Here is a 144,179-nt window from a genome sequence, read left to right as displayed (position 1 = left end):
CACAACTGTCTCTAACTCCAAGATCTGACACCCTCACACAGACATACATGCAGGCAAAACACCAATGCACATAGAATAAAAATAAATAAATAAAAATTTTAAAAGTACGTAAGATGATTTGCTGGGAAGAAAAAACATCCAGTAGGAGGAAGAGAGGATACATGAGGGTAACGGAGTCAGGGAGGTGGGATCATAATCACTTACGTGCATAAATGTAATTGTCAGAGAATAAATTTTAAAGGTAAAAAATGGATAAGGTGGGCTGGCGCGATGGCTCAGAGGTTAAGAGCACTGACTGCTCTTCCAGAGGTCCTGAGTCCAATTCCCAGCAAACACACAGTGGCTCGTAACCATCTATAATGTGATCTGACGCCCTCTTCTGGCCTACAGGGGTACATGAAGACAAAGCACTGTACACATTTTTAAAAATGGACAAGGGTTAGTCTCAATTCTATTCTGTGTGTCACAATTTGATAACTCTATGGAAAACACCAAGAAGAATAGACTAGATACACAAGAAGTGGGAGCTATTCTCCTTACCCGCTCCCAGCCACCAAGACAATCTTTTTGTTTGTTTGTTTGTTTGTTTCGAGACAGGCTTTCTCTGTGTAGGCTTGGCTGTCCTAGACTCACTTTGTAGACCAGGCTGGCCTCAAACTCGCCGAGATTCCCCTGTCTCTGCCTCTCAAGTTCTGGGATTGAAGGTGCCAAGACAATCTTAAGAATTGTTAAGGGGAGTCGGGCACTGAGCCGCTCAGAGCTAAGGACCCTATAGCACTGTACTGACTGAGGCCGGTGCTGTCAGATACTTGTTATGTAGGAAGGCTGCAGAGACCACGTAGTTAATACATCAGCATCGCATCGGGAAGACGGGGATTAATCAGCCCATGATTGTGAGGATGTTGGTGCCAGCCTCTTCTAGATGCTGCCATCCCTGAGGCCTGTGTTCTGTGATGAGTTTTTCCAGAGACGTGGTTTTATTTTTCCAGTAAGACAGCACTGAATAAATTGAGGCTCACCCTTTCGCAACTTCTCATATTGTTCTCTCGTCTCAAGAAATTCTTCCTCAAACTAGAGTAAGGACAAAGAGACACCGTTAGAACTTCAATATAGGAAGCATGGAGAGAGAGATTCTGACACCTTTCGGAAATGCCTGAAAGCCTCCAGAGTAAAATCCAAACAGGACCCACAAAGCTGTCAGCTACAAGTATGATGGGGCATGCACTCAGAGATTAGCTTTCAGGGGTGTCTGACCTTCTGACATTGTGACACGATGCTGTCACCTACTAATGTGTTGGCTGCACTCATAGCTATCCTGGGATGCATGTGGCTAGGAGAGCTACTGGTTGGATAACTCTGAAGAGATGACACAGGACCAGAAGACCTTTGGGTGGTTTACCTCTATGGAGGATCCACAAGCCCGTTTTCCCATTTTTGCTTTGCCTCAACTAGCTCTTCCATGACTCCAAACTCTTGTCCTTGCCCTACACTTCTCCAATGATTTCCTCCTCTTTCTTCTCTTCTCCTTCTTTGGTTTTATAAATTTTCCCTTCATTTCAGCCAAATTAAGTTTATGTTTGAGACTGATATATCCAAAAGAGCCTACTCAAGTGAGACTATGGTCATTTCCTGATGAGGTTTCTAAAGCTCTGTGAGGGCGGTTTTTGTCCTTCACATCTTGAGACGGGGTGGGACAGATGAACAGACTAGGGAGGAGATCTCAACAGGGAGAAGTGGAAAGCAAAAACAGCAGTGAGCCCTTGTTCAGGAGGAGAGACATGACAATTCTAAGACATTTCTAGAAAGTCAGTGGACAGAGTTTGCAGGTAAGAGAAGAGCCGGTCAGTGCATCTTACATCTCGGCCAGGGCTCCAGCTGGCAGGGCTTAAATGGCCTCAGAAAAACCAACCAGTCTCAACGCAGGGAGTGAGCTAGTCTTCCCTTAAGACTTTTTCATCTCTGGGAGCTTCAGACTCCCCCAGGCCCTCAACTCCCTGCCCCTCATCCCCTGCACCTCATGACTGTAATCGCTCCCTTTTCTCTCAGCTAAGAAAACAGTTGGAAAGAAAGGGAAGACGGACACAGGACTTAAGCTACCACCCGCAACCAGGAACACACCTCCACTCCGGCCGCAGCCAGCAGCCAGCGGATCGACTCCATCTTGCCCCTGCCATGGAAGTAGTAGAGCTTGGGTTTGGCGTCCATGACTCCTGGTTCAGAGTTCCCTAAAGGGCAGCAGTAAAGAAAACGTCTGAAAGACAAACTAGTACACGTTGTACGCTTCGCCTCCATTTATAGCCGTTGATGAAACTGCGTGAGGATGCTCACGCAGGAGGTAACGCTATGGCAGAAAAGCCCAAAGGCAGGGTAAGGGGCTGTTCTTGTGGTGGGTGACTGTGACTGAGGAAAGGTTTTGTGTTTCTAGGCTGTCAACAATGTCCCACTTCTTGAGCAGGAATAGCAGCCTTTAAAGTTATCTGTTAAATCAGGCAGTGGCGGTGCGCTTTAATCCTAGCACTCAGGAGGCAGAGATAGGAAGATCTTTGCGTGTTTGAGGCCAGCCTGGTCTACAAAGTGAGTCCAGGACATCCAGAACTACACAGAGAAACCCTGTCCCAAAAATGAATCCCATCCCCCTGCAAAAAAAAAACTTACGAAATAGCATGAAATATGTTAATCACTCACTTTCCAGACAAGCCATCTGGACAGAAATTAAACAGAGACACATATGAATTAAATGACAGCATAGATCAAATGGACCTAACAGAAATCTACAGAATATTCCACCAAAACCCCAAATGATTCATATTCTACTCAGGAGCCCATGGACTCTTCTATGAAACAGGTCATGCACTGTGACACAAAAGAAATCCTAGAGCCAGGAGTGGTGGCACACGCCTTTAATCCCAGCATTCAGGAGGCAGAGGCAGGCGGATCGCTGTGAGTTCGAGGCCAGCCTGGTCTAAAAAGTGAGTCCAGGACAGCCAAGGCTACACAGAGAAACCCTGTCTCGAAAAACCAAAAAAGAAAAAAAAAAGAAATCCTAACAGTTAGAAAAACTGAAATAACCTTGTGTGCCCTCCCTGGCTACAATGTGATAAATTCTAAGATCAATGAATACCTAGTAATTATACAAACCCATGGAGGTTAAAAACCACATTACTGGGCTGGAGAGATGGCTCAGAGGTTAAGAGCACAGCCTGCTCTTCCAAAGGTCCTGAGTTCAATTCCCAGCAACCACAAGGTGGCTCACAACCATCTATAATGAGATCTGGTGCTGCCTTCTGGCCTGCAGGTTTATATGCATGATAAAAAAATAAATCTTAAAAAAAAAAAAAAAACACATTACTGAACAATGGCTGGGTCAAAGAAATAATTAATGAACAAATTTATAAAAATTCCTCAAATCAAATAAAAATTAAAACAAGCACAACATACTATCTAGGGCACACTAAAGGCGGTCCTCAGAAGGAAATGTATGCTCTGGAGCTAGGAAGCGACCGGACAGATGGCTCAGCAGGTGAGAGCACTGGCTGCTCCTGCAGAGGACCCTGGTTCAATTCCCAGGTGGCAGCCCTCAGCTGTAACTCCAGATTCAAGGCAATCAGATGCCCTCTTCTGGCCTCCTTGAGCACTGTGTGTATTTAGTACACTTACATACATGCAGGCAGAACACTCATATGCAGAAAATAAGAATAAATATATATTTTTTTAAATCAGAAAAAGCACAAATAGTGCCTTTATGATACAACTCAGGAATTTAGAAAAACAAGAACAAATCAGACCCAAATCTAGTGGATGGGAAGAAATAAATCAGAGCAAAGTGAAAGAAAACGAAACAAAGAAGAGAGAAAGAATCAGTGAACCTAAGAGCTGCTGCCTGAGAAGCTAAAAAAGGCCCAGACCACTGACCCACTTAACCAAAAGTCAGACGGGAAGAATCAGCGGTGAGCAGAGAAACACGGTCACAGACACCAAGGCTTGAGAACCGACAAACGAAAGGGGAAAACTCGGGGCAAGGATTCAGGGTGACATCATTCACAGTGTGCGGGCAAGGAGTCAGGGCCACCTGCCCCATCAACCATAAATCAAGAAAATGACTCAGTTGGATATGGTGAAACATGCCTTTAATCCCAGCACTCCAGAGACAGAGGGAGGAGGATCTCTGTGAGTTTGAGGCAGCCTGATCTACATAGTGAGTTCTAGGATATTGAGGATTATACAGAGAAATGTTTCCAAAAAAAGGAAAGAAAACGTGTGTGTGTGTGTGTGTGTGTGTGTGTGTGTGTGTGTGTGTGTACACATGAGAGAGAGAGAGAGAGAGAGAGAGAGAGAGAGAGAGAGAGAGAGAGAGAGAGAGGACGCCCCACTGACTTGCCTACAGGCCAAACAAGCCGATGGATATATTTTCTTAATTCAAGTGTCCTATCCTCAGATGATCCTGGTTGTGTCAAGTTGTAGAAAGGGAAGAAAAAACAAACAAACAAACAACTCTAACAAGCACAGAATGAGATTACATGTAAATTCGTCCAACGTTGCAGGATAGAGCCTAAAGCAGGCCCTCTAATCCTTTCTTCTTGACTAAACAAAGATTGGTAATGTAGAAAACCAACATTTGGGGCTAGAGAGGTGGCTCAGTGGTTAAGAGCACTGTCTGCTCTTCCAAAGGTCCCAGGTTCAATTCCCAGCACCCACATGGCAGCTCACAACTGTCTGTAACTCCAAGATCTGACACCCTCACACCAATGCACATAAATTAAATAAAAATATTTTTTAAAAAACCAACATTGTTTATCCTTCAAAAGAAAACCCAGTTTTCTCATTGTTTAAAAGTACATTGTCGGGCTGGAGAGTTGGCTCAGTGGTTAAGAGTACTGTCTGCTCTTCCAAAGGTCCCGGGTTCAATTCCCAGCACCCACATGGCAGCTCACAACTGTCTGTAACTCCAAGATCTGACACCCTCACACCAATGCACATAAATTACAATTAAATAAAAATATTTAAAAAAAAAAAAAAAAGTACATTGTCAGAGTTTAAAAAAAAACATGCAGGAGAAAAACTGATTTTTGTCCTCAGTAGACGGAGAAAACAAAAGAACAGTTTGTCCTGAATTTCATTCAAACACCAGCATTCTGAGAAACTGGATGCCAGTTGGCCCACACTTATCAACTCTGTTTTCTACTCCTGCAGAGCTGTCTGAGCACGTATCAGTTAAGCAGAGCTAGTTTGCCAAGTGGGCTTTTTGTGTGATGACCTTGGAGTTGAACCCTATGCACCAGGCTTCAGATGTGCAGCTGTACACAGCTCCTCAGCCTGGAGCCCGGCACACAGCTCAGCTGGGTTGAGCAGAAAGGAGCCATCGTGTGCAACAGCTCTTGGCTAGTTGGATCACTGCCTAGATGAAAAAGAAGTCCAGAACCGTCTGGAAAAATGGAAGAACATGTTAATGCCCGGCTGGTGCTCTGGAGAGGGTCCAGGGTAGATTATCTGGTATTGGAATGTGAATGCCCTTCTAGTTTACTTTATCTCTTGGGTGACCAGAGCTGATGGCTCAGGCAACTGATCAGGATTGAAAGAAGAAAAAGGAAGGAAAGGGAAAAAGAGCCCAAGGTTTCTTCTCTAGGGACTGGCTGTACTGTGGCTGAGGAGAACTTAAACTGACCACCTTTTTTCCTATGGCTGAGGCTGTAAAAGCGGCTTCTGGCTAAAAACTGCACGGGGGTCGTAAAAGGAGACTCTTTGATCTGTAGATAGGCCTCTCCAATAAGGTGGTGTAAACTTAGGCTTATTAGCTGTAGAAGGCTGATGCCCCTGAGTCTGCTAACTTATTTGCGAATCTATAGAGAAATAAGAAGTAAGAGAGATAGAGAGAAAATCAACCACTCACACACATACGTTCAAGAGAAGAGGGCCAGGAGAAAAGGTGGAAGAAGTCAGGTGTCTTAACTTCAACTGAAGTTAAGCTGCTCAATCTTTTTTTTTTTTTTTTGGTTTTTCGAGACAGGGTTTCTCTGTGTAGCCTTGGCCATCCTGGACTCACTTTGTAGACCAGGCTGGCCTCGAAGTCACAGCGATCCGCCTGCCTCTGCCTCCCGAGTGCTGGGATTAAAGGCGTGCGCCACCACACCCAGCTCTTTTCTCCTTTGTTTTCCCTCATTTTCTACTCTGTTATCCTTCATTTTCTCCAATGTTCTCCTTCATTTTCCCCTTTGTTCTCCTGCTCATGTTTATTGTAGCCCATATTTATACTTCTGAGAAAAGGGAATTACCTTATAGTCAGAAGAGTACAATTAATCACAAAAGCAGATGAATTCTAAAATACAACAGGTTACATGCTTTAAAGTTAAACATTTCTTTTTTTTTTTTTTTTTTTTTTGGTTTTTCGAGACAGGGTTTCTCTGTGTAGCCTTGGCTGTCCTGGACTTGCTTTGTAGACCAGGCTGGCCTCGAACTCACAGCGATCCGCCTGCCTCTGCCTCCCGAGTGCTGGGATTAAAGGATAAGTTAAACATTTATTATCTATATATCCATTATGTAAGTTCATGGCGAGTTCAGAATGACAAAGATTGACAGTGTCTAAGGGTAATAGGGTCTGATACTTATAAGAGTACACAACTTATCAGTTAGGATGGACCTGGCTATACATTATCCAGCTCTCTCTTAGTTCATTATGATTTCAGGACATTAATTTTGTCTGTCTTTCATTCTAAGAAACAGAGTAAATTCAGACATCTCGAGGTAACTTCGTTCCACATAGGTTCACATGAAGTTTAAACAAATTTGGCTATATTTATGGTCAAATACCAGAATTCATGGTGCCATCTGTGATGGAGGCTTATCTGAAGCCACAAATCTGCTGGTAGGCTATCCTAAGTGAGGCATCTGGAGGTCCACAAAGGTATTTATTGCAGCCATAAACTAACTTTAACTTTTAAAATTATTTGAGTCAAATCAGGAATTCCATAATCAGAGATTAATTCATCTGGAAAACAAAAAGTACATCTTCAATAAGATCCTATAGGAAGTTTGCTCAATCAGAGCTGGTCAGTACCTAGAAGATAACAATTCACACCAATGCCAGATGTATTTATTTTTGATTTTTCGAGGCAGGGTTTCTCTGTGTAATCTTGGCTATCCTGGACTCGCTTTGTAGACCGGGCTGGCCATGAATATAGTCCTGGCTGTCCTGGACTCACTTTGTAGACCAAGCTGGCCCTAGACTCACAGTGATTCACCTGCCTCTGCCTCCCTGGGTGCTGGGATTAAAGGCACGCGCCACCATGCCCGGCTCTAATGCCAGATTTCAGAGAGATGCAGCAGTGCACAATTGGCAGGGTAGTCAGAGGTTGGAAGCAGTTCTGCGGTACATCACAATACAGACCTTGCAAATATCGGATCACCTCCAGAGATCTCTCATGCCTCCTGGACTTTCCCAAATCAATGGCTCCAATGTCAGAGGCTGGAAGCAGTTTTGGGGTATATCGTGGTATAAGGCCTCGCAAACACCAGATCACCTCCTAGACAGCCCACATGCCTAGTGAGCTCCCTGAACAGGGAGGCTCTTGGCAAGAACACTTCTCCTAATACGACTGCATGAGTTGGGCCACAGGTACCAGCTCAAATTTCAGCTCTAAGCTGGGCTTACTTATGAGGCTGAAAGGAGATCGTGCGTGCAAATGGCTAAACATAGCAACCTAAAAAAACATCCCTTCTCCGTCGAAGATTACAGCCGCATCTGCTTGTGAAAAAAGAAGTCAACCTTGCTTCTGTTAGAAGTGAGCAGCATCCTTCTGAGTGCGCTTCTGAGCCGATTAGGAAGCAAGAGGTCAGAGCTGGAGAGATGGCTCGACTGTAAGAGCGCTGGTGGCTCTTTCAGAGGACCGGGGTCCCAATCTCATCGCCCACATGGTGGCTGACAATAGTCAGTAACTCCAGTCCCAAAGGACCTGACACCCTTTTCTGGCATCCTTGGGCACTGCACACACGTGGTGCACAGACATACACGCAGACAAAACATCCATTCACAAAGTTAAAAAGGAAAGGAAATGTGGAGACCTGGCTCAGATGAAGTTTGGGAAACTGAGTCTAGAGTGAAAATTTAATCAGCTTGCCCCTAGGGTGGGGTGGGGTGGGATTGGGGGTGGGGGAGTTGGTCCCCAACTCTTGTCTATTCTTCCTATGAACTAACTACTGGGCCAGCATGGAAGACAGGTAGGTCTTCTGTGTTTGATGTTGCCAGCCAGCAGAGGCTCCTGCACAAAACCAGCCCATCTAAAAAGCTCTCACTTAGTTACGTGTATTTTTACTGCAGCCACCCAGCTCTTCCGTGGGGCAAAGGGTCTGACCCAGGTGCTTGCATTAAATAATCCTCTCCCCATCTCCCATACTCAGAAACTAAACTGCTTACCAGTCAAGTGCATTGGTTTGTGTTCACAAAATGCCAAGGGCTTATCTACTTGCTTAGACGAAAAATGTAAAGTCAAGAAAGAGACTCTTACTTACGTAGATCCTTGAGGCTACTCTAAACAAAGTGAGCCGAGCCGGGCGTGGTGGCGCACGCCTTTAATCCCAGCACTCGGGAGGCAGAGGCAGGCGGATCGCTGTGACTTCGAGGCCAGCCTGGTCTACAAAGTGAGTCCAGGATGGCCAAGGCTACACAGAGAAACCCTGTCTCGAAAAAACCAAAAAAAAAAAAACAAAAACAAAAACAAAAAACAAAGTGAGCCGCCGTCATGTGGCATTTAAAGGCTAGGGCAGGTCTGAGAAACAAACAGAAACCTTAGCAGAGCTTGCTCCAAGAGCCCCAGTGTCTTAGCTGAACACAGCTCCCTGCAAAAGTGGGACCAGGAGGAAAACTCCAGTGTTTGATCATTTGGGTTAACCTTCTGAACATATGGAGTACATACATAGATGCAGAAAGACTTTCTTTACTGTTAAAGCACCATGGCATGGTACGGCTGGGGCCTGCCTCCTTTCTAAGTAGGTTTAAAAAAAAAAAAAAAAAAAAAAAAAAAAAAAAAAAATATATATATATATATATATATATATATATATATATATATATATATATATATATATATATTTCCAAATTCTGCTGTGCATGCCATATCAACCAGTCAGTTAGGACCACGCCCTGCCCCCCCCCACTTAAATCTTACATGCTTATTTTTGAACTTAGAGTTAATATATAGTGTGTGAGGGTGTTTCAGTGTGCCCAGTCGTACATAAGCTGTAACAGCGCAAGCCTGTGAAGGATTGAATCGATGTCCACTGGCTCTTTTCTTTAGAATCACGAAAGACTAGGAGTTAGACAGACTCTTGGGGGGCATGAATACATAGTAAAGATGACGAACTTCCAAAATGGCTGGCTACTTCTACATCTTCCTGGCTTGAGCTAGAAGCCTGGCCCCTTAAACCAATGGCCTTGGCAGTCTCCCACCCCATCCCCAACCCCCGACCAGCAGGTCCACTTTTGATGGACTAGCTCAGCGAGTTCTTGGCGGGATCAGGGTTGGTTTACATAACAGTTGCAGGCCAGAAAAACATTCTTTCTTCAAACTGACCAATTTCTCCCCTAAACTAGGGGAGAAAAACTCTTCAGACGCTTAAAAAAAAACCCAGTCTTCGAGAAGAGACCGATTTTTTGGCGTCTGCGTTGCAGAAGGTCTTTTTTTCTTCAAGTGTGTGGTTCCTTATCCCCAAGAAATGCCTTTCTTCAACTGCTGATCCTCTCGGCTCCTGTTTGAGATTTCTTCACAGCTACCTGTGGCAGATCGAGACTTTCCCTGCCTTTTAGTTATTTAATTGGCAGAGAACACGAACCTTATCAAAACCTCTAGACCGTACCAACTACCTATCTACTATGCAGAAAAAGGTGCGCCTTTTATCTGGCCTAAGCAAGCTTTGAGATCATGAACATGAAATAAATCACAAAGCTAAAACAATTGCTGATTATAAGCTGTAGATTTAGCAAAACAGTGTAACTATTCAGTGCAAGAGGAACACACACATACACACACACTCACTCACTCACTCACCTTATTCTTTCAGGATCTACTCTCCAGGCACTCGAGAAAGAAGCCGTTAAATAAAAAATCGTGGTCCTTCAGATCTGATTGAAATCTCTCCGCCCCCCAGCCATTGAGCATTTAGGAAATGCACACGCCTCCAAGGACTCACTTTACAGCCGCTGCTCGTTAACACTTTCTTCCCCAGGGGGAAGAACTGGTTTGCTCTAGAAGCGTTCACTGGCTCATCCAGCAAACGTTACTCGCTTTTGAGTACACTCTTGAGGTGTTGGCGCTAGAGAAGAGGGCATGACGACTCCAAGTCCTGTGCAGGCAGCGTTTACGTTGTTTATGGGAGAAGCTAGGTAACATAAGTGTCAGCGTACAGGCGATTCAGGGGCCTGCCCCCTGGGACCTAGCAACGTCTTACGTCGTCACCCGCAGCCTCCAGGTGCCGCCAGGTGTATGGGGGTGGGGGGCGATAAAAAGGTCCACATATCACCCTGGCTTTCTCTGTTCCAGCGTTCTCTTTCTCTTACTCTCTCTGATCCCCAAGTCCCCCTCCTCCCCCCACACCTCGGAATGAACCTGGTTTGTCTTTCAGATGGCTTTTAAACCTAAGGTGGAGGCAGGCTGGTTCTTCAGTACCTAACCCACTCCTCGGGGACATTAATCCACTGAGGACAACAGAGCCCTCTTGGATCTCGTCCCTTCTTAAGAGGTGCTATCCCTCAAACCCGTTGCATAATGCACAATGGGTTAAGTTTCTGTAACAGGCCTGGCAGAAATAAAGATACTTTCATCTCTCGATCAGACTAACAGGTTGTTCAAACAATGAACCCCAAAGAAATGGGACTCTTCCCCAGGAATCTACACATGGGATAAAGGAAAGGTCCCGGGCAGAGGGGGAACTTGTCTCCTGGGAAGTGATGCTTTCCCATGGTTTCTAACAGTTTGTCAGAACATCTTAACAAAATGACACTGAAGCCCAGAGAAATGAGTCACTGTGGTCTGGACTTCTGCCTAGACCAGGACTGCTTAGCTGTGCACACCCTGGACACTCGTTTAAAACTTCAACTTTAGTACCTGGAAGACAGACTTGAGGCTGGAAAGATAGGTGGGTCACTGGATCCCTTGTCCTTACCAATACATGTCTGTCTGTCTATCTATCTATCTATCTATCTATCTATCTATCTATCTATCTATCTATGGTTTTTTGAGATAGGGTTTCTTTGTGTAGCCTTGGCTGTCCTGGACTAACCTGCCTCTGCCTCCCTGAGTGCTAGGATTAAAGGCACCACCACTGTCCCAGCCTCCATGTGGCTAGACCTGACTGAGGAAGAAGGGGGTCATCTTGGAAATCTGCCCCCCTTGATTCTCTATCCATGTCCCCTCTCCCTGTCTGTCTGCCGACCAGGGAGTCTGTCTCTAACTCCTAGCCTCTCACTTCCACATCGAAACACAAGCCTGTGTTCCATGGTCACTCAAATTTAGCTCTTGAAGGTGAGATCTTTTTTTGGGTTTTTTTTTGTTGTTGTTGTTGTTTTGTTTTGTTTTGTGACAAAGAACCCTGGTAGGATGAAGAGGCTCCCATAAGTCAGGGAATTTATGAACCTTGAAAGGCTCAGGAAGCTACTCCTTGAGGTTAAACTCATAAACAATTGCTGTGGGAGAGGAGATCCACGCTTCTGCAGCTCTCGTTACCCATGCTGAGGGGGGGCTTCTCAGTGACACAGCTGCCCTAGTCTCCCTCCTCCTGTAAGCCGTCCTTCAATCCTGCTCCTGTAAGGAACCAGGCAGACTCACTGGTTTACTGAGAAAAAATGGGCGTGTAGATCTGTTCCCTTTGTCTGTCACTGATGCCCTTGTCTGAGGTGAAGAGACGTTTGCATCTCTCAGAGAAACTGGAAGACACAAGAGGCACCTGGACAAGAATATGTAGATCTAAAGATGTGTTGGGGAGAAGCAGTCTCATGCTTCCTGCCACATGGGAAATAAAGTATTGCACCAAAGCCGGGCATGGTGGCACATGCCTTTGATCCCAGCACTAGGGAGGCAGAGGCAGGCGGATCACTGTGAGTTCGAGGCCAGCCTGGTCTACAGATGGAGTTCCAGGACAGCCAGCCTAGGACTACACAGAGACACCCTGTCTCAAAATACCAAACAAACAAACAAACAAACAAATCTCACCGAGACTGAGCTGGCTAAGCATGGAACAACCTTGGGGGGAATCGCAGGGTAGCTGTCTTCCTCTAGGTGTTGTGGGGTGACATGCATCCTTGATGAATGGGGACTACCATGTGAGTCCAGGGGCATCCTCCAGACAGCGGATGGACTAGAGCACGTATTTTCATCCCTGAAAGTAGCCTGTATAGGCTCTCATCCTCAGCTACAGCAGCTACTGCTGTGGGTGACAGGAGCTGCAACTGTGGCTAAGCTGTCTGCCTAGAAAATACGGGAAGACTTAAAAGAAAAAGACGTGTGGGTAGTGTTACACATCAAAGTCTGATTTGGTAGGACAGACAGGAAAAAAAGAGTGGATGTGACGGAGGTAAGCTATGTCTTGCCATGTCTTACAGCTGGTGGCAGGCCAGGGAAAGAGAGTACGTATGAGAATCCATACTGAAGAGCCCTTCCTCAGACCAAAAGATGGGAGGGATCAGTGTGTAGAGAAAGCAAGGTTGAGGTGATAGGTAATCTCTCCAGGTCCAACTTTAATGTGGAAGACCCATCACGCAAAGAATGCTAGGACTGTGTTCACAGAAGAGCTGAGAAATTATTTCTGCAGGGACCTTGGCTCTAGTGGTTTGCCCGGGCCCCATGACAGGATGTGATCTTATGTCACAGGCAAAGCTTCAGGGGTCTATGTGATTTAGACCAGCATCTGGATTGGGTTTGTCATGAGGGACTAAAACATTTAGGAGTGGATGAAGACAAGGAAAAGCAGATAAAGGGGCCTGTCAGGGTCACTCAAAAGAACAAGTGGCCTGATTTATGTCAAGGCAAAATTACTAGGGAAAAGATTGACAAAGGGTTCTGTGCTCAGCTGGATGGTGGTGGTGTACTCCTGTAATCCCAGCACTCTCGAAGGCAGAGGTAGGAGGATCTCTGTGAGTTCGAGGCCAGCCTGGTCTACAAAGTGGGTCCAGGACAGCCAAGGCTACACAGGGAAAACCTATCTCAGGAAAATAAAATAAAATTAAAAAAGAAAAAAGTTATCTGCTTTAGAACCTGAATGGAAATTTACTAAAGGGGTAAAAGAAGTAGAAAATAGACCAGGCCAGGTGAAGAAGATTAAACTTAACCTCTGGGTTAAGTATGCAGTGCACATTTCTTCCCTGCAAGAAAGTGTAGTGGGGGTGAAAATTGTGCACCCAGACCTAGGCCGTTTTAGCAGCCAGAGGAGGCTGACAGAGAAGCAAGGACCGCCACGGTCCTGGACCATGACTTGTCAGAACTAGGGAGCTGGCTCCAATAACAGACAGAGAAGGGGCAACCTAGCCCTCATCCATCATGATGCTGGACTTAGACACCATGAGCCAATTTTGTTGACACTATTGCAAGTGGGAAGATTGTGCAATGGTCTGATGACAGCGGCGTATGGGGATGAGGGTGAGTACCCCGCCATCCACACCGCTGCACCAGCACTTCCCTTTTGACAACTGATGACCGAATGAAGAGATCTTTTCGTTCCTTTTTTTAAAAAAGGGTTTATTTTTATTTTGTGTGTATGAGTATTTTGCTTGCATGTGTGTCTACCACTTGTGTGCAGTGCCTACAGAGCCAAGAAGATGGCATCAGATATACTGGAATTATACACACTTGTGAGCTGCCATGTCAGTGCTGGGAACTAAACCATGGTCCTCTGCAAATACCAAGTGCTCCGAATTGCCGATCCGCCTTTCCAACCTCCGAGAGAGAAATCTTTCAGTCTAGACTAGCCTTTAGTAATGTTTCCTTTTTAGTATCTGTTTAATGACACAATACCAAATGTCATTTGATTGTAAAAGATGGCAGTAGACTTTCAGAAATGCTTCCTATAAAAATGTTTTACTATATATTGCTAACCCTGCAGATTTGGAAGCATATTTGGAACAGAAAGACACAGCAGTTGCAGGATTTGAATAAAAGCAATCTTATGCGGGTGGAGGAGGATGCCCCAGGAGCAGCCATACACTTGTTAGGTAAGAACCCCAGTGCTGGGCTGGACTACCCCACTACGAGCTGATGTCCAGGGAGGCCCCGAGGCCCTACAAACCATAAAGACTAATGCCGGTGCTGTTGGCTGCATGCCAAAAGTAGGAGGAGCATAGATATTGCTGAAGAAACTGCATTCATTTGTTGCCAGGCATAGAGATACCAAACTAGAGCTGAGCTGAAAGTTTCTCCTTTGATGGCAGGCTTTTGTTGTCAAGAAGACAATATGTAGGCGATTGGGGGCAAATTGTTGTGGGCAGTTCTGCTCAGCTATAAATCTTGAGTTCTACTACACTTCCAATCTGAGAGGCAGGATGGCACGGCATACGCAATAGTGCTGTGGCTATCATAGGTGCAGCCGACCACTTACAGGTGGATTTAAGGTCAGCCTCATGGGAAGAAAATCATGTTTGGGTTTGTTGTTTGCTTTTTAATGGTTGGTGATGTAATCCAGGGCACAAACCTGCAGTTCCAGCAGGAGCTACTGCTATTGTTTTATTATGTGTTGAATTGCTTCCTAAAACATTTGTTGTTGCTGTTTTTAACCAGAAATTGCTGCCGCCGCCAGCCTGCTATAGAGGGAAACTTATTTTCTGTGAAGGGAAGTGGGATACAGAGACTCATAACAGGTCAAATTATCAAGAATAAATGGTTCTGTTGTGGCACAGTGGTCAAAGGTTGGGAGACATTGCAAAAGTGAAGGCAGAAAGGGCACATGAGAAAGGGCGGAGCGTGGTGTAGAAATTCCTTCCAGGTTGAAATATAAGCTCCCAGAGGGAAGCTTGCCAGACCTGAGGAACGTGTGGAACCTGTAAGACTCAGGAGGCCGTTGGCTGAAGTTACATAAGCTGAGACAGTTGCTGGGGAGACTTAACACTGGGCTGCCTTCAAGTGCACACTGAACAGTTGCTGGGGAGACTTAACACAGGACTGCCTTCAAGTGCACACTGAACAGTTGCCGGGGAGACTTAACACTGGGCTGCCTTCAACCGCACACTCAACTCCAGCAGATGGTTATGAACCACCACGTGGGTGTTCCTCTGGGAATCTGCACCAAAGCCTTTGGAGAGCATAGCTTTATGTGGTGTCTCAGGTAGAGGTGCTATTGCTGGGATGAAACACCATGACCAAAAACAAAGTTGGGGAGAGAAGGGTTTATGTGATGTACACTTCCACGCTATCAGTGAAGGCAGCTAGGACAGGAACCCAAACAGGCAGGAACCTAAAGGCCGGAGCTGATGGAGAGATCATAAAGGGTGCTACTGACTACCTTGCTTTCAGCCAGCTTTCTTATACAACCCAGAACCAAGCTGGCTCTGGTGGTGCACACCTTTGATTCTAGCACTTAGGAGCAAGAGGCAGGCCGATCTTTGTGAGTTCAAGGTCAGCCTGGTCTACAAAGTGAGTCCAGGACAGCCAGAGCTGTTACACAGACAAACCCTGGCTCAAAAAAAAAAAAAAAAAAAAAAAAAAAAAAAAAAAAAAAAACAACAACAACAACAACAAAAAAACAAACAAAGGACCCAGAACCACCAGCCCAGGGATAGCACACTCACAATGGGTTGAGTCCTCCCCCATTAAGCAGTAACTTTAAAAATGCTGTACAGCTAGATCTTACAGAGGCATTTTCTCAGCTGAGGTTTACTCCTTTCAGATGAGTCTAACTTGCATCAAGTTGACATAAAACTAGCCAGGACATGCTATTAACTGGCTCCTTAGGTGCCATGCCTCCTCCCAGATGCCAGTGCCCCAGGTCATTCATTTTTCCTTTGTCTATATGCTGAAGTTTCTGTAACCATACCATTTTTATATGGCGGTGCACAGTGTGTGTAGGTACACACACACAGACACACAGAGAGTGGGGAAGGGAGGAGGAGGGAGGGAGGGGGGAGGGAGAGAAAGAGAGAGAGAGAGAAACTGAGAGAGACTCCCTCAGAGTTGAGCTGATGCCATATGTATTTACAAACTCCAAACCTGTATCATCCTTCACCCTAAACCACACTGGCTGGGCTCCTAAGTTTCCAATGCGCCTATCAGGCATACATTCCAAGAGCTGAGAGCCCGTGTTCCTGAGGCAAAGGCAAGCTCTATGGGAACAAGACGAAATTATTTCCTAGCTGCTAGCTAGGAATTCCTCCTAGCTGCTATATTCTCAGGGTCTGGCCTGAGCTAGGACTCATCCTTAGATGAAGTAATCCCTGACATTTTCTTTCTGAGGGTGAACCCGAGAGCGCTCTCTGTAAGATGTGCTCCCACTTGTGTCTATAAAGCTGAAGAAAACACGCTGATCCTGTTGTTATGTCCTCACCTAATGTGCCTGGACTTGTTGTAAGAAGTGCAGGCAAAACCCTAAGTCTCCTAAAGCTTTCTGCCATTGTTGGCCCCAGTGACTCTCCCACAGTGCCGGAGCAGGACGGTCAGCATCCTTGGGTTAGCTTTTTGAGGAAACCACAAACTTTTTCATTCTACACTTGAACAGTCAGTGGCAACTGAGTGGTGCTTCTTCTGAACAGGCCTAGAACAGGCCTAGATCCAGGCAAAGAAAGTAGGACTGGCATATCCTGCAGGAAGGGAACCCTGTCTGGAGCCTAGGAGCTAGTTCACATCAGCCCTGTTGACAGTGTGTCTTCTCACAGGCCACCCATTCAAGATTTCATGAACTATCTTCCGCAGAAATAGTCAGAAACCGGGGATGGGAGGAGAGATAGGTCAGTGGCTAAGAGCACTCACTGGCTGCTCTAACAGAGGACCCAGGCTTGATTCCCAGCACCCACATGGTGGTTCATAACTATCTACAAGTCCTGTCCTAGGAATCCAATGCCCTCTTCTGGTCTCTGTGGTCACCAAGCATGTACACAGTACAAAGATGGAGAGAGAGAGAGAGAGAGAGAAGCAGAAATGGAGAATAAAGGCCCAGAGAGAATTTTTTTCCATTGGTTTAATTTGTGGTTCAGTATTTGTGTACAATTGTACTTGAAAACAAAACACAATGAGAAACACAATGAGATATTCTCTAAAGGAATATGAGTATTCTATCATTATTGAGTTATTTGCCCCCAAAATGTTTACCTTGGTTCAATAGAAACCAGCCTCCACGTTTGTGCTTGAGTCCCCTCCCCCTAGTTAAATACTGAGGCACCGGCAGGGATTCTGACAGCTGCTAACTGTGGAAAGGAGTGTAAGCTTTGTCACAGGTGAAAGCAATCGTGGTGGGCTTTGCCCTTGGACACACCACGGATACTTTCTGAGGTTAACCTTGAGATAGACTGGGTGGAGCCATCTTGGGCCTGGAATTCAGGAAGTGGAGCTGGGGACTCCACCTGGACTATTGTGTTTCGGAAGTGGAGCTGGGGACTCCACCTGGACTATTGTGTTTCTAATCGACACAAAATGGGAGAGGGAGACTGCCCCTTGCACGTGACAGACAGGCAGGCGGAAAGGACAGAGGAGCAGCAGGTTCAGACCAGGCTTGAGTGCAAGTGGATTGGAAAAAGGATTAGCAAACAGGTTGGACCAGCACGCAGACCAGAGAAACCTAGGGACCCATCCCGTTGAACGGATACCGGAAGGTTCACTCTTTTTTCCCTTTAACCTTTTTTCCCTCTTGTGTAAGCTAGTTGGGTTGTATAATAAAGTTTAATTGTTAAGAAACAGAGCCAACAGCTAGCAGCTGCCTTATGCTTGTTTTTGTGAGCTAGTTTCTTTTTTGTTCTACAAGGTTTGTTTTTTGTTTCTCAACCGAAGATTCTTCCTATACTGAGGGATGTGTTCTGTACATAAAAACCCTCATTGAAAACTTACTTTCCTTCATTTAAACGTCTTAGGAGTACATAACTCTGCAAGTGGCACGTCTTCCTTTTCCCAAAACTACTTCTACTATATTCACAGCTTCTGCTCTTCTCCACGCTGTGCTGAGTTTTCCTAACATGAGAGTGCTGGTCCATGAGCCTGCCACCCAGTGCTCTGTCTGCTACAATGGGTACCCAGCTCTGGCTAGAGAAACAGTAGGTCAGCACATGTCTAAAGGCAACACTAACAGACTAAGCCTAAATTTCTGAAACATAAAAAACAAGACGCCTGCAAATAATAAGTCGTTTGGGAATTAAGAAAAAAACAAGGCTGGGATGTGGATGAATAAAGCCCTGGGTTTGATACCCGCTCAGCAGAAACCTGGGCTTGGTAGCACACATCTTATAATTCCGCCGCTCAAAAGGTAGAGGCAGGAGGACCAAGAGTTCAAGACACCGTGACCAAGGGAGTGCTCACAGAGCAAAGCATTTACCTGGGGTACCCACAAATCTACATCATCTGTGAACTGATGGAGAGTGTGAAGAGGCCAGTCCAAGGGGCTGATCCAAAGCTGCAGAGCCTCCACGACACAGGGCAACAATAGGATGCCCACAGGGCAACAATAGGATGCCCAGGAGGGATCCAATATTTCCTCAAGAAAGGCAAAGTGACGTCTGTAAGCAAAACAAAACAAAACAAACCCAGCGCAAACAGTTCCCCCAATAACAAGGTGAAAATCAGGCATATCCAGGACGTGGTCCATTCTGTGAGATAACAGCCTGGACTGAAGACCTAGGACTTGGTGGGGGGAAAGGTATTATTCCCAGTGAATCCTTATTGATGATCTCAATAGTGTCAAGGAGTTGAGACAAGGGAAAGGCTGAGAAACCATCCCAGCTTTGGGGGGATCTGAGGTAACATGTCTAAAGACAACCCTGCGTCCTGGAATAGTGAGAGGACCTTAGTGGAACCGCACAGTGAAGTCGTAAAGTCTGCTGCCCATTTATTCACACACCACTAACGCTTTCTTTCTCAGCTTGATGTGGTTACGTATCATCAGGGAGGGCTGAGGGCTCTGCGGTACAACTTCACAACCTTTTTCTTTTTTTTTTTTTTTTTTTTTGTTTTTCGAGACAGGGTTTCTCTGTGTAGCCTTGGCTATCCTGGACTCACTTTGTAGACCAGGCTGGCCTCGAACTCACAGCGATCCTCCTGCCTCTGCCTCCCGAGTGCTGGGATTAAAGGCATGCGCCACCACACCCGGCCTCACAACCTTTTTCTAAATCTAAAATCATCCTCAAAGTTTGCAGACCTTCTTTAGAGCAACGCGTGGCACGTTACTAGAAGCTGCGTGAGACCAACTGCTATCAGGAGAAAGGCCTGCTGCTTTTGGTGGGTGTGATAATCCTTACCAGTTGGAAATAAACATCGAAGTGTGACACGCCCACGTAAAACAGTGTTTGGATTAAAATACTCCCTCAAATCCGGAGGAGGCAGGAGGCACACCAAACAGGATCCGCATAAAGCTAATTACTGTCAATCAGGGTGAGGGTTGCTCACGTAGAATTATGCAATGTTTTGTTTGCTTGTATCTGAAATTTTATAAAGGAAGCTGAAAGAATAGAACAAAAGCAAAAATGCACAGGCAAGCAAGGAACCAAGGCTGCCAGCTGGGCGACACCAGGAACAGAAAATTCATCTAGAGGGTGTATAATTAATAAAATGGGCAAATTTTATGCCACTTCCCTTTGTCCTTATTAACTAATAGATAGCCATCGGCCATGACTCAGAAATCAAGGGTAATATAAAGGAGAAAAGAATTCCGTTCATTACATCCTATTTACAAAGAAAGGATCTTCTGGCTGAATGGGACCTGCTGTGATGTGGATGGACGACCCATTGTCTGGCCAATCTGTGACGTCACAGCGTGCCGGATGCTTCTAGTTCAGCGGCAGCTAATGTCCACCTCACAGACTCCATGCGACCTCTACTGTTCCGATAGTGGAGCTTGGGTCTCGTCATGATGGTTTTCGGCTTTTCAGGGGGCCGGGAGAACGCAGGACACAGTAGCTAGGCTCAACGTAGTTTAAGTTTTCTGGGCGTAATTGAATGTTCAGGATTTGGAAGCAGAAGTGTCAGCACCATTTTAAAACGTGAAAGAAAGAACAAAATCCCTAGCCTTGGCTATCATATTGTCTGCTTCACTTTCTGGACCCGGGGAAGCTGGGGCCATTCGTTGTAAAGGCATTAATTATCCTAGCAGTGCAGAATTCCAGAAATTCTGCACATTGTAATATTCTTGGACTCTGAGATATTTAGGATTTTCCAAATTTAGCTAGAAAGGGCACGGGAAGCCAACGGAGGGCAGCGGGATGGGGGGGGGGCGGGCAACACACTGCTCCAACTATTAGCTTTTATTCCCTTCGGTGTGTCACCTCGGCCAAGGGAGGGGACAGGACACAGGCGGCCACGGTCACAGTGAGGCTTGCAAGGAAGGCTTTTCTGGGTTAGCCTTCTGCCGTCCAGGCCGCCTCAGCAGAGCGGCGCACGCTCCGGAAGGTTTAACCAATCCAGTCGGCTGTGTTTAGCATAGCCCGCCCAGCTGCAAAGCATTCTGGTTAACGTGAAAACAACCCAAACTTAAGTCAATTTTTTTTTAATTTTTGCATGAAGGGATCATAAAATTTACCTTGTAACATTAGAAAAGATTTACGTTTTATTCAAATGTAATAGCGTGGATAGAGTACGAAAAATCACCACATATTATAAGCTACCACTTCCCTTGGGTTTATATACCTCGCAGCTGCCTTGCTGCTCTCGGATGTGAGGGCGATCTGGCTGCGACATCTGTCACCCCATTGATCGCCAGGGTTGATTCGGCTGATCTGGCTGGCTAGGCGGGTGTCCCCTTCCACCCCAACCTCTCCATGTGCGTCCCTCCCGAAGCTGCGCGCTCGGTCGAAGAGGACGACCTTCCCCGAATAGAGGAGGACCGGTCTTCGGTCAAGGGTATACGAGTAGCTGCGCTCCCCTGCTAGAACCTCCAAACAAGCTCAAGGTCCATTTGTAGGAGAACGTAGGGTAGTCAAGCTTCCAAGACTCCAGACACATCCAAATGAGGCGCTGCATGTGGCAGTCTGCCTTTCTTTTGTGATTTTTTAAAAAATAAACTTAAATAAATTTGGCGTAATATTTAATATGAGTTTAATAATAAATAATAAATAAATAATAAATAATATAAGTGCAGGCTTTGAACTCAGCTTCTACAGTTCTACGTACCCTCCTAATTTTTAATTAATTTATTTATTTATTCACTTTGTATTTATTTGTAGGCAGGGATGCTCTAGTGCTGATTAAGGGCGTGAGCCACCACGTCCTGCTTAACTTTATTTTTTTTTAAAAATGTTATTAAGACAATGCTGTTACACTTGAAAAGACAACCCACCCCCACCCCCCCACACCCCCATCCCCACCCCCACTCCCCACCCCCACTCCCCACCCCCATTCCATCCCAGGACAGGCAAGCTGTAGCTCTCAGCAGAGAATGGAGGAGGGGTGAGTAAAGCCAGGCATTTAATCTAGCATGGGCAAGCAGTGTCATGGTGGGAGAGGGAGCGTTACAGAAAGAATAAGAAAACCCAAAATGCCGGGGAAGCTCAAAGTATTACAGAAAGCACGCTTAGATTAGAAAAGAGGCAGGGAAGAAGAAAGAAAAAAAAAAAAAAAAAAAAAAAAAAAGAAAGAAAGAAAGAAAGAAAAGGAGATCTCATACATTTCTGTATAATTTAGAAAACCAGGCAGACTTAGAAGCTCTGGGCCTGAGGCCCTGTATCCTGACATTCTGAGAAGAAAGACAGCATCTCATTGCAAGGCTACTTGTTCTGCCGTATTTGCATGGTTTACAGTAAACCCGCCTCCCTAGGGTGGTCCTTTCCCGGGGTGACTGGCCTGGCCCAACTAGAGTGTTAGGTCTCTACTCAGGCTAGGAATTCTATTCTCTTGACCAGAATGGTTTTTTTTTTTTTTTTCTTAATATACGCTTATTGCCACACACGAATACCCACCCCCCTCAAGAGGTAACACTAACTAAAAATCATTTATGAACCAGATCAGGGATCAGTGTCCTCATTAACGATTCTGGCATCTCTGGCCTTTGTCATAGAGGACAGGGCTGTCAAGAGGCCTCAATGTCATTTCTGGCTTTTATTTTATGTTGCACTTTTTATATGGCCATCTTGCCTATGTGTATGGATGTGCACCACATGTGTGCCTGATTTCTGAGGAGTTTAGAAGAAGGTGTTGGATCTCCTGACACTGGAGGGAGTGCCTAACGGTTGTGAGCCATCATATGGGAGCTAAGAACCGAACCCCAGGTTCTCTGCACGAGCAACAAGTGCTCTAAACCGCTCAGGCACCTCTCCAGTCCAAGAAAGAAACTGGTTACTTTTCTCTAGGGTCTTTTAACCCTACACTGCCTAGCTCATTCCAGCCTCCTGGTCTCCTCATTTCAGCATGTAAAGAAGTGACTCTAACTGTTATTAGGAATTGGGGTGATGATTGACCTTGGTTTTTCCAAATGACCGAAAGCACTGGTACCTCTCCAGTGGGCCTACCTAAAAGACCCCAGAAGTGCATCCATGATTTTGTTTGTAGGAAAGTAGGGGTGTCTGGAGAAAGATGTGAGAGAAAAGTAAAAGTTAGAGTGTGCTGCTGGCGTTATGGATTCTAGGAAAGGCATCAGGAGAAGCCAGAATAGAGGAGGTTTTTTAAAAAATGTCCAAGTCAAAATCCACTGGGACTCAGGATGCTTTCAGGCCCTGGGTTAGATGTTGCAGTGACTACAAGTGAGGTGCCTTTCAGATGGCTCCTGGAGAAGTTACCCATCATTTAGTTTTTGGGTTAAAACTATAGTGGACCTGTCTCTCTTGGCTGCAGGTAGGTGCTGCAGTGCTGAACTGAGCTTAAGCAGTAATGACATCCTATGTCTGGGTAGCATTTTTCATTAGCAAGGGGAAAAAAAATCCTTAGTGAGAGGGAATTGTGTAAATAACATTCCACATAGACTTAAGCCTGGGGTCTGGGGAGTGGCATCTCTTGGACTCTTACAGAAACAAATCCATCATTTTAGCCTTTGCTTATACGTTTGTTGTGTAGTCATTTCCTCTGAGATAGAACCTTCTATCTTCCATCTCCTTAAGACAGAATGTGAAAGGGGATGGTGAAACAAACATTCTATTCTATAAAGAAGCTCGTTACGTTCAGGAAGTGATGTGTCCCGGACTGCGGGACAGATCGAACCGGGGTTCACCTGAAAGAGGGAGTGGGGATTGAAAGTGGGGGACAGAGACACGAGAGATATTGAGTCAAGTCTGGAAATTTCTGATCAAGACTTTCTTTAATGCAGACGAGTAAGAATATATATAGCAAAGTCAATAGGCTCTATTCTAATCCCACTCTCCCTAGGCCTCAGGCAAGGATACAATGGCCTGAATCGCTCCCTGTAAGAACTTCCTATTTCTGTGAGTAGCTCCCTGTAAGAACTTCCTTGATCCTTTAGGTGGTTCCCAGTAGGGACTTCGCTACTTCTTTCAAAGGTAAATAGTCCAAAGATAGCCTAGAACACAAGACCTCATCCGGCAAAGGTCAGCAACTCGAAGGCCACAGCGTGCAGCCTAAGCACAGGATTTCTGACATGGCAGAATTTGGCATAGCTCCCCACAAGGAAGTAAACAACTCAAAGGTTTTAGGAAGTCCCTGAAACCAACCAGATACACTAAGCCCCTCCCTCACCAAACATACATAAGCAGTAAGGCCTGCTGAGAGAGACTCTCGGACAAGCTGAACTACCTAAGAGTCTCTAAGTTATTGAGCTGCCTGCAGGTGTGCAGTATGCTTCAGGTTTCCGGTTTGGGGAGCTGTCACCCGGGCTGGGATTGGCTGTGTTGATGCAGTTATCTTTGAGTAATTTCTGCTTCCATATGTAATCCTTCACTCCACTCCCATATATAACCCCAGTAAAACTCACTGGCTTACCAAGGTATATTTGGGTGCTATTCTTACTTTGGTTTGCTCCCTATCTGGGGTGAGTGGGCATTTGTTCATATCTGGCCAAGAATATTGTCACATGACTTTTCATTGGTTCACGACCACCAGGTGACTAAAATTAACCACTTCCTTTTTTTTTTTTTAACTGTCAAGGCCAGTTGAGAGTATGGTACTGAGGGGCCAGTTGGACCTGGGCAGAGTGTCCGGCCCCTTTAACCTTCATTTTTCCAATTGTTCATCTACTTGAGTGTCAGTCAAAGGCCTTGTTTGATTTTGGCTTTACTTGGAAAAAACTACTCTGTGTTGGCCCTCCTCTTTGTAGACTGGATACTGCTTTGAGGTAGGGTTCCCATGGCCTTTCTGAACAAGAGAAGAGGACATTTGAGAGATGGTACCACATTTTCTTGGAACCTAGTTGACATTGTAGGGTAAGAGGAAAATACTGTTCCTTTGTTCTTTTGAGTTTCTCTGTCCACGTTAGTGTCAGCCTTAAGTATGCCTACTAGGTGAATACTCTGTAGGTCGGTTATACCAGCCTGATCTTCTTCTTAATCTCCCCCACTTGTCATACTCTGGCTCAGAGGTTCTCAACCTGTGGGTCATGACCCCTCTGGGTTGTATGTCAGATATCCTGGCCACCAGATATCTACATTATGATTCACAACAGTAGGAAATTACAGTTGTGAAGGAGCAATGAAACCATTTCATGGTGTGTGTGTGTGTGTGTGTGGGGTGGGTCACCACAACATGAAGACCTGTATTAAAGGGTTGCAGCGTCAGTAAGGTTGAGAACCAGTGCTGTAGCTCCTCCCCGAGACCAGCAGACCACACAGAGTTAATGCAGAAATGCATACCACTGGCAGGGAGGAGTGGGTGAATCCTCAGATGAGGGTCAGTGCCCTGGCCATGTCTTCATTCTATAAAGGAAACCCAACAGCCAATAGTGCTACTATGATGAGCTAGCTTTTGCCAACAAGTACAGATGCAGTTGAGAAGATAACGGCTCTTGGGCCTGGATGATGGTGCTGTGCGGTGTCACCTTAATAAAAGAAAGTCCATTCGAGTTTCATAGGGAAGACAATACAGTAACACTGCTTCTATACGTGCTCTGGAGCTCCTTGGGCGGTCTGACTTAGTCCAGGTTAAATTACCTTAACAAGAACCCAGAATCTCTGTGCGTAAATACATCAGGAAGAGGGAGAACAATGGGCTGAATCCACAACGAGACCTATCCTGGTGGCTTTTAACAGGCAGGATGGCTGAGATCTGAGGAGCGTACGTAGGGCCCATGGAATGGGATGGCCATAGGTTCGAGGCGTGTTGCTGACAGCTGGGGGGGGGGGGCGGGGGGGGGGGTGTGAGCTGTGTGCTGGTGCACAAAGGGATTCACCCACAGAACTGTGATTGACCTACTTAGAGTCAAAGACCTCTCAGAATGTGCATTTCCTGAAATATGCTGCCAGTCATCTGTCAACTATGAGTTTATTTAAAGCCAAATGTAGGTGAATGTGATTTGAAAATGAAAACTACTCAGGCACACTGAAAACTGAAAACGGCAACAAGAAATTAGTGAAAGGTACACAAAAGAATTAAATTCCCGGGGCTGGAGAGATGGCTCAGCGGTTAAGAGCACTGGCTGCTCTTCCAGAGGTCCCGAGTTCAGTTCCCAGCAACCACATAGTGCCTCACAACCATCTATAATGTGATCTGATATCCTCCTCTGGCCTGCAGATGTACATGCAGGTAGAGCTCTGTATACATAATAATAAATAATAAATCTTAAAAAAAAAAAAAAAAGAATTAAATTCCCAAATCAATTTTTTTTTTTTTAATTGTAACTTTATTTGGAGCAGAAGTTTCCATCTATAATGTTAACACCACCAGAGGTCTCAGGATAAATCATTCAAAAAGTAACATTGTATTTCAGAAGGGCCTCTCTTTACTTCCTGTTCCTCATCTTCTATTTATGGAAAGATTGCTTTGTAATAAGTCAGTGGAACTAAGCTGCATTCTTTCTGTACTGAGATGTGGGAGCTCAGAAGGCTCTAGCCAGGTCATGTTCAAGTCACATTATCAGTGTTGAAGGAAAAACCAATACCAATTAAGATGCTACATGCCCCTATTTTGTCTGGATAATTTACATGAACAGGTCATTACAATAAATTATACAAACATACAGTACGTTAGGTTGGAAACTGCAAAAACAATTCTAAAAAATACCTACCCAATTTATTAAACAAACATATTGCTACAGGATGCTTAGAACAATACAAAACAATGGATATGTCAAATGTTTTTATAAACATATTGCTTCTGCTCATACAATGAGTTGAAAGTGCCTGTGTCACCTCTGCCCCCTCCAATGGCACAAGACAATGGCTTGATGATTTGGAAATGCGACTTCAGGGGAAAATATGGTGCCTATTAACTCTAACAGTACTTAACCTTGGAACTGAAAGTGAATGAGCCTTTATTTTCTTTGACACAGTTTGCCTTCATGTATTCAGTCAGGTCCTTATATTTCTAGAACAGGACAGTGTCACATTTTTAGATGCATGTGGTCCTTAGGCAAGCACTATGTCTGAAGCATTGTTTTAGGATCAGTTTTCTACACTTGGTGACTGATGGGATTTAACTGGAAAAACAAAACAAAACACAATCCTATTAGCAGCAGCGTTTATGCAAATGAGATCCCCCTGTCTCTGTGAGGCAAACCCTGGCACCTCAGCATACCACTGCCACCAAAACGGGCCCAGAATGTATCATTTCTTGTTTTGCCAAAAAAGCTGCGTTTGGTTTTGTTTTTAATAATAAACCCCTTTTATTTAAAAGCTGATTAATTTAATGCAATATAATTTAAGAGTGATCTCTATGGGAGTTTTGTCTGCATAACTATGTACCATGTGCATGCCTGATGCCTTCAGAATAGGGCACAGTCGTTTTAACCACAGTTACAGATGGTTGTGAGCTGCCTTCTCCGTGCTGGGAATTGAACCTGGGTCCTCTGGAAGAGCAGCTGGTACTCTTAACCTCTGAACCATGCTCCAACCCCTCAAAGGCTTTGTGACTGTAAATGAGATATAGTCATGGCTAGGCACAGGCAGTCTAACCCATCACTGCTGTCAGTGTTTTGATTTTCATTTCATAATGATTCTATAGTAGCTAAAAATATGCAACAGGAAAATTAGATTATCAGTGTTTAAAAGGATCTATTTCCTTCTACATTACATAGCTTCTGTACAATTTCTCCTTTACCCATTTTGATGAGGGAAAAGCACTTCTGTTCTTTGCTAGTTTAGAACTTTTTATTTTTCAGTCACATGTTTCTCAGCTGCCTAGCCACTTCTTTCATGTAAACGAGTATATTTAACTTCCCAAGGGACACTGTTTGCCAGTCAAAGAAGGTAGGGAGGGCTGCAAAGCATTAGGAAAACAATTTCATAATGTTGAACAACCAAATAGGATTTAGTCAATTAAAAGAGAATATAATGCCTTTAGTTAACACTAGCTAGATTACAAAGAACGTGTTGTTAATGACTTAATTGTATATCTTAGTGGTATCTACAATTTAAAGCCAGCTTTCCAGTGAGGTGAGCGGGATCTGAGATTAATGTACTTTTTATACATGATATAGAAAAGAGAGAATAAATATTAACCTCACAGTAAAGGACTCATGTCTGAACACACATTTTGTTGGTTTAGAATATAATACAGAAACAGATGGTTTCAAGTTGTGCTTGCATATACATTGTTATAGTTTTACTGCTTGCTCATTAACAGGGAAATAGTCCCTACCGAGCCCCTGTCCGTTATGTGCTTTCTTCATACCCCTCAGAACCAAAGTGCTCTGCCAGGTGTATTTTTGAGTCAGATTCACCAAAGCATACATTGCTTTCTGATTTTAAAGCAAACAGAACCCATTGGAAATCATTATTAATGTACCAAAGCAATCATTGACCAACTTACTAAGATGGACCACATAAGAAGATCTGCATTAACCTTATCTTACCATTTCAACCTACCAATACGAACCTCTCTATGGTTTGCTTTGCTATATTTTGGTAATTGTAACCAAAAGAGTCGTTTGGGCCCTGGGAGAATGTGAGTCAATACACCCTTGAGGTTTACTGTTGCACTCTTCCTTTTGCCTGTGAGGTAACTGCCATCGGAGGCAGATGTGCAATACAGAGATGGAAGAAAAGGGGACGCTCTGCATCTTTGTCTCCAAACTAGCTTTGTCACATGCAAAACTGCTGTGAACATCCCTCTCAATGGAACAGCCTCTGTCCAGTAGAAGTCTCAACCTCAAAGGACACCACCTAAGATGGGGGTTGAGATGTGGCACAGTCTGGACATAACATCATGGCAACTGTGACTTCTTAGGTAAGTTTAAATCCTCCCCTAAACCTTTCTCCCTCCTAAAATTGTCCTGAGAAGTTGGCTCAGGTAGTTTATGAGCTGCTCCCAGTCAGGTGTAGAGAACTGAGCTGAATGGTAGGCAGAGGCAGGCAGATCTCTGAGTTTGAAGCCAGCCTGTTCTACAGAGTGAGTTCCAGGACAGCCAGGGTTACATAAAAAGATAATTGGCTCTTTGGGACATTCATTTTGGCAGGGATAGAAGTTTGACTGTATTAACATATGTTAAGAAAATTTCACATTAAAACAATAAAAAATTATAATAAAAAGATACTTTTGCCATAAAAAAGCTTTCCTTTTAAGGGATTTTTAACAATTAGATTTTTATAAAGATGTTTGCATGTATGTGTTTGTGTCCGTGCCCATGGGTGGGTACACATGAATGCAGGTGCCCACAGAGGCCAGAAGAGGGCATCGGATCCCTTGCAACTAGAGAGGTTGAGTCCTCTCTCTAGCTTGGATTTTTTTTAAAAGAAAAAAAGTATATGGACCACAGAGATGGGAAGGAGCCTCCCCTCTGGCTTTGGAGAGCTGGGAAAGGTAGGTATGGACACCTTCAATGGACTGCAACCTTCCTATCCTGCCTCCGTGGCTCAGCTGACTTTTAGCTAAGTACTGCTTTCTGCATCTTTAGTCTGCTGTGGGCGAGTTGGGGATGGTGAAGGCCGGAGGGAAGCTTGCCTGAGGCAGTGCTGAAGGTAAAGTTGGTCCTGGCTGGTAGCTCCCAGGGAACAAAAACAGTTCACCTCGTAAGCTTAGGTCACAAGAGGTGACCATAGCTCCTGCCATCTCCCTCAGTGTCTGCCTGGCAGAGGGCTGGCTGTCCCTGCTCAGCTCCTTCATCCCATTCCCATCCCCAGTTGTGTTCTGCTGAACTTGAGGCCAGCAGGGATTTTCACTAACAGAGAGCAACCTCGTCAGTCATCAAAAAGGGGGCGGAGACTAGAAACGTGATAGCATGGTATGATCACGCTTGGTTGTATCCGGATGTTTGCAACTGTATTTATGAGTGTTATAAAATTTCAAAAACTATTTATGAAACATTCTTTGTTCTGAGGGCAAAAATAAAGTGAAATGAGTCAAAATAAGGTGACAGTTTAGAAGAGTCATAAAAAGATAGGATTAGGGCCATCAGGCATGTACAAAGCCCTGGGCTAAAACCATAGCAGCACACACCTGTAATCCCAGCACTCAGGGAGGCAGAGGCAGGAAGATCAGAAGTTCAAAGCTAGCCTCAGCTACATAGTGAGTGGTAGGCAAGCCTGGGCTGCATAAGACCCTGTCTCAAAACAATGAAAACAAAATAACTTCCGCCCCCAGAACAACCAATATAAGCTGTCAAGAAAAGCAGTGGGCAGGCCATTTTCCTAAGATCAGCCCAAGAAAGCCTGAAGTACCAAATGCGCCACATTTAAATGTAGCTATTTCACAATAATCCTATCTATTGAGTAAGTAATCCCTTATCCCACTGCCTTAAACTGCACCCTGTCACAATACTGTATCAATAGTATTACATATTTCAAAATCTGTATAAAATATTATGTGCGGCAACAAACAAAAATCACTTAATCTTTAAAAAGTTCATTACAAAGTTGACTGTATAAAATGCTAAAACATAATCCATATATACAAAACGCTGTTGTTTAAGAAAATAATGAGACCCAGTTTTAGAATAAAATAATTTTATACAAAAAGCGGGTATTGCATTCAAATCAATATTTAAAAAAAAGACGTTTAAAAGAAATATTGAAATGTGTTAGTTCAGAATAGCTGTAAGTGTGGGCGCTTTTACACCATCACGTGGTTCTGCGTGTACAACGGAGTCAGCTGAGGGAGAACGGCCTCGCGGCTGAGACGGTCACCGACGAGCTGGGTACTTGGAAGACCAGTCTATCCTGCCGTGAACAGGCTGGGCGGCTGGAGGTCGGGGAATCAACCCAGGGGTGCTCCTAGGCTGAGTGTGAAAAAATGGCCGCCCGGGGTGAGGTCTCACGGCCTTCAGGGATGAATAGCCTGCAACAGAAGAGAGACTCAATGGAAGAGGGACTCAACCAAGTGTCCCGCAGCACAGGGACAGATGTTTGAAAACTGACACTCTGAGAGAAGGCTTGCCTCCTCTGCCTTCCCTCCCGCTGGCATGGAGAAATCCGTAGGACAACTTGTCTACCCAAAACTAGTGCCACTCCAGCCACTTGTGTTCTCTTATCTACTGCCTGTCAGCAAACCCTGTTGGTTCTCACATACACACTCAAACCCTGGTAAACTTTCAGCAACTGTTAACAACACTGGGCCCAAGCTAAGGCTCTTGCTTCTAACAGTGCTCCCAGGCAGCTTGAGGACACCCGTGCTAATGGTGGTCGGGTCACTTTGCTCCACACTAAACCCGCCAGCAGATCCCAAGACCAGCCAGTGACAATAGGCCCACCCTCCAGCTTCTATCACTCCCGACTTCCTCTAGATCCACCCTTCCCCTCACCCCTTTATTGCCTCTGTGCACCCTGTATTTTGGACTCTTCACTGTAACCTGAATTTACCAGGCCTCATCTGCTGCGAAGCCCTTGCTGTTGACAGTTGCCCGAGGGCTTGCCCACTGGCCTCCTTCCCACCTTTACTAAACACCTCCTTTGCAGTCTCCAAGTCCCCACTGGGTTTTCCCTTAGGATCCATGCACATCAGACTTAGTATATGGTGACACTTATTCAATTCCTTCATTATCTACAGAGTGCAGGCTCACACTGGGAAAGGAGTGCTGCCAGACCGGTTCTGTCTACGCTGCTCCTGCCACAAAGCAGCTGTTTAGTAAGTACTGGATTAATTTACAGATGTGAAATGCAACTCACCAGGGGAAGGGTCTGCGAGAGGCGCCAGGTGGACCCTCTGCAGAACAGAACCGATTTCCTTTTTCAGAAAGGAAGGGATGTAACCTCCGGTCAGTCCACTAGAGCTCGTAGAGCCGGAGCCAACTGAGGTGCAGAAAGGAAAGCTCATTACTACAAGGACACGCCCCGTGAAGCCAAGAGTACAGGTATGTTTTTACTTTTGGGGGGTAAAGGAAGAGAATGGGGGGAGTTCTGAGAATGGCAGCCACCACAGCACAGTCAGAAAGGAAGTGCCTTCCCATGGGCACCAACTAATCGGCCAGCTGGTAACTAAACAAGGGACAAATTTGATTGTTCCCATGTTTTGCCCCCCAAGAACTGGGTTAGTCTGTTCTGCAACTTTTTTTTTTTTCTTTTGGGACAGGGTTTCTCTGTGTAATAGTCCGGGCTGTCCTGGACTTGCTTCTGTAGACCAGGCTGGCCTCGAACTCACAGCAATCTGCCTGTCTCTGCCTCCTGAGTGCTGAGGCAACTTTTTTCCATTCCATCTTATGGAATATCCTTTCATGTCAGTATATACAAATTCTTAAGCACAGCTGAATGTAGTTCACTTAACTGATTTTCCTACTGATGGTACACATAGTTAATCCTAATTATTTATTTAGATGCTATAAATAGAAACTAAATATTCTACTGATAATTAGAAAAGCTAACTATTAATAAAGATATTTACATTTTTATTATTGCTGTGTTTGTATGACATGTGTGTGGGAGTGTGAATGTCATGGCATGTGTGGTGTCAGAAGACACTGTGGAGTCAGTTCTTTCCTGTCACTTTCCATGGTTCCAGGAACTGAACTCATGTCTGTAGATTTGCACAGTAAGAACCTTTGCCTGGGGCTGGAGAGCTGGCTCAGAGGTTAAGAGCACCGTCTGTTCTTCCAAAGGTCCTGAGTTCAACTCCCAGCAAGCACGTAGTGGCCCACAACCGTCTATGATGATAATAATCTGTTTCCCTCTTCTGGCCTGCAGGCACACATGTGGGCAGAATACTGTATAAATAATAAATAAATCTTAAAAAAAAAAAAAAGGACCTTTACTTGCTGAGCCATCTCACTGGCCCCCAACAAAAATGTCCTAAAAAGTCTGTTTCTGTCTACCTGTCATCTTTTCTTCTTTCTTCTCCCTTTCTTTCTTTTCTGAGTTAGTCTCACACAGAGCCCAGGCTGGCCACATGGGCAGTGATCCTGCTATAGCCTCCTGAGTGCTGGGACAGTAGGCATGTGCCATCAGGCAAAGCTTGTTTAAATCATTTCCACTTGAAAGTGTAGTACGGCCAGGCGGTGGTGGCGCACACCTTTAATCCCAGCACTTGAGAGGCAGAGGCAGGCGGATCTCTGTGAGTTCGAGGCCAGCCTGGTCTACAAAGTGAGTCCAGGACAGCCAAGGCTATACAGAGAAACCTTGTCTCAAAAAACAACCCCCCCCAAAAACCAAAAACCAAAAAACCCCCAACCAACCAACCAAAAAAAACCCCCAAAACAAACAAACAAACAAAAAACCAAACAACAACAACAACAAAACAAAAACACCAAAGAAAAAGAAAAAGAAAAAGAAAAAAGAAAGAAAGTGTGGTATTGGTATGGGCAGACTGCATACTGCCCTCCTTCGTCCTCCAGGAGGTGAATGGTATAATTTGCAATGAGTGATATTGACTTAAAGGCATACAAGGATAATGGAGAATGCTATTACTGACCAAACAGACCAAAGCCTCACCTGTGGTGGTCATGGTACAGCTGCTTTGTCTAGACAGCAAAAGAGGCCCTGGATAACTGCTTAAGGCAGAGTGGGAAATGTCCTGGAATGCATGGAGTCACTGTGCAGTCCAGTCAATAGAAAGATAGCAAAAACATGAGAGGAGAATTTGAACAAGTTCCTCCCACTCCATAAAAAAAAAACAAAAAACAAAAAACAAAAAACAAAACAAAACAAAAAAAACAATCAATAAGCACGAGGAGCAGACCTCATCTTTAAGACATACAAGTTTAGACACAGGACACCGTTTTGGATCAAGATTCACTTTAGTCTTGGGTACCAAGTGTCACCAAGGATGAGGCCCAGCTACACCCAGGTGGGGAGCAATGTGACAATATCAATAAGGCCTAAGATGGCACACCCTTTACTTTAAAATGCTGATCCCAGCAGGGGACCTCGTGCCAGTGTGCACAGAAGCATGGGTACAGCAGTGTCCACCTTGGCCCATTCCGGTGAACAAGCTACAAATGGCCATGTGCTTGTTGAGCAGACAAGGAATCCATAGTGACCCACGGCACATAGTGAGCCGCCGTGGCACCATGCAGCCACACACACACTATATACCCCACAGTCTCGGGTAGATACATACACTCGCTATACACATTATTCTGTAAAAGGAAGTGTTGATATAAACTTTAAAATATGGAAAACTCATGCACAGGAAAAACTGACATCTCGTCAGGCCTGGTGTGGGGGCAGGTCAGGAAGGGGGTTCGGCTAGACTCTGGGCCTCAAGTGTGTTCTTAGGTGGCATGATGGGCACTGCACTCCTAACGCAAGGAGGCAGGGAGCGGTGGGGGTCAGGTGTTTAGCTGCCGAAGAGGGATTAACATTAGCAAGGGTTGTGCACGGGAAATAGCATGGGTAAACTGTCCGCTGAGGACCTGGCTAATCGTTTTGGAGGAAATTCCCCTCAGGAACAGTCATAGGGGAGGGGAATAAGGGGAAAATGGGAGGGAGGAAAGAATGGGAGGATACAAGGGATGGGATAACCATTGAGATGTAACTAGAATAAATAAATTAAAAAAAAAAAAAAAAAACAGGCGCATACCTGTTTAATCCCTGCACTCCAGGAGGCAGAGGCAGTTGGATTCCTGTGAGTTTGAAGCCAACCTGGTCTACAAAGCGAGTCCAGGACAGCCAAGGTTACACTGAGAAACCCTGTCTCACAATCTGTCCACTGTCCAAGCAGCAGGGATTCTGGTACCTTGGGCAGGGCAGGCTCACAGTCAGAAAGTCCAGCTGGAGCCCAGAGGGCTGACAACGCTGCCGAGCCTGGTGGCCAAAGCACAGCAGGGCGCCAGAGGGCAGATCTGGTAGGTCTGTAAACTTATTTTTGGCTTTCTCCAGGTCAGGGGAGGACTGTTCCCCGCAGCCCCCCCCCCCCCCCCAGGACAGAAGCCTGCAGAAGCTGGCTGAGCGCCAAGGGCTGCTGCTAAGAAAGGGAGCTGAAGAGCTGCCTGTGTCTCAGGCTGCAGTTCTCTATGCCGCCCCTCCCCCAACCCGGCCACATGCAGAGATTTGGCCTCTGGTCACTCAGTAGTTAGTCACTGTGACTTGCCTGATGTTATCTTGCTCACTACTGACACTGTTCCTGAAGACTTTCCAGACACCCCAGAACTGGACCACGAATTTGATGGAAGAAAGTCCTTGCCTGGATTTGGGAGCACGCCATTTCTTATATTTATTCCTAGAGGAGAAGAAATGAGCTTAGAATGCAAAATAGACAGACAGACAGACAGACAGACAGACAGACAGACAGACAGAAGTGCATCTACACAGCAGAATACTAGCCAGTCCTAAGAAAAACAGGATCTTGCCATTTGCTGTGACATGGACGTCAGACCAAGGGAAACGTGCAAACAAAGGAAAGGGTTATACAATTTCACCTACATGTGAACTCTACGGAGATTATAAAACAAATATACAGAGATAGTTAAGAAAAAAAAAAAAAAACTAAGTCAAAAGTCATTACAGGAGGAGAGAAGGGACAAAATGGAAGAAATGTAAAAGGGACGGTCAGAGAACAGAGAGAATCTGTTAGTCTGCACCACTCTGACAGTTTCATCACCTAAGGTAACAAAACTGTACTGCATATGAAATCTTTTCTAAGTTAGTACATTTTTTGATGTCCTTGTCATAAAAACAAATAGTGGTAACTACATGAGGTAGTGGATATATTACTTTGTCACTGTTAGGTCCAAAGCCCCCCCAGTGCAGTGCCACTGACAGGGTTATGAATGACAGCCTGCCCCCCCCCCCAACAGTGCAGTGCCACTGACAGGGTTGTGAATGACAGCCTGCCCTCCCCCCGCAGTGCAGTGCCACTGACAGGGTTGTGAATGACAGCCTGCCCTCCCCCCGCAGTGCAGTGCCACTGACAGGGTTGTGAATGACACCCTGCCCTCCCCCCGCAGTGCAGTGCCACTGACAGGGTTATGAACAGCAGCCTGGGCTCAGTCCAGTTTGGACTCTGACTGGGCAAACAGAAGGGCTGCAGGGGCATAAACAAGGCCGCAATCAGCACTCCCCAGAAACGTGTGAAGTGGGTTTCTGTTTGAATTGAAGGGCCACGACTTCCCTGACCCCCACTAAGGCAGACAACCTCCTGTAATCTAGTTCCCTATTAACACACACCTGTAACACACATCAAAGTCCCCAGGCTAGCTCCCAGGTTGTCTGGGCTTGCGCCCCCTTCCCGCCCCCAAGCTACCTGTTTCCTTTGAAACTGGCAAGACTTTCTAACCTTTTGCTAGTCTCTGACCTTCGAGAGATAGCCTAACAGTTTTGATTTTCCTCAAATAAAACATTTCTACTCCAATGTATCAAAATTAAACTTATTTTGCATCAATATACAAAATTCTATACCAGTGAATTAAAAATAACCTGATTTGTGAGTAACAATCAAGGCCTTAATTGAGGAGTAGATTCAACAATCTACCTTTTGTCCTATCATCCCTGTATATTTCTATATCCCTCCTTTTTTCTTTTCAACCCTTATCTCCATACCTACGAAAGGAAGATAAAGGAAAAGAGAGACATCCCTGCGTCCAACCTTCATTTTCTCTCTGTATAAGATGAAGAATAACTTATAGAGGTTAAAGTGTTTTAGGTTTAGATAGATGTTTTAAGTTGATCGAGATATGATAGATATTGATTTTCATTCAGAATTTTAGACTCACCAAGATAGGAAGATGTTTTCTTCAAGTTTGTTAAATACAAATAGCCAAATGACTATGAATGAAACATTCATATAGTTCCTGATTATTTCATGGTTCTTCTTGCTGTATGTAGTTTATTTTATTTATGTATAATAATACAAATGTATATGTGAAAAAGAAATATAATTTAAAAAAGAGAAAAAAAAAAAACCCAGTTCTACCCTTGAGGTGGCTCAGTTGGTGGTTTCATTGCACCCTTGCTGTGCTGGTTTGAATGGTAATGGCACCCATAGGCTCATATATTTGAATGCCTGGTCATTTGGAAGTGGTACTGCTTCCTAATCTATAAATATATATTAATATAACACATAGCATGTTACATATATAAGGGAGTAGGAGGTGTGCCCGTGGGTTTGGGTGTAGTCCTCTTCGGCTCCTTCTTCAGCACCGGGTCTGCCTGCATGGCACCATGCTTCCTCCGTGCATATAACGGACTAAACCTCTGAACTAGCCTCAGTTAAACACTTTCCTCTGTAAGAGCTGCGGTGTCATGGTGTCACAGCAGCAGAACAGTGACTAAGACACTTACTTACGGTCACCTTAGTACACTTCGTATTATTTATGTGTAACCTGTAACTTTATGTTAGATAGCTCACTCAGACATAGTTTATAATGCTCATTTGAAATGCAAAACAAAGCTAACATCAAATTTCAAAATTAACACAGTAACACAGAACACAAAAAAATAACACAGCACCCACCCACCTCAACTGATGATGTCACCTGACAGATGCAAGGGGAAGAGGCCAATGCACTCCAATGAGTGGACTGAGACAATTCTCATTTGTGGGCAGTCTGAGAGGTTTTCTCATGCTTTACCTAACAGATCGGTTCGTGTCCTGGCTTTCTGGTGGCCCCCTTCAGGAGGACTCCTAACACTTTAATCTTCCCTCTCCCAGATGACTGCTTTCCTGTCACACTCAATTCTCTCCCTTCCCATCCCTACCCCACGGCCTAGCTCTGCAGCCCTTGGTTTTTCTGTGTCTGTTCTCTGAGGTGGCACCTTCTCACACGGTCTGGACCATCCTCGCCAGTAGCTACTGATGCCTTCACTGTGCCGACAAGCCTCATTAATGCTGCTCCTTCACGTGCAAGGCCACCCAGGACAGAACACAGAAACCCTGGAGCCAAACTCAAGACCAGCCTCTACCATGCTCCATGCTCCTGCTGCTGCCACTGCCAGGCTCTGCAGCTTCTCGTTAGAAGTGAAGATCACCCACTCTTGCCATCCTTTTCCCACCACAGCTGCAATGACACAACTCTGTAGTTCCCTCAAACCTGGATCGCTCCACACCTGTCATCCTGGGAACTACAAGTCCAGACTTTTAGGACCATTAATGTCCAAACCCTGATAACCTGCCTGGATCCACCATACTCTCAGCCCCAAGTGGCAAATTTAATGCACCTGGAGCTTTTACTCCTGACTATACCACTAGACTGGCTTTCCCCCTTCTTACCCAGATGACAGCTGTAGCTTGCTAGCTCCTAACTGTACTCATGTCCTCCAGGTAAGAACCTTCAAGGGGGTTGCAGAGGTGGCTCCCGAGGTTAAGAGCACTGCCTGCTCTTCCAGAGGTCTTGAGTTCGATTCCCAGCAACCACGTGGTGGGTCACAACCATCTATAATGAGATCTGGTGCCCTCTTCTGGCCTGCAGGCATACATGCAGGCAGAACACTGTTTACATAATAAATAAACAAATCTTTAAGGAAAAAAAAAAAAAAAAAAAAAAAAAAAGGCCTAGCCTGGTGTGGTAGCACATACCTTTAATCCCCACACTTGGGAGGCAGAGACAGGTGGATCTCTGTGAGTTCCAGGCCAGCCTGGTCTACAAAGTGAGACCAGGACAGCCAAGGCTACACAGAGAAACTCTGTCTGGGGTGGGGGAGGGAAAGAAATTTGGCATGGTGTGGTGACACTTTAATCTCAACACTCAGGGAACATATCTGTAAGTTCAAGGCCAGCCTGGTCTACATAGTGAGTTGCAGTATAGCTAAGGCTACATAGTGAGGCCCAGTCCACAAAAGAACAAAAACCCCACACCAAACCAAAAACCAACAACCAAACTCTGAAATCCAGATTTTTTTTTTTACAAGGCCCTCAAAGATATCTCATGCTACATAGGCCACCCCTTCTTCTCTGTGCTCTGCGAACACTGGCTCCTGCACTGTTCCTGTCACGGCCTGGGCCTTTCCCCGCCGCTAGGCCTCTGTGCTTGCTCTTTCCACGGCCTGGTGTGCTCTCGGTTTCTGCATACTTGGTCCTTTCTTGGTTTTTTTTTTGGTGCCCACCCAGTTGCTCAGAGAATTCCTTCCTGACCACCGCATCACCATCTGTGATGAGTGTGTGCCACACTCGCACTGTGACATCACCGTGAGGCTGTGATGTGAAGGAGCTGCCTGGAGCTGTGCAATTCTGCAAGGCACACTGGCGAGCATGTGCATGTGTTCGTCGTGTGTCTGCTTCATCAAAATATTCTCAGTGCTAATCATATAGCGGGTGCTTGATACAAGGCACTGACGAGTTAATCTGCGAGAGGATGATGGGATAATGGTGTGAGGTTGGGACCTGAAGTCTGGAGAGAGGCTTGGGCACTTACCAAGCCTCAGCGCTGACATTTAGTATCTATAGTACTGCCCAGAAGGCGTAACTAAACCCCCTCCCCTGATTTCCTGAGGGGCAGAGAGAGAGACAGACAGACAGGCTTCAGGGGGCGCTCTCTAGTTCTTGTCAAGTCATCTGTCTTCTGAGGCTCAGCTCGCATTTCCTACACTAAGCTTCTCACCTCAGAATGCCCATGTAAGATAAAAATGCAAGGCCCAAATACTCCATAATGCCCCCACCGACTCAGAGGCCAGTCAGTGTGTGCTGAGCACACTGGCCACAGAGGCAACACAGCATGCGGTATGAAGCGTGTCCGGGGCTGGAAAGAAACTCGATTTCATTTGATGGGCAATGGATAGCCCTGAAAGGGTTTCAGCTGGAGGGGTTAAATGTTGTGATCCGTACAGCGTGTCAAGCAGAGCACAAAAACGAACACGGACACACTTGTCCTCCAAAACAGCACCCAGAAACACAAACACGCGTGAGCGCACAGATCAGGATAGTTATTGGTGACGCGAGGCCAGGCGCGCCCTTTCTGTTACCAGGCAAGTAGCGAGAGTGCTTCAGGTAGTGTTGCTTTGCTCCAGACCGAAGGGTGGGCGTGTCTCTCCTCTGGGAGGAAGCCTGGGTGGAGACACTAGTTCCTGTACCCACAGGCTCAGATGGCTTCAGGTCCAAAACACTTTCAAACCTGAGTCAAGAGAAGGTGGCTTAAGTCAGGAGCAAGGAGTGCTGGCACGTCCTCACAGAGACCCTGGTGACCCACCGAGTGAGCTGACGCACGGGGATCAACAGCACACTTGCCTGCAGAGGGAATCATCACTCTGTCTCTTCTTGTTTTTTCCGTCTATCCTGGTGAGAGAGGGGCTGAAATCTAAGTCATCCAAGTCGGCCCAATCGTCAGAGCCCTTTGTTGACCTGGAAATCAGACCCCATCTTCGCCGGCTCTTTGGCTTCATTTCACCATTTTTGTGTTCCAGGCTTGCTAGGATTTTCTGTGTAGACAAAGAGAGGAGAAGGGGAGGGGAAGGCAATATTAACGGGGTTCATCTATCAGTAATCTGTGCCTGTGTTTGGTGTGTCCATGTGTCTGTGTATCCATCCATGTGTGGCGGGTCTACGGCCTTGTACATAACAGGCAGGTGCTGTACTCGAAGGTGCTACACTGAGCCGTAACCTCAGCCCATCAATCAGTTGTTTCTATTCTGAATTTCCCTTGGTACAGTGAGAAGCGCCTGGTGCATGGCGCTATCTCACAGGTTCCATCTGTCTGAAAGGGCGTCTGTGGAAAACTCAAACCCCTATCTTCTGTCTGTATCTCATCTTGCACCAACTACATCTTTTGTAAACAAAACCACAAAGTTACATGAAACAAGGAAGATACATGAATGCATCCTAATTTATTATCTTGCTGCTGTTGTTGAAAGGCCTGATCCAAGTGCCTCAGCAGGCTGGGTGATGGTGGCGCACACCTTTAGTCCAAGCACTTGGGAGGCAGAGGCAGGAGGATCTCTGAGTTCAAGGCCAGCCTGGTCTACGGACTGAGTTCTAGGACAGCTCATGCTACACAGAGAAACCATGTCTCAGAAACAATAACAACAACGAAAGCGCCTTAGCAGAGAAAGTGTTGGTTTGCCCTGAAACTCCAGGTTATGGTCTATCCTGGTATGGACGACGAGATGACAGGAACCTGAGGCGATAGTCACATTACAGCCACAGTCAAGAGTAGAGAGCAATGACTTAGTACGTGCACTCGAGTGCTCAGCTGGCTTTCTCATTTATAAAGCCCAGGGCCAGCCCATGGGGCGGTGCAGTGCACACTGGGTGGGGCCCTTCCCACCTCAATTAAGCCAATTAGGATAACCCTCGGGCTGAGAGAAGCCCTGCAGTTATATAAGAACACACTGTTCTTACAGAGGACAGGAGTTCAGTTCCCAGCGCCACACCAGACAGCTCCAGAGAATGAAACATTTCTGGCCTCATGCATTGTTTATTAAAAAAACTACCTGGGGGGGGGGGGGGAAGTATGTGCTCAATTACTAGCCCAGTATTGACATCAATTTGTAATAATTCAAGTTAACAATCTACAGACAGAAAAATGACTTCTTGCTGCTTAGGATTTTCAAAACATCATCACAAGCCTTAGGATCCTCCATTGTCAAGAACAAACTGCCCTGGGAAGGGAGGGGCATTAGTTAAGATCTTCCTCGGATGAAAACTGACTCTGCAGGGATGAGTGACAATAAGGTCCAGCAATTACTGAGCTTTACGATGTATTAGTCAGGGTTCCTGTTGCTGTGAGAAAACACCAGAAGCTAAGGGAGGAAAGGGCTGAGGTCCTCTTACTCTTCCAATTTACCTCTGAGGGAGTCAAGGCAGGAACTCAAGCAGGGCAGGAACTTGGAGGCAGGAACTGAAGCAGAGGCCATGGCCACTGTCTTGCTCTGCTTGTTATTTTTTTTTTAAACACACCCCAGGATCACCTGTCCAGGGATTCACCACCTACAGTAAGCTGGACCCCTCCCACACCAGCCACTAATTAAGAAAATACAGCACACACTTGCGCATAGGCCCATCTAACGGGAGTGTTTTCTCAACTGAGGTTCTCTTCTTCACAAATAACTTTAGCTTGTGAGTTGACATGAAACATGCTAACACTATGCATGTTTTGATGACATCCTGGGTACCGTTCTAAATTCTTCTCAAGTATTAGCTAATTCAGTCCTCTAAACAACTATATTAGGTAGACACATAAGTGTTTCTACTTAACAGGTGAGACAAAATGGAACAGAGAAGCCAGGTAACGTGCTTCTGATTGTCAAGCTGAAGAGCTGGACCCTGGCTGTGGAGTCCAGCTTGCCACCACTAGCTACTCCAGCTGCTAGCTTGAATGAGAATGTCCCCCATAGGTGTAGATGTTTGAGTACTTGGTCCCCAGATGGCAGCACTGTTTGGGTAGAGTTAGGAGGGGTGGCCTTGCTGGAAGGGGCACATCACTGGGGTTGGGCTCTGCCAAATTCATGGACCAGTCCCAGTCTGCTCTCTCTGCTTGGTGCCTGTAGCTCCAGATGCTCTCAAGCCGTTAGCCTCCTGCCTCTGCTGCCATGCCATCATGGGCTCTACCCCTCTGGACCCATCAGCCCAATAACCTCCTCCTTCTCTAGGATGCCTCGGTCGTGGTGTTTTACCAGAGCAACAGCACAGGGGCCAATACACAGTGGTACTGTTAATGGCAAAGGCAGAACCTGGATTCAGACCTCGTATCAAGAGCCTTCTCACAATGCCATGGTGCTGTGAAGACGGATGTATACAACCTTATGCGCTGAAAAGGAAAATATTTCAGACAGTATTTGTAGCGAGAAGAAAATTAACTGCTTGACACTTACTGGCTGGAGATTCTTGTTGTGGAGGGGTGGGAAGAAGGCTGGGCTTGGCTTGCCCTCCTGGAGATGATCTGTGCTGGGGGCTTCGCCTTTGTAAGGGTACACAGGATGCTGAGGGGGCTGGCTGGCTTGGTTTGGTCGTGAAGAAATCAGTGCATGTGCCTTGGTCGGGGGCTGGGCAGGTGGGGCTGGCTTGATGTAAGGAGGGGGCCCTGCCTTGTCTTGCACATCTTTCTGTGGTTTTCCTGACTCCTGTGTGACGATGCCCAGCGGGTGTCCAATCTGGAAGTAAGGATAGCGAAGGGCCTGCAATGACAAGGAGAAAAGTCTAGAGGGAGGGCAAACACCGTCATGATCAACGGACTATAGTTCGCGTGACCACTCCAGGCTCTTAGCTCAAACCTGCTATACACCAATATCTTGCATTGGTAATCCCTTTCTGGTAATCTGAGCTAACATATAATTTGTCATATTAGTTGCAATACTTAAATTTATTTGGATAAAGCATATGGTATGAACAAATCTGGGAATAAAGGGACTTGCCTATCATCCTAGCGCTCGGGGAGGTGGAGGCAGGAGGATCAGAAATCAAAAGCCAGATGTGGTTAAACAGGAATTTCAGGTCAGGCCGGGCTATATAAGATCTTAAAAACAACCAACCAACTAACCGACCACCCCTCCCCCCACCCAAGGCAGGCAGTGGGTATCTCTGCTGTTATTCAGGCCATCAAGAGTACAACACACAACCCCCTCACTCAAACCTTCCCACTAAGACAAGGCTTAGCTGCCAGTTGCTATGGATAATTGAGTTTCCTGGTGAACCAAAGGATAAGCCTTAACCCACAGAAGGTTACAATTCTACGACATTCTATACATATTCCCTTGAATTTTTAATGAAAGTCAATGAAAATAACAGCATTTTCTTTTTTTTTCTTTTTTGGTTTTTCGAGACAGGGTTTCTCTGTGTAGCCTTGGCCATCCTGGACTCACTTTGTAGACCAGGCTGGCCTCGAACTCACAGCAATCTGCCTGCCTCTGCCTCCTGAGTGCTGGGATTAAAGGTGTGCGCCACCACGCCCGGCAACAGCATTTTTTAAATGAGTCTGGAAAATAAGTTATAAACATCTAAAATTATTATATGTAAGTGTAGACTCGAAGTCGAACAGTGTGAGTACCCTGCTATAGGCCTGGACTCTGGCATGTAATTTGAAAGAATTCTTTGTAGCCCCGGCATTTTTTTTCTTTTTTCTTTCCTTTTTTTTTTTTTTTTTTTTTTTGCAAGTCTGATCTGATTTAGGGGTGTTTTTAGCTTTTTCTGATAGCATTCATCTCTCTGTTCTTGGGTATGGGAGTCTTGTTGTGATTTGTTTAACTTAATATTTTATGAGCATCCTATAAAAAATAAAGTGCTTCATCAGATATTTTCCTTCCTGCCGTAAAGCCGTTTGCGAATTTCACCATCAGAAGTGCATGACCTTTCTGTGCCTGACCAGCCAGTCTGCTGGCACCAGGCTGTGGCTGGCTCTTCAGGGCTTTACCAATTTGTCAGCCTCCCTTAACTATCCTCAACTCTCACCTCTCCAGCTACCACAAATTCTAGCTTCACACGTGTACTTTCCCCACATAGCCCTGTGGCTTTTGTGACATAAGACCACAGATCAGCATCTCTCGTTAGAAATGGTCTTTTAGGTGATGCCCTAATTAATTGTTCAAGAGTCAAGCTGACAAAGGTTCAAACACAACTAACGTAAACCAGGCTTGCAGGAGGCAGGAGAGTTATAGCAGCTGCCTCAGCTCTTCCGGGTACTATCAATGTAACCCCGGGAGGGTAGGCGGGAAAACAGGAGGCACTGCCGGAAGCTCTGCCACCGGATTACAGGCACCTACACTTCCTACGACCAATTACTGAACAAATGACTAGGGAGAACCATTCGAAGTTTCTTAGATTTGGTTTTCTTACCCACAGAAGGTCAAACAGAAATATTTACTTCATGGAGTCTTTGTTACGGTGAAGCCACATAAAGCACACACTATGGCATGTACAGAGTGCATGAAAATGCTGGCTGCAGTTACCTGCTTGCCTCCATCCATCTGCCGGTCTGTCTCTGCCCTCTGCTGGTGAACTGGCTTTGTAAGGCATGCGGCAATCAGCGCTGGCTTATCACTGAACTACTGAATGCTCTTAGCTCACTTTAGAACACCTCCAAAGACAGACAGCTCACACTTCTCTCCCCCACCTCCTTCCTCTCTCTCTTCTCTTTTGAGACAGGGTTTCTCTGGGTATTCCTGGCTGTCTTGGAACACCTCTATAGACCAGGTTAGCCTTGAATTTAAGAGATCTGCCTGCCCCTGCCTCCCGAGTGCCACCATGTCCATCTGGCAATTTTATATTTATTTCACTTGTAGAGTACCTATATGTCATATATTGTGATATATCATGTGAACTATCGTGCTAATGTTCAAGGCAAATACAATTTAATCTGAACTATTTTAATTATGCATAGCAAGTTTCAGATTACCTCAAATTCCTCCAGTTCATAGCGGTCAATACTATTTTCAACCATGCTACCAAATGAAAAGCATATTATGTAATTTATAGAAGTACTCAGAGTTAGGTATAGAATCTAAGATGCTTTGAACAGATGAAAACAGGCAAACCTGACTAGCAGTTGGTCGTTTCTTGGGATCCCACTGGAGCATGTCCCTTAGGAGTTGAACTGCCTCGCTGCTGGCGTTTGGAATGAGGGTCTTTAAGTTATTGGGTATGCACTGGGGCCAGAGGAAGTTCATAGCACTTGACAGCTGGTAGCCTTCAGGCCAGTCAGTCTGCAGGAAAAGACAGGAAATGCTGCTCAGATGGGGTCATCCACGTGTACCCATAACAGAACTGCAGCTGTATCCTGACTCCGTTGACTGCTAAGTGGGCGTATACGACAGGCACCAGGGTGTCTATGATGTACCTAACACAGACAGGCACCAGGGTGTCTATGATGTACCCTAACGCAGACAGGCACCAGGGTGTCTATGATGTACCCTAACGCAGACAGGCACCAGGGTGCCTATGATGTACCTAACACAGACAGGCACCAGGGTGCCTATGATGTACCTAACACAGACGGGCACCAGGGTGTCTATGATGTACCCTAACACAGACGGGCACCAGGGTGTCTATGATGTACCCTAACACAGACAGGCACCAGGGTGTCTATGATGTACCTAACACAGACGGGCACCAGGGTGTCTATGATGTACCTAACACAGACAGGGACCAGGGTGTCTATGATGTACCCTAACACAGACAGGCACCAGGGTGTCTATGATGTACCTAACACAGACGGGCACCAGGGTGTCTATGATGTACCTAACACAGACGGGCACCAGGGTGTCTATGATGTACCCTAACACAGACGGGCACCAGGGTGTCTATGATGTACCTAACACAGACGGGCACCAGGGTGTCTATGATGTACCCTAACACAGACAGGGACCAGGGTGCCTATGATGTACCTAACACAGACAGGCACCAGGGTGTCTATGATGTACCTAACACAGACAGGCACCAGGGTGTCTATGATGTACCTAACACAGACGGGCACCAGGGTGTCTATGATGTACCCTAACACAGACGGGCACCAGGGTGTCTATGATGTACCCTAACACAGACAGGCACCAGGGTGTCTATGATGTACCCTAACACAGACAGGCACCAGGGTGTCTATGATGTACCTAACACAGACGGGCACCAGGGTGTCTATGATGTACCCTAACACAGATGGGCACCAGGGTGTCTATGATGTACCCTAACACAGATGGGCACCAGGGTGTCTATGATGTACCCTAACACAGACAGGCACCAGGGTGTCTATGATGTACCTAACACAGACGGGCACCAGGGTGTCTATGATGTACCCTAACACAGACGGGCACCAGGGTGTCTATGATGTACCCTAACACAGACGGGCACCAGGGTGTCTATGATGTACCCTAACACAGACAGGGACCAGGGTGTCTATGATGTACCCTAACACAGACAGGCACCAGGGTGTCTATGATGTACTCTAACACAGACGGGCACCAGGGTGTCTATGATGTACCCTAACACAGACGGGCACCAGGGTGTCTATGATGTACCTAACACAGACGGGCACCAGGGTGTCTATGATGTACCCTAACACAGACAGGGACCAGGGTGCCTATGATGTACCTAACACAGACAGGCACCAGGGTGTCTATGATGTACCTAACACAGACAGGCACCAGGGTGTCTATGATGTACCTAACACAGACGGGCACCAGGGTGTCTATGATGTACCCTAACACAGACGGGCACCAGGGTGTCTATGATGTACCCTAACACAGACAGGCACCAGGGTGTCTATGATGTACCCTAACACAGACAGGCACCAGGGTGTCTATGATGTACCTAACACAGACGGGCACCAGGGTGTCTATGATGTACCTAACACAGACGGGCACCAGGGTGTCTATGATGTACCCTAACACAGACGGGCACCAGGGTGTCTATGATGTACCTAACACAGACGGGCACCAGGGTGTCTATGATGTACCCTAACACAGACAGGGACCAGGGTGCCTATGATGTACCTAACACAGACAGGCACCAGGGTGTCTATGATGTACCTAACACAGACAGGCACCAGGGTGTCTATGATGTACCTAACACAGACGGGCACCAGGGTGTCTATGATGTACCCTAACACAGACGGGCACCAGGGTGTCTATGATGTACCCTAACACAGACAGGCACCAGGGTGTCTATGATGTACCCTAACACAGACAGGCACCAGGGTGTCTATGATGTACCTAACACAGACGGGCACCAGGGTGTCTATGATGTACCCTAACACAGATGGGCACCAGGGTGTCTATGATGTACCCTAACACAGATGGGCACCAGGGTGTCTATGATGTACCCTAACACAGACAGGCACCAGGGTGTCTATGATGTACCTAACACAGACGGGCACCAGGGTGTCTATGATGTACCCTAACACAGACGGGCACCAGGGTGTCTATGATGTACCCTAACACAGACGGGCACCAGGGTGTCTATGATGTACCCTAACACAGACAGGGACCAGGGTGTCTATGATGTACCCTAACACAGACAGGCACCAGGGTGTCTATGATGTACTCTAACACAGACGGGCACCAGGGTGTCTATGATGTACCCTAACACAGACGGGCACCAGGGTGTCTATGATGTACCTAACACAGACGGGCACCAGGGTGTCTATGATGTACCCTAACACAGACAGGGACCAGGGTGCCTATGATGTACCTAACACAGACAGGCACCAGGGTGTCTATGATGTACCTAACACAGACAGGCACCAGGGTGTCTATGATGTACCTAACACAGACGGGCACCAGGGTGTCTATGATGTACCCTAACACAGACGGGCACCAGGGTGTCTATGATGTACCCTAACACAGACAGGCACCAGGGTGTCTATGATGTACCCTAACACAGACAGGCACCAGGGTGTCTATGATGTACCTAACACAGACGGGCACCAGGGTGTCTATGATGTACCCTAACACAGATGGGCACCAGGGTGTCTATGATGTACCCTAACACAGACGGGCACCAGGGTGTCTATGATGTACCCTAACACAGACAGGCACCAGGGTGTCTATGATGTACCTAACACAGACGGGCACCAGGGTGTCTATGATGTACCCTAACACAGACGGGCACCAGGGTGTCTATGATGTACCCTAACACAGACGGGCACCAGGGTGTCTATGATGTACCCTAACACAGACAGGGACCAGGGTGTCTATGATGTACCCTAACACAGACAGGCACCAGGGTGTCTATGATGTACTCTAACACAGACGGGCACCAGGGTGTCTATGATGTACCCTAACACAGACGGGGACCAGGGTGTCTATGATGTACCCTAACACAGACAGGCACCAGGGTGTCTATGATGTACTCTAACACAGACGGGCACCAGGGTGTCTATGATGTACCTAACACAGACGGGCACCAGGGTGTCTATGATGTACCCTAACACAGACAGGGACCAGGGTGCCTATGATGTACCCTAACACAGATGGGCACCAGGGTGTCTATGATGTACCCTAACGCAGACGGGGACCAGGGTGTCTATGATGTACCCTAACACAGACAGGGACCAGGGTGCCTATGATGTACCTAACACAGACGGGCACCAGGGTGTCTATGATGTACCCTAACACAGACGGGCACCAGGGTGTCTATGATGTACCCTAACACAGACAGGCACCAGGGTGTCTATGATGTACTCTAACACAGACGGGCACCAGGGTGTCTATGATGTACCTAACACAGACGGGCACCAGGGTGTCTATGATGTACCCTAACACAGACAGGGACCAGGGTGCCTATGATGTACCCTAACACATATGGGCACCAGGGTGTCTATGATGTACCCTAACACAGACGGGGACCAGGGTGTCTATGATGTACCTAACACAGACAGGGACCAGGGTGCCTATGATGTACCCTAACACAGATGGGCACCAGGGTGTCTATGATGTACCCTAACACAGATGGGCACCAGGGTGTCTATGATGTACCCTAACACAGATGGGGACCAGGGTGTCTATGATGTACCCTAACACAGATGGGCACCAGGGTGTCTATGATGTACCCTAACACAGACAGGGACCAGGGTGTCTATGATGTACCCTAACACAGACAGGGACCAGGGTGTCTATGATGTACCCTAACACAGATGGGGACCAGGGTGTCTATGATGTACCCTAACACAGACGGGCACCAGGGTGTCTATGATGTACCCTAACACAGACAGGGACCAGGGTGTCTATGATGTACCCTAACACAGACGGGGACCAGGGTGTCTATGATGTACCTAACACAGACGGGGACCAGGGTGTCTATGATGTACCCTAACAGACTATGCTGCATGCAACCCGAGAAACTGCAGGAACGACAGTGAGCTGCCAGCAGCTTCGCTTGTGCTGTAAGCTGGACAGAAGGCTGCCCAGCTCTGGAGGACTGGGGAGTAAAGCCCACAGCATTTCCCCTGTCGTGCTTCCTGACACATGGAGTTTGGAAACTGCTTGTATGATAATTTTGAGGGGGAAAACAAAACAAAATGAAGGAAATTAAAATATCAATTCCCAGCCCAATACCTGTGTGAAACTCCACGTGTTATGATGCCAGCAATTCGGTGATTCTAAATATTTATGCTGAGAAGACTAGCAGAGAGAAAGCTGTCTGCCCCACTCTCTGCATTGGACCATGGGAAATCTGAACAGCTAGGCCTGAGGCTCTCTCCAGTCCAACACTGCTGTCTTGTAAAGCATGCTGCAATACACTTTTGACCCCTCCCTGGAGTCGACAGCTACTGTGCTATACCATCCTCGCAGACAATTCCTGAGTGAATGCTTAGTGTTGCTGAGTATCCAAAAACAATTCAATGCAATTCCCTCCCTTAAGAATGTCACTGTCTTCAAAACACAAAATAGAACACTCATTTTAAAATATAATGATAAAAAATGACAGAAGGGATATAGACATAAATACAAAGAGGAAGGAGGCCAGCGGGGGGATTTAAAAAATGTTATCACTAACATGGTGGAAGTAAGGAGTCATCAAGCAATTAAATAAACAAAATAAATTCTAGCATGTATAAGGCCTTAGGTTTGATACCCTGTGCCACACACAGACACATACACACAAAACAAAAAGGCACAGAGTTGGATGGGGGTGCAGATAAGGAGGAGGAGGGGGGGGGAGTGAGAGAATATATAAAGACCAAATAGCAGTGGAATTATAAAACAGCAATGGCACTGGGAGACTAGACACAAGACAAATCTATTAACAGCAGAGAACACAGACACATGGAGACTGGAGAAGCAGTGGGGGAGGAGTGTCACTGAGGCCTTTTGAGAAAGAAAGGGATCTTGGTGGTCACAAAAGAGACATTCATTCAAGCAATATACAGAATTGGGAATATTCCAGGGTACAGAGCCAGGCTGTATGCTGAGCTGAGGGACTGGGTGATGCAGGAATAGTTTAAAGTGAAAACCAGATTGTAACTAGAACATTTCTTTAAAAAAAAAAAAAAAAGAGAGAGTCTAGTCACAGACTGAAAGATAAGCTGGAAAGAGCAGGGGAGAAAAAAAGAATAAAAAGAAAAGAAAGAAAGCATAGATGTCCACGGTCTCCGCTCCAACCCTACAGTGACTCTGCAAAGACAGCCTCAGCTGAGTATGGTGGTGCATATTCCCAGCTCTTCAAAAGGAGGTAGGGGCAGGTGGAGCTTTGTGAATGCTAGGCCAGTCTGGGCTACATGGTGAGACCCTGTCTCAGAGCCAAAACCTAAGCCCAAACCCAAACCAAACAAAACCAAAGAGCCTCAAAACTGGCTCTTTAGGGATGACAATGAGACCATAGATAGAAATAGGTGATGAGCTGAGTACGGTGGCACAGACCTTTAATTCCAGCTCTCAGGGAGGGTGAGGCAGGTGGATCGTTGCAAGTTCAAAGTCAGCCTGGTCTACACAGTGAGTCCAGGACAGCCAAGGAAGGCTACAAAACCCGATCTCAAACAACAACAACAACAACAAAAAAACAAAAACAAAAAAAAACAAAACAAACAAACAAACAAAAAACCAAAAAAAAAAAAAAAAAAAAAAGAAAAAAAGAAAGAAAGAAAGAAAGAAAGAAAGAAAAGGAAATAGGTGATGAAGGAAGGTCCTGTGAAGAGTTAAGGAGAGAAGTGGGGGATAGAGTGCCTTTGGAAGGGTTAGCAGACAGGCAGGCATAACTGTTCCCATACGAAAGGAGGAATTCTATAAAGGGTGAGACGGTATCGAGAGAAAGTAGAAAAAGTCACGACCAACACCATAGCAGTAAGCAGAACAGAGGGCGGGGGGCAGGGATGCTGTCCTTGCCTAGAGAACCAGCACAGAGGAGAATGGTCAAAGCCGAGAGAGAGAGACCCTAGACTGGTCTCACGTGTGTCGGTGCTGCGCAGCACTGGGGAGTGGCAGAGCAGAAAGCTGCTGGCTTTGGCCCATGAGCCTTTGCTCTACATCATACCTTCTTTGGTGTTCCCAACACTTGGCAAATTTTGAAAATGGTGTCAATCTCACTGGCTCCAGGGAAAAGAGGCCGGAGGGTGTACACCTCTGCCATGATGCAGCCCACCGCCCAGATATCAATGGGGGAGCTGTAGTTGGTAGATCTCAGGAGTACTTCTGGAGCCCTGTACCTGAAAGGACAAAGCGAACAGCTAGCTATTGCTTCTACTGGTCAGAATCAAAGTCAACAGTAAGCAGTTTTAAGTCAAAAGAAAGTCTCAGTAAAAGTATGTATTTTCCATAAATGCAATGTGGCACAGGGGCTTATAACTTGGCAACTGTTATGGCCAATAACAAAACACAATAGTCTTAGGGCTGCAGAGATATCTCAGTAGGTAAGAGTACTTGCTCTGCAAGCGTAAGGACCTGAGTTCAAATCCCTAGCACCCAAATAAAACACCAGGCATGGCTGCATGCGCCTGTAACTCTAGCATTGAGGAACAGTGACAGGTGGATTCCATGAGCTTGCTGGCTACTCAGTGTCCTCCTCTGGCCTCCCCATGGGTGTGAGCACCCACACATGCATGTACTATATCACAAATATACCCCACACATACACTATACACACATGAAAGAAAAAAAGGAGAGAGTGAGGAAGAAAGAAAGAAAGAAAAGAAGTAGGGGTCTACTCCAAGCCTTCTTAATTTTTTCCATTTGTAACTCCATTTTACCTGAGAAATTTTTATATCTCCTCAGGTATATGCACATTAAATAGGTATACAAATTAAAAAAAAAACTACTAGTAGTAAATCACACACTTACATTAATCGATTCTTTAGTGTGCATATAATTTTACCATTTATTAAAGATGAAGGCAAAAATTCATGTGATGATTTTTGCCTCCAGTGAGACATGGTTTCTCTGTGTAGTCTTGCTATACTGACCAGGCTGGCCTCAAACGGAGAGATCCTCCTGCCTCTGCTTCTGAGTGCTGGGACTAAAGTAGTAAGTACACCATCATATCTGCTGAGGTAAGAGTCTTTTGTAGCTCAGGCTGGCCTCAACCTTACTATGTAGCCAAGGATGACCTTAGACTTCTGAGCCTCCTGCTTTTAGTGCTGGGATTACACACACATGCCACCACACCTGGTTTAGTGAGGTGCTGGGGTAGAGTCCAGGGCTCCATGTACAGTAGATGGGTACTCTACTCACTGAGCCCCATTTTCAGCCCCATTTAAATGGTTTTCTTTAAATGGAACTCAACCAGCAAATCAAACACCAATTTTAAAAATCAAGCATTTTAACATAATCCAGTCCAAAGAGATCTTAACTTGATGCTAATTTGTAAGGGATGATGGTAGGAAAATATTCAAAGTTTTAACTGTTTTCTGTAGTTAAACCAATATGTTATTCTACAAGAGGAAAAAAAAAAAAGTCCATCCACACAATAAAAACACTGCCACTCTAATACACAGTGGTCTTGACTTGGCTCTGCAGTGTTCTGGGCAGCGTCCCTGGCACTATGCGTGGGGATGGGAAGCACTGAAAAGCATGCGGGCCATGCGTTCAGAGCCAAAGCTGCAGTGTAGTCCTGCAGCAGCATGCATGCCATGCGTCCAGAGCCAAAGCTGCAGTGCAGTCCTGCAGCAGCATGCATGCCATGCGTCCAGAGCCAAAGCTGCAGTGCAGTCCTGCAGCAGCATGCATGCCATGCGTTCAGAGCCAAAGCTGCAGTGAAGTCCTGCAGCAGCGTGGGCCCACAGCCAGAAGCACCTCTCAGTCACTGCAGAGCTGACTCTGAATTAGCTAAACAAGTTATACATGCAGAAACCTTTCACTGTCGCCCGATTTTTCACAACCCCACATTCAGTTACTTGGCCCCATGTGGGATTGCAGCCCACAGTTTTAAAAGCTAGCTGCTACTCCCCAGAGTTGTCTACAGCCGTCTCCCCTCCCCCGCCCCCACAGTCTGTGAAGAATTCCGTGTGTGGGAATGTGCCAGAGGTTCTGGATCCTCTGGAGCAGCAGTGACAGATGGTTGGTTATAAGCTCCCTGACAAGGTGGGGAAGCCAACTTGGGTCCTCCCCGAGAACAGGACGTACTCTTAAGGCTCAGCCATCTCTCACTCACAGGGATCTCCTCTGTAGCATCTTCGGAAGCACAGGAAGGAATTGGGTAGGAAAAAGGAGAGGGGACAGGGAAGGAGGATGCAAGGGAACCATCCCCAGAAAGCTTCCACATAAAAACTATTCACACGGGCCTGGGGAAGTGGCTCGGAGGTTAAGAGCACTGACTGCCCTTCCAGAGGTTCTGAGTTCAATTCCCAGCAACCACATGGTGGCTCACACCCATCTATAATGTGATCTAATGTCCTCTTCTGGCCTGCAGGTATACACGCAGACAAAGCACTGTATTCATAATAATAAATAAATAAAAATATTTAAAAAAACTATTCACACGGGGTTGGGGAAGTGGCTCAGCCCTTAAGAGCACATGTTGCTCTTCCAGAGGAACCAGGTTGGATTCCCAGCACCTACATGACAGCTCACAACCATCTACAACTCCAGTCCCAGAAAATCTGACCTCCACAGTTACCAGGCGCGTGCGCGCGCGCGCACACACACACACACACACACACACACACACACACAGAGGCAAAGCACTCATATACATAAAAGAGTAAATATAAAAACTGAAAAAAATTACTTAGACTCTGGAAAGCATGATGGCTTTCCTTTTAAAACTGTTTTTATCACGAGTTTATAACTTCATTCAGTAACAAAATACCTGCAGTGTTTGAACTATGTTTCCTTTTACGGAGAAATTAATGTTTATGATTAATACTGTCCTCAGCAATATGTTTATTTTTTCCATTGTTTTAATTTTTAAAATTTATTTATTTATTTATTTATTTTTAAAGACAGGTCTCACTATGTATACCAGGCTGGGGCTCACAAAAATCAACTTGCCTGCTGGGTGCTAGATTAGAGTTGTGTGTAATCACACTTGGCCTTATAACTGTACCTTTTTTTTTTTTTTTGGTTTTTCAAGACAAGGTTTCTCTGTGCAATAGCCCTGGCTGTTGTGGAACTCTCTTTGTAGACCAGGCTGGCCTCGAACTCACAGAGACCCACCTGCCTCTGCCTCCCAAGTGCTGGGATTAAAGGCGTGCGCCACCACCGCCTGGCTTCTATAACTGTACCTTTTGAAAGAAGCGCAATTAGATAATTTAGAGAAAAACATCATTTACCATCTAGTGGACACATAGTCTGTGTACGGTGGTCTTGATCGGATTTCTCGGGCCAATCCGAAGTCTGCAATTTTCACAAGTTCTGGTCCCATGCAGAGGAGGTTCTCGGGTTTTAAGTCCCGGTGGAAGAAGCCTGCGGAGACAGTGAAGGAATCCGATTGCACGCTCCTTTCTGCACCTCCCTCTGCAGCTCTAAATCTATTTGACAACATCTGTGACAAACAATCAGCCCTTCGGACTTCCCGCAGGGCTTTGGGTATTTCCTTATATAAAATCCATCCAAAGCTAATCTCCACGCATTTTATTTATTAAAAAGTCTTCTTTAATACTAAAATTTGTGTGCTGAGATAACTACAAACCAAACTATCTTGGGGCGGGGTGGGAGATGGGGGGTGGGGAGGGTAGGGAGGGGATGGGAGGGATGATGAGGGTGGGGATCTTTCCTGCTCTGTTCACGTCATCAGACATAAATTGAGGCTAAAACCATTTCAAATGACAGGAATTTTTTAAAAGATTTATTTATTTACTTATTTATTATGAATACAGTACTCTGCCTGCATGTACACCTGCAGGCCAGAAGAGGGCATCATACCACATTACAGATGGTTGTGAGCCACCATGAGGTTGCTAGAAATTGAACTCAGGATCTCTGGAAGAACAGCCAGTGCTCTTAACCTCTGAGCCATCTCTCCAGCCCTGACAGTAATTTTTTTTTTTTTTTTTTTTTTTTTTTTGGTTTTTCGAGACAGGGTTTCTCTGTGTAGCCTTGGCCATCCTGGACTCACTTTGTAGACCAGGCTGGCCTTGAACTCACAGCGATCCGCCTGCCTCTGCCTCCTGAGTGCTGGGATTAAAGGCGTGCGCCACCACGCCCGGCTCCTGACAGTAATTTTTATTAGTATTAAATTTATACTGTAGTAAAAAAAAATTTTTTTAAGAGACAAAGGATTCAAGACTGTGGTCTATCAAGACCTGCGATTCTGGTATGTGCCATGACACTGTTTAAAAGTGTTGACTACTTTGCCCAATATGTAGCTCATACTGTGAGGAGCAAAGATGGCTCGCTGAATAAGATATCTCAGCTACAGTGGTGCTGCTGAGATGCAGCAAGGAGACATTTAATGTGGGAGTCTTCCAGGCACACCCAACATCCAGTATTGGCAAAATACGTGGCTCTGCAACCCCAAACCACCTCCTCCCTGAGGTACCACCCATACAGACACCACTCAGGGTGCTTCTGGAGCTCACTGGGACACTCGGATGGGAAAGGCCACTTAGCTGGTGCCTCTGATGCTGCTGTCATCTCTAATGTAATATCCTCAGCCATCCTTGAACTCTACATCCTTACCAGGATCCTGACTGGATGTCACTTTTGCCCCTGCATCAGCTTGTCCAGAACTACGTCACAAACAATCTCTCCTCCTCAAGCTTTTAACAATATCACCAAGTGCCTGGTGGTTCTGTTGAATCCTTTCTTTTGATAGCGATGTGACAGTCCCGCACTTCCCTAAGAACACTTCCTGGCTTTCTTTCTTAGGCTCTGTCTACTAAGCTGCTCCTGCTGCCCGTGGCTGCACCATCACTTTCTCACAGTCCCCTTCCTCCAGCTTCTGTGGATGCTCACACATTCTAATAATTTAAACAATGTTTCTCTCTCTCTCTCTCTCTCTCTCTCTCTCTCTCTCTCTCTCTCTCTCTCTCTCTCTCACCTTTCCATAGCCTCTTTAAATTGTTTAGTAAATCTTATCTCTTTTTTTTCTACCTAAAGGGAGACATGCTATTTTTCAGCTGAGCAGAGAGCTCTGTGGTAAAGGACTTGACTAGCGTGCACGATGCCCTAGGTTCAATCACCCAGACTGCAACTCATGTTTCCCAACACCAAGCACCTGTTATACAGAGTGGGCTTCACTCAGGTGGAATTCTTCATTCCCCTTAAGTTTTCTGTATTTATCCCCATTGATAATGTACCCTTGTTCCTTTTTATCTTTATCAAGCCTAATCTTAGCCATTCTCCGAAGCTTATTGAGTTGCCCTTAGTCTACAGAACCACATCACATGATGCCATTCTTCACCCTTTCACTCTGCCAAGAAATATTCCGAGGCCACAGCAAGCAATGGGTCGGGCTCTGTGGCCTCAGAGCAACCCAATGGGCATGGTTTGTGGTCTCTGCCTTCACAGTAGAACAGGCTTGTCCTCTGACTGTGGGTAGTGGTCTACAGTTTACAGATATGGTCACCATTTTCACTAAATAGATGGAAGTACTAAGCCTTTTACCTCTCTGAATGTGAGAAAGAGCATGGTGGTGTCATAGTACTTGACTGTTGACCGAACTGAGGGAACTACATAGGTATGTAGGAAGAAGGAAGGAATTTCACAGTGATGAATCTACGTGGACCAATATGAAGGATCATCAAGAGAGTAGATAAGAGCCGTGGGGAGGATGGAAGAGAGAAAGTCTTAAAAGACAGACACTGAGAACTGAGTGACAAGAACAATGGCTCAGAAGTGGGGTGGGGACAACAAGGGCTCATTACTGGATAGCCACATTACCGAGGTCATTCCTGCAGCACTAAAGGAAGCAATTATCCAAGGCTATTCTCTAAGCTTGTCTCTGCTCAAGCAGAAAGCTATTACGATGCGTTTACATTTGAAAATGCACTACATGCAGGGCTGGAGAGATGGCTCAGAGGTTAAAAGCACTAGCTGCTCTTCCAAAGGTCCTGAATTCAATTCCCAGCAACCACATGGTGGCTCACAACAATCTATAATGAGATCTGGTTCCCTCTTTGGGTGAGCAGTTGTGCATACAGACACAACGCTATATACATAATAAATAAATCTTTAAAAAAAAAGTACTACATGCAACATATGATGGAAAACAGCAATGTTTCAATAAAAGGACATTCCTCTGTGTTTATCATCCTGGGAAGAACTAGGCTTAGCATCAGGTCAAGTTCCAAATGAACAGTTTATTCGCATCATGATGGATCTTCTGAGCAGTGGCTACCTTAGCTGGACCAAGGGAATACAATGGAGCCTAGAACCCCACGCCTCCATGAGGATGAAGGCACAGAAACGGTCACAGACATTCAAGGAGACATGGCAAGAGGAAGATGTACTTCCTTCACAACACAGCCACCTGCTGTCCACATCCCAAGGAACTGAGCTCAAAGTGGGTTAGACAAAGGATGGCACAGCAAGTGAGCTACCTTACAGAGCATGTGCATTTGTAGGTATAGGTGCATGGATGTGGGTGCATACTGTGAAAATACACAGAGACCCGCTTCATCTTTATTTTGTTGCGGACCTGACAGAAACCTAATGGCCTTTCATTGATGAGTTTCTTCAGGAATTTTAACCAGATTTGTGGTAAACCAAACATAAATAATTATAAGAACCAAATTTGAGGTTGTCAGCTTAAGAAACTCAAGAGTGAGATTCAATATTAGTCAAGAATGGCCTTTCCAATAAAAGAAAAAAATTGATATAGACAAATCCAGATGGTTTATTAACAGTCCAACAAAGTAGACTATCTACCCACCAGATGAGTGATGTCTGTCCAAAGTCTTGGTGTGAGTCACTGTTTGGGACCTTTATTCTTATGAACACATGCCAGTTCCCAGGCCTGACTGTATGTATACATTTTGGAAAAGAATTAAGAATTATACAATTATTAATTATCTTTTGTCAATGTACCTAGGATAGTTTCCAGGACCTTTGAAAACCATGAGATGATGGTTTCTCTACCTACCTAAAAACTCACATGCTCTCAAAATCTTCCAGTGAATGAAGTAATGGCAGGCACCAATTCTCTTACCAAACAGATGGGGAAACTGAGTCATGAGCAGAGATAACAAATTGCTCACAATCCCACTCTCTCCCCAAAATGTCAGAGCTTACCCGTGCCAAGCACTACTCTCTCCCTTGTGGCTCATACTCCTGAAACTTGACTTGTGCCTTTGATCTCAAGTCCAGTCCAGAGCAACACTGGTTCTCCTAGTAAACTACCACTTCCTCCTCTAATTGGAGTAATTATCATTTAGAAACGTATGTGGCATTTCTCTTATAGCAACTCATCTGTCCTTGAACCTCCTCTGCCCACAGCACCTGTCTGGCACCAGGTACGACACCTGCATCCACGACTCTCATCTTCTCCAGCCCATCCTATCACAGCAACTGGTACTCATGCAAGCATCACTTGTACACTCCAAACCTTTTCTGCATTGACTGTGAGCCATGCTCTTCTAAGCACCAAGCATCCCTCCCCACAACAGCAGGCTTTATCCTTTCCCTCGTGGCTTGCTCATCCTAACTCTAGCTTCACAGACAGCATGTGCATAGGTCAAAAGGGGGACAAAATTCAGACTCCTCACTTATCCCTCTAAGTAGCTTTGTTTTTCATACTTCATCTGTCTTAGTGAAATATTGCTATTTCTGTTAAAGGGACAGCTCAGTTTAGGATGTGAACGTGTGGACCAGGAAGGGCACTCACGTCCATAAAGCTTTTTAGAGGGACGGTGCCGACACATTAGCACCTTGCAAGAGCTGGTCATTATGAAGGTGCTTACTGCAAAGTTCTCTCTGGTGGCATCCCCCAAACTGTCACCTTGGGCCTGAATGCATAGTTCATCTTTTTGCAGATAAGAATTAAGGCTTGGGAGGGAGTGACAAGTACCACCTTGAGGAGGTGCCATTAGAGCTCTGCTCCAATTCTTGCCCGGGTCTGTGCTCTGCTGAGGTATGCAGTGTGGCCTATAACAATGACCCCCACCCCCATCCCCGCTCTTCCTTCTGGCTCCACACTGGACAAGGGAAATCCTTCCAGCTGAGCCACTTGGAGATCATGCAACCCCAGAGAGCTGCCACAGCAAGAACTTCCCTATTCAAAACAGCTTCCAGAACACAGTAACAACAGACTTAAGTTCAGAGTACTGCTGCCTGCTGAGTAATACAAGGGCCCCTTTTCGTTCCGACAGAAGATTTTCACAAATAACTTCAAGGACGAAAGGAAAACAAAGCCTCAAGAAAGGCTACCCCATATTCTATTACTGATGACTCTGATTACATAAGGGGGGCTGATTGAAGAGTATTTAAATATTATGAATTTATGTAGCACATCTTCCTGATGTAATTTCAGATGGTTCTCACCCTCTTTCCCTCTCTCCCTCCTTTTTTCCCTAACTTCCTTTCTTCCTTGAACCTAAATCTACAATGTTTATAACAAGGAGAAAAAAAAAGTAGGCCACAAGAGCAGCAGCACTGATAGGCAAAGGGCTGTCTTAAGGTCATGCACTTAAGACAGTAGTGAGGCTCAAAGGTATGGCATCATCTCTGGGGCAAAACGCTGCTCTCCAAACTACCCAATTCATTTCCATTTCCTGATGGGGAAGTGTGCCTTGGACAGCTGTAAGGGCAGGCCAGTTTGAAATATAGTTTTTATTATATTCCTGCACGGGACATTGTTCAGTCAGTACCAAGTACAGCCATGTGTTCATTCCCCATGGGGCAGAAAGTACTCGGTGACATGCAGTATGGCCATGGCAACCACCCGCTGTGCTGTTCTTCCCTCTCAGAGGACAGGACTCCCCGGGGGCAGGCTGCACCTTCTCACTGTGAGAATGAGCTACTGGGAAGGGCTGAAACTCACTAGACAGCTCCATGAAGTGCGGCAGATGGGTGTTCTATTAACACAGGACAGCGGTAACCAGAGTCAAGTCAAGACCATACAGACTCTCTAAGTTAAAAAAAAAAAAATTCACATTTATTTATTGTGTGTTCACACAACTGTCACCAGGGCACGTGTGTGGAGGTCAAAGGACAGCTTTCAGGAATTGGTTTGTTCCTTCCACTGAGAATGAATCCAGGTTAGGTGGTACGTGGTTTTGCCCACTGAGCCATCTCTCCTTTTTTGTCCTTATACTCTGCTTTAAAAAAAAAATCATTTAGAGCGAAGAGGGCGGGGAAGACTTGAGAGTTTAGTGTCCACCCCTCTTACAACCATTACTGTCCGCTTCCACTCAGACTTCCTACCAGACTCCCTGCCACTGTTACAGTTGATTTCTGTCGTCTCTCAGAGCCTCAGCCTCCTCTTTTTTGAGAGGCATAGCTACTGTCTGTTCTCTCTACCTGTGAGGTTGCCGAGGAATGAAAGGGTAACCACTGGAGTTAGCTTTAGCCAGAACTGCATATGTTGGGGAAAATGTCTCTCTCTCTCTCTCTCTCTCTCTCTCTCTCTCTCTCTTCCGGGGATGGGCAGGGTAGTAAGTTATGAGAGTGCAGGCCTGGCTTTCTCCATAGCTGAACCTACCTTGGCACCGTCTGCACATGCACTCTCAGTGTCTAAGGCTTGAAAAATAAAGGCAGGGCAGAGTTCCAAGGGGCTGTTGAGGGGTGCTAGACTGTTAGTTAAGGATGTTTGTGTTTGTGTGTTTGTGTGTGTGTGTGTGTGTGCCTATATCTGTGTGCTTCATCTACTCTGTAACTGTGAAGAGCTATTCAGAGGTAAAGTGCACGCTGATATTGACCACAGATACAATGAGTCACCTTGTGCCACACAAGATTTTTCTATGCACTGACAATTTACACCAAATCTGGTAAATGCCCAAAGTTTTCAGGCCAACCTCTTTACTGAGCAGTCAGTTTGTTAGTGTAGTGTTTACAGTGACGTCTTCATAGACGAGAGTGCATGGCTTCTGCCTGTACAAGATTGGCCACTGCCTTCATGCTAAGGTGACCTCGAATGACCTTCTCAGAGGACTTCACCCACAGATGTCCATGTGTTGGCTACGTACTCATGGGAAAGTTGTTAGTTCAACCTTATCTGGTCGTCGGTTAGGACCAGCCATGTTCCAGAGAGCTGCTAGAGATCATTGCCTCATAGACATTGCTGTTTAACTTTTCACAGCCTCTGTTAAGAGGAAAATAAATAGAGTTTCCTGAAGGGCATATAGCTATGTTTCCCTTTGGACACTCTAAATCTCTCTGTGGACTACCCGCACCATCCCTAAGTGAGTCACATGGGGGCAGAACAGCATTGCTTTCTCTGATCAGGTGATAGATTTGCCTACGGTAAAAGATATCACACGAAACTGGCCTATGCAACCTGCTACTGTGTTTACTATAAAATCATGTGACACAGTGTCCCCTCCAAAGGGCCATAAGGAAGTGTCTTCCTGGTCATGGTGTTAAGGATAGTTTTGAGAACTCACAGAGATCCACCTGCCTCTGCCTCCTAAGTGCTGGGATTAAAGTTATGCACCACCATGCCTGGCTAACCAGTCTATTTTTACGTCAAGGAAACTACACATGTTCTAACTGGTCTTTTGAGAGAGAGAAAAACCACTGAGTTGGGTTGGTAGGGCGCTGAGAAAAGTCTAGGAGGACTTAAGGGAGAGGAAAGAATATGATCAAAATACATTATACAAAAACATTTAAAAATAATAATTAAAGGAAAGAATTTGAGCTGGGTGTGGTGGCATGCACCTTTATCCCCAGCACTCAGGAGGCAGAGGCAGGTAGATCTCTGTGAGTTCAAGGCCAGCCTGGTCTACGAAGTGAGTCCAAAACATCCAAGGCTACCCAGAGAAACCTTATCTTGAAAAACCAAAACCAAAGCCCCCCCCCAAAAAAAAGAAAAGAAAAAAAAAAAAAAAAAAAAAAAAAAAACGAAGAAAAAAAAAGAAAAAGAAGCAAAGCAAAGCAATCTGGCATATATATGACTATATCCTTTTTTTCTTTTGTTTTTAGATAGGGTCTTACTACATAGCCTTGGCTGGCCTTGAATTTGCTATGTAGATCAGGCTGGCCTCAAACTCAGAGATCTGCTTGCTTCTGCCTCCTGAGCACTGAGATTGAAGGAAGGATTACGCCATCACACCTAGTCATCTCCCCTCTTAAACTGTGAGCCAAAATAAATGCTTCTTCTGTCTCTAAACACACACACACACACACACACACACACACACACACAGAGAGAGAGAGAGAGAGAGAGAGAGAGAGAGAGAGAGACAGGCAGACAGACAGACAGACAGAGGAAAAGGAAGGAGAGGAAGAGTGACTCTTATTCCTGGTTGTATCCCTATCTTGTTTGTCTTTGTCTCTTCATCACTTTGCTAAATTTTGATTTATTTTGTTTTTTTGTTTGTATAAAGTTTTAGGCCACTTTAACCCCCTTTGAAACAAACTGAAATATAATGGTGTAGAAAAATGAGGTGCACAGTGCAGGGATGCTAGTGAGGGTTAGACACAACACATGGATTCCCCAGAATTCTGATCTGCCCTTTCTTGTTAATACCTCAGTAAATGGTTGTTAAAACCAGAGAAAATAACACACACACACACACACACACACACACACACACACACACACACACACACACACAAATTCAGAAACTGGATTCCTGAGAGAACATATTCTGAAAGTCACTGTCAGCCTGTCAGCTGTACAGCCTTCTCTGGAAGGCGTCTCAGAGCACATTAATATTTCCTGTCACATACCTGGTGACATTTCACTGCTACTCAGAAGCGCAACCCTGAGAACCACCTACCGTGCTTGTGAATGAAAGCCAGTCCTTGCAGTATCTGATACATTATGTTCCTTATAGCAGACTCTGGAAACAATTTATTTCTGTATGGACCAGAAGAAAACAAAGTTAAAAACTTGAGTTTCTTTGTTAAAGGGAGTCTCCTGTGTTTGTGTTATTCTGATTATGTAGTATGAAATTAAGAAAAATTTACCAGATTCTTTGATAATAAATGCCAGAGAAAAATAATCATTTATGGAAATAAGTAATAAACACCATGTATATTCAGTTCTATTAAAAAGAAAAGAGTAAAATTTTTATAATAACAATATATAAGAAGCCTTTAACACTAAAATAAGCCAGGCAGGGTGGCCGTATCTGTAATCTCAGGGCTCAGCAGGCTCACATAGAGCAGTGGCTCTCAACCTTTCCTAAGCTACAACCCTTCAATACAGTTCCTCATGCTGTGGTGACCCTCAATCACAAAACTATCTCATGGCTTCTTCATAACTGGAATGTTTGATGTTATAAGTAATAATGTAAATATCTGACGTGCAGGATGTTAAATGCGACCCCGTGAAAGGGGTCATGACCCACAGGTTGAGAACAACTGATGGAGAAAGATCTTGAGTTTCAGGCTGTTCTCAACTATGCAGCAAGTTTGGAGCCAGCCTGGGAACGAGACCTTAAAAAAAAAAAAAAAAAAAAAAAAAAAGAGGAGGAGGAGGAAAGAGGAGGGAAGGAAGAGAGAGAGAGAGAGAGAGAGAGAGAGAGAGAGAGAGAGAGAGAGAGAGAGAGAGAGAGAGAACAGGCAAGCTGTCTCTTGGGAGTCATCCTAGGATCCTAGGGCTGCAGGCACAGGAATGCAGTTGGGCCCTTCATCTAGCTGGCAGATTTCAACATTAAAGTCAAGAGGCGCACTTGTTAAAGGGCTGCAGAAAGAACTAGAAAACTGAAATAAACAAAACAAAAAGCACATCTGCTTTGCAATATTAACTCCTAAGAATGTTATGTCTTTGAGGCTGGAGAGATGGCTTGGAGGTTAGGAATACATACCGCTCTCATAGAGGACCCTTGAGAGTTCAGTCCCCAGCATCCATGTTGGGGTGGCTCACCGTAACTCCAGCAGTAGAGGTTGGGGTGGCAGCACTGCTGTCCTTTGTGGGCACCCCCCTCTCCCACACACACACATACACTCCCTACGTGCAGAACTTAAAATAACAAAAATAAATCTCAAAGACACTTTGCTAAAAAATAAGGTCATAAGCAAACCATACCTTTCCTTAATGAGCTGGTAAAGGTTTTCCTTCATGTACTCAAAGATAAAATAGAGATGGTCGTTTTCCCTGATAACCTCTTTTAATTTTACTATGTTGGCATGGTTGAGCTTCTTTAGAGACTGGAGCATGGTGAGAAAGAAAACAAAGCAAAACAAAATTAGAAAACCTAATCTGTCTCAGATGGAAAGCAATCCTAAGCACACGCAAGAAAGGAATATCTAATCTCAGAGCTGAGGACATGCCATGAATTACATTTTATTGGTAATTTAATCAATAGCATTTCTCTGAAATCAATGTAACTTTATCTGGAAAGATGACTTTGATCAAGTGATTAAAAGGCAAGCATTTGGCCACCAGCTGGCATTCCTGGCTGCACCCTGAGCAAGGGGTCAGGACTAATTTTGTGGCAATAGGCCCAGGTTGTTTTAGGTTCACTTCCTTCAAACCACGGAAATTAGGTTGTGCAAGTGGCCAGAGTGGAGGCAATAAAGAAAGCCATAGGGAGGGCGGTCGGCTAAGGCAGAGGTCGCCAGGCAGCGGCCTGCAGATGTGCTCAACAGGACCGAGGCTGACAGCCTGATTCTCCAGACTCGCATCAGACTTGTGTGCCTGATACAAGATGCTCCTCCTTACAATATGAGTTTTAATTACCAGGGAGGGATGAAGACACATTACTGGCGAAATACTGAGGGAAAGGTCCAAGTGCAATACAGGCAAGAAAGTCAGGCAGTAACTAAAGAACACAAACATGGTTCCGAAGATACAGACATAGTTTTCTAAGTTAGCATGGAGCCTTACAGACATGACTTTCCACGTGCACCATCTGCCAGTGGTGATGAGCTACTAGTGAGCAGCCATTATATTCAAGTGCAGCGTTCAGGGACACCCAGTTATTGGGAATCCTACCTGGATGATTAGAATTTGAACCCATCACCCCCCCCGGCCCCCTGCCGCCCCATAAAGCAATGAGGTCAATAATGATAAACTGTAGAAACTTCTATATCTTTGGATTTCATTAAAAGGAACATCTTTTTGCTGGGCAGTGGTGGCACACACCTACCTTTAAATTCCAGTTTTTGGGAGGCAGAGGCAGGTGGATCTCTGAGTTTAAAGCCAGCCTGATCTACAGAGAGAGTTCCAGGACAGTCAATGTTACACAAAGAAACCCTGTCTTAAGAACCTAAAAACAAAAACAAAAACAAAACCCAAACAAGAACACCAACAAACACACAAAAAATAATATCCTTAAAAACAAAACAAAACAAACAAACAAACAAAAAAACAGCCGGGCGTGGTGGTGCACACCTTTAATCCCAGCACTTATGAGGCAGAGGCAGGCAGATCGCTATGAGTTCGAGGCCAGCCTGGTCTACAAAGCAAGTCCAGGACAGTCCGGGCTAACACAGAGATACTCTGTCTAAAAAAAAAAACCCTAAATAAATAAACAAACAAACCAAACAAAATGTATGCTGAAAGAAGTGTTTAAGTGAATATCCAAAATCCAGAAGGATCCAGATGATCAGAGTGTGGAACAATGCAGCTTAGAACACAGAGGTAACACAGCCAGTGGAGAAGAACCAAGTAAGACTTTTCTGGAACCTTCACCCCAAAGGACAAATTCTTGCCACGTCATTTTGCTGGCACGGGTCCTCAGCTGTCTTGGCTAGAATCTTCTAAGATGACCTAGTCACGTTGATTGTTTCTTTTGCTTTGGGCTGGATTCTGCTTTGTCATAAGTAACAACATAGACTGTTGTCCACTGGCTGCGCCTGACTGCAGCCATCTTTTCTGCCTGTTTGCTTAAAGCACGTGGTCTCAAGTATCCGTCGATGGGCTGCTTTACAGCTAATCCACTCAGAAAAAAGGAAGTGGGTTTTAGAGCTTTCCTAGGAGGTAACTGCATTAGGAGGGTCGGGGGGAGCTCAGCTCTGAGGCTGTGGTCTGTCCGAAGCATGAACTACAGGCCAGTGTCTACGAGTGGTTTGAAGTTTCTGTTTCAGTGAGGTTGGGGAACAAGATGAATTTTGTGTCCGTTTAACATGCAAAGACTTAATCTTGCTCTGAGAATGTCACAGTGTTCACTCTACCAAGATATCTTTCTAGAAAGAAGCATCTTATGTGGTTATAGAAACGATTCCAGAGGAATAGAGACAAACTATTTATCTAAGAGCAGACAGATATCAGTAGTGCCTCACAATGAGCCAACAGTTCCATGGATGAATCAACTGTATCAATTCTATAACCCGCTCAGAGACTGGTCAAAACTATTAAAAATACAATGTTAACGGGGTGTGGTGGCACACACCTTTAAGCCCAGCACTCAGGAAGCAGAGGCACGTGGATCTCTGTGAATTCAAGGGCAGCCTGGTCTACAAAATGAGTTCCAGGACAGTCAGGGGTGTTACACAACCCTGTCTTGGGAAAACAAAGAAACAAACAAATAACTAACTACAATATACTATACCCTAAGGATAAACCTGGTGTCTGCTTCTCAGAGGCCAACAGCCTAACTGGGAGCATAAAATATGAATTTAAATTGCATGTAACTTGTGGCTAGGCTTGGTGTCTTGCCTTGGACACCTTTAATCATAGCACTTGGTTGGCAGAGGCACGTGTATTTCTTTAAGACCGAGGCCAGTGTTACACAGCCAGATCCTGTCTCAAACCCAACCAATGCGGGTGGGGGTGGGGATGGGGGTGGGGAACAAATGAAGAAAACATGTTAGAGGTTAAAGGTAGAGACAAGAAACATGTGATAGTCAATCCTCGCTGTCAACTTGACCGGGCTGAGGATCACTTAGGAAACTCATCTCTGGGCAAGCTCCTCAGAGAGTTTCCAGAAAAGAAAGACCCACCCTGAGTGGGGGCAGCACCAGGTTTAGGGTTTTGGAGAGAATAAAAGAGAAAAGAAACGAAGCCAGGCCTGATGATGTGTACCTACTTCGGAGCTGAAGGATCAGGAGTTGAAGGCCAGCCCTGACTACATAGTGGATTTGAGGCCAACCTAATCACATGAGATTTTTGCATCAACAAAGAGGCAGGAGGTGGGGAGGGAAGGCAGGGGGAAGCTTTTATTCTCTGAGCAAGAGGCTAACATACTACTAGAGTCATAGTGAAATATAGCCGACTGACTCCTCACTCTTGGAGGGCCTATGAGTTAGGAGCAGGTTTTACAGCTAAGTATTCAGAATCACTTTCATGGCAGAATACTACTCTTAATTTTTTTTCACTTTATTTTATGTGCATGCGTTTGTCCAGCACAGCTTGCAAGTGCCTGAGGAGGCCAGAAGAGGGTACTGGATACCCCAAAACTGGCTGGGTCCAATAAAAGAGCAGCAAGTGTTCTTAACATCTGAGCTGTCTCCAGCCCTGAACACCCAGAACCTCAATTAAGCTTGTTATGGCCTCCCAGCAAATAAATGCCATTCTTCTCACTGGGAGACTTATAATAAAATTATATCCAATTATTATTTTTATATTGCATAATTTTTTGAGACAGGGTCCCTCTATCTAATCCTGGCTGTCCTGGAATAAATATGTAGGCCAGGCTTTCCTCTAACTCATAGAGATCCACTTGCCTTTGCCTTCCAAGTACTGAGATTAAAAGTGTGCACCTCCATGCTTGGCTCCTGACGCTGCTGCTCCTCCTCCTCCTCTTTCTCTCTCTCTGTCTGTCTGTCTGTCTCTCTCTCTCTGTCTCTCTCTCTCTGTCTCTGTCTGTCTCTCTCTCTCTGTCTCTGTCTGTCTCTCTCTCTCTGTCTCTGTCTGTCTCTCTCTCTCTCGCTCTGTCTCTCTCTCTCACAGGGTTTCACTATGTAGGCTTGGCTGGCCTAGAGCTCAATAAATAGACAAGGTTGGCTTTGAACCCAGAGATCTACTTGTCTTAGCTTCCAAGTGCTGCTCCCCGACACCTGATAGAATATGTCACTCACTTTATGTATACACACAAACAATATCTTCTGGCTCATGAAGTCTAAAGAGTTACCGCCCTTTAGGAACAAAACATGCAGGTCCCTGCTCTAGACGTGGAGCCCTATTCCATGGATAAATGCTGACTTCATGTCCTACTGGGCTTCTCAAACAGGGCGGAACGAGAGGATGAGCAATGGACACAGCAGCACTCCAGTGCACAGGAAAAGAATTACATACAGAAAACCCAAGTGGTCAGTCTACCTAGGGAGACATAAGAGGATGACGGGAACAGGATGGAGAGAAGAGAGGAGAAGGAGAAAGAAAAGGGAACAAAAGCAAAGGCAAGGGCCTAGGGATGCAGCTCTGCTCTAGAGCACTGGCCAGCAGGCATGAGATCCTGGGTTTGCTCATCAGTCCTGGAACATGGGTGGCAGAGCCAAAACCAAGTGCTTCTCTCTCTCTCTCTCTTTTTTTTAAAAAAAGATTTATTTATTTATTATGTATAAATGTTGCATCTGCATGTACATCTGCACACCGAAGAAGGCACCATATCTCACTATAGATGGTAGTGAGTCACCATGTGGGTGCAGGAATTTAACTCAAGACCTCTGGAAGAGCAGCCAGCACTCTTAATCTCTGAGGCATCTTTCCAGCCCATATGTGCTTCTTTTTACTGGGCATAGTAGAACCTGTCAAACACAGCACCTGAGAAGCTGCAAAGCTAAAGAGGATTTCTAGTTCAAGGCCAACCTGGGCTATATCGGCAGACCTTATCTCAAAAACTAAAAACCAACTAACCAACCAACCCAAACCAAACAACAACCACCCCTGCCCCCCCCCCCCCAAAAAAAAGAAAATTAAAAGAAGCAGTGAAGACATACTCCATGAAATGCTGACAAAGCTCTAAATTGGTCAAAGAATTCCATCACATACAACAGAATACAAGTTATTAGCACAAGAAACCGCAAGCAGTGCAGCCATGATATTTAGGAAAACCACGCTACAGGTAGCTCTTCCTTGGCATCTGTAATCAGGAATGACACCTCTGGATACAGTTTCACCAAATCAATACTTACTGAAATAAGCTGGTTGAAGAAATCTACTAATGACAAAAGTGTTCTGGTAACAACGTCCATTAACATCACGCTCTTCCACTTCCAGATCCCAATTGTAAGATATCACTCCTCTGCTTTCACAGCATGAGTGAAAAAAATACAAACGGAATGCCTATGCCTAGCCATCCATACAGCTATTCTAGTCAGCAAAGAGAATCATTCCCTGATAGATTACTACATACCTTAACCTCTCGAAGGTTCATGCATTCTTCCCAGGAGTAAAACTTTCTTTTCATTCTGAAAGAGAAGAACAAGAAATGGCAAGCTTATTCCAAGTGACAGCCTGATTTCCTTTCCTTTCCTTTTTTTTTTTTTTTTTTAATATTTTAAGGATTTATTTGTTTATTTAATGTATGAGTACACTCTATCTACAAGTACCCCTGCATGGCAGAAGAGGCATCAGATCCTAGTATAGATGGTTGTGAGCCACCATGTGGTTGCTGGGAATTGAACTCAGGACCTCTGGAAGAGCAGGCGGTGCTCTTACCCACTGAGCCATCTCTCCAGCCCTTGAACATCATTTCTTAAAACTGTTTTTATTCAGAGTCGGAGAGATGGCTGAGTACTGCATGTTCTCGTAGAGAACCCTCATTTAGTCCCACACCAGGCAGCTCAAGTTGCCTACAACTCCAGCTCCAGGGAACCCAATGTCCTTTTTTGGTCCTTATTTTATGGCCTGGCAAGTCTAAGTCACTAAGCTTCCCAGCATCAGTGGGAACCTGGTGTGCTGCTTGGTTCTGTCAACCTGACACAGAGCTAGACGTATCTTGGAAGGAAGAGAAAATGCTCCCATAGACTGGCTGAGGGAAAGTCTGTGGGCCACTGTCCGGATTAGTGACTGAGGCTAGTGGGCCCAGCTCACTATAGGCAGTACCACCCCTGAGCCGCTGGTCCTGGATTGTATAAAAAAGTAGCTGAGCTAGCAAGCCACAAGGAGCAAGCCAGTAAGCAGCACTCCTCTACGGCCTCTGCTTCAGAGAGTTGTAAGAAGAAACAAACCCTTTCCTCACTCAGTTGCATTTGGTCATGGTGCTTACCACAGCCACAGGAATCCTGAGCAGGCCGCCTGCTCTAGTGAGAAGAGCCAGGACTGCTGTCTGACCCTACTGCTAATGAACTACCTTGGGCTGAAGGAAATGCCTTCAGGTTTATTCTATCTAGGCCAACGCTGCCAATAGAACTTTTGCTGTTGTTGGGAATCTTTGGTGATGGTATGGCGGGCCACAGATACGGTGCTATAGGATGAGGTAGGCAACACTAGTTAGACTCAGGGAAAGAAAAGGAGATGATAAAGGTGGGAGGGACATATGTTGGGAAGGCTCCTGAAAGAACTGGGGGTGGATCTGACCAATATACATGGTACATATGCATGACATTTTCAAAGAATTAATTAAAAAATATTTTTTAGGGCTGGAGAGATGGCTCAGAGGTTAAGAGCCCTGTCTGCTCTTCCAAAGGTCCTGAGTTCAATTCCCAGCGACCACATGGTAGCCTACAACCATCTATAATGTGATCTGATGCCCTCTTCTGGCGTGCAAGCTAACATGCAGGCAGAGCACTATATACATAATAAATAAATAAATCTTTTATTAAAAAAAATATTTTTTAAGAAATATGTGGCACCAGGCAATGGTGGTGCACGCCTGTAATCTCAGCACTTGGGGAGGCAGAGGCAGGTGGATCTCCGAGTTTGAGGCCAGCCTGAGTACAGAGTGAGTCCAGGACAGCCAACAGAGAAACCTTGCCTCAAAAAACAAACAAACAAACAAACAACAACAACAAAATGTCTAGGATACAACAGGAACTGGGCTTTAACTTAAATGCAGATGCCAGATATGGTATCTCCCTTCTTGTGGTAGTTGAAGGAGAGATCAAGGCCCAGTAGTCTAGGACTTTGGAATACTTGGTACCAAGTAGGTGGATGGTTAGGAAGGTTTAGGAAGTGTGGCCCTGTGAAATATGTCTCTGGCGGTAGGCTTCGAGGTTTCACAAGTCTCGCCCCACCTGGAGTGAGAGCACTCTGTTTTCTGTTTGTGGTTCCAGACATAGGCTGAGCTGCCGGTCTGCTCCTCTGCGGCCTGCTACCTCAGCCCCACCACCACGGAAGTGAAGAACTGGTCCAGTGTAGCTAGGCACCTGTGGTAGGGCCTAACCCGAGAAGATCTGGATAGAAAGGCATTGGATAATTTCTAGACACTGAAAGGCGAGAGACCGCAACAACGAGGCAAGAAGGCCATGAAAAGAGATAAAGCTGGAGAAACAAGCCGAAGGTACAGCAACTTGTAGGCCTTGGAATTGATGCTTGTTGCTAAGAGGATGACACTGAAAGAGAGCTATGTCACACTGTACTCGCTCAAGCTTGTGTGCAGGAAGGTCATTGAGAAGGTGATTTCAGGAAGCGAGGGCAAAGAGCAGCGAAACCAGGGGAAAGGGGAAAGGTCTAATAAAAGATATGTGACTGAGCTGGTATGAGGACCAGACACTAGGTCTCAGCTCTGCTGTGGGCACTGAAGTCAGATGGGACAAGCGACTTGTCAGTTAGGGCTTCTATTGTGAAAAAAACAAAAACAAAAAAACCCAACCCAACCCAACCCAAACCAAACAAACAAAACACACACACACACACACACACACACACACACACACACACACACATACACACACACGTTGAGGAGGAAGAGGTTCATTTGATTTGTTTCCACATCCATAGTCACTCACTGAAGGAAGTCAGGACAGGAACTCAAACAGGGCGGGAACCTGGAGACAGGAGCTGATACAGAGGCCATGGAGGGATGCTGCGTCCTGGATTGCTCCTCATGGCTTGCTCAGCCTGCTTTCTTATAGAACCCTACCAGCCCAGGGACAGCCTCATCCACAATGGGCTGGGCCCTCCCTCCCCATGAAGCACTAATAAAGGAAATACTTTACAGGCTTACAACCTGATCTTATGGAGCCATTTTCTTAATGGAGGTTCCTTCCTCTCAGGTGGCTTTAGCTTGTGTCAAACTGGCATAAAACTATGCAGCACAGGGCTGCAAAGAGGCAGGCGGACACAAAGAATGCTTGACACTAGCGGTTAATCAAGCATCTTTTCAGTTTGGTATGAGCAGTGAGATGCCTGGAAGCCAAGAGCCCTACCTGGTGCTGAGATGCAAATGGTAATAGGTTGGAAGCGAGGTTCTAGTAGGAATTGTAGGTAGACCAGATAGATATTAAGTACACGTGGCAGGACCAGATGACCAAGGTGAGGCATAAGGGGGAGCAGTGTCAAGGGAACTCAGTATTTAAGGTGGCTGGAGACAGGGAAAACGAAGTCAGAAGGAGTCTTACACACCTGTAAACCAGGAGGCAAGGCAGAGGACTGTGGGTTCAAAGCCAGCCTAGACTACATAGCAAGACTGTCTCACAGAAACAAAAACAAAATAAAGATAAGAAGGATAAACAAAACTGGAATAAAAGTGAAACAGTGTGCTGGATGTAAGTTCAGTTCCCGGGATAATTTTTAAATGGTTACAGGACTTAGTGGAGATGGGAAAAAAGGCTGATAGGCATAGGTGGCCCAGCAGGCAGACGTTAACATGGCCCCCAAAGACCCCTATCTTCTGCTATTTATAGCCATGTATACCCTTTGCCCGTCAATAACTTGCTTCTAGCCAGTAACAGCACATCATTCTGAGGGGAAGTCACTTGTGTGAATGAGTTATAAGAGTAAAAAGGCATGTAAAAAGAGTAAGAAGACGGAGAATAGACTTCCATCAAAGCCTTAAGGAAAAAAAATACTATGCTAGGTGGGGGTGGCGCACTCCTTTAATACCAGCACTCAGGAGGCAGAGGAAGGAGCATTTCTGAATTCGAGGCCAGCCTGGTCTACAGAACAAGTTCCAGGACAGCCAGAGATACACAGAGAAACCCTGTATTGAAAACAAATCAACAAACAAAAAAATTATTTATTTAGCATATACATATATGACAGGGTACCATGTGTACCCTGTGTGTGCAGAGGCTGTTAGCACCGTTGGAACTGGAGTTCCAGACTGTCGTGAGCTGGGACTCAACTCCAGGCCTCTGTAAGAGCAGTAAGCATTCTGAACCTCAGAGCCAGCGCTCAGCTCCTTGTTGCTTTCCTACTGCCTTTATCTCAGCAAGATAAACTATTGTGAACTACTCTTTGGATCAGTTCATGTGGCAAAGGACTGAGAAGCAACCTCTGGCCGACAACCAGCAGTGATTTGGGACCCTCAGTCAACAACACACAAAGTTCTAAATGGCACCACAAGTCACAAGAGTGAGCTTGGAAGTGGATCCTTTCCCCTCCCAGCTGTCAATAATTCCATAGTTTTGAGGGACATTTTGGTTGTAGCCTCAGAAGAGACCCTAGACCAGAAAACTCAGCTAATTTGTGCTGTCCCAAATAATCTGAGATATAATGTATGCGCATTGTTCTAATCCACAAGTCTGGAGTAAACTGCAGTGGAGCAATAGGTAACCAACGCAATAGCTCTGACCTCTGGCTGCAAGAACTAAGTATGAGGGGACACAAGGCAGCAGACACCAGATAACTACATGTTTTCTCTCCTAACTTCACTCCCTCCCTCATCAGAAGTCATATGGTTTCTTTGTAACTTTAGAACCATCACCTTTGTTCTTCTTTGTGCCTTCCCATCCACTGCCCTTTTGACAGGGAATGGACGGGACAGAGATGAACCATCTTGACAGGCAGAATGTGAGTTAGCAAGAGTGAAGTAAAACTCACTTTTTAATGGCAATCAGCTCTCCAGATTCGATGCTTCTTCCCAGCAGGACAGAGCCGTAGGTCCCATCCCCAAGCTGCTTGATCGTCGTGTATCTATTCATGGTGCGCCTGCTCGGTCGGGACACTCATCTCAGGGCCGAGGTGGCTCAGTCCTGCAGCTGGAGCAGGCCTCCCCAGACTGTAACCAGATTTTTCGATGGCAGCACCAGCACAAGGTATTCAATAGACCGTGGTTATCTCCCAAATACATATTTTCAAAGATCAGTCTTCTGTCTGTGGAAAAGCATTGGATGATTAGGACAAACGCTCATGAACATTTCGAATTTGTGTATTTCTGTAGTCTAAAACAATGGTCACTGGCATGTAACCACTAGACTGCCATTTATTCATTCAAATAAAGTTTTATTGGGACAAAGCATATTTACATCTGCTGATTATCTCAACCCACAATAGCAGAACTGAGTATTTCTGACACTGTATGGCCCCAAGTGTTTACACTCTGGAGTCACAGAATAAGCTGTCAACTCCTGGCCTACATATTCGCTTTCTAATACAAATAAGTGTCTTTAGAAAGCTAGAGACTGCGTGCTTGGAAAGCGATGAAATGAATTAGCTCCAATTCAGTGCTTCTCGAGTAAAACTGTATCCCTACGGTGCTTAGCTAAGAGCACACACGCTAATAAGGATGTTCTCTGCACATCAGCTACAACCAGCAATGTAAACACACAAAAGCCAGAGGAAGCCAATATCACACTGCAGAAAGAAAATTGACATGAGCCTCATGAACTGTTTGTAGCACAGCATCAACAGCTCTATTTTTCTTTTAGAAGATCAGAAGCTAAACGAAGAACGAATCATTCAAGGCCTATATATAGGATATGTAGCAACTTCAGTAAGACCCAGTGTTGTAGGGCTTAAAAAAAAATAGTGCCATTGATTTTTTTTTAAATTTATATAATTGAGGGTCATTCAATCTGCCTATAATAAAGACACTTTGTAACCCAGGTGACTGATGTTCTCAGGTAAACAGTCATAACATAAATGCTTAATAAAGCAATTAAGGCATACTAAGGCTGCTAAACTAGTAATCTGAAGATTCAAATGGTAGAAAATGACTAAAGGATGTGACTTTCTGCATAGGACTCCTGACTATGAAGCTTCTCCTCAAAGAATTCCAATCAATAAATGGAGAATGAAAAAAGGAAAGAAGAAATGTACCTTTAGGTCAATATCACAGTAAGACGCTGATACATGAAAAAAATAATGGGTGGCTGAAACAGGACATTCGTGTAGTCCCAAAATATATTGGTTAACTTGTGGGGAAGAAAAGCTATACAGTAAGAAATCCAGAAAACAAACAACCTCTGCAAACCAAACCAAAGCCCAAATGCCTCCTTAGCTGTGAATACTGGCGTACTCCACAGTGAGACCAGGTGGATCTCAGTTTGAGGGCAGCCTGGTGTACACATGGAGTTCTAGGCTATCCTGGGCTATACAATGAGATCCTGTCTTAAAACAAGACAAAAAACCTCAAATATCCTTGTGCAGTTGGAAAGTTCAACACTCTCACAGCAAGATGCAACCTCTATACTCTAGACGCACTGCGATGAGAAAGGCACACCACAACCAGTGTGCCTTAAAGTGCAGAGCCGCAGTGAGCCTCGTCACGAGAAACAGCACACAGACCCCAAACGAGGTATACAGTATACCCTAGGTACCGGTACTGCTCAAAAGTGTCAGGGTCGTGAGAGCCAAGAGCAGACGGAGACACTGTCAGGTTAGTGGTGACTAAGGAGCTATGACAACTGGATTCAGCCTGGATCCAAGATGGGACCCACAGAGCAGGACGGCGGCGCAGTTCAGTAACGCTGTTCTCAGGTCCTGACCACGGCTCTATGGTTACCTGGGATGGAGCTGTCAGGTGCAGTTTCTAGGCCTTGACTATTACTTGTAAATTTTAGGTGTCTAAGAAAAGCTCCAAAGTAAGAAACAACAGTAAAAAACAGACCTAGACTATGTTCTTGTAAAAGTTGTGCTTGACTTGAGAACCTTCCCTACTGAAAGACGGTGTTGGGGGTCAACCTCAGGCCACTCACGCTCAACTCAGTCCTCCCCCTGGTCAATCTTAGCCCAGTCATGCTCAGCTCAATCCCCCCCCCCCCCCGGTCAACCTCAGCCCACTCACGCTCAGCTCAGTCCATCTCCCTCCCCCGCCCCCAACCTCAGGCCACTCACGCTCAGCTCAGTCCCCCCCCCAACCTCAGGCCACTCACGCTCAGCTCAGTGCCCCCCCCAACCTCAGGCCACTCACACTCAGCTCAGTCCCCCCCTGGAGGGCATTTTGTTTCTTCTTGCCCCTCAGCATCACAGTTTCTACAGCTTCTTTGTGCTCTTTTTCACAGTGATGTATTCCACTGCTGACGGCTAAATATTCATAAAGCACATAAATATTAATAAATATTTGTAAATACAGGCCCTTCTTTCAAAGGGTTCAGCCACAGTAAAGCATGAGGGTGGTGGCATTTCCAGCAGGCATAGGGTACTGGGTGCTTAGCAGGAATAAGGAGCTGGGTTATTTGGCTTCCAGCTGGGTCAACTCCAATTGGGCTCAGGAGGCAACATGAAGTCTTCAAAGAAACCAAGTCATGGAGTAATGCTAGGTGTGTTGTACGGCAAGAAGGCATGCTCGCCACATGGGAGCGGCATTGAAAGCATACGGGTTTAAATCTGGCACCAAGGAGGGAAAATGGGCAACCTAAAAACATAATTGCAGAGTTTGTTTTGGAGGACCTCGTGTGTGTGTGTGTGTGTGTGTGTGTATGTGTGCGTGTGCGCGTGCGCACGCATGTGCTTGTGCGTGTGCACGTGCATGCAGGGATAGGTTCCCTGACTGGTGCATGCACACGTGAAGACCAGAGGTCAGCTTTGGCTTTATCACTCTCTCCCATATTTCTTTGAGACAGTGCTTGGAGCTCAGACTGGCTGAACACTGAGGCCCCAGGATCCCTTTCTCTCTGCATCTCTCGCTTTTCTAGCCCTGGGATGGCAGCTGTACATCCAGGCTTTTTATATGGGTGCTAAGATTCAAACTCAAGTCTTCAGGCTTGCAAGCAAACATTTTACTGCTCTGAGCCGTATCTCCTCAGCTGCCAGATCCCATGTTTCTAAATATAGGCTCTAACTGGATTTTCTCCTGAAAAAGAAGAAAATGCTATATAAAAAGACATATATATATATATACATACATATGATAAATATATATACATACACATATTTATGTATATATACATATATATGCATGCATGTATATGATAAATGGAAGTAAATTCAATAAATATTGTATCTATCTTAAATTTACTGAAGTTGATGCCTATGTTGTAGTTCAGTAATAGTACCTGTGTTATTTATTGTTGGAAAATACATAAAGGACAATGACGATGTGATAACAGCTGCATATGGGGTTATGTTCTGATAAAGCCACTGTATGTTGAAAATACTGTGAGCTGAAAATGCATTTGCTATTTCTAACCTACCAAGGCACTGCCCACCTTGCCCATGCTCAAAATGCAGCTGGGCTACTTTGTCAAGTCTGAAATATCTTCTACACGTACAGGTGAGCACTTTTTGTGGCCATGATGGGATATAAATACAAAGCACAATATAATTTCAGCAACACCCCCTGTAGAGATCAGCTGTTCACTTCCTGTTGGAGTGGTGGACTGGGGGCGGTGGCTTGCTGTCACTCCTCAGCATCTAGAGAGCATGGTACCACTTAACGCAAGGCTGGGAGCAGATCAAAACTGAGAATTCAAAGTACACATCCTTTCAAATGCATATCACTTTGGGCAGCATCCTAAAGCTGGAACAGTGTAACCATCAGTATTCTGTGTGTGAGCATGCGTGTGTGCAGGTCTGGGGCAAACAGGACACAATGTTAATAGAGACAGTCAGGGTGAGGGGCACGACATGTTCTGAACTGTGTCCCCCACACCACCCCCAACTCCTGAGTAGAAGTTCTAACTCCCAAGGTGACTGTATTTGGAAACTAAACCTTGAAAGAGGTGACGGTTAAAAATGAGATCCTAGGGGTGGAGTCCTGATGTGACAGGGTTAGTGTCACATCTCCTTTGCCCCACCCCTGCCACGTGAGGGCCACCTGCAACAACCTACAGATGAGGAAGAGGGACCTCACCTGCTGAAATCCAAACCCATTAGAACCTTAAGGCTTCTTAATCCCCAGAGCTGTTAGAAAGAAGCGGCCATTGCTGAAGGCAACCAAGCATCCACAGCTCGCTGGGATAGTCTGAGCAAGTGGAGAGGGTAGGCTCAGAAGCTTCCGAGTACTGCTCCTGGAAATCTGACATGACTACAGCTTGAACGTTTAAAGGCTTCTCCTGAAAATAGTAGAAGGGGGGGGGGGAGGGTCTTTTTTAAAAGACACATAGGTCACAGTGAACAGTTTACCTTCATTTCTTTTAAGTGCACTTATACATGTAGATTTGCTTGATGTGACCTTCCTAGAATGCCCTCACTCAACAGGGCTCTTCCATGTATGACCAGTGTGTTGTGGACTGTTTACCTCAAGGAGTGCTTCAACCTGCCATACGGAGCATCTGCCCAAGAAACCACCACAGTGCTGCATCCGAGCCCTCCTTCAGCACACTCACCCTCATCGATCTGGTAGTGTGTGTACTTCCTATGGCATCCATTCTTTTGTTCTGTATTAAGACTCCCAAGCCACGCTACATGCCATCTCCCAGAAACCAACCAACCAGCCCACCAAACAAACAAGGAACAAACAAACAATAAAACAACTCACCAGGACTCTCTGATTTGTCAAGAATCATCTAACTAATGAACTACATCTGTTATTCTCAAAATTTCATGATTATTATTGTGTGATTTTTGCGTGTGTTCTATCTATGAGGGGGCATGATGAGGGGGCAGGGAGCAGGTGTGACATGGCATGAGTGTGGATGTCAGAGGATGTTGTGAGTCAGCTCTTTTCTTCTGTGTTTACATGGGTTCTGGGGATCAAACTCAGGTCACCAGCAGTGTGCTACAAGGACATTTAGCTGCTGAGCCACCCTTCAGGCCTCATAAATATACATCTACTTATTCATTTATTTGTTTGTTTGTATAGGTTACATCTGCTCTGCTCTTTAGGTAATGGTAGGTTGTTTTTAAAACCAGGGGGTCTGCTATGACCAGGCTGCATTTTTTCCCCTAGTTCATTAGATATTTTTCTTCCTGTCTAACCAACCTTGCATGTTGCTATTTAAGCCAATCGCTACATATTTAGTGCTCAGAAGAAACCATGTCACGAACGTGAGTATGCACGTGAAGTTAATATCAAGTGTGGTTCGGCTTTCTGCGGCCTCAGAGGACCCATTTTCCATTCCTTAATTATCTCTGGCGCTCACCTCTGAATCCTCTCATGCTCTTCCACCTCCGTGTTGACTAAAGCTTAATAACGGTTATATTACAGTGGTGTGTGGGTGTACCGTGTGCCTTTTTGCAGTGGCCTTATACTAGCAATTATTAACAAAAAGCCTTTGCTTTACAGCTAATGCACCGCTATTTCCTTCCCCACTTAAATTGGATAATTGTAACAATGTTTTCCTGGATTATTAAGAAAACTACTCATGAATGAAGTACTTTACTGAAATTAAGATACACTGAATCATTCAACACACAATTACCCTAACAATTCTTCCTTGTTACAATTTGTCATTATTATCAAGAAACAAAATCAATTATTTTGGCAGGATCTGATTGTCACTTTGTCCTGGTAGCAGCTTTGTATGCCATTGTGTCAGGTAATTACACAATGATTGCATGACAGATTGGACTGCTGCTTCTCCATGCGCTGATGTCCAATAGACCATGTGCAATTCTAGCCAAATTTTGCTGAGAGGCTAAACATTACACAAGATTTTGGGTGCACATTAAATGTAAGGAAAGTATTTTCACTTGAAATAATCCACAGTTGAAACATATAAGGAAAATGTAGCAAGTGCTAGGAGAGCCTGGTAGAGGCAACAGCCATCTCTTGGGACGTGAGAAGAGAAAGGACCAGCTTCAGAGATGGGGCAGCACTAGGACATTGAAGGATAAACAAGACTATATTACACAGAAAAGGGGAGAAAGGGACTGCATGTAGAGAGAGCTACACACACACACACACACACACACACACACACACACACACACACACACACACACACACACAAAAGCTCGGCAGGAATAATGGATGTGCTTAGAAGGAAAAGAGAGTCTGGGATCAGTTCCTGCTGGCTGAACTTCAGACTTACCTGGAGAACCTTTAACATCCCTGATACACAGCCCATGAGGCAGGTTGAGTGGAAAAGCTCATTTCGAAAGCTCTTCAGCGAGGGCAAGGGAGCATGGAAGGCAAGGGCAGTGGAGGGAAACAGCACCTCAGAGTGCGGCCCATTTGTATATCATATAGGCATTTTAGTCTTTACCCTGGAGAGGGAAACCTCTAGAGTCCTGCAGAGGAACAGAAGAGGAAGGCCCCCTGGAGACTGAATAGTTGTTAGAGCAGAAAAAGCAAAGGCGGAGAAACTAGTAGGGGCCACTGCCATGGTTGAGTGACATATGACAGAGGCCTAAACAAAGGCAATTAATCTGGCGTAATCAGAAACAGGAGTAGACACAGTTTGAGATGTAGAATATGTGATTATGTTATTTGGACAATGGAAAGAGATGTTTTTACAAGTCTACTATCTGGGACGATGAATCTGAACTATACAGAACACCTCTCACCCAACGTGAAACTCAGGGGTACATGTGCCTACCTGCACAAGGCCTAGGTTTGATCCTTCTAGAACTGCAAACAAAAACAAATTAACAATCTAACAAACCACCAGACAGCCTAACTAACTAACTAACTAACTAACTAACTAACTAACAAAACCCAGCGAAAGCACCTCTAAAACAAAATAACCATTGAACATGCTCACTAGGCAATTGCAAATAGCTCTACAAGTTCTACTTTCCTCCTCAAGACAGTACTTTAGTGGAGCCTTATTTAGAAATGTAACACTCAGACCGAGTGGACAAACTTTGAGATTTCATGGCAGCGCATTCACATAAGACACAATGGGAATGGTGTCCACTGGACTGTGCAACATGGCAATGCTAGACTCAACCCAAGCTGAGCACTGTTCACTTCTAGATGCCAAACTTTGAAGAGACATATTAAGGAACACAGTGAGGGCCCTCAATGAGAGCACAGAATGCTGCAGGCGGAGGAGGCTGGGGAGCCGTAAGATTTCCTCAAGTGTGCAAAGCAGCATTAGAGAAAAGATTAGTTGCATTACGTTATGGACCCTGAGAACAGAACCGCTCACCACAGGTAGCTGTTCCCTTCTCCGCACTTAATTACTTTCTACACTGAAAAAAAAAAAAAAAGTGGTGTTAGTCAAATTAGCACCAGGCAGGAAGTCAACCAAAAACCAATTCTAAGCACATTCAAGCAAGAAGAGGTTAAATATGTCTGTAATGTCCATATGATGGACTCTTGTCCTAAGCTAAAAGCAGAGAATGGATGCTCAGTTGAGTGGTGGACGATGCAAAGGAAAAGAAAGGTTGCTCTGGAAGATGCCATCACCAGCCCACAGAATGATTACTCATCTTATTTATCTTGTAGGACCCTTGATTTTATTCCTCATTAGCAAATTCAGGCCTTGGCACTCCCACGGTGGCGGCAGGAGGATCTGAGAATCTGACTTTCAAGGTCATCCTTGGCCACATGACTTTGAAACTAGCCTGAAATACATGAGTCTCTGTTTCAAAACAACCAAAGTAACCATAAAACCCACTTAGTACCTTTAACTGTACGGAACTCACGTTTCAATTCAAGCTTTCCTGCTCCTCCCCATCACATTTACCCATGATTCACTAGGACCACTGGTCTAACAGCAGAGGGAAGCTTCAAACTGTTAAATTCCTACGATTTGTCAAAAGGGCCAACTATTATCTTTTTTTATAGTTGTGAGGTTATCCATGTTAGTGTGTCCGCATTTGGGTTGCACGATACAGATGTGCATTGCGTTAATTACATCTGCGTTTGTTACAAGGTATCTGACAAGTTAAAAACTGCCTCCTCTTTCCTAGGTCAGCTCACGCATCCATTTTAGAGTGCCTGACCTGTCCCAAGGACAGACACAATTAAGGATCCTTGATAACATTGTGCTCACCTGTGTCCTCACCAGTGTCCTCACCTGGGGCACCCCTGCCCCCTGGTGAGTGGCTCAGTGGACAGTCCTCTGTAGGGCCGCAGCCCCCACCTCTCTGTTCTTTGTGCCTTCACAGTGCAGAGTCCTTTTTGCACACAGCAGGTTCTTGAAGGCTGGCCCAAATTTGAAGTTTAGACCTCACTATTTATTTCCTGTACTTCCCCGGGTACAGAAAGTTCTTGGTTGCGTCTCTTTCTTCATGGACAAAACAAAGATCAAGGGAAACATTTGAGCTCTCCGGAGGCAGTTTGGAGTTTTGAAGTAGAAAAGTGCCCAGCATAGCACGGAGCCGCAGGAGCTGCATGCCTCTTAGGCCTCCAGTCACAGGGAGGCCCCTCCATGCTGTTCCAGGAGCCTTTTGTGCTTGGGTAATGCCCTATCTAAACAGAAATAAAAGGCTTGCTTTCCAAGAGTTCTGACAAATGTTTGAAATGAATGTTACCATTTTCCTAGCGAAGTGACACTGGTGAAAACCTTCCTGTGTACTGCCCCAGTTCCCTGCCCTCAGCTTCTCAGGACATCCGTTCATGCCCAAGCACTCCCGTCAGGCACCTTGCTCATTCACAGTGTAGATGACAGGCTGGGGACAGAACAACTGCAGTCCAATCCTTAGATTGGTGAAGGAATCAATGTCACAATTATATACAACTATAAACTCATATGGAAACTGGGGGTTTCTAGCTGTGGTCCAGCAAAGCCACTCAGATTTCCCAGACTCTCAGGAGGAGCTCCTGACCCTTGGCCTCAGTGGTTTTCTGCTGAGGTCCTGTTGTATTCATCTGCCACATAGTAGGTCTGCTTAGGTGCAAGCTCCTAATGACCCCTCTCACGGTACTACCTCAACAGGTTTCTAATTACTTTCTGTATCCTAGTTCAAGTGTATAACAACTTTATGAGAATAACTTAATACTGCAAATCTCTGTATAAGCCGCCTAAAAACAGAACACATCTTTTATATTTTCTCTCTCCCCAGGACTTAATTCTTTCTCCCTGTACACACTTTAGCAAACAAATCTTAAAAGCATTTTGTCTCTTGGACAACTATGTTTTCCTGAGTTAGGAATAGCAGCTATGGGACCAAAAGAACCTTCTTTACATAGAACTTGCTTTGTCAAAGACGCCCATTAACTTCAGCCATTGCATTGACTGCATGAGAGAGGAGGAAATCAATTACCTTCAGGGCCTTCTACCACCAACCTTAACACTCGTATTAGTAAAATTTTTCATCGCTGAGACAATACCTTACAAAATCAACTTCACGAAGCAAAAGTTCCTTTAGACTCAGTTTTAAGGAGCAGCCATCATGGTAGGAAGTTATGGCAGAAGGAAGCCACTGGTCACACTGCAACCCAGTGGGAAGCAGGGAGAGTTGAGAGCCAGTGCTCAGCACCTTTTCTCTTTTCTTTTTTAACCCACCCTGGAACCCCAGCCTTGGCATAGTACCATCCACATGCAGGGTGGGTCTTCCCTGCTAAGTTTTTCTGGAAACACATCTACAGACACATCTAGTGGTATGTTGCCATGGTGACTCTGAATCTTGCCAAATTGGAATTACAACATGTTGAACTTAGGAGTGGTTATAACTCACTTTACAATGCTTCACTAAAATGCATTAAGAATAAGATAGCGGCTTAATAGGAAAATAAAAATAGAGCAGGGATCAGTAAATTTTTTCTTTGAAGGAACAGTGACTACTCCAGACTCCAAAGGTTACACATCTCCATAACAACTGCTCACCTCTGCCACTGTAGGAGGGAAGCAGTCACAGGCATCACATAAACAAAGGACATGGCAACAGCCCATTACAGCTTTACTCACAAAAATAGGCAGAGGGCAGGACCTAGTCTCCCCAGGTCACAGTTCCCTAAACCCCAAGCAGGAATTTCCTATGTAAATGGAAATACTCTGTGTAAGTCATCTTTCAAGGCCACATTTACAATAGTAGAATTGTCCTCAGACTCCACTTCCAGGAGGGCAGAGGCTTTAGCCTACCCACAGCTCCGTTCCTAGCAGAACCTGGCCAACAGCAGGGCACAGAATAGTCATCAAAAAAGTGCGCTGATGACCACTTTATAGATCTGTAAAGTGTCATTCTGACTGTAGGTGACAGCTTCCTTTTTGGGGAAATTGGTCAATCATGGTAGAACATAGGTGCAAAAATATGGGTCCTTCTAAAATGTTTGCAGTAATTTTGAAAAACACATTTATCTTGAAAGAGCTTAATTTTCTTTTCCTTCAGTTTCATCTGAAATAGTTACTTTTAAAGAAAGAAAATGTAAGAGGACAAAGGAACTATCATTTTTGTGAACTACAACAAGTTTATGAAGCAGCACACTATTTTGGAATATTTGTATATATATGATATTTGTATATACTTTAGACATAGACTACCCCTCACAGCCATAGTTAGAGATGATTTTATAGACTATTTTAAAAAATTATGTCTGCATTTCAATCACAGTTTATTACAGAATCAGGTGTGAAAGTCATAAAAGTCCAATTGTTTGTCACAACTCAAAGCGCCCCAGTTTTTGTTGTTTGGGTTAGAGGTGATGCTGTCAGCACCCCAATTTTTGTTGTTTGGGTTAGAGGTGATGCTGTCTGGTAAGTGAATGTAACTCGTAGTTCTGGAAAATTCCATTCTTATTATTTTAAGTTTTAGATTAATTTACTTTATTGTATAACTACTGTTCTATATGCATGTATGTGTGTGTGCCATGTGTGCGACTGTGAAGGTCAGAGGAGAACATTAAATCCTCTAGAACTTTACTTGTGGATAATCATGAACCACCATATGGGTGCTGGGAATTGAACCTGGGTTCTCTGTAAGAGGCTGTTATGACCACCGGTTGACATGACCACCGTGCTATGTTCTATTTCTGTGACACCCATCTATTTGTCTGCCAAATCCCCCAATTTGAAAATCCCCCACCCCTGAGCTTTAAAAACTCTTAGCTTGTCTATGTCCAATGTTGACTTCTTGAACCCTGCCTCGGGGGAAGGCAGCCCATGTATATGAATTAAAAGGCTTGCTTTAATTAATTTGGCCATGATGATTTGGGCCAGTGGTCTTTCTCTTCGCATTTCTGAGATTAATACAAGGAAACTGGAAATTCTTCTTTCTATATATAAGCTTGAAGATCATCCATCAATACCATGGCAGAGAGGTCAGAGACCCCACTAACAAGGATGAAATCCTTGCTGTCTTCAGAGCGGCACACTTTTAGATGCGTGAGCGAACATAAGCAGCCTTTTGTTTACTGAAGGTGCAGCAAACGTGCCCACAAACTTTGCTAAAAAGGTTTGTGAATATTTTCCTGATGTCACAGATAAACCCAGAACGTGGACTTGGCCTGCACAGAGTCCGTGAGTTACACTGCCTCTGAAGAGTTTACCATTCAAAGACACGTGGGTAGCTTCAGAAGAAAATTAGGATTGTAATGGTTCGGCGTGGGCCGAATTTCCCTGAATAAGGCGAAGGTCCTCTCACTGGTCCGCAGCTTCGGCTGAGCAGAAAGAGTGCCACAGCACTGAGACAGTTTCCTGGCTTTCAAGTAAAGGCAGCTTGATTTTCTTCTTCCCACAATAGTTCCCCAGGATTTTAATGCAATTTTCCCTAGAAATTATTTGCTTTGCCAAAGTTTTTTTTGCAAAATAAGCCGTCGGGGGTTTTGTTAGAGACAGGGTCTTACTCTACAGTCCAGGCTCTCGAATGATCTCGAACAACCTGCATGCCTTGGCTTCTTGAGCTTGGATATTATAGGCATGAGCCATCCTATCTGGCCAGAACACGCATATTTTGATAAGTAAGTTAGAGCTATAGTCCAAAGGTAAACACGAACATAAATTAGGGCGAGCTTACACTGTGACCGCAGAACAGTGTGTCTAGCTCACCCGGCACACGCCTCTCCACACTCCTTAGTCAGCCAGGCCATCTCTAAACACTGAAGTCCAGAGTCTGACACTCTCTGTCACCAGGCCCTTTTCTGGATGCCACGCCCAGGCCAGGTATGGTGTCTACACCTGAAATACCAGCACTCAGGAGGCAGAGGCAGCAGGTCTCTGTGAGTCTGAGGCTAGTCTGGCTACATAGCAAGTTCCAGGGCTACCCAATGCAACTCTACCAGAATGAATGAATGAATTAAATTTTATTGTAAAAAATACTATGGCCTTCAAACAATGCTAACCCAGAATCAAAGAATGAACAGTTGAGAGAGATACTGCCTCTCAGTCTATATATCATCTTATACAGAAAAGTCACTGTCTTAATTATCAGCCACTGTCAACTTGACACAGCCTAAGAAGGAAGTCTTAATTGAAGGATCGCCTAGATTGGTCTGTGGGGGATTGTCTTGGTTGTTGATGTGGGAGGGTCCAGTCCACTGTGGGTGGCACTATATCCCGAGCAGGTAGTCCTGGGCCGTGTAAGAAAACTAGCTAAGCATGAGCTGTGAGCCAGGCAGAAGCAGCATTCCTCCGGGGTTTCCCTTTAAAGTTCCTGCCTGACTCCACTCCGTGATGAGCTACAATCTGTAAGGAAGAATAAACCCTTTTTCCCCTCAGTTGCTTCTGCTCCGTGTGTTGTATCACAACAACAGAGATGAAATTACAATGGCCGCTATACCGAGAATTCTGTCCAGAAACCATCAACAGTAAGTAGTCTTGTGTAGATGCACACAGTCAAAGCCAGGGGCGATATTCACACTTGCAATCCCAACACCTGGGACACTAAGGCAGGAAGGTCAGGATGAGTCTATGGCCGACTTGGGCTGCAGAGCAAGCCTCTGTCTTTTTTTATTGTTGTTGGTTTTATTTATTTTGCTTTTCCAGACAGGGTTTCTCTGTGTAGCCCTGGCTGTCCTGGACTCACTTTGTAGACCAGGTGGGCCTCAAACTCACAGGGATCCTCCTGCCTCTGCCTCCCCAAGTGCTGGGATTAAAGATGTGCACCACCATGATCCACTGTCTTAGTTGGGGTTTCTATACCTGTGAAGAGACACCATGACCAAGGCAACTCTTATAAAGCAAACATTTAATGGGGGGCTGATTACAGTAGAGGGGTTTAGTTCATTATCGTCATGGTGAGCAGCACAGAGGCATGCAGGCAGACACGGTACTGGAAAGGGAGCTGAGAGTTCTACAGCAGGAAGAGAGTGACACTGGGCCTGGCTTGAGCTTCTGAAACCTCAAAGCCTGCCTCCACCAAGGCCACACCCACTCCAACAAAACCACACCTCCTAATCGTGCCACTCCCTCTGAGCCTATGAGGGTCATTTTCATTCAGACCACCACACCAAACAAATATACATAGATAATGATATATAGTCGTACATCTTTCACAAGCATATAAATACCCTGGACAGGTGTGTGTGTGTGTGTGTGTGTGTGTGTGTGTGTGTGTATTTTTTTCCCCCCAAGACAGGGTTTCTCTGTGTAGCGTTGACTGTCCTGTACTCGTGTTGTAGACCAGGCTGGCCTGAACTCATAGACAAGATCTCACAAAATGAAGTAGAAGAAGTTGCTGATTTTTTTCTTAAAGGCAGAAATGTTCCTGGCAAGGTTCAGAAGGAAAAATAGCAACAGCTCCCAGAAGCAGAGCCGGAGCCAGGAATAACGTAAGCAGCAGCATTTCCAGTAAGGGTTAAGATTCGCTGCATGGCAAGCCTGGTTCAACTATGAACCGTCTACTACAAACCTACCAAGTGTAAACCTTGTTTAGGACTGGCCAGTAGCGGGGAAGGGATGAGCACAGCTTGGTCAGCCATCGCTAAGCAGGCACTGTAGACCATCTTCACACTACAACTGGCGCAAAGAGAAGAGTAATGGTGGAAGAATGCGACGTAGCCATGTGACTAAAGAGTAAAGTCAAGCCCAACCACAATCCTGCCTGACTCTGAAGCCACAAAGGCATATTGCCATGCAGAAAATACGGCCCTTGGCCTCAAGTGACTTAAAACAACCGAAGCCAATTAGAAAACAATATAATCACAGGCTCCCGAACAAACACTTCAAGACTTTTAAGAAAAAGAAGAGGCTGGGCAGTGGCGGCGCATGCCTTTAATCCCAGCACTTGGAGGCAGAGACAGGGGGATCGCTTTGAGTTTGAGGCCAGCCTGGTGTACAAAGTGAATCCAAGACAGCCAAGGCTACACAGAGAAACCCTGCCTTGAAAAACAGAAAAAAAAAAAAAAAAAAAAAAATATATATATATATATATATATATAGCTGTGCAAGCATGACCACCTAAGTGCCCACATACAAGCCAAAGCCAGGCACAGAGGTGCACCACTTGCAATCTAATGGAACCAATGACATACTGTTTCTAAACATACGATAGTGACAACCAGTATTGACCGCTGGCTATACACATCTACACATGCATGCACACATAGTACACACACGAACATATTTACAGACACACAAAGAGATTTGCTCCCCAGGGATGGGCACTATCTGCACAGGAATGTGTGGCACATAGAGATTCCAAAGAGAGTCAGAGAATAGTGACATCTGGGTGAAGGAAAAAGCCATTAGGTGCAAAGAGTTTAGATGGGAGGCCTGGAAAATCAGATGGACTAGTGTAGAACTGACACAATGGACGGTAGAGGCAAACTAAAGGCTGCAGAAGAAATAAAGTGATCATGGGGAAAGCTTAACCCGGCAACAGAAGGCTGAGGAGAGCAGAGAGGGGAGTGTCTCTCTCATGCATCCCCGGGGCAAACGGTCCACAAGGGCTCATGGGCGAGGTGGCTCCAGGGTTCACACTGCAGGAAGGGAAGGCAAGGAGTAGATTAGATAGACACAGAGGGGAGGATCCGCGTGGAACACATTCCAAAGGGCCTGATGACTCACTGATACAAGGGATGAGGGGAAAATGGCTAAAGACGATTCAAATGGTTGGAAAGGGAAACAATCCTCACCTTAATTAGGAACCTTAAAAAGCTTTGAGGGGAAAACCAAACAGAAAAATGAAACCCTGAAAAGGGCTTTGATGGAGTGCGGGCACAGTCACCAAGTAAAACTCCAGACAGCCAACTCCTTATCCAGCTAATGACTGTGCATGGCATATAGGGAAGACACTTGAACAGGAGAAATGGTTTCTTTGTGACTAGTCTAAATGCTCCGTTCCCTTGCCAAGGATGGCAGGACCCTGCCTACTCCTGGCTCCTAGAGCAGCACACTCCTCCATTGTCAAACACTGGTTGCTCTCAGTAAGAACTGAGGCTGCCTTCTTTCCATCCAGGTACCAGGTACCAGTTACCAGCTCCCGGTGAAGGAAGGAATAAGACAAAGTCGAGAGGAAAAAGCAGAAAGCGTGCAGGGCCCCGTAAGGCTGCACCTTGGAGCAGGGCTGACGCAGCATGTTACTTTAAGTTAAAAACTCCCAGCACCCGTGCCCACTTCTACTCAGACTCCCCAGCGGTCTACAATTCTAGGTCCTCAGGAGGTCCTTCAAGAACCTTCTGCATTGTAGGGCTTTGTTCAGAAACTACTTCAGCTGTGCATATTTATGCATACATTAACAGCTATGGATGGAGTCAAGGCACAGATCTTTCAAATAAGTTATAAAGTTGACTACACTGATTTAAAGCTCTTTTAAATTTTATATGAAGCTAGGACATCATTCATCATTGGGACGCACCCTGAAACCCCTGACTCACCTGGAAATGGGTGAAATAAAACTGTTGATTATCAAACTCCTCTTACTACAAAGAGTCCTGGGGTAAAAATTATAAAAAAAGCAAACAAACAAAACAAAACAACCTCCCCCCAACACACACACATACCCAAAACAGTGTTAATAGCTCAGAGGTCCAGTCAGGTGTGCAAAATCCAAGGCGGAATCTCCTCAGACTTAGCAAAAGCTACTCTTTAGTAATAAGTGGAAATGAATACACTCCTCTGCCGAAAGATGAATTAATTTTACCTCCTGTACAAGCCACGAATGCTATTGTCAAACTTTTAAAAGGTTAACACCGCAAAACTAACGGTTGTGGGGGAAAAAAAAAATCTTTCAATATTCCCCCACAAACATCTGGTTGGAGTGGAAAGAAAGAAATCAGAGTAAAAGGAAATCTGGGGGGAAGTGGATGCGAGGAAGTGTGTTGAGTGTTCTTGTTCAGACCCCAGTGGGACTGCCAAGGGCCTAGTTAGGCAAATGATAAACCCAAGTCGTCAGCACCCACCCACCCACCCACCCGCCGCATCTCCACCCGAAAGAGGTTTCAAGTCTGCCAGGATGCTCCGCTTCTTCGGACTGAAAGGTAAATACACCTAAGAGCCCTGGGCTCGGGAGTGTTCTCCGGAAAGGGGCGAGACCTACAGGATCGCGGGGGGCCACCGAGAAGCCGCAGTCCCTAGCCTTTCTGGCCGCGAGTTCACTCGGGTCGGCCGGTACCGCCCAGCGCCCAGCGACAGGTCGCGGCGCAGCCCTCCAGCCCCAGCCCCACTTACTGGCGGCGATCGCAGCCCGGCGGCGCGTGCACCGGAGCAGGCCGGCAGGCAAGGGCAGCGGGATCCGAGCGGGCGAGCCCGGCAAGTCCACACCCGGCAGCGCGTGGCATCCAGCAGGAGGAACCCGCCGCTCCGCGGCCTCCGGCAGCAAAACAAACAAAAGGCAGAGTGGCTTCTAGTCGGGGGACGACCGGCCGCTTTCCCTGGAAAAGCTGCCCTGCAGCTCCCCTCGCTGGCCCCGCGCGGCCCTGCACCGCCGCCATCTCCCGGCCGCTCGGCAGAGGGCAGCGCTGAGTTCTTTGGCTACACCGAGCCCCGCACCCAGCCCACCCCGGAGCTGCGGACTTGCCACCGCCAGGCTGGCTGACCCAGTACACCCAAAGAAGGGAGCCCTGCTGAAAATATTTTCCTGCTTGAATGTAATAAATTAGTGCGATTGAATTGTACACCCACAGTGTTTTGGTGTCTGTATTTAACCACATAGAAAAATGCTTTCAGCGTTATTGTAACTTAAGTTTGAAAGACTGAATGAATATCTTTCTGCGTGGGAAACCAACCGGATGCAATCTACACTCTCCTTTCTATGCAGCTGTAGAAAATTTAACACTGTTTCCAGCGGATTTTAACCTGTGGTTGTGACCTCTTTGGGGAGTCAAAGGTTGCCTAAGACTACCAGAAAACACAGATATTTCCATTACGATCCATAACAGTAGCAAAATTACAGTTATGAAGTAGCAACGAAAAGAATTTTAAGGTTGGTGGGCACCACAACTTGACTGTATTAAAAAAGGGTAGCAGCATTAGGAAGGTTGAGAACTGCAGGAACTGACATCATAAATTATATTGTAAAACAGGAGTAGTGCTGCACACCTTTAATCCCAGCACTTGGGACGCAGAGGCAGGCGGATATGAGTTCTAGGCCAGCCAGAACTATGTAATGAGACCTTGCCTCAAAACCTAAATAAATAAATAGTAGGCTTCACCTTCAATCATCTTGAGGCATGGCTCTGAAGCATTTTGAGCAAACAAAACAAAACAAAACAAAAAAACCTCCTAGCCCCTGGACTTCATTTCTAGAAGGCTAGTAAAAACAAATTGTTAGGCTCCATACCAGAAGTTCCTGGGACAGATGCCGCTGGTATGGAGACCCAGCCTGTTCTAAACAACACTGTGTTAACTAACGAATCAGTAACCCTTTTACACATGTAGACCTTTTTTTGAGTTTAGTTCTCCCGGATCCTGCTTGGCAGGGTTAGTGATGCACACCTTCAGCTGTGGCACTGAGATGACAGGAGCAGAAGGACCAATAGTGCAAAGCCTGCGTGAGGCACACAAGAGCTTGTCTGAAAAATAAGATGAAACAGAGCTGGTGCAGTGGCCCACGCCTGTAATCCCAGCACTCAGGGAGGCAGAGGCAGGCGGATCTCTGTGAGTTCGAGGCCAGCCTGATCTACAAAGCGAGTCCAGGACAGCCAGGGCTACACAGAGAAACTCTGCCTCAAAAACCAAAACCAAAACCAAACCAAACCAATCAAACAAACAAACAAAACACACACAAAAAAATAGGGGGCTGGAGAGATGGCTCAGAGGTTAAGAGCACTGACTGCTCTTCTAGAGGACCTGAGTTCAATTCCCAGCAACGACATGGTGGCTGACAATCATCCATAATGAAATCTGGTGCCCTTTTCTAGTTGTACATGCAGACACGATATTGTATACATAATAAATACATCTTTTAAAAAAAACAAAAATAAATAAGTAAATAAATAAGTGTAAAACAATAAGTAAGATGAAATAGCTCATCGTCACATCATTTTCCTTTCCTTATCTACTTCTGAATCCTAGGGACTGAGATCAATTTTCCCAACCCCTGAATCTACCAAAGCTCCAGTCTTCATTTACTCCTTTTGCTCCACTGCTGAAGAACCCTGCAAGTTCTGTTGGGCTTCTGCCATCATGTATCTACCCTCCTTGTTCACCTATAGCATAGCCAACCCATATGGCAAGTGAAAAGCACAAGTCGTCATCAGTGAGCACAAGATGAGGAGCCTATAAATCATATGGTGCTCATGAAGGGTGATAATTAAAGTAAGTAAAATGATTTTAAGTTTTAGTCAAGGTCCAAGCCAGTCTACCTTGCAAGTCGAGGAAGTGTCTTGGTCTACTTTTGGCAGAGGATCACTGGGTTACTAAGGAGCTTCTGTTAGTAGTTCTGGTCCTCAGGAAATTATAGCCCTGTCAATACATGTTGAGCTAATAAACACCAGTAATGAGGGGTATTGGATACAATGGAATCATTCTAAAATACACACCAGCAGCAGAGAATTGTAACTGTGTTTTAATAAAATGGGCACTCTCACTATGAAGCAAACAGCATTTCAATAAAGTAGGTACTCAATTTATCTGCACAGATATTTATTTTGGTAAGCTTTACTATTTCATTAACTTGTTAGAATAATAGAAAATATCTGTGTTAACTGGCCAGCCTATCTTAAACATGCAACACTTTCAATGAACTTGACTGGTTCTAAAACTACTCCAAATCATTCTTCATTTGAACACTGGTCTTTAGAATTCAAATCACTTCTTTGTTTGTTTTTGTTTTTGTTTTTCCAGACAGGGTTTCTCTGTGTGGCCTTGGCTGTCCTGGACTCACTTTGTAGACCAGGCTGGCCTCGAACTCACAGAGATCATCCTGCCTCTGCCTCTCTGAATGCTTGAATTACAGGTATGCACCACTGTCCCTGGCTCAAAATACTTCTGTTATCCCCCCCCCCCCCCCCCCCCCCCCCCCCCCCCCGCTCCACTTAAAACCTAATTTTAAAGGGATCGATTTTTTGTGAAAGACCTAAAGTCTAGAATCTTCTTAAAAGCAAAGAAAACTACTGAATTATTGGCCTTCATTGAATATAAAGGTAGTTTTTATGTTTTGGTTTGGTTTTTATTTTTGCTTTTTTGTTTTTGTTTTTCTAGACAGGGTTTCTCTGTGTAGCCTTGACTGTCCTGGATTCGCTTTGTAGACCAGGCTGGTCTCGAACTCACAGAGATCCACCTGCCTCTGCCTTCCAAGTGCAAGGATTAAAGGCATGCGCCACCATGCCTGGCTAAAGGTAGTTTTTACAGGTGTCTAATAGTGTGCAAATAAAAACGTCCATGGAAAAGGCTGGTCTAAAATATAGGATTTAGGCGAGCTATGCTCACTGGTGTGCATGGCATAGTGGCATGCAGGTTAGAGGGGCAGCAACTGCTTTCTGACTGGCTCTGAGATCTGCTCCACAGGAGAGAGAAATTCAAGTCTGATACAGTAAACCCGTCATAAGTCCATGGTCCTATGGAGGAACAGAAGGTTATAGGCCCTCCTGAGGAAAACCATGACTGTTGTTTTACTAAATGGGCATGTTGGTAAACTGCCTTCTAACTATTTGTTTATGCCCAGAGATTAGTGCCGAGCTCAGCCTTCCTTGGAGCAGCTTCTGCAGCGGCGGCAGTTAATGGAGAGACTCATAACTGGTCAAAGGGACAATGTGTAGGGGTCGGGGACGGGCTCCCTTTCTTAGCTGGAGCTAGAGAGATGCCTGGCTGTGGGTTCCACTTTTAGGTTTCCATAATCTATGTGCAATGGCTTGCAGTCACTTGTCCCAGGTGATCCAGCGCCTTCCCGAGAACCCTCACACACGTGGCACACATAAACGTACATAGGTACGCACACAGAAGTAAAAGTAAATACATCTTTTTAGGAAAGAAATTGAAAAGCAGGTAAGAAATCTCAGGGTGTGCCAGCAGAGCCATCACATGATACTGAGGAAACTGAGGTTTCCTCCCAGGGTTCTTAGTCCCATTAATAAAAGAATTTGAATTTGGGCACAAACGGAACCTCAAAATCTAACCTGAAACTGCCAGGAGGATGAGCATCAAACAGGCATGGTACAGGTAGCCACACGACAGGAACGAGAACTTTGGAAAACAAGAAGCTTAAGAGTTAGTTAGGGAGTTTAAAGGCATTCTTGGGCTCTGGCTACAATTTTAAAGCAAAAGACAGAAGTTAAAAAAAAAAAAAAAGTTAAGGTGGGTCTGCCTGAACACCTCATGGTGGCTTCTAGGGAATGCACTGGAGGTGGGGATTCGGGGGGTGGGGGGGGGGGCGGGGCGGGAAGTTTGACATTATCTTAAACTGATCCCACCTTCCTAGGGGTGGTCTCCTAGCCAAGTCCCTGACCTATTATCCCACAAGGGAGGAGACAAGGGCAGTCGCCACCTAAAGGTGGACTCCGTTATTTACAAAACCTGCCCAGAATAAGTCACGGTGTGCTCAGCCCTCTCCAGGAACATTAGAGAAGACGAGGCGGAGAGAGTGTAAGAGCCGGAAGACCGCGAGGAACGCTCTGAAATGCTGTCTTATGGATATGTCACGACAGCTGTATCCATTATTATTTGTACAAAATCAAGCCAACAAGACCAGGCAATATTCCAGTAGGCAGCATTAACTGGACTCTGTGGATCACAAACTAGCTAAATAAACAGAATACATAGAATTTGCAATTTCTTACTGTAATCAAGTCGCACCCCTTCCCTGTTACCTCCATTTCTTTGCCGAAGACGTACTTCATTTATGAGCTCCAGAATAAAGTAGCACAATAAAAATTTAAAATCTGTGAAGTCGGGTGAACGTAGCGTCCTGGTTGTTAGGTCCTGACATTTACAGAAACTCAATAAATGGTGTCTAAATGTCTGTCAGAGGCTACGAAGCCCGCAAGTTTTGCTAGCATATGCCTTTAGGTGAAAAAGTTCTAAAACGTGCAATCCAAGTGCCTTCTATTGACGTGGAATCGGATGTTTGGGCTTTAAGAAGTAGCACCGGGTTGGGGGTGGGGTGGGGTGGGTGTAAGTTCCGGCTCAATGTGGAACTACAAATCCCAGCGTGCCTCGTTGCGTCCTCCTTGTCAGGAGTCCAGTTTCAGGCCTTGGAAAGGTACGTCCTTCCCCCGTTGTCTTGTGGGATCTGTAGTTCGACGTGCCTTGCGTTGGCTGTTACCACTCTCCGGCTGCACACATGAGCGTATGTTTCCTTCGGTCCTGAGTCTGTGGGGTGCAATGACTGTTGAGTTTTTACTCTCTCATCGCATTCTGGCAGGGCACCCAGTGCCCAGGGCGCCTAAAATACTGTTACCTAGCGTCCAATTAGGATCGACTCAGGGGCTCTATTCCAAATGCAGGTTCAAACATTTTGAGCTAACGTCAGCTTCCTTCAACCTCTCAGGTTGCTCTCAGGACCAAACAGGCAGGTTAAGTGGGGCGGGTAGCCTGGCTACGCGCAGGTCAGCACACAGTAGGCCCATCGCCTTAGCCCGAGACCCGCGGCCGCCTGCCAGGCAGTAGGCGACGACGACGGCGGCGGCGGCGGCGGCGGCGGCGGCGGCAATGCGCATGCGCGGCGCGGCGGCGCAGTCACCGCAGCAGAGCAGGTAGCTCCGGTCGCTGCGTTTCAGACAACCTCCAGCTGGGCCGCCGCTTGGGTTCTCGCTCGGTGCTCGGCCTCCGCTGGCGACCGGCGACCCCTCCGCAGCTCGAGTCCCCGGCCGCCGCAGCGCGCCTGCCCCCCGGCCCCCCTGTCTCGCGAAGATGGCTGCCGTACGCCGGGCTCGCAGTTACTGCCGCTGCCTGGTGCGCTTCTCCGACCGAGAACTCTGCTAAGCCCCGCTGCAGCAGACGGGCAGGAGTAGACACCGGGCAGCCGCCGCCGCCCCTCCGGGAGCCGGGCACGGGGAGCCCCTCGACTGGGCCGGTCGCCCGCCAGCATGGTAACCGCGGAGGGGAGGGCAGTGAGGGCCAGGCGGTCGGAGCGGGGAGGTGAGGATGGGGTTGGACGGACAGCGGAGGGAAGGCCCGCTTCGGCCGTTCGGGACTGTCCGAGCCGGGTCTCAGGTGAGCAGTCCTGGCCACTGCACGAGGGACGTAGCCCTGGCAAGCGGGGGACACTTGTTGATTGCTCCTGTTCTGACAGCCAGGCCCACAGACGATTGGTGCGTCTTAGGGGTCGAGGGGGGGGATATCCCCGAGTTTAGGATGCACGCCCCCCGAGGCTTCAGTGGCCAGGGTAGGATGGCCGCAGGCAGTCCTCTCCCACTGGGCTTGGACGAAGGCTCAGGTACTAGTTTCGTGGTAGCGAGGGCCTAAGCCGCTTCTCTGCTGTGCAGATGGAGAGACTGCGCTAAGCTCCGTGTCTGACAGCTCAGGTCTCACGGGACTGTTGCATGGACTCTGTAGTCTCTGCAGCGACTAAGAAACTAATCTCCGGCTAGGGCCGAATGAATTAAGAATGAAAGAGACCAGACTGACTTGGAGAACGCTCAAGTGGCTATCATTTTTTTTTTTTTTTAAGTGAATCGGCTGAAACGATTTATTTTATGCAGCTAGTCTGGCGCACAGAAAATGCACTAATTGATTTTTCTTCTAAACTTTCAAAGTAGCCCTCTGACCAGGATTACGCCCCCTTCAACCTTTCTTTATATTTAATTAATCCTCTCTGTGAAGAAACGAACCCACTTAAGTATACAGTGATGCTTGAGTAATTTTCATCTATGAAAAAACTGAAGATTTCCTAAGCTCTTTTTTTTTATTTCAAGTGACATTGAAATCTATCAAATGTAGTAAAAAATCCCAGATCGTACTGTCAAAATCAAGGTTAACAGTGGATTTTGTTACAATACAGAAACTTGGAGGGAAAAGATGTTGCCTTATTACAGGTTTCCCATTTTCTAATCCTTCAGATAGGCTTTTTGTATTCAACTTTTTTTTTTTTTTTTTTAAGCCTCTGTTACTAGCTTGGCATGGTTTGAATTCTGGTACAGTACCAGCTCTTCAGATAAACCTATAGAGTGTGATCTGTGATAAACTTTTAATCGTGGAATGTCACATCTGAAAAGATGACCCAGAAATCACCAATTTTCTGTACAAATATCTCTGTCTCCTTAAGTCAGGGTTTTAACATGTATGGCTGTGTGCATGGACATGTGTGCATGCTAATTTTATGTCAACATGACACAGGCTGCAGTCATCTGAGAGAAAGGAACCTCAATTGAGAAAATGCTTTCATAAGGTGGGACTGTAGGCAAGTCAGTAGGGCTTTTTCTTTTCTTTCTCTTTTTTTTTAAAATTTACCCGTTTTTTCTATTTTATTTATTTTTAATTAATTTATTCAGATTACAACTAAATTGTAATCCCTTCACTTGTATTCTGCTGTTCTTCCCTCCCTCCCGCTTTCACCCTATTTTCTCCCCTCTAACCAAGGACAATACAAGTAGTAAACAGTAGGGCTTTTTCTTGATTAGTGATTGATAGGGGAGGCCCTGGCTCATTGTGGGTGGGGCCATCTCTGGGCTAGTGGTCCTGGGTTCTATAAGCAGGCTGAGCAAGCCAATAAGCAGCACCCGTCCATGGCCTCTGCATCAGCTCCTGCCTCCAGGTACCTTTCCTGTTTGAGTTCCTGTCCTGACTTCCTTTGATGATGAACAGCAATGTGGAAGTATAAGCCAGATTCTCCCCAAGTTACTTTTGGTTATGGCATTTCCTCACAGCAACAGTAACCCTAACTAAGACAGCGTGCCATGTATGTGCAGGTGCCCACAGAGGCCCAAAGAGAATCCAGTTCCCTCCACGTGTTCTGTGCCGCTGGACATGAGTGCTGGGAATCAAACTCAGGTCCCCTAGAAAGAAATCATATCCTCAACTGCTGAGCCATTTCTCCAGCACCACAGATGTCTCTCCAAAGAAAAGAAAGAGATCACAGAGTAGCTCACACCTAAAATTCTGGGCTACACAGCGAGTTTCAGTCCAGCCTAGGCTATACAGAATGAAACCTCGTTTCAACCAACAAAAACTAACTTTAAACAAGCAAGCAAACAAATAAACTAAGGACCAAAGAATGGCTTCCCCCCCCCCCCCGAAAATCACGCTATGTGTCTGATCCTGAAGGAACCAAAGATGACCAAGATGTGCTCTCTGCCTTCAGTGCACTCATGCTGCTGAAGGGACCAAACAATTTCAATACAAATTTAAGGCAACCCAAGCGATGATTGGAGAATGGTGCTAAGATGAGCCTTTACCTGAATAGCAGCAGCTCAGTGAGGAAGATGGCAGTCCCGGTCCAGAGAGTAAGCCACACCAGCTGTCGCGAGCAGGGAGCCCTTGAGATCATATTAGTGTTGTCTGAGTGCCAGGCAATAGCTAGAATGCTATCTTACTAAAACGGGACTCTATGGGACTCAGGTCCTCTCTTACTAGCTTAGGGTTTGCAGTGATAAATTAGACTCTTAAAAAGACAGAGAAGTCTGCTTCTCAGTGGGATCCATGCATTGCAAAGTCCAACGTGTATTTCTGAGTAGATCAGTTTCTTTTTACATTCTTTTCTTTTTTCTTTGTTTATTCACTTTACATCCTGGTCGTAGCCCTATCCCTCATCTTCTCCCAGTTCCACTCTCCCTCCTCTCTCCCTTATTCCTCAGAAAAGGGGAGCCACCGCCCCCCAGCTCATCAGAGTGCTTCAGGACTGAGCATGTCCTCTTCCCCCATGCCTGGCAAGGCATCCCACCAGGGGGAAGTGATCAAAAAGCTGGGCGCAAAGTCCATGTCAGAGACAGCCCCGCTCCCATTCCTAGAGGTCCTACATGAAGCCTGAGCTGCCCGTCGGCTACATCTCTGTAGGAGGCCTAGGTCTAGGCCATGCATGGTTCTTTTTTTTTTTTTTTTTTTAGTTTTTCGAGACAGGGTCTCTCTGTGTAGCTTTGGCTGTCCAGGACTCACTTCGTAGACCAGGCTGTCCTTGAACTCACAGCGATCCGCCTGCTTCTGCCCTCTGAGTGCTGCGATTAAAGGCATGAGCCACCATGCCCAGCTCCATGCATGGTTCTTAGTTGGTGCTTCAGTGTCATCAGGCCCCTCTGGGCCCTGGTTAGTTGGCTCTGTTGGTCTTCCTGTGTAGCTCATGTCTCTGCCAGGTCTTTTTCTCCTTTCCTCCACTTTTCCTCAAGACTCTCTATGCATCATACAGTGTTTGCCTGTGGGTCTCAGCATCTGTTTCAAAACGCTGCCGGACAGAGCCTCTCAGAGGACAGCTATGCTAGGTTGCTGTCTGCAAGCATAGCAGAGTGTCGTTAGTAGTGTCAGGCTGGCTCTCTCAGCTCAGTTTCTTATTACAACAATTATAAAGAGTTCACTTTGGCTCATGGTTCTGGAAGATCAGCCGTGGGATCCAGTGGTCTTTGTGCTTTGAGCCTCAGATAAAATGGCACATCATGCCACAACCGTTTACCTCATGAGGAAGCTGTTCATGTCATGATATAAGCTTTACAGCGCACGAGGCATTTCACGCCGTACCAACTAGTCAACTCTTACAGGCCCCCTTCTTCAAGTCTGGTTGCTGGAGATAAGGTGGCAGAGCCTGTTTATGTTACGCTGTATGTGGTGCACATGTGTCTGGTTGCTGTGTTCAAAGATCCGTGGTAATAAAACCTTTTCTCTCCTAGAAATAACTTGCAGCCACATTCTGCTACTGTAAAAGTTGCTGTCTTTGGAACTAGATGGAATTGCTTTTTTGGCTTTTCCTTTGGGGGTGCGGAGGCATGAATATACATTTCCCTGTGTGTGCAGGTGCATGTGTGTATGAAGCTGTGCATGTACCCTTCGGTGTGTGTGTGTGCAGAGCGGAGGCAGTGCAGTCTGTTATTATTGCCTGCTAACCTTCAGGGTCATTCCTCATTGCCACATGTCTGTGTAGGACTGATCACGTTGTGTGTTGAGCAAGCTCGCCTTGCTGATAAGCTATTAGCTAACAGACTGAACTATGCAAATACTTCATTTTCCTGAGAAATACGAGTCATTTTAGTTATTTAATTTACCGAGACCAAAAGTAGACAGTGGAACTAGTAAACTGAAACATTTTTAAGCCCAAAGCTGTATGCTGCAATTCAGTCCACCTTTATTCCACTTTAAGCCAGTCCAGTGTAAAAAACTGGGTTTACAATAGAGATAAAATAGAAGAGGTTGGTTGGGATATAGCTCAGTGGCTCAGTGGTAGAGTACTTGCTCACCGTGTGCATGGCTCTGGACTCAACTCACAGCACTTTAAAAAAGGGGAAAAGAGAAGGGCTAGTTCTCTCTTTCTTCCCTTTCTCCCTCCCTCCCTCTCTCCCTCTCTCCCTCCCTCCCTCCTTCTGTCCCTCCCTCCCTCCGTCTCTCCTTCTCTCCCTCCCTCTGTCCCTCCCTCCCTCCCTCCCTTCCTAAGGAAAAAGAGAAGGGCTAGTTCTATCTTTCTCTTTTTTCCCTCTCTTCTTTCTTTTTCTTTTTTTAAAGATTTTATTTATTTATTATTATGTATACATTGCTTTAGAAGAGGGCATTAGATCACATTATAGATGGTTGTGAGCCACCATATGGTGCTGGGAATTGAACTCAGAACCTCTGGAAGAGCAGTCAGTGTTCTTAACCTCTGAGCTATCTCTCAGGCTCCCTCTTTCTTTTTCTTAAGACAAGGTTTCACTGTACTCCTTCACTGGCCTGGGACTTACTATTCAAACAAGGCTGGCCTCAAACTCAGGGAGCTCTCCCTGCCTCTCTCTCCTGAGCACAGAAATTAAAAGCATGTGATACTATGCCAGGCTGAGATACCATGACCACTGAGGCCAGAAGAGGACATTGGATTCCTTGGAACTGGAGACAGTTGATTGTATACCATCATGTGGGTGCTGGGTCACCTGAGTGACTGAGCCTGGGTCACCTGGAAGTGCAGAATTCATTCTACAATGTTATAAAAGTTAAAAGTACAAATTTTCTTTTATTGGTATTATTTAGACTTACCAAAGTCGACACCTAGAGAGAAGGAATTGTGTTGCATTGACATCTCAGCCTCTGTAACTTGCTGAACTTTGTGAACGCAAAATTGTTGTGAAATTATTTTGCTTTTAGGTAGGCTGAAATAGCTATGTTTGGAGAGCTGGTGATAGGACTTAGCTGACTGCATTTCAGGACGCATCACCTGTGAGGTGGTCTTCAGAGAGAGGGGCAGCGAACCTCACCAGACTTTCCTCTTCCTGACCCAAGCACAATTTATAGGAAATAAGAGACCAAAGAAACATTTACTGATAGCAAATTCTAGACTCAAAATGACATGGGTGAGTGGAATTGATATTACACTTTTAGGAACAAGATTTTAAGACTCACGGTGGTGTCGACACTGCTGCGATTTGGAGTAGAGAATATGCTTTTCAGGCTCATTTTCCTTTGCAAATAAATAGCAAGGACTCAAATGCACTGTACAGCCCTGACATGCACAGTGGGTTCCACAGACTCATAGGGTGGGACTCGTTAACAACTGGGTGAGTAGATCACAGAGGGAAACTGCTGTTTGCCAGCTCCTGATGCTGTTCTGGTTTGCTCTTCTCAGGCGGAAGCAGAGGAAGATTGTCACTCTGATGCTGTCAGAGTGGGTGAGGAGGAAAGCGAGAGGCCTGCTGAAAGAGACCTGCAGGCATGTATCTTCAGCTCTGTGTTGAATTCTTGTCCCATCTGGGAGCATTTGTCAGCTCTTGTTTGCATGGAGTTTAGCTGTACTTTCATATTCTTTTGTTTGTTTTGTTTTTGTTTTTGAGACGGAGCCCTGGCTGTCTTGGAACTTGCTCTGTAGACCAGGCTGGCCTCGAACTCAGAGATCTGCCTGCCTTTGCCTTCCAAGTGCTGGGATTAAAGGTGTGCGCCACCACTGCCTAGTTTGGACTTTGATATTCTTTATAACATACTTAACCCATACATTTTCTATAAAAATTGATATCAATAACTGCAGCTAAGGAGTTCAATATATTGTTTAAAAAATTTTAAAACGATTTATTTATTTATTATGTATACAGTGTTCTGGCTGCATGAACACCCAGAAGAGGACACCAGATCTCATAGATGGCTGTGAGCCACCATGTGGTTGCTGGGAATTGAACTTAGGACCTTTGCAAGAGCAGCCAGTGCTCTCAACCTCTGAGCCGTCTCTCCAGCCCATGTTTAAAGATTTTTAATTCCATTTATTTATTTGTGTATACATGTGCTCATGTACCACAATGCCCATGGGAAGGTCAAAGAACAATTTGTTAGCGTCATTTCTTTCCTTCTACCAATTGGGTCTCCGGGATAGAACTTGGGTCGTTAGGTGTGGCAGCAGCGCTTTCTATCCACAGAGCTGTTGCTTTGGTCCCCAGAATGTAGGCTTAGAGTATTCAAAGTAATAACTAAGCATTACTCAAACTCATAACTGTAACATCAAGTCTGATGTTTGATCACTTGAAAGTTTAAAGCCTGTTAATAACCAAAGGCACTGTGAAGCTGAAAGAAATAGCTAGAACAAGTGCTTGCCATGTGAGCAAAGGGTTAGGCTCCTCAGTGTACAGATTGTGTACATGAATCAGAGGAACCCAAGGCAGGTGAGCGGACAGTTAATGGGAAAATATTAATGGCTGTTAAATATTTGAAGAGGTAATAAGCCTCATTAATAATTTAACCATAACTCAATGAATTAATAATTTATTGAATAATGTCCATTTGTGTCTGGACCATGAAAACACTTACACATTACACTTGAGATTATAAATGACCATTATTTTTCTGGAGGGTACATAAGCAATGTGGATCAAAATTAAAAGTGTGCATTTCCTTTTGATATAGCAGTTCTCTAGGAAATTAAATTTAAGGAAATAACAGGGAAAATGAGTAAATATTACATGTTAAAAGATGTTTATCATAGCATTACTTAAATGGAACAGTGTCGCACAACCTAAATATCCATTTCTTTTTCTAAGAAATGGTGGTGCTATACAGTGAAATACACTGCAGCCATTTATGAGGATGAGATAAATCTGTATATATTAAACTCAACAATGACTGTAACTAAACTAATTATTGAACTTATAAGCTTTATGATCCTTTTTTATTTGGTACATGTCATGTAATAGATATGAATGCAGCATACGATTCTACAGGTCAAACATCGACGTAACAAGTTAGAAGAGTGTGGCAAACAGAGCACTGTACAGAATATTTTAAAAAGTTAGCCAGAAACGCTCTACATGGTTCTCCTAGCAGTGGCCCTCTTCTGCAGGAGAACCATACTGGCTTGAGGGAAATGGAGCTCACTCTGGGATGCTAAGGCCTTGGCCTTGGGAGGGAGGATGAGAGAGAGAGAGAGAGAGACATACAGACAGACAGACAGAGAGAGACAGGCAGAGACAGAGACAGAGACACAGAGACAGAGAGAGACACACACACAGAGACACAGAGGAGCCCAGCTGCCGCCACAGTCTTAATGGACCTCCTGAGCTGGTCCTATGGGGCTTGAGGATGGGCTGCCCTCTTAGAGAGCCAGGTCCTTGGGTGGGAGCCAGAAGGCAGTGTGATCCTGCTGAGGCAGTACTGGGGGTGGGGTGGGGATGGGGATCGGGGGTGACTTGGCTGTTTTCAAAAGTTCGAGTAACAATTTCTCCTTAATTCTCAGTCTGTCACATAGGGGGCTTGACTTTTTTCTGTGTTTTACAATTAACTGATCTGTGTTTAAAAGGATTTCCTTTTTTGGAGTCTAGAATGTTTATTAAAAGAAAGACTTTGGGCTGACCTGTAGAGCTTTTTAGTGGCTTTGTGATATCTACTAGATGTGCACTGTTAACAGTTGCTCAGTAACATATAAATTATGCTCCTAAGTCAGGGCATATATTTTCAATTCTAATTAAAATGTAGTGCTCTAGTATTTTTAGGCTTTTTTTTTTTTTTAACTGTATAGACAGATTTACTTTAGGCTGATATTCATTCTTTTAAGTTTTAAACAGAAAATGATTTTTTGTTTGTTGTTTGGTTGGTTTGTTTGTTTGTTTTTTGAGTCAGGGTTTCTGTGTGTAGCCCTGGCTGCCCTGGAACTCACACTATAGAGCAGGCTGGTCTTGAGCTGAGAGATCTGCCTTCTTCAAAAAATGATTTTTTTTTAAGTATATTTATCAGATATTTGGTTTAAAGGAAGAGAGAGACTGTTTTCTGGCCTTAGAATTGCAAGAATGCACATTGAAATGTACATACTGAAATAGACCCTGGACGTACGGATGAGTTTCACTGCGCTCTCCTGATGGGCCCTCAAATACTCTCTCGTCACAGGCACAGCTCCAGATGTTCAGAGCTCAGTGGATGTTTGAACTTACCCCAGGTGTAGGTTCCAGCAGTTCAGAGACCCGGCCTTGCAGAGCAGGAAGAGGCTCTACCCTGAAAGCAGCTACCGACACCAAGGGAAGGCAGGAACTGGCCAAGGAGGAGAAGTTAAGTGTGATGCGCTTGCTCTCACAAGTTAACTCTTGTTTGGGGCACACAGTGATCTTCAGCAGCACTAGTCATCATTGGCTAGCTCTGATGGCAGAGACTTGTGGTTTGTAAAATGAAGCGGAAAGTTTTTGACTGACTAGTGTTCCTGCTTACCTGCCCTTTACTACTTTTATGTGTTTTGGGGGGAGATGTTGTTACTATGGTTTTGTTGTGATGCAATGAGAAATGTCCCCCACAGTCTCCGGCATTTGAATGCTTGATCCCTCGTTGCTGGGATCTTGGGCAGTGTGCTGTTGAAGGAAGTGTGTCACCAGAAGTGGGCTTTGAGACTTTGAAGACCCATGCCCTTTCAAGTTGGCACTCTGCTCCATGCTTGCCATTAAAGAGCTCTCAGCCTCCTGTGGAGCTCAGCATGCCACCATGGACTCCAAACCCCTTTGTTTTTATAAGTTTCCTTGGTCATGGTGTTTTATCGCAGTAATTAATACAGGCTTTCTTTTCTGTCATGTACCATGTTTATGTAATGTTTTTGTGGCCTGTTAAGTTTCACCTAGTCTAAAAAAGTGGATATCTGGAATGTACAGTGGGAGCCCTAGAGGCACAGGTAAAGGATTCTTGCCTCTTCAAAGGGTTTTTGTTGTTGTTGTGGTTGTTGTTTTTGAGATAGGTTCTCATTCTATAGTGCAGGTGTAGGCCACTGTGGCCCAGAACTTACCGTGATTTCCCTGCCTCAGCCTCCTTATGTCTTTTGCCACCTAACTGGCTGCCTGGGCTCCTGGCTCTTTGGGAGCTTTAATTGGGCCTCCCCCTACCCCCAAACCCCCATCTTCCTCTTGCGTGAGGGCTGTAGTTATCAGATCCTAGTGGGGTGCTGTGCAGAGTGAATCTCTCCTCTTATGGTCATAGTTTTTGTATCGTGCACATGTAAGAGCCACCTACGTCCCCAAGACTTTCTTTGTTTCCCAGGACTTTTATAGTTTTGCATTTGCTTTTGAGTTCATAATTCATTTGAGCTATTTTTATGTAAATTGTGGGGTTTATGTCAAAAGTCCATTCTTTTGCTTTGAATGTACAGTTTCGATAGCATCACTTGAGAATGCTGTCTTCCTACTGTAAGAAAAGTTTTGCTGCTTAGTAATATTTGTATAGGGTTTCATGAAACCCAGGTTGTCCTCACATAAGGATGACCTTGAACTCCTGACCCTCCTGCCTCTCAAGTGCTGGGATTGTGGCCGTGTGCCTCCAGGCCTGGTTTGCCCACTTACCATACAGATTTTCACAGTTTCTTTTATCTTTTCATTTCACAGGCTCGAGAGCTCTTCCTGAAAGCCGTAGAAGAAGAACAAAACGGAGCTCTCTATGAAGGTGAGAGCTCTGCTACTGAACTGCAGCTCTTTGTTAGTGAGCAGTATTCTTTTCTGTGCTGGAGTTTATTTGGTATAGGACATTCTCTTCCTTTTACTTGAAATTATTTTCTAAGTAGTGCATGCCCGAGGCTGGAAGTTCCCTGCAGGTTTGAGGCAAGCCTGGTCTACATAATGAGTTCTAGGCCACCCAGGGTTACACAGTAAAGACCCCTTCTCACAAAATTAATTAATTAATTAATTAATTAATTAATTAATTAATTAAAATAAATCAAGTGTATATAACTTGTTTGCAAAATATACTGCAGTATTATCATATTTGTAGGATGAGTAAAATACACTTTCTTCCTATATTTGGTTTTGTACTAATTATTCATTAATAGAGCAAAGACCAAAGTGTATTTTTTTATGTGTGAAAATATTTTAGATGCATGAAATACAAAAGATGAAATCAGAGAACACGCAGGTCATCTTTCTAACCCTGACTTTACTTTCATCAAAGGCAGAAATTTCAGCTTCTGTCTATGTAAACCCAACCAAAGTGCATTAGTGAAATGGAGAGGTCCTTGCCTGCCCTGTGCAGTGCATGACCTCGGTTCTACCTCCAGCAAGGAGTGAGGTAGGCAGAATGATTGCACTCCATAAGTCCATAGTAAGGTGTTTTGTTTGTTTCTTTTTTTTTTTTTTTTTCTGGCAATTACAGTATTAAAATGTTTGAAAAAGCCTGAAAAATTTTGAGATTAAGTCCTTTGAAAATATATGGGGAAAAAATGACATTACTTGAAGTTACTGTGTTTTCTTAGAAGTTTCTTCTACTGATGTTTCTTATCCACGTTCTAAGTGTCTAACTGGTCAAGTCCCTGTGAAGTCTGTATTAGTTTGTGAGGCTGCCACCTGCACTGAATGCATGATATTATACTTAGGATGCAGAATCATGGAAGAATATAGCAAAGTGGCTGGGTAGTGGTGATGCACGCCTTTTATCCCAGCACTCCGGAAGCCAGCCTGGTCTACAGAGTGAGTTCCAAGACAGCCAGGGTTCTGTTACACAGAGAAACCCTGTCTCAACAAAACAAAACGAAACAAAAAAACAAACAAAAAAGAATTGAATGAAATTGATCCCCAAATAAAAAAGCTAGTTAGCTTCTACAGCTCCAGATTCTAGTGAAGAGAGATGTCTGAGTGTCACAACTGTAAAGCCCTTACCCATAGAGTTATAAAAAGCAGGATTTAAGCTGGGCATAGTGTTGCCTGGTGCTGTCCCAGCACTTGGAGGGCTGAGGCCATGAATTTGAACCAGCAAGAAGGGGTGTATATGAGGGTTTGCAAGGAGGAAATGTTATGATTATGTTTATAATCAGTCAAATAAAAGCAATGATATTTAAAGTTTATTTGGCTGAATAAGAACATACTGGGTTAAAGGAAGTTGGATTTGAAGGATGAATTACACATCTCTTGATCATATCCAGCATTTCATTTTCTTTAACTCTGTGACACAAGGAAAAATTTATCCAAAAATTATATTTTGGGATATACAATTGCACTTTTGAAGCCCCACAAACAAACAGCCACATACAATCGCTTTTTCCTTCTGAGACAGGGTTTCTCCATGTAGCCTAGGCTGTCCTGACTCACTCAGAAGTAGGCCAGGCTGGCCTTGAACTCACAGAGATCCACTTGCCTCTGTCTCTCAGGCATGCGGTACCGTGCCCAGCTTATAATTACATTTTATGAGTCAGAGAGGATGAGAAAAATATGGGATTGATGAAAAGATAGGAGTAAAACACATCTTAAATGCCAGCGTGGTGGCACACACCTTTAGTCCCAGGACTCTGGAGGCAGAAGCAGGCAGATCTCTTGAGTTCAAGGCTAGCCTGCTCTACAGATTGAGTTTCAGAACAGCCAAGGCTACACAGAGAAACCCTGTCTCAAAAAACAAACCAGCCAACCAAAAAAAAAAAAAAAAAAAAAAAAAAAAAAAAAAAAAGAAATGAAACAAACAACTCCAAAACAGCAACAAACAAACAAAACAGCTCCATCCTAGGTCCCTGGCAGCTCTAGGAGGACAGGTACCCAATCAGCGTGGTTTGGGATGTCGCTGTTCAGTGTGCTACTGATGCATGCTTGAGGTATTCAGCTGTTTATAAAGGAGTCTACTAGCCATAGTTAAGGGCAATCAAAGTGAGAGAACCATGTGGCCATAGCTAATTTAGCTCTGTCTCTTTTTTCAGCCATCAAGTTCTATCGTAGGGCTATGCAACTTGTACCTGACATTGAGTTCAAGATTACTTATACCCGGGTTCCAGATGGCGATGGCGTTGGAAACAGCTAGTGCGTATATAGTTTGACAGACAGTAATGCAGTAATGCGTAGAGTTTATAAGTTTAGCGCTTTTGCCATTCTGACTCTTAGCCTGCTAAGGTGGTGCTGTTCTGCTCCTGTAGCATTTAGTGTGTCCATATTTATATGAAGACTTACTTAATTAGAGAGATCTTAAGACTTATATCTTAAATAGATTTAACAAACAAGGTAATGAAAGTTTGTAAAATTAAATTGATGATTATTGAGAAGAGTAAATTAAAGAATATATTTTAACTTTCTAAATCTATTTGAAGTAGAAAGCACTAAATTCACTAAAATGTAGTTAGGCTAGTTGACAAATATGGTCCTGATGCTGGAAGTTGGGTGGTGGGTATGTAGAACTTCATCGTGCTGGTCTCTGTGTTTGAATCTTCTTGACACTTCATCTTTAAATGACATTCATGACATCTTGTTAGGAAAATGCTAATGATAGGGCTTTCATTCTCCAAATGTATCTAGAATGAGCATTGTCTAACCTCTAAAATAGCAGTGCCTAAAAACGTGGGTGCAAGGCAGAAGCATTGAGAGAAAGGATGTGTCACTGTACCTGCCAGCATTTCCACCAGAGTATGAAGTTGCAGTGATGGCTTAAATTGACAAAAGATTGAGTATATTTCAAAGTTAATGTTTTTTTTTTTTTTCCAAGACAGTTATAAAATTGTTTTGACCTAACTTTTCCCCAAAGCCCAGTTTGATAGCATTAAAGGGAAGGGTGTTTGTGCCCAGAAGGAAATGTCAGGTTTACAATGGGCATCACAGGCCAGGGACAGAGCTCCCTTAGTAGAGGGCTTGTCTAGCATGTGCAGAGCTTTGATCCCCAGCACCATGTAAAGTGATGGATTGGGAGGTAGGGGAATCCACGTAGCATCATCCTTGTGTGTACAGTGAACTGAGGGTAGCCAGAGCCGTGAGACCCTGTCTCGTTAAGGGGTGGGTAACTATTATGTAGACTTTTGCTAAGGAATTATTTGTTACTTTAACTTATTTTTCAGTATGTATACTTATTGCCAAGGTTTCTAATATTTTTAGGTTAGCAAACAGAGTGATAGGCTTCGTCATGGGATGTGTGTGTGTGTGTGATGTAATAAGGCTTTGTTCTTGTTCCTTCTCCTTCTTGCTGTTCCTCTTCTCATCCCAGCACCAGTCTTTCTTAACACAGAAAACCGATGTTTAAGCCTTAGATAAGTCAAGCTGGGCATGGTTTGCACACCTGTAATCCCAGCACTTGTGGGGCAGAGGCAAGCACATCTCTGTAAGTTTGAAGCCAGCCTGGTTTACAAAGCGAGTCCAGGACAGCCAAGGCTGCACAGAGAAACCCTGTCTCAGACAAACAAACAAACAAATAAGTAGTGGATAAGCCATATTATAAACATCTAGTGAAGTCAGTATTAACTGCTTGTTTAAAAATTGCAGCTCATAATACTGTTCACCAAATTAGACTTAACAGTGTGAAGTAGTTCACACTTAAATGACATTTGGGCTTAGTTACCTAGACATAGTTCTTAGTCAATTTTACAAGTATGTGCTAGGTGCTTTTAAGAAAAAATGTATTTGTTTATAGAAACCCAGATGTTAATGAGAGCTGTATAAGGATGCAGTGAAATTTATATTGCCAGATTTATCAACTTTGTGTTACCAGATCTGTAAAGTCACGAGGATTCTGTTTTCATGACAGTTTCACCCCTGTTGAAGAGTTTGTTTGTTGCTTGGTATGGTTTTTGTGTGTTGTTTTGAGGGCTTCTGTTTTGTTTTTGTTTTTTGACATGGTTTCTCTGTGTAGCCCTGGCTGTCTTGGAACTTTTTCTGTAGACCAGGCTGGATTCAGACTCAGAGATCTGCCTCCCAATGTCTCTTGAGTGCTGGGATTAAAGGTGTATGCCACCACTGCCAGGCTGAAGTTTTGGTACGTGAGCCATTGAGTTTATCTAGGCCCAACCATATCTGCTTTCTGTGTTATGAAATGTCCTTCCTGTTTTCCTAATTCTGTCTTCATGCAAGTCTTTTTGTAACTCTGATAGACTTTAAAGTTAACCTCCTCAAAAATGGAACGCTAAAAGAATCTTGCAACTGCATCTGTAAATATTGGTAGATCATTTGTGGATCTTAATCTTGTTCAGATTTCATGGTTATTCTTTAGGGTAGGATGACAATTTCTATTAGAAAACTTAGCAACTCAAATGGCATATATATACATACATATATATATGTATATACATATATATATATATATATATATATATATGCCATTTTCCCCCCCACACAGTCAGAATGGATTAGATCACTAAGTAGAGGCTGGAGAGATGGCACAGTGGTTAAGAGCACTGGCTGTTCTTTCAGAGAACCTGGGCTCAATTTCCAGCACCCATGTGGCAACTTACACAAAATTTTCAAATCACTTAATTTTTTTCACTAACTCATAAAGTCTCTACAGTTAAACTAATTAAGTCTCAGCACCTTAGCCTAAAAATCCTAACTCTTTGGATAATTATAAAAATGTTTTTGTTTGAAAAACTTGGAATGGAACTTTGTGAAAAAGGCAGGGTATACATTAGCACATCTTTTAAAAATAGTTAGAAAGTTGGCCTTTTAGATGTCTTTCTAAAGCAGTTTTGAAGGTGCTGTGAAAAACCAATTTTTAACTTGTTGCTCATATGGTCCAAGGCATTCAGTTTACTCACCTCCTCTCTGTTCCAGCATTGAAGATAACGATGATGACAGCAAGATGGCGGATCTGTTGTCGTACTTCCAGCAGCAGCTCACATTTCAGGAGTCTTTGCTCAAACTGTGCCAGCCTGAGCTTGAGCCCAGCCAGACTCACATATCAGGTGTGGCTTCTCGGTTGTTTTCACTCTGAAACACTTGGGGCTTGGCGGGAAGGCAGAGAAGTGGTGCCCTAGGTCCAGGTGTGGTGGCGATCTAATTGTAATAGAATTAGCTACAGATATAAAGCTGTGCTTTCCCGGATCTGAACTAACAGGCCTGGTAAGGCAGGTGTTCTTGCTGCCATACGTACTGTTTTCAGGGAAACTCTTCAGAAACTGGAGGAACCCTGATGGTCACTGTGCACATCAGCCAGTGTGCAGTGGTCCGAATAGGACTAAATGTCCAGAAGTTATCATTTCCACATATTAAATACTGCGTGTTTATGGGAGGACTCTTTAATTTTTTCTTAAATAAAATAGTGTTAGCATTAAGTATATGAATGACATTACTTTTCACATTTAATTTAGTCTATGCAGTGATAAGATAATTATGCAGAGGGAAATGGTACTTTAGGTATTATCAAATCTATGCTGAGAAGTGAAGATCCCAATGTGCTGGTGTAGGAGCCATTGTTTAGTGCTGGCTAGTTAATACGCTCAGCTTGTGTCTGTAAGCTGTACGAGGCTGTGATTGGCAGCGTTTGCAGATGCACAAATACAGCGAGAATAAAGGAACTCACTGAAGATGGCTTTCTGTTGCAGCCCTGCCTATGGAGGTCCTGATGTACATCTTCCGATGGGTGGTATCAAGTGACTTGGACCTCAGATCGTTAGAACAGTTGTCACTGGTGTGCAGAGGATTCTATGTCTGTGCCAGGTACTTGTTTATAGAAATGACTCAGTCAACAAAGAAAATGGGCTTTTGTTAGTTTTGAAAAAAAAAAAAAGCTTGCTGTTCTGAGTGAAAGCTTAAACAAAAACGTTGCAAAACTTAATGTGATTTTTCTCAAATAGCAGCATTTAAAAGTTAGAATGAGACATGGTGGCACTCAGAGGAAGGGGAAGCAGGCTATCAGGGTAAGACCTGATAGGCCGTGGTCATATGGTGGGAGAGGAGGTCCCCTCTGTCACAGACCTAGGGGAGCGGAATAGGGTGAAAGAGGAAGGGAGAGGGGAATGGGAAGATACAAGTGAGGGGAGAGCAATTGAGATGTAATCTGAGTAAGTTATTAAGCTGCTGAGCCATCTCTTTAGACCTCAGTGTTGTTCAGAAAGTTTTCTCCTGTGTCTATAAGTTGAAGTGTATTCCATACCTTGTCCTTTGACAGATCCAGGGTATCGGAGTGTACTTGACTGAGGTCCTTGATCCATTTGGAGTTGAATTTTGTGCAGGGTGAGGGACAAGGATGTAGCTTCATTCTTCTACATGAGGCGTTCAGTTTGACTAGCACCATTTGCTGAAAATGCAGTCTTTTATCCAGGGGGATTTTAAAAATATTTTGAGCTGTATTAAATCCATAACTATATTTAATACTTTTAATTTAATATTTTGCATTTATATAGTGCACATAGGTGTGTGTGTGTGTGTGTGTGTGTGTGTGTGTGTGTGTGTGAGTGCGTGCACATGTGTCCATGCATTCACAGGCTTGAAGTTGAGTAGGAGTCTTCCTCCATCGTTTTCTACTCTTTATATTGAGGTGGGGTCAGTCTGGAACATAGAGCTTGCTGATTTGGCTGGTTTGACTAGTTAGCTTGCTGCGAGGTTCCTCTGTCTCTGCAGGGATGAGTGTGTCGTGTGTGTGTGTGTGTGTGTGTGTGTGTGTGTGTGTGTGTGTTTTGCTGGGAATCAACTCTAGTTAGCCAGCCATTTCTCTACTTCTGCTACTAGTCAGATTTAGCCAGTGTTCCTCCTGGGCTCACCGGTGACGTCTGCGTGGTCTTGCTTCCACTTGAGGACCCATAGAACATTTTCTCTGTAAACTGCTAGAGGGATTTATTTTTTTTAACTGACAGAAAAAAAAATTGTGTGTATTTACTGTTTATAGTGTGATATTTTAAAATATATTTGTACTGTGGGATGCAGCTCACAACATCCTTTAACTCTGGCTCTGAGATCTGATGCCTTCCTCTGGCCATTGGGAGCACCAGCACACACCTGGTGCACACATTCTTTCCTCCTCTCTCCTATCTGTCCCCCCTACACACACACACACACACACACACACACACACACACACACACAAATAAATGCAAAAGATCTTTTTGAAAAAAGGTACATACCCAGTAGTAGGATTGCTAGATCATATGATAATTATATTTTTAGTGTCTTGGGGAGCCTCTGAACCATTTTCAGCAGCAGCTATACTAGTTACATTCTCACCAATAGGTAGAGTCCCTTTTTCCCTATAGTTGGCTATCATTGTCAGTTTTTCTTTATTTCATAATCTAACAAGAGTGAGCTGATAGTTCAACATGAGCTTTCAAAACAGTTTTTATTACATTATTTATTAGGGTGTATATGTGGTGTGGGGTGTACAGGTACCACAGCATGAGTGAAGGTCAGAGGACGACTTGCCAGAGTCTATCCTCTGTCCAGGCGTTCTGTCTTGTAGTTGGAAAGTTAATCCTCTCGTATCCAAGGTAATGGTCGCTATGGGAGGACTTCCTGTTGTCACTGTTCTGCAGGCACTCTAGACCTTGCCTCTCTGCTCTTCTTTAGTGCTGATGGGATTTTGCCTAATAGCATGTTTTTATTTCCTGCTTTTCCCCCCTGAGACAGCTTTGGCTGTCTTGGACTCAATTTGTAGACCAGGCTGGCTTGAACTCATAAGATCCTCCTGCCGCTGCCTCTCAGAGTACTGAGATTAAAGGTGTGTGCCACTGTGCCCAGCTTATTTTCTGCTTTTTATGTTTAGTGTATTTATTGCAGGTTTGTGCTTGCATTTACTATGAAAGCTGCAAAAATCATCTTAATACGTTATTTTAAGCTGATAAAAACTTACATACATGCACGTGCACACATCCACACTTTGATTCCACTCCCCCTATATTTGAATACTTAACTACGACTTATTTCATGTGTGTGAATGTTTAGATTACATGCGTATCTGCACCATATGTGTGCCTAAGGCTTGCAAAGACCGGAAAAGGCCCGTGGATTCCCTGGAACTGGAGTTACAGATGGTTGTGAGCTGCCCTGGGGCTGCTGGGAACTCAACCCAGGTCCTCTGCAAAAGCATCAAAGTGCTCTTAGCCCCTGCGTTTGGATTCTTGATGTTACAGTTCTCATTTTTATCTAAACTTGGTGAATTTGTATTATTTGTCAGTACTCTTTTCTTTCATCTTAGAAAACTCCCTCTGGTATTTCCTGCTGGCAGCTCTGATGATAATAATCTTAAACAGATTTGTTTCTCTGGAAACATTTTTGTCTTCCTCGTGTCTGAAGGGCGGTTCTGATGTAAGCAGGACTGGTTGGCAGTTTTGTTTGTTTCTAAGAGTTTGTGTGTTGGTTTGTGTCGGCTTTTGAGGCAAGATAGCCCTGCCTAGCCTGGTACTGACTGTGTAGCCCAGGCTGGCCTCAAATGCAAAGCAGTCCTCCTGACTCAGCCTCCCGAGTCCTGGTACTATAAATATGCACCTTAATTTATTTTTAAAGCAGATGCATAAAAAGGTAAACTTTTTCTATATCAGTGGCACTATATAATGTGATATATGTGTATTGCATAGCGTATAATCAGATTAAACATATTTACTTGTGTTTTTGTACTAGGCAAGTACTCTATATAAAACTACGTCTCAGCACTTGTTATTTTGAGACTAGGTCTTGTTAGGTAGCTCAGGATGGCCTTGAACTCATTGGATAGCATGGGCTGTCCTCTAATCCAGAATCCTCCTGCCTCAGCCTCTGAAATGTTGCCATACCTGGCTCATTTCCTTCTTTATAATGGGAATTCAAAATTCTTATACTTTTTTTTTAAAAAATCCACAGCATATTGACATTTACACCCATTCTACTACGTACTGGCACTTCTTGTCCTAATTGTCACTTTGTGCCATCAAATCAACCTCCAGCCACCTCTTCTTCGTTCCTCTTAATAGTGCAGATAAGCAGATAGCCACCATTTCCTCCTCATCTTTTTAAAGATTGGCTTTTTAAGACCCCGTGTAATGAGTGAGATGCGTGGCAGCTGTTGATCACATTTCACGTAACTTAGTCATCCAGAGTTCCTACATAGTTCCTTGTAGCATCCAAGTTGCTACAAATTATAGGATTTTATTCTTTTTATGTTTAAACAGTATTGCAGTGTGTAAATGTGCTAAAAAAAAAAAAAAAGTCCATTCTTCTTTCTATTTGTTACCTACTGTGAGTGACGCTGCAGTGAAGTGAGGGTGTCTATGATTTTATTCCTTTGGATACATACCCATTACTGGGAGGTTCCTTGATGGATGAAAATGGGGCTGTCACATGATGCAGCAACCTTAGTGATGGGAAATGCCTGGACTTTGGGGCCAGCGTCCAGGTTGGGAAACTATGTGTTGGGATGTAGCCTTGTCTACCTTCCATGGAATAAAACCAAGTTGCTAATGGAGGTATGTGGCATCAGTAACGCCAGAAGTTGTAGGATACAAAGCACATCTTCTCTGTCAGGGACAATTGTGGGTGGCTGTTGGTCTTGGACCTTTGACAGTCACTTTTTTGGAGCTGTGGAAACCAGGTCTCAAGGGACCGGGCCAAGTGATGCTTTTGGTACCAACAGCTATGGTCTTATGCACACAACCTTGTGGGGCATGTGTAAATAAAAGTTGAGTCTGTGATGCTAGAGGCCACACTCTTGGGGATACTGGATACAGTGGCTGCACCAGATCCTATGGGCTGGGTGTCCATGTTCTGGGGCTTGTGGTTTTGATAGCTGTTGCTCTGGAACTGCAGGATGTGGATAAAATGTCCCCAAGCTGTGTGGGGCGAGCCTTGGTAGGCAGGGCCTGCAAACTGCAGGATATGGATAAAGTAAGACAGGCTTGGGTGCTGCCAGGGCTTTGTACGTCTGCAGCCGCAGTCCTAAGGCTGTGGGCTGGGGAGGAGGCCTTTTCTAGTTTCTGTTAAGGGGATATGTGGTTATGACAGAGTTGGGGTACTGATAGCTGGATTTCTAGAGCCATGGGTATAGATAGGGCCTGTGGTAGTGTTCTGTTACTGGCTAAATAGGTGAGGTAAACAAAAGGTTTATTTTGGTGGATGGTTTCAGAAGCTTTAGATCAGTTGGCTCTGTTGCTTTGGGACATGTAGCAAGGTGGAACACAATAGTTTGTAATATATGGTGCAGGCTGCTGCTGACTTGACGGTAGCCGAAATGAAAGGATAAGAAACCAGTGTCCTGTTAATCTTTTCAAGGGCATGCCGCAGTGCCTGAGTTACTCCAGTAGTAACCTCCTACCTCCTAACCTTCTGTTCCCTCTCAGTAGCACTGTAAGCTGAGGGTCACGCTGTAAGCACACAGAGCTTTGGGGGATATTCTAAGTTGGAAGTGTATCAGGGTTCTTCCCAGGTTTTGGGAGACAGTGGTGGATGATGCTGGGGTTTTGGCACTCATAGCTACCCAGCCTCATAGCAACAGGCTAAGAAAGAAACCTTGCCCCATTCCCAAGAGCACAGATGGCACCAGGAAGTGGAACTCTAGGAGTTGTACCCTAGAGCTGCTGGAAGTGGCCTGGACCTTCCCACCTTACATAGGTGAACCTGGGACTGTATCAGCAGCTGCAGTGCCAAGAGCAGGGGCCAAGGACACCCTCCCAAATTCCCTTGGGAAAAATGCGGAATGGACTCAAGCTTGTAGCACTGCCACCTGGTAATTTAAGAATGTTGCGTGTCTGTGAGGCCCACACATGCCCAAGGCTTCTGCCAGCATCAGGCGGGTGGATGTCCAACATTGGCTGCAGTTGTTACAGCTTAGATTCCACCATAAGGGAAAGGTGCGTTTCCTTTATGGAACATGACAGCCACTCTTATAGCAGCCAGCTCCTTAAACTGTTTTGTTTGTTTGTTTGTTTGTTTTTGTTTTTGCTTTTTGAGATAAGGTTTCTCTGTTTAACAGAACCCTTGCTGTTCTGGACTCTCTTTGTAGACCAGGCTGGCCTCGAACTCACAGATACCTGCCTGGTTCTGTCTCCCAAGTGCTGAGATTAAAGGAGTATACCACCACACTCAGCCCTTAAGCTGTTTTTAAAGCCCCTATAGATAGTTCAGTGATGAAGTGCTTACTTAGCATGGGATCAGTTCCCAGCATCCCATTTCCTCCCTCTTCCCTCCAAAGCCTGTGAAGCAGAAACCCCTTGTCGGCAGTTAGAACTGCACTCTCCCATCTAGCCAGTGCTCACAGTGAGCTGCTTTCCTTTCCCTGTCCCCAGCTGCTGGCACTGGAGCTGCAGGTCTTTCATCCTTCACAGTGCACTTCTGTTTAGAGCGCTTGCCACTTCCTTGCTGTTTGCAGAGCTGTCCCTTAGCCAGTGATGGGATGCAGGTCTCTCTTTGCTGTCAGGTTCCTTGTGGCAGTCCTGATGGGGGTCTCTCTCCATCTCTGCTTAGCAGTTACTTTTCCTTCAGGGTTTAGGATGGATCATCCCAGGCCCCTGACCTGTAGTAGAAGTTCCTTTTGGAAGTGTGTTGCTAGGCACAGTGGGATGCCTCTTTGTCACATTTAATTGTATTTGATTAGGGTCCTCTGTTCTTTCTGATACTTGGGTGTTTATCGTTTTCCAGGTTTGGAATGTTTTCTGCTGTTGTTTCTTTAAGTCGGCATTCTGTTCGTCTTTCGTCCTCTATTGTCTGGGATGCACTGACTTTGCCTTGTTGAGGCTCTTCCAGATTCTGTCCCTTTTCTTTTTCTTTCTTCCTTCCTTTTTTGTTTCTGTTTTTGTTTGTTTTTTTAAGACAGGGTTTCTCTATGTAACAGAGTTCTGGCTGTCTTGGACTCACTTTGTAGACCAGGCCGCCCTCAAACTCACAGAGACCCGCCTGCCTCCTGAGTGCTGGGATTAAAGGTGCATGCCAACACACCTGGCCTGTCCGTCACCTTTCTTTATTCCATCTCTTCTGTAGTTTTTTTGCAAGCATAACCATGCTCAGAGCTCCTGGGGCGTGCGTCTCTTGTAGGCCAGCACTCTCCTGCTGGAGGCGGCGTCCTCGGCCCTGCTCAGCTTGCTCCTTTCTGCAGCCTGTGCTCCTCCTGCCTCAGGGCTGGGCCCATCATTCACACCAGCTGCTGCTGCCAGGACACTCCTCCCTGTCCCTGTGGTCACTCTGTCCAAAGGGCCAGGTTCTTGAACAGTGTTGTTCCTATCTAACTACTTGGGTGGTTGATTTTTGCATCGAGCACTCTACCTGAATTTTCCTCTCACCAGTAAACAACAGGTCTTCACCTTGTCTGTCAGTCTCTGCCTGCCCCTTGAAACAGTTTCTTGCAAGGGCTCAACAAATAGTAGTTGAATTAAAAAGAAATACATGATAGTCAGAATATTCCTTTGCTTCTAAGGATTCCGCTTTTTACATTTGTTGATGATGTGCTTTCTTACCTAGAGACCCTGAAATATGGCGTCTGGCTTGCTTGAAAGTGTGGGGCAGGAGCTGCATGAAACTTGTCCCATACTCATCCTGGAGAGAAATGTTTTTAGAACGGCCTCGTGTTCGGTTTGATGGTAAGTTGGACTCAAGAATTCAGGAGAAATCCTGATCTATGACGGTAATTTTGATAACTTACCCAGTTTTCATTTTTTGTAATGGACCTAAGTGCATATGAGCATAATTAGAGGAAGCAACACTAAAAGTAAAGCAGGATGTGTTTAGTGATCACAAATTACATTTTATGTAATTTTATGTAATTTTATGAAAGACAACTTTCTTTTCTTTTTAATTATAGGCGTGTACATCAGTAAAACTACCTATATTCGCCAGGGAGAGCAGTCTCTTGATGGTTTCTACAGAGCCTGGCACCAAGTGGAATATTACAGGTACAACTGTTGTAAACCGAGTGAGTGGTAAACCCTCTCGAGTATCAGCCATTTAGCTACTTGCTCTGTTTTCTGTGGATAGTGGTGTATCCACAAAATGGTCCTCAGTATTCTGCTAAGTATTGTGATAAGAGCTGCACTCACAAACCAAAAGGTTAATAGACATTTTATAATCCCTCCAGCCCCTCTCCTGCTTATAAGATGGAAGCCTTTCCCAGCCTAGTGTTCACCACACATGTCTGCGGCTGAGAAATAAGTAGAGTGGAGTTAGTGACGCTGGATTAATTATTGGGACTCTCTTTTGTTAGGCATTAATTAGTACCTCAAGAACACACAGAACTTTAATAAAAGAGACAGGTTTAATGCTTATTCAGTGAATGAGATGAAAAGGTCAGCAGATCCCCAAGGGGATCACAGACTGCCTCGGTTCCCCTTTGTAGGCTGACTCTTTGTCCTGTTGGCTTTCCTGTCTTATCAGTGCTTTGCTGGTGGTATTTCATCTGGGTTTCCCAGGCCCGATTCAGGGTAGGCACTGCAAACTTAGGACATGTTTCATACGATGTGTGTGCTAGTGTTTGGTGTCCTTCTTCTTACGTAGATACATAAGATTCTTTCCTGATGGTCACGTGATGATGTTGACAACCCCTGAGGAGCCTCCTTCCATCGTTCCCCGTTTAAGAACCAGGAGCAGCAGGTAGTGTTCTCACACAGCCTTCTAGCCATCCCACATCTTCACATTTAACCCAGGACAGTGCTTCTCTGGCTAACAAGTATGGATTAAAAAGCAGTCACTGGCCTTGGGGAAGCAGTCTCTAGAAGCCTTTCCCTACATAGCCATGCAATAAAATAGGTTTGGGGGATTCAGAATTATAGTTCATTCTCATCCTAGTAACTGTTTGCCGGCAAGTTGAGTAAATGGAGTTGTTACTCAGTTTTCTAGATTGCTCACATATGTATACCTGGTTGATTTAAAGCATATTTATTATTTCTTAGAACGGATGCAATTCTGTTGGGCCATTATCGCTTGTCACAAGATGCAGACAATCAGACCAAAGTATTTGCTGTAATAACTAAGAAAAAAGAAGAAGTAAGTATGCAAGGTGGAACTGGAGGTGTTCCTGGTGTCACAGCCCATTCGTCCATGCAGTCTCAGCCAGAAAGAAACCCTGACACTCTGACATTGTATGTTGACCTCTAACGTATCTGCCAGAAGAGCTGGAGTTTTATCTGAAACACTGTGTTCTGTTTTCGTGGGAAAGAATAAATGCCCAGCAAATGTGATTCCTAATCCATGTAATCTATGGTGCTCTAAATTCTTGGCAGACTGAAGAGCTAATATTTTTGAAACTTTCTCTAACTCCTCAGTCCAGTGCTGGTTAGAAGACATAGTGCACAGCTGTCACGACGCTTGGGAGGCAGTTGGTGCAAGTGCTTGTCTCTGCCCATATAGTGGTGTCCTTCTCTCCTCCGAGCGCCATGGAGTGGACGGGTTTTATCTGGAGTCGTCTCTTGAGCCCTTGTCCCTGGCTCCCTGGCCTCCTTTAGTAGGCCCCGGGAATGCTGTGATACAACGCTATGAGGAGCAGAGAGAATTGCTTTGACTATGACCATAAATTTTCTGATGTCAAAATTAGTTTTTTTTTCTAATAAAAGTACTTAGGAATACCCATGTGACATGATAGTACCCTTTCATAATGAAACCAGTCACAGTGCTCACAATTCACAAAAGTATGATTAGAATGAAATCCATCACATCTGTTTATCCATGGGCGTTTTATTGTTGTTGTAGAACATGAGTGGCACTCTATGCTTTATATATATGCATGTATGTATATATAGGCATGTATACACATATGTATACACATAATTCATTCACATACAAACACACACACACACACACACACACACACACACACACACGTATATGATAAGGTCTTACCGTATAACCCTGGCTGGCCTGGAATTCACTGTGTAGACCACGCAGTCGTCAAACCATCTGAGATCTGCCTGGCTCTGCCCAGTACAGGGATTAAAGGGTGTGCCACATGCCTCACTCCATGCTTTCTTTGGTACCCTTCACCAGTTTATTACTCTCTTTTTTTAAAATTTTATTTTTTGTATGTGTATGGATGCTTTGGCTGCACACCTGGAACTGGAGTTACAGATGGGAACTGCCCTGTGGGTGCTGAGAGTCAAACCCAGGTCTTCCACAAGAGTAGTCAGTGCACTTGCCTGCCAAGCCAGCTCTACAATCTTTTTTTTTTAAAAAAGGAGGAAACTGCTGGGTTTAGGAGATAAAAGCTTTATTTCTGAAACTGCTAAGTAGCTTTAGCTAACTTGTTTAACTTCCCTAGATTCTCATTTCTTCAGCCATATATGTTACACATTAAGTAACCATGACGGTGGGAAACAAACACGTGTTTTACTAACCGCTCTTTGGAAGAACTCATAGATTTGTATGTGATATTCACGGTGACCGGCAATGTATAACTTTTAAGTTATTTGCAGCATGAGTCTTACACCATATATTCCTGTACACGGTTATCATAGCTCGCGAGTCTGTTCTTTTACAGAAGCCGCTTGACTATAAATACAGATATTTCCGTCGTGTTCCTGTACAAGAAGCAGATCACAATTTTCATGTGGGGCTACAGTTGTGTTCCAGTGGCCACCAGAGGTTCAACAAACTCATCTGGATCCACCATTCTTGTCACATTACTTACAAGTAAGTGAGTGCAATAAAGAATGCCAAGATTGGGGCTGGAGAGATGGCTCAGAGGTTAAGAGCACTGGCTGCTCTTCCAGAGGTCCTGAGTTCAATTCCCAGCAACCCCATGGGGGCTCTCAACCATCTATAATGAGATCTGGTGTCCTCTTCTGGCATGCAGGCATACATCTGGCATGTAGAACACTGTATAAATAATAAATAAATCTTTTTAAAAAATTTTTTTTATTATTAATTTATTCTTGTTACATCTCAATAAATAAATCTTAAAAAAAAAAAGAAGAAAAATCTTTCTAAAGAAAAACAATGCCAAGATTGGGGCTGGAGAGATGGCTGTGAAGTTAAGGCCACTTATTGATTTTCCAGAGGACCCAGGTTCTACTCAGCACTCACACAGCAGCTCACAACTGTCTATCACTGCAGTCCCAGGGGACCTGATGCCCTCTTCTGGCCTCACAAGGCACACATGTGGTGTACAGACAAATGTAGGCAAAATAACTATGCACACTTAAAAAAAAATTATTTTTAAAAGGAATGCCAAGACTACATCTATCTTGAGAAGATTGATGTGTTTGGAATTCTTTAGTGTCTTTTTACAAAGTAAAACCACAGTGTGAAACTATAATGAACCGAAAAAAAAAAAAAAAGTAAAGATTGAGCGTGAGTGAGAAAGCGGAGCGCTGGGCCTACCAGTCAGAAATGAAAGTGCAAAAGACTAAGCACTAGTGAAGAGGACTGCTCACACCCACTCAGAGCAAAAGGGGCCTTCCATCGTGAGCTAAGGTCTGCAGGCCCAAAGGCTCTGCATCGCTTATTCATTGACATACTGTAGCCACTTTTCAAATGCAAGGCTAATTCTATGCAGATCATGATCGATTTTTTTTTTTTTACGGTGTTTTTGCTGTTTGATTTTAAAAATCATACTTTAAAACTATGTCTGTTGTTAAAATGGTGCTCAGTGTTATAGAGGAATTTTATAGTTCCAAACATGCCTGTTCTGGCAAGAGATCATATCCAGTGACCTTCTAGGTCTGTGTGATTTGGCTGGATACAAACACGCCTTTAGTCCAGGAGACAGAGGCAAGCAGACCTGAGTTCAAGGACAGCCTGGTATAGAGCAAGTATCAAGTAAAGGCAAGTTTAGATCCAGGGGTGGTGGTGCATGCCTTTAATCCCAAATAATGAAGATAAAGATAGTTTGTTTGAAAATGATGTCTAATTGAGCGGCAGAAAAAGAAAGCAACAAATCAAAGAAGATTTGACAGAGTAGCATAGGCCCAACTCTCACGAGAAGAGAGAGGAAAGGGAATCCACTTAAGGGGCAGTGCAGAGAGAGGAGGCAGTTTTACCAGGGTGGTAATAGAGGGACAGGTTGCAGAGAGAGAACTCAGGTGAAGACTTACTCTGTATTGGGTAATTAACTAAAAGTATCAAAAAGGAGCAGGACAGAAATAAGAAAAAGTTTAGAAGACAGCAGAGAAGGGAAACACCCAGTCACATGACTGCCAGTTAGCAAGCTTGAAAGGACACCGGGGCCCGGGGCTCCCATGCAGGTTGAATCCAGAGTTCTGAGAGGGAAGTTTGGAGCAGGCTTGGCCATGCAGGGTTAATGCTCTCCATCCCACTGCCACTTTGTGAGTGACTTCAGTGCTCATCTGGCAGTGTCTGTCTGCCTCACATTCCAGTCTTTCCCTTCTTGACTCAGTCTGTGATCTGACGCAGTTGTTTTCCTACTTTTCAAAGTAAAACCCTTAGGAAGAAGGAAGCCAGTGACTGGGTGCCACAGCTTATGCTTGCCCTAGTAGGAATTGAGGTCGCTCTTCAGAAGGACAGTGCTTTAGAACAGGCGTGAGCAGAGTCTCCTAATGGTCAAAGGCCACTGAATGTTCTGCTCTGGTTAATTGCCTCCCTTGGTGTGTATTATACAGCCTTGGGAGCATAACTGGTGGCCCCCACCTCATGCACACACTTATAAATTTGCCATTGATCCAATACTAAACCATTGCTTCTGTTGTAGTGGTAGGATTTCTTTTGAAACACAGTTTAACGAGGGCTGCAGATTGTAGTTTTTGATAAGGGAATTCTCTTAGGAATGTCATAATGAAGAATAGCACATTATTTTAATTGCCAAATATCAGAAACAACCTAAATTTCCGAAAGAATAATTAAGGTATGATATAAGCAGGAGTTGTAATATTATACAGCCAATAAAATGGCTTCTGAAGGAAGTTAAGTGTTTTACAATATGCCTCCACTGTTTCGACTTAAGCTCACACCGAACAAGCATGCAGGGATTTTACATGCCCTGGAGTTCCCTCATTCTGGTGGACTTGTGCTTTGTTTCTAGATCGACCGGTGAGACCGCAGTCAGTGCTTTTGAGATTGACAAGATGTACACCCCCCTGTTCTTCGCCAGAGTGAGGAGCTACACTGCGTTCTCAGAGAGGCCCCTGTAGAGCCTCGCCAGCATGGCACTGCTGCATGAGCAGAAACCTAGAGCGCCACAATACCTAAGTTATAAGTGCATATACATACATGTATATATACACACATATATACATACATGGAGTTGGAACTTTCTTTAAGTTGTTGGAATTCCTTTAAGAAGAGTATAAATTATTTTTTTTATTTAAAGGGGTAGTTGATTCCTGGGGTGCTTTGTTTTGATGTTAGAAGTTGCTAAGAACACTTATGTTGTAATAAACTTTAATGTGGGTTTTAAATCATGTTTTCAAGCAGGTTTCTGAGCAGAGCCGGCACAGCCGCTGCCTTGTTCCTGAGCACCCTCATACTCACGCACATCAGGGAGCACACTGGATAGTATTTATTCCTGCATGACTCAGCGTCTTTGCATCAGACTCAAATGTGAAACCTGTTCTGGATTTGTTTGAAACTGTTTAATAAAGATCATAAATAAATGTTTCTTTCACGGAAAGATATGTGAGTGGTCTTTAAAAATGTGAGAGTATTTAATGAGCTGTTCTGGAAGAGCCCGCAGAGGCTTAAGAATCGCCGGCTCAGTCGCCGTTGGTCTTTACCTTTAACGCAATCCTTGGGTGCTCTAGCTCATCCAGGCAATTTACATATATGTAAATGGGAAACTGAGTCTCAGGCAACTGACTCACAGATCTTTCTTCATAAATGAACATTTGAGCATCACGTAAATCATGTACTGTGAAATTAAAGGGGAAATATGGTGAGAGAGGGGAAATAAATAAGATGTGTGAATGAAACAGTAACAGCAGATTCTAAACAAGGGACATTGGAAACAGGTCCTTTAGACATGAGAAACTTCAGGTGAAACACAAGATATCCAAGCTAAAAGTTACCTTCAGTGGGTCTCAACCTTCCTATTACTGCATCCCTTTAATACAGTTCCTTAGGTTGTGGTGACCACAACCATAAAATTATTTTGCTGCTACTTTATAATTACAATTTTGCTAGTTATAAATCATAAATGTCTGATATGCAGGATATCTGATATGTGACCTCCCCCAAAGGGTTGCACCCCACAGAGTGAGAATACTGCCTTAGATGTCATTAATTGGCTGTATCCTCATGGAGGTGGTGAGAAAATACATTAAAATTATCATCATCATCACTGAGGCAGGGTCTCACTACATAGCTCTGGCCTTCTAGGAACTCACTTTGTAAACCAGGCTGGTTTTGAACTCACAGAGATCCTCCTGCTTCTGCCTCCCAAGTGCTGAGATTAAACATGTACCACCACACCTGGCCCTATTTTATTTTTTGAGATTATAATTATACCACTTTTTTCTTCCCTTCCCCCTTCCTCCCATATACCCATCCTTTTTCTTTTTCAAATTTATGACCCTCTCTTGTTTTATCATTGTTATAAACCTCTCCCTCTCCTCTCATCCATAAGCACAGCTCACTCAGTCTGTATAACGTCACTCCTACATACGTTTCCAGGGCTGACTTGTATTGAATAACCAATCGGTGTACTCTTCCTGGAGAAGACTTTCTCCCTGTCTCAGCATATCTTAGTTGCCTGAAATTCTTTGTGTGGGTTTGGGGTCTCCTGAGCTTTCCCATATCCATATTACCATGTTTACTGCCCTCGTTGAGCTAAAGGTAGGACGTAGCTTCTGAAGTTAGTAGAAGACATAATCTCTTCTGCCCTTCTTCCTCCGCGTTCCCCGAGCCTTTGTTGTTGGGTTGTTTTGTAGATGAATCCACTGGGAATGGCGCCACGTCTTTGCATTTTGATTGGTTTTGGTCTTCCTTGATGGGGGGAGGGGTGAAAGCTACACTTAGCTGTGGGTACGAGGACAAAAATTGAGAGTACAGTTAGGGATTATGCTTGTTAAAGTGGCCGTAGAGCTTCAAGATCCATGACGTCACTAGCTCTAGGTAGTTGGCTAGGCTTCTGGTGCCAGGCATGATTTCCCTCTTGGTAAGTGGATCTTAAGTCTAATTAGAGAGCTGTTGGTAACTGCCAAAATATATGTGCCACTGCTGCAGCCTTAGGGTTATCTTACCAAGTTGGTCATTGTCAGAGTTCATGGGCATCACAGCTGAGTAAGACTTGGTTGCCTCTCTCCCTTGGAACCTGCATGGTGCCTTCTGGTACCATGGAAGCTAGTTCTCAGCGAGGAGGCTTGCAGGTCAGTTTCAGCTCAAGGGCCTTTTGGGCCTTGTGTCCGGAAGTGCATGGTGTCTTGAGCAGTAGGTGGGGATCTTCCATTTTGGGGGGGAACCAAGAGCAATACCCACAGCCTGTAATGTTTGGGAGTCTCGAGGACAACTCTGACCAACAAAAGAAAGATTCTTGGTGTTGGAGTTTTTGTTAGGTGGTCTTTCACTCCTGGAGGGGGTGCCATGCGTGCAGATGGAAATTGTTAATTGAAACGTGAATTATCAGTAGTTTAGGTAATCATAGGGTTCATTATGACTTCCCCAGACATCCTCACTGTCATTTACCTCCTATCTCGCTACCCCTAACTAGACCCCCTTATTTTTCCCATTTCCCCCACAAGATCACTTGTATCTGCTATCCCCCTCCCTGCTCCACCCCTGCAATGGTCCTTTTCTACTTTCTTGTTTCTGAATTTACTCCAGTATTTGTATTCATGTCTGAAGATTTGTCATTCTGGATCTGGGCTACCTCATTCAATATGGTCTTTTCTAGTTCCATCCATTTACTTGTAAATTTTATTATCTCATTTTTATTTACAGCTGAATAGTATTCTATAGTACATACGTACCCCATTTTCACTATCCATTTGTCAATTGAGGGGCATTTAGATAGTTTCCAAGAGAACAGATTTTTAAAAGATGAAACTGGAGAGATGGCTCAGCAGTTCCCAGCATTGCCATCAGGTGGATCACTACCACCTGTAACTCCAGCTCCAGGGGACCTGGCACCCTCTTCTGACATCAGTAGGCACCAGGCACAAACATGGCGCACACACATTCGTACTGGCAAACACTCATTTACATAAAAACAAACATGAATACATCTAAAAACAAAGTTGCTTTCTCTAAAAGGAAATACTCTGACAGAAACCAGCTTAAGGTTAAAGGTTTCTTAACAGCTTATAACTCCGGATCTGTCATTGTGGCAAAGTCAGCAGGCAATTCAGACATTCTTTCTGCCTCCCCTTCATCAGTGTTTCCTGAACCTTGAGTGGGGAAGGTTGAGATATCTCATATTGTTCAGTTTATTTGCTTCTTGAGATGGGATCTCACCATGTAGTCATGGCTGGCTTGTAGCTCATAGAGATCTTCTTGCCTCTGCTGGAATTAAAGGCATGTACACTCAGCCAATTCCCTTAAAAAGTCACTTGGACACTTAAAACAAAACAAATATATATTAATGTATTTTTGCCACTAGATGTCGCTCTTGTCCCAGGTTTTTAATATTACTTCGTGTGTGTGTGTGTGTGTGTGTGTGTGTGTGTGTGTGTGTGTGTGTGTCTGTGTGTGTGTGTCTGTGTCTGTGTGTGTGTCTGTGTGTGTGTGTCTGAGGAACAGTCCTGAGGAAATTTCATCACCACCAAAGCTTCTGTCTTAAGGTTTCTATTGCTGTGAAGAAACACCCTGACCAAAGCTTCTTGGCAAGGAAAGGGTTTACATAAGGGGTTGATGCAGAGCCATGGCGGGGGGGGGGGGGGGGGCTGCTCCCTGGCTGCTCAACTTAGTTTCTTATAGCACCCAGGATCACATGTCCAGGCGCACCTCCCACAAGGACTGGGCTCCTCATATCAACTACTTAAGAAAACGCTCTAGCAGCCTTTCATCACATAAAGGATGGAGACTTCTTCTTCTTCTTTTTAGACTTCTTTTTTCTTGCTCCTACTGGTCTTTTTCTAACACACAGGAGTACCCTGAAAACCCTGCCCACTCCCCTGGTGTTCTGTGAAGCCATTTTTTTTTTTTTTTTTTTTTTTTTTTTTTTTTTTTTTGGTAGGAAGTCATAGCATCTCCCTCATGCTGCCATGACTCCAGAGGCCTTGGGAATAGGCACCGGTTTCTGGATTGACCAAGTCTTGGTGTTAGGAATGGGTAGCACCATTTCTATCCAAGTCGCCATGGCAATTTCTACTTTCTCATCCCGTTTCTGATGTCAGCCTGATTTCCTTGATGACTGGCTTGGACCAAAGCCAGGCTTGAGAGATGGGAACACAAGTCTTCTTACAGATTCTTTAGTGTCACTTTCTCTGAGATGGAACATTTTATAAAGGAACTAAAAATAATAGTTTGTCCCAGGCTTGGGCCAAATCCCGTTTAGGTGACATTGTGGAGGAAGACCTTCCCCTTGTCTTACAGTTCATCTTTTCCCTCCTTTCCTTCCCCTCTGAGACAGTGTCTTGCTGCTCAGGCATGTCTCAGACTCTCCTGATCCTCCTGCCTCCACCTCCCCATTGTAGGTGAGCATCACTATGCCTAGTTTATCCAATGCTGGGGGCGGGAGGGCTCAGGCCTTCCAGCATGCTGAGCAAGTGCTCTACCCCATGGCTCCAGCCCTGATTTGCATTAGCGTACAAGGCTAAAAGCAGAGTTTCTCCTACTTGCCTTACCCAGCATTGTCTCTACTGTGAACTGACCGACCTACGGCTGTGGAGAAATAGAACCTATGTGGAAAGTGCCACAGTGTGGAAAGCTAGCTGTGTGGTGTGGTCTGAGGCCCACAAAGCACATCAGAGCACCTAGCACAAAACATGACGCCAGCAGATGCTTAGTAAACCTGAGCTGAGTCTTAACCAGACCCCCCAGTTAGCGTCTGAAATGAATAGAGGTCTCTGTAGCCTTCTCTATCAACAATGTGTCCAAAGAGGGGGCCCCAATCTCAAGCTGCTAGGACTCTTTGCTATCCCAAGTACTACTCCAGGGCAAGGGAAGGTCACACACCTTCTTTAGACTGAGGGTCTTTAGTCCTTCAAACCTTCATGGTGTTTCTTTTGAGCAGCTGGGGCTCGGACTAGGAACCGTGGGGCCATGTTCCCTCCATCTGGACAGCTACCCTGTCACTAACTCAGAACTTGGCCAACGTGAGGAAGCAGAAGGCCTGTGAGCTTGCTCAGATGGCCCCAGGTTGGAGTCCCACTCCTACCGGAATTTACTGCCTTACCCAGGCCAGCCAAGGCTACATAGTGAGACCCTGCTTAAAAAAAACAAAAAAAAAAAAACAAAAAGAAAACCCAACTCGAAGAGAAACAAAACCAACAGGTATAGAAACACAGAAACCGTGAAAAAGCAAGGAAAAAGACCCTCAAAAGCCTTCGGCTCCCCAAATATACTGAATGAGGTTAATTACAAGAAGACTTAAAAGGAATTTTAGTAGGAATTGATCGACAATCTGAAAGAGGCTTCATATTCAGGATCCGCAGGAGACAGGCAGGAGCACAGAGGGAAAAGCCAAGAAAACAGATGGGTGAGGAAGCCAGTGATGCTGACGAAAACATTATCCATGTGGGGATAATTTCAGCAAAGAAATGAAGACTTTAAAAAACAAAAAAACAATGAAGCAGGGTGCAGTGGCACACGCCTGTAACCCCAGCACCTGGGGAGGCAGAGGCAGGCGGATCTCTGTGAGTTTGAGGCCAGCCTGGACTACAAAATCGAGTCCAGGACAGCCAAGGCTACACAGAGAAACCCTGTCTCAAAAAACAAAACAAAACAAAACAAAAAACAACAACAACAAAAGATGTAAGTGATGGAAAACATTGATTAACCAGATGGCAAACATCAGCACCAGACTCAGCCAATCAGTAGAAAGAATATCAGGGATGGAGGACAAGGTCAATGAGGTGTTTCCTACAAACATCATCAGGGGAAGAATCAAACAAGCATGGCCCCAGTGCCCAGGAACCCTGGGGTGTGATCAGGGCACCAAACCTAAGACCCCACAGAATACAGGGAACATAAAGAAATTCTAGTGCAGAGAGAACCTGCTCAATGAAGCTATAGCAGAAAAATCCCCGAAACTAGAGAAAGAACTAGATAGTCAAACAAAGGAGCCATTTAGGACCCTCTATAGGTGTGACCAGAGAGGAGCCACCATACAACATATTGTAGTGAAGATGTCAAAAATGCAAAGATGTGTGCGCGCGCGCGCGCGCACACACACACACACACACACACACACACACACACACACACACACACACACACGCTCGCGCGCGCACGCGTGCGCGCGGGGGGGGGGAGAGAGAGAGAGAGAGAGTTGTAAGGGGAGAGGTGAACAATTCTGAGTCTCCAGGGAAGGCTGGAATACAGCTATCTTTTGGAAAACAATGGTCACTCTAAATGGCTTGGGGAAAGGTCACCCCAGGGCTGTAGGAGTGCTTACAGAAGTCAGGAATAACCTTTTGCCTTAACAACGGCTGCTCAGTACTGGCAACTAACAGAACAGAAATAAGACACCATTTAAAACAACAAAACAAACAAGCAGACCAACAATAACCAAAAGACACACATATGAGGGTGACTCTAGCTGAGTCTCCTAGCAGCAGGAACCATGGAAACTGAAGTGGCCACTCTAACCAAACATGACTCCTAGTGGAGGGAGGGAAACACCAACCCACCCACAAAAACTTCGACCCAAAATTTACCCTGCCTACAAGATGTGCGGGGACAAAAATTAAGCAGAGATTGAGAAAATGTCCAACTAATGCCTGACCCAATCTGAGACCTACCCTATGGGAGACAGCCATCCTCTGACACTATTAATGATACTCTGCTATGCTTGCAGATGGGAGCCTAGCATAGCTGTCCTGAGTGGCTCCATCCAGCAGCAGATCCAAACAAATGCAGAGACCCACAGCCAAATATTGGGTGGAGTACAGGGAGTCGTGTAGAAAACTGAGGGGAAGGATAGAAAGACTCAGAGTGGACAGGATTCCCACAAGAAGACCAACAGAGCCAACTAACCAGGCCTGAGGGGCGGTGTGGAGACCAGATTGCCAATCAAGGCCCCCTACACAGATATAACTCGGCCTTCAATATGGGTCCCCTAAGGGAAATGGGGGCTGACTCTGACATGGACTCTGTTGTCTGCTTTTGATCACTTTCCCTTGGCAGGGCTACCTTGCCAAGCCACAGGGGAAGAGGATGTGCTCAGCCCCGGTGTCTTGATCTGATGGTGGGGTGTGGTGGAGGGGTCCTCTTCTTTGAGGAGTAGGGGAAGGGAGATGGGGTAAGTAGGGAGGAAGGATGGAACTGGGAGGAGAGGAGGGAGGGGCTATGACCAGCATGTAAAATGAGTAATTAAAAACACAACAACAAAACACTACCCTCCACCCTCCACCACAAACAAACAAACAAACAAACAAAAAAAAAACCCCCCACATACTCAAAACCTCATACCGCTTCAGCTTGGCAGCTAAAGATCTTGGGAAACTGCACAGAAACTCAGATCAGGTGGTATGAGACAATACTTTGGAACTTGACAAACATAATCCCTGAAAGCCTGCAGGAGAGACATTTCAAAGTCCATCTGAACACATTTCGGAAGCTGAGAATATGATGGAACTAAAGTTACACCAGAATCTTGACATAGACTTCAACCAATATATAGGACAGTGGCAACACGCACACACACACTCGCAGGGGCGTGGGGGCGTGGAGGCGTGGTGGGCAAAGAACAGCATTGGCAGCCTGAGCCCAGAAGGAATTCCTAGAGTTGTCTAAAGGCCGAGTCAGAGCAAGAGTAGACTCTCTCTCCTTCTCCCCCTTCTCTGCCCTTCTTTTTTTTCTTCCCTCCTTCCTTCCTTCCTTTATTTTGCTTAAAGGTTTACTTTCTCTTCCCCATCTCTTCCCATTCTTTCCTTGGGTTGTAGGGTGACTGTTCTTCAGCCTCCTGAGAGATGGAGTCCTCTGTGTTACCCAACAGCACATCTTTGCCTCTCTTTAGTCTGTCTACCTATAGCCCCAGCTCCCTCACCCCCTCATCGTTCTCCCTACACTCCCCCCTCTTATTTCTGTCCCCTTCCTCTATACTTTCCCTATCACCATACTCCTAATTGCTTGTCTTACTGTGATTTTTTTTTTCTTTCTCTCTTCTCTCCCCTTCTATCCACAATAACTAATACTACCAAACACGGTGCTGTCAATGTCAATTTACTCCTGAAAAATGACTAACACCTAAGGAGTGATTGTTGTATGCTTGACTGTGATTTTATTTCCACAGTAGATCCATGGATAGTCACTACTGTTGCAGGGGATGGCTGGGAAAGAGTCTGGTGTCCTGCCCAGAAGTCATACAAGGGAAAGTGGCCCATCAACCCCATTATGATCTAGTCCCACCTGAACATCACAAATTCTTTTGTCTGAAAGAAGAAAGATGACCTAGATATTTAAGGAAAAAATTCCAACAACTTTCTGACTCTTGATGTGCAAATCCCAGATCGAAATCAGAAATGACATGAAAGCCAAGACAATACGTCTCCTGCAAGACATACCAACCCAGAGCGTATGACCCAACTAGAGAGACTCAGATGAAATCCTGGACAGAAAGTTCAAAAGAATGACGGTGATAAGTGTGTTCAAAGAAACGAACAGACGCCTGCATCAATTCCAAGAGAAAACAAGCATTGGAACAGAAGAACGAAGTCTATGCAGAGCATGAAGATGGAATTCAGTGAAGAGATAGAGACCCTGAAAAAAGGCTATGATGTGACTCAGCAGGCGAAGACCCTCGGCACTAAGCCTGATGGCCTACTTTGATGCCCAGAGCCCACATGGAGGACAGAGAATATATTGACTTCTGTAAGTTGTCCTCTGACTTCCCCAAGCACTTGATGGCATAAACACACCCACACACATGTTATTATGGATAAAAAAATAAATAAAATTTAAAATGAAGAAATACTGAAGAAAAAAAATCAAACTGAGATGGTGCTGTAAATGACAAGTTAAATACAAAGGTCAATGGAAAGTCTTTATATATGTTGAACCATCTTATACCACTCTACATTATAAAACTGGTACACCTTAGGGCCTTGGAAAAACATAAACAAGCCAAACTCAAAGGCATCAGGTCTAAGAATTATTAAGACAGGGCAGAAATTAAAGAAATAGAAACAAACAAACAAGACAAAGAACCAATGAAATCAAACTGGTTCATGGAAAGATAAACAAGATTGTTAAACCTCAGCCACACTAACCAAAAGAAAGAAGACCCTTACTAATAAAATTAGACATTAAAAGAGAGATATTACAATAGATAAAAACGAAATTTATACAATCATAAAGATATACCTTAAAACTTATATTCTGGGGGGGCTGTGAAAACTGATGCACCCACCAAGGACCTTGCAAGCAGAGGACATAGACCATCTGTTCAGATGTAGCCAATGGACAGCTCATTCTCCACAAGGGGACAGGGGTAGGGGTGCGGGGCAGAGCAGGGGGCTGCCTCTGATTTGATCACTGCCCCTCGAAGGCACTGCAGGCACACAGAGGAAGGGGATGCAGGCTATCCAGATGAGACCTGATAGGCTGAGGTCAGATGGTCGGGGAGGAGGGACCCACCTGTCAGTGGTCTAGGAGGGGGGAACAGAACAGAAAAGGGAGGTGAGACCGGGGAGATAAGAGGGAAGGGATTACAATCAGGATGTAATGTGAATTTAGTAGTAGTAATAGTGATGGTGGTAGTGGTGGTGGTGGTGGTGGTGGAGGTGGTGGTGGTGGTGGTGGTGGTGGTGGTGGTGGTGGTGGTGGTGGTGGTGGTGGTGGTGGTGGTCATGGTGGTGGTGGTGATGGTGGTGGTGGTGATGGTGGTGGTGGTCATGGTGGTGATGGTGGTGATGGTGGTGGTGGTGATGGTGGTGGTGGTGGTGATGGTGGTGGTGGTGGTGGTGATGGTGGTGGTGGTAGTGATGGTGGTGGTGGTGGTGATGGTGGTGGTGGTGGTGGTGGTGGTGATGGTGGTAATGGTGGTGGCGGTGATGGTGGTGATGGTGGTGATGGTGGTGGTGGTGGTGGTAGTGATGGTGGTGGTGGTGGTGATGGTGGTGATGGTGGTGATGGTAGTGGTGGTGGTGGTGGTGGTGATGGTGGTGGTGGTGGTGGTGGTAGTGATGGTGGTGGTGGTGGTGGTGGTAGTGATGGTGGTGGTGATGGTGGTGATGGTGGTGGTGGTGGTGGTGGTGGTGGTGGTGGTGGTGGTGGTGGTGGTGGTGGTGGTGATGGTGGTGGTGGTGGTAGTGATGGTGGTAGTGGTGGTCGTGGTGTGATGGTGGTGGTGGTGGTGATGGTGGTGATGGTGGTGGTAGTGGTGGTGGTGGTGGCGGTGATGGTGGTGGTGGTGGTGGTGGTGGTGGTGATGGTAGTGGTGGTGATGGTAGTAAAGTTTTTTTTTTTAAACGTATATTCCACCAAGCCAGGGAGTCAGAAAGAAATAAATGAATTTCTAGTTGCATGTGACCTACTAAAGTTAAACCAGGATGAGATAAAAAAATTTAAACAGATCTGCCACAAGCACCAAAAATTGAAGCATGATAAATCCCAGCCCAGGTAGATTCCCTTTCATCCTACCAGTCCCTCAAAGAGGAACCAACCCTGGCCCTTCTCAACTCCATCCATAAAACAGAGAAGGAAGGAACGCCTCCAGATGTCCTTTACAAAGCTGGTGCTGCATGAAACCAAACCAGATAAAAAGACATGACCAAAGAAGAAAATTACACACTGACATACCAGTGGACACAGACACAAAACTTCTCAACAAAACACTTGCAAATCGACCTCAAGAAAACAAGGCCAGGGTTGTTTATCCTGATCGAGTTGGCTTCATTCTGGAGATGCACGGGTGATCTGATATGTTTAAGTTTATAAATGCAATAGAACACATTCATAGACGCAGGGATGTAAGCCACATGATCATTATCGATAGATGCAGAAAAGACCTTTGACGAAACCCAGCATCTTTTCATGATAAAAATCCTGAAGAGATGGTGGGTGATGGTGGTGCACACCTTTAATCTCAGCACTCTGGAGGCGGAGGCAGCTTCATCTAAGAGTTCAAGGCAAGCCTGGTCTACAGAGTGAGCTCCAGGATGGCCAGGGCTACAGAGAGAAACCTGTCTTCAAAAAAAAAAAAAAAAAAAAAAAAAAATCCTAAAGAGACTAGGAAGAGAATAAACATATCTTAACATAATAAAGGCCATATAGGACAAACTATAGCCAACATCACGCTAAATAGAGAGAAACTCAAAACATTTACATTAAAGTCAGAAATAATACGAGGGTGCCCATTTTCTCCATTCCTTTTCCATAGAGTGCTTTAAGTCTAATATCTTAGACGTAGGAAAAACACTACAGGTAGTAGCTATCTTGAGACGGGAACTGGAGCCTGAAACCTGGGTGCTCTGCGGTTTAGGAGCTCTTGTATATTCCCTTTACTAGGATTCCATGGGCAATTTTGACTGCACTGGCTTGAGGAAAAAGGGTAGTACCCTCATGACCCAACTTGGCTCAGCAGAGTAAATGTCACATGAGTCAGAACCAGGAGATCACAGCGCTTGCCTTCTGAGACCATTCGGCCAGCCATATGCAGACCTGCTGCAGGACTGAGGGCGGGTGTCAGAGTGGCCTCTGGTGCCCTTTCTTTCTGTGCTACATACACTCAAGCAGCCATTACTGAAAGGGTTGGAAGGTAACTCTAGTTCTTGGACTGTACTGTCCCTAGGGAGATGGGTGGGGGGTGGGGGACACATGAACTGAACAACACCGTGACTTTTACAGTCTCCCCACTTTCATGCACACAAAAACAGAGAGGGCCCAGAGAGGAGGAAAGGGGCCTGTCTTTGGCTGTGGTCACTCCCAGCGGATGCTGTCACCGTAGCGAGAGAGGAACGTCATCATTGTTTGATGTGGATGGCATGGCGACCACTGTTGCTTGGTTGACATTGTAGGTCACAATTCTCCGGAGTCCCTTTCTTTTCATCTTTGATAATTTTCCGTATGTGTTATGGGAGTCTCCTTATTGCCTTTTTCTTTTGGAAATTTTTGTGTGAGCTTTGGTAGGGGATGTGAATGTTTAAGATGACAGTCTCTCGCAACAAAATAATTCTTTGGGGGAAAAAAAATCACTGCCACCGTGGAACCACATAGCATCATAACTCTGCCTACTCCTACACAAGAATCCCCTTTGTGCCCCACCCCCGTGCCATTTACACCAAGAAAAGAGAAGTTAAAGGTTTGTGGTTCCAGAAACTCTTAGGCACTTACACCTGGTCCCAAGGATGAAAGGGCACAATTGAGAGAAACAATAGGCCAGGCCCAGAGCCCGAGACCTTGGCAGTTGAGGGTAAGGGTTCAATTAGTAAGTATAGAACAGTGCCCACCATTGATCGCCTCAGTATGGGACTTACAGGATGAATCACGAGGAACAGATTATATTAAGACGTTAGACTGGCTTGATTCCCCCTTTGCTATATACCGGAGCACATATTGAAAGGATTAGGATAGTGTGGCATATTGGAAAAAGAGTAAGCTATCAGGACCTTCCTTTTGGGGAGGGTATGAGGAGAAGCAGGCCCATATTGTAAGAGTAAGGCACATAGAAACACAATTAGGAAACAGCTCAGTGATTATTATGAGCTACACCTCTGAAACTGAAAGCCAGTCCCAATTAAATGCTCTCCTTTCTAAGAGTTGCCATGGTCATAGTGTCTGTCCATGCCAACAGAACACTGACTGAGGCAGCCTGGCAACATGCTGACTATGTATGTCACGTAATCAAGATGTGAGTGCTGCAGAGAGGGGCTGCAGTTCCAATGGCAACCACTCCTCCTCATGTGGCACCCGGCTCAGTCCCACTGACCGGCCAGAGAACACACACACACCAGGCTTCTCACCAGTGCTGGAGTTCCAGCTAGTAGCCAAGAGGCGTCGGCAGTGCCTGAGAAAACTCACACAATTTTACAGGACCCACCATCCGCACTGCAGGAGAAGCCATAGTGAGCATCCCACACCTGCTGCTCTCTATACCAAGCACTATCTGAATCTTGAGTGCCCTCACACTGGAGAGCGGAGAGACGGTGGTCTTTTCAACTCCTCCACTACACTCAAAGTCACTCATCAGAGGGAGAACGCGGAGACTGCACTATGGTGCCCAGTCAGAAAAGCAAAGCCAACACTGCACAAAAACTGACACCCAGGTGTAACCTTCACCCAAAGAAGAGACAAAGACGTCTTCACACAGAGAAGACCACACTATTAAAGAGGTAGAGGCATCTGACACAAGATGCACAGATCTCAACACAGGAACATAAGAAATATGAGAAGCATCGAGGTAACGCCATGCCTCCTAAAGAATGTAACTCTCTGGGAAAACAGTCCAAAGAAACTGAGGCAGGTGAAGTGACCAGAAGATACAGAAAGACAATAGACAATAGCTGATGACTCAGCTCAGGAAGAAGAGAGTGTGATTCTAAGTTAACATGCCCCTCATCATAATAAAGTAATCTATTAGACCTAGGGGGTGGGGGCGCTCTGATAAAATAGGGTAATTTCAACACCCAGTGTTGACGAGTCATACAAAGCCAGCAGAGAAACAAAGAGCTGACCTATACCATTTATCTAGTGGGCTTAACAAGTGTTTACAGAACCTTCCTCGCACCGGCTGAACACTCCATTCTTTTTTTTTTAATCAGTGCATGAAACATTCTCCAGAACAGCCCACATGCAGCCCACACAACAAGCCCCGACAAACGTGTAAAAGGTTTACATTGTCGCCCGCATCTTTCTTAAGCAGAATGGACTAGAATGAGAATTCATCAACAGAAGGAACTTCGCCCCTGTACTCAGAGTGAATGGCACGCCTTTGAACAGGGGCTCACTGAAGAAGACGTGAGGGGAGTTAAAGTGCTTCTTGACATGAATGCAAATGTAACCATACAAACGTGAGCATGTGTGCCAATCTGGAGAGTGCTAGAAAAGACGTACTAAAAGGACGTAAATAGTAGAAGGGACCCAAAATATGAGGAAGCTAGAAAAAGAGGCTCGAGGATTAAGTTACCCACAGGTGGATTTGATTGATGAGCATCCAATAGGATAAGGCACTCGGGAGGCAGAGGCAGGTGAATCGCTGTGAGTTCGAGGCCAGCCTGGTCTACAAAGTGAGTCCAGGACAGCCAAGCTAAACAGAGAAACCCTGTCTCAACAAACAAACAAACAAACAAACAACAACAACAAAGAAAGTGGGTGGAGTGCTTGCTCGGCATCTATGACCCCTGAGTTCAAGACCCTCTCACATAAAAATGCACACAAGGTAGTGTGTATGTGTGTCCCAGCACTCAGAAGTTGGGGGCAGGTAGATGAGAAGTTCAGGTTCATCCTTAACTATATAAAAAGTTTCAGGTTAGCCCAGCCTGTATGAAACCCTCAAAAAGAAGGCGGAAAATGCCCGAAAAGTAAGAGTTCAAATAATGAATGCGATATTGTAAAAGTAGGAAAGCAAGAATAAATCAAACCAAAAATGAATATAAAGAAAGAAACAACAAAGACCAAATCATAAATAAATTAAATATAAATTAAAATACAAAACAATAAAACCGACCAATGAAATAAAGAGTTGGCTCTTTGAAAAGCTAGACAGATGTTATAAGCTTTCCCCCAGGCTATGCAAGGACAAAGAGACCTAGATATATAAAAATACATGGGAAACTGAAGAGAACTGACATCGAAGTAAAAAAGACCATTATCAAAAAGTAAGCATGCAAATAGGAAAGGAGGGTGCCAAAATTTCCATTTCAGATGATGTGACCTTTGCCACGTAAAGTCAGTGGGAACTGGCAAACCGGTTCGGCAAAGAAGTGGTGCCTATGAAAATGAGCAGTGTTCTGTTGAGCTGCCCATGAACTGGCTGGAAAGAGAGGTTGTGAGAGTGATTAGTCAGACCAGAACCAAAACTTAAGTGTGAAGGAAGATACTTCACCAGGGAAGCAAATCCTGTGTGCATCAAAAAATCACCAGGCACATCCATTCACCTGGGAGTCTCCATGCCTTTTCCTGCCATGCTGACGGGAAATGTAGAGACTTTTTAGCTATGCGTATAGACTTTCTTTCTTTCTTTCTTTCTTTCTTTCTTTCTTTTTTTTTTTTTTTTTTTTGGTTTTTTTTGAGACAGGGTTTCTCTGTGTATCCTTGGCCATCCTGGACTCACTTTGTAGACCAGGCTGGCCTCGAACTCACAGCGATCCGCCTGCCTCTGCCTCCCGAGTGCTGGGATTAAAGGCGTGCGCCACCACGCCCGGCCGTATAGACTTTCAAAGCCAACTGATTTTACAGTCATTTCCCCAGAGCCGGGCCAGGCCAGGTGCCAGCCTGTGGTGAGTGAGGAAGCCGCTCCTCAAAGAAGTGCATTGGCCCCTTGGCAAGAGCTTTTAGGAAGTAGGTCTGACAGTCAGAGCCACTAGTTTGCATCATGCAGCCTGAAGCTCAGGCCCAGGTGGGAAGGTGGTTTTGTCCTCTGCTCATGTTAAGATGCTGAACGCTGATCTGAAACAGAGCTGTGACTCCTGAGGCGAGAAAATGAGCTCTTGACCAGATGTAAGAATGCTCAATAAAGAAGATGTGTTTGGGATGTCGGCTCATGGGTGGGCAGAGACTGAGTGAATAAGAGGAAGATACAGACATCGCTCCAAGTGGGGGTGTTTATGGAAGTTGTACCAGGTTTTTAAAAGATTTATTCTGCTTTATGAGTATTAATGGTTTGCCTACATGCATGTACGTGCACCACATGCGTGTCTGTTGGATCTCCTGGAACTGGGGTTACAGAGGGCTGTGGGCCACCATTCCCGCCCTTGTCTATGTTTTTGTTTTGTGTTTTTGAGATGTTGTTTCACATAGCCCAGATGGCTTCAAACTTACTATGTAGCTGAGAATGGCTGTGAACTCCTGGTCCTTCCTTCTCAGATTCCCAAGTGCTGGGATTACAAGTGTGATCCACCATGCCTGGGCTTTTTGTTTGGTTTGATCTTTACCTTTTGTGTCATTTTTTAAATTAAAAATTTCACTCTAGTATACTTATTAATCCCCCCTCTCTGTGTGTGTGTGTATGTGTGTGTGCTATGGTGCAGTGTGTGCATGCCTGTATATGCCCCATTTGTGTGTATTTGTGTGTGTGGTGTATGTACATGTATGTATGTGTATGTGTGTATGTGTTATGGTGCAGTGTGTGCATGCCTGTATATGCCCTGTTTGTGTGTATTTGTGTGTAGTGTCTGTATGTGTATGTGTGGCGTAGTGTGTGCAGTGTGTTCTTGCTCACTTATGTCCAGTGTGTGTGTGTGTGTGTGTGTGTGTGTGAGAGAGAGAGAGAGAGAGAGAGAGAGAGAGAGAGAGAGAGAGAGAGAGAGAGAGAGAATGTGTATGCCTGGGGTGGAAGTCACACGTATTTGTTCTCCTTTACTTTATAATTTTAAAACCCACTTACTTACTTTATGTGTATATGTGTGTCTGTGGGTACAGGATATGGGTGCCTCCTGTGCATGTGGAGGTTACAGGACACTCAGGAGTCAGTCCTTTACTTCCGTCTTGCTGCTGGGCCTCCAGGCTAGGTGGTCCATGGCATCCTCCCAGTATCCCTGCTCTTCTCCTGTGTCCACCTCCGGTCTTGCCACAGGAGTACTCAGATTTCAGATTATAGATCATGCCTCTGAAGCTGGGTTTTGTTTTGGTTTTTTGAGACAGGGCTTCTCTGTGTAGCCCTGGCTGTTCTAGAACTCACTCTGTAGACCAGGCTGTCCTGGAACTCACTGAGATCCATTTCCTCCTGAGTGCTAGGATTAATGGCATGTGCTGCCACCGCCTTGCTGCATCTTACTTTTTACAAGGGTTCTGGAAATGGAACTCAGGCATGGGTGACTAGGTTTTTACTGTTTAGCCATCTCCCTGGCCCCTATTTATTTATTTATTTGCAAAGTCTCTAATATAGATATAATTAATTTCCCACACTTACTGAAGATGGCACTTTGTTTAAGGTTTACAGACTTTCCTTCCCTCCAGCCTACTGGAAACATGCTTGTTTTGTGGTAACCTATACTTTCCCACCCAGAAGCTTATCACAATCGATCTTAATTGTTTGTTTAATTAGAGTCAGAAACGAAATTGTGCTGGGACCTGCAGGAAGTGAGTGAGTAGATGGTGGAGTGATGGGAGAGAAAGAAGAAAATAGGTGATGGAGAAATGGAAGACGAAGAGAGGCGGAACTGGAGACATGACTGCGGTTGCTGTTCTTGCTCCTTGGGAAATGGTGAATTACATGGTCCATCAATACAGCCAGTAACAAATGCAAGCGCCAGTGGGCCTGCGAGAAAACAGGCCACACTGTGGGTCTCTGTGACTCCTGGAGCTGCGTCCCGGCCCAGGGAGAAGAGCAGTAGCTGTGGAGTGAAAACCCACAGCTGGCTGTTTAAATTGTTTATCTGATCTTGATCTGACTTTGGCAAGTGGTACCTATTGAGAAAATTACCCATTTCATTTAGATTTTCCAATTTGGTGTGGTACAGGCTTTTAAAGTATGTCCTTGTGAGTCTCCAGATTTCCTTGGAATCTGTTGTTATGTCCCGGTTCCTGATTTTATTAAGTTGGATATTCCCTCTCCACCTTTTAGTTAGTTTGGATAAGGGTTTGTCTATCTTGATGATTTTCTCAAAGAATCTACTCTTTGTTTCATTGATTCTTTGTATTGTTCTCTTTGTTTATATTCCATTGATTTCAATCCTCAGTTGATTATTTCCTGCTGTCTACTCCTCTTGGGTGTAATTACTTCTAGAACTTTCAGGTGTGTTATTGATTTGCTAATATGAGATCTATTTATTTATTTATTTATTTTTAATTTTTTAAACATATATTTTATTAATTTGTTCATATTACAATTGAGATGTAATATTTATTTATTAATGTAGGCATTTAGTACTTTTTAGTACTGTCTTCCCTCTTAGAACTACTTTCATTGTGTGGTGGTTTGAATAACAGGGGTTCCCATAGGCCCATAGGGAGTGACATTATTAGAAGGTGTGTCACCTTATTGGAGTAGGTGTGGCTTTGTTGGAGGAGGTGTGTTACTGGGGTTGGGCTTTGAAGCTTAGGGCCTCTCAGCCTTTTCCTGTGCCTGTGGATCAAGATGTAGAACTCTCAGCTCCTCCAGCACCATGTCTGTACACCACCATGCTTTCCACCATGATGATAATGGAACAAACCTCTAAAACTGTAAGCCAGCCCCAGTGAAACGATTTTGTTTATAAGCATTGCCATAGTCCTGGTGTCTCTTCACAGCAATAAAGACCTAAAAACATGTGTGCCATAAATTTGGGTATGCTGTGTATTTCTTTTCATTGAATTGTATAAAGTCTTTAATTTCTTTATTTCTATCTTGGCCCATTTTTCATTCAGTAGAGGGTTGCTCAGTTTTCATGAGTTTGTAAGCTTTCTTGTTGTTTCTGCTGTTGTTGATATTCGTGGTGGTCTGATAGGATGCAGGATGTCATTTCAATTTTCTTGTTTATGCTGAGAGTTGCTTTGTGTCCAAGTATGTGGTCAATTTTGGAGAGAGTTCCATGAGGTGCTTTTGTGTGTTTGGGTGAAATGTTCAATAGATTGGTTTATACCATCTGTTAGCTCCAGCATTTCTCTGTTTAGTGTTTGTCTGCATGACCTACCTACGGATGAGAATGGGGTAATCTGCCCCTGTCAGTGTGTGAAGGTTTGTAAGTGCTTTAAGCTGTAGAAGCAGTTTCTTTTACAAACTTGGGTGCCCTTGTATTTGCATAGATGTTAAGAATTGAAATGTTGTCTTGGTGGATTTTTTCCTTAGATGAGTCTATAGTGCCTTCCCTATCTTTTCTGATTAGCTTTGGTTTGAAGTCTATTTTGTTAGGTATTAAGATAGATACACCAGTTTGCTTCTTAGATGCATTTGCTTGGAATATCTTTTTTGAACCCTTTACCCTGAGATAAACTGTCAATCCTTGATGCTGAAGTGTGTTTCTTGGATGCAGCAGGATGGATCCTGTTTTCACATCCATTCTGTTAGTCTGTGTCTTTTTTATCGGGAAATTGAGACCATTGACGTCAAGAGATATCAATGACCAATGATGGTTGGCTCCTATTATTTTTTTGTTGGCTGGTGGTGGCGATGGTGGTGTTAGTGGTGTGTGTGTGTGTGTGTGTGTGTGTGTGTGTGTGTGTGTGTGTGTGTGTGTGTACTTCCCTTCCTTTGTTTTGCTGTTCTGTGATTATTCATTCCCTGTATTTTCTTGGTTTTAGTTAACCTCTGTAGGTTAGAGTGCTCCTTCTAGCACCTTCTG

The 144,179-nt window shown here is 44.9% G+C and overlaps 3 protein-coding genes across 4 annotated transcripts in view; 1 reads left to right on the top strand and 2 right to left on the bottom strand.

Moving 5' to 3' along the window:
- Positions 1-10,168, bottom strand: part of LOC127183962 (glutathione S-transferase A4) — a 25,962-nt gene extending 15,794 nt beyond the window's left edge. The window contains exons 1-3 of the mRNA XM_051140128.1: positions 10,038-10,168; positions 2,119-2,225; positions 1,020-1,071 (exon numbers count right to left, since the gene is read on the bottom strand). Coding sequence (XP_050996085.1) covers positions 1,020-1,071; positions 2,119-2,205 — 139 coding nt within the window. The 5' untranslated portion in view covers positions 2,206-2,225; positions 10,038-10,168. The remainder of the gene's footprint in view (positions 1-1,019; positions 1,072-2,118; positions 2,226-10,037) is intronic.
- A 19,398-nt stretch (positions 10,169-29,566) lies between these two features.
- Cilk1 (ciliogenesis associated kinase 1) lies at positions 29,567-95,770 on the bottom strand. Its single transcript, XM_051140131.1, has 14 exons — positions 95,488-95,770; positions 74,193-74,465; positions 69,622-69,676; positions 64,410-64,531; positions 63,157-63,236; positions 54,610-54,742; positions 51,378-51,549; positions 44,954-45,121; positions 42,299-42,601; positions 39,717-39,907; positions 39,455-39,603; positions 34,650-34,778; positions 31,295-31,417; positions 29,567-30,467 (listed from the first exon to the last, which is right to left on the bottom strand). Exons 2-14 carry the CDS (start codon positions 74,291-74,293, stop codon positions 30,313-30,315), a joined length of 1,881 nt encoding a protein of 626 aa, XP_050996088.1. The 5' UTR covers positions 74,294-74,465; positions 95,488-95,770; the 3' UTR covers positions 29,567-30,312.
- Positions 95,771-96,347: 577 nt separating this feature from the next.
- On the top strand, positions 96,348-125,335 carry Fbxo9 (F-box protein 9). Of its 2 annotated transcripts, none has more exons than XM_051140126.1 (11): positions 96,348-96,708; positions 106,552-106,609; positions 108,840-108,939; positions 111,664-111,794; positions 112,434-112,548; positions 119,245-119,363; positions 119,585-119,675; positions 120,274-120,369; positions 120,669-120,762; positions 122,249-122,400; positions 124,748-125,335. In XM_051140126.1, exons 1-11 carry the CDS (start codon positions 96,706-96,708, stop codon positions 124,854-124,856), a joined length of 1,068 nt encoding a protein of 355 aa, XP_050996083.1. In that variant the 5' UTR covers positions 96,348-96,705; the 3' UTR covers positions 124,857-125,335. The 2 variants fall into 2 exon arrangements, with proteins under 2 accessions (XP_050996083.1, XP_050996082.1); XM_051140125.1 differs by lacking the exon at positions 96,348-96,708 and adding an exon at positions 105,052-105,241.
- Positions 125,336-144,179: the final 18,844 nt, after the last annotated feature.

Source organism: Acomys russatus, chromosome 32 (assembly GCF_903995435.1).
Source record: "Acomys russatus chromosome 32, mAcoRus1.1, whole genome shotgun sequence".
Classification (NCBI taxonomy): domain Eukaryota; kingdom Metazoa; phylum Chordata; class Mammalia; order Rodentia; family Muridae; genus Acomys; species Acomys russatus.
This window is presented reverse-complemented; position numbering and strand designations above follow the sequence as displayed.

Coding starts and splice junctions, on each gene's coding strand:
- Cilk1 (XM_051140131.1), bottom strand. CDS start 74,293: ATGAATAGATACACGACGATCAAGCAGCTTGGGGATGGGACCTACGGC. Junction 39,604..39,716: donor AGTGATGATTCCCTCTGCAG/GCAAGTGTGCTG, acceptor CTCTTGACTCAG/GTTTGAAAGTGTTTTGGACC. Junction 31,418..34,649: donor AGTGAGCAAGATAACATCAG/GCAAGTCACAGT, acceptor TCTGCACCTCAG/TTGGCTCCGGCTCTACGAGC.
- Fbxo9 (XM_051140125.1), top strand. CDS start 105,095: ATGTTCAGAGCTCAGTGGATGTTTGAACTTACCCCAGGTGTAGGTTCC. Junction 105,242..106,551: donor AACTGGCCAAGGAGGAGAAG/TTAAGTGTGATG, acceptor TTCATTTCACAG/GCTCGAGAGCTCTTCCTGAA. Junction 112,549..119,244: donor GGATTCTATGTCTGTGCCAG/GTACTTGTTTAT, acceptor TTTCTTACCTAG/AGACCCTGAAATATGGCGTC.